The sequence below is a fragment of the Haliotis rubra genome, unplaced genomic scaffold (genome assembly GCF_003918875.1).
Source record: "Haliotis rubra isolate DU_JTF1 unplaced genomic scaffold, ASM391887v1 Scf1266, whole genome shotgun sequence".
NCBI classification, from domain to species: domain Eukaryota; kingdom Metazoa; phylum Mollusca; class Gastropoda; order Lepetellida; family Haliotidae; genus Haliotis; species Haliotis rubra.
The window spans coordinates 85,423-229,601 of record NW_025765188.1 but is presented as its reverse complement, the minus strand read 5'-3'; the positions used below and the strand labels follow the sequence as shown (position 1 = coordinate 229,601).

Below are 144,179 nucleotides of genomic sequence, written 5' to 3'. Positions count from 1 at the left end.
TATTCATCTTCGACCAGTTGTCAGTGACCACTGGTTACTACGCAAAAACATCTTTACCACGGCGAACACATTCCACAACCCCTCAGCAGATTCCAACGTTCATATAATTGGCTTCCTCAGCCAGCTCGGCTCGAGAATTGCGCCGGTCAGCTAATAAAGAGTATTACGCATTCACCAGTGTTCGCAAACTGTTCTCAAATGAATAAAATTAATCTGAAAGTAAATATTAAAGCCGTTTGAAACAGACATACAATGGCCGGAATAAGCCGAAAGCGTTAGACGAGCATCTAATTCCCCGGTTCAATCTCTGGTTCCGGCACATGGGGACTCGGTGGCCGACCATTTTGCAGTCAGCCTAAGGTTTATTTTCGACCAGTTAACCACGAGCACATGCCATTACGAGAATAGATTCGACACCAGCAGATTCCGGCGGCACCACTGCGCTTTCCGGTGACTTTGATTCCGTTTCGCCCGATATCGAGCTGGTCGCCAATAAAGAGTATTATCTGGTTTCAATGAAACGATACCATCTGAAAGCAATAATGCTATATAAGCCTTCGTTGGAAATTACGTCAAAACGGCCGGAATAGCTCGCCAGAGCGTTAGCCTCGGCTCAACCGCCCGCTAATATGCAGATTCCGCGGCCGACCATTACTATGTCAGCTTCCAAGGGTTTATTCATCGATCGCGATTCACCGGTTACCACGCAAAAATATCTGGCTTATATCATAGTTGACAAATTCTTTTCAGTTAAGATTCGTAAACGTTACGGCATTCACAGCTTCGTGACTTTGATTACCTCGATGAATAAAGATGCATCGCCTGCAACCACAACGAAAACACAGTTCATCTGAAAAGTGTTCAGTTTTTCCGCGCTATAGCGTTAAAGTTGCTTTCCAGCCCATTACATTGCCTGCCGGAATTGGGGAGAAGGTTAAAGATCGAAGATCTGTGCGCCCCGGTTCCCGCACAGACCGGCGGCCGAATCAATATTCGCAAGTCAGCGCCTATGGTTTATTCATCTTCGAAGCCGTCGTGCGATCCACTCGGTATAATACGCAAAATATTTGCCATTTATATCATATTCGATAACCTCTTTCAGCAGTATTCCGTAAACGTTCATTGGGCATTCGTCTCGTGACTTTCGACGATGAACGGTCAGCCACGAAGTATATAAAGACATTCAAACAAAACCGGGTTCTCAAATTCATTCGGAAAAGTGTTAATAATAAAATAAAGCTCGTTTGAAATGACAGATACGGTCGTCGGACAGTTGGTAGAGTTGACCGGTTATCTGTTCAACTTCGCCCCGGCAGAGCACTCGGCGGCCGACCATTTCAAAGTCGGGTTTATTCATCTTCGACCAGTTGTCAAACCACTGCATTACGCAAAAACATTTACGAGAATATATCGATTAACCTTCAAACGCCGATGGCACCACTAAACGACTGCCGTATCAGCACAAAGAAGATTCAGCGAAGTTCGCAATGAAAACACAAAGTTCATCTCGAAAGTGCAATTACCGGGCGCTGGTATACAAGCCTGCTTGAAAATGATACAGCCAAAACGGCCGGAATTGTTGCAGAAAGCGTTAACCGAAGATTCAGCGTTCTCGACGTCACTTGCGGGTTATTCATCTCGACCGCCGTCGTGCATCCATTACGCAAAATATACATGAATAAGTGATCAATCCCTTCGCATCACCATGGCACTGAAATAATTTCGCGACTCTTGACTTCAGTTCTCGCCTCGACGCATTGCCGGTCGCCAGTTAGAGCATTGACGCATCTGTTCGTGGTTCGGCAAACTGCTCAAATGAACATTGCGCGTTAATTAGCCGCGTTGTTCAAGTTTGAAATGACAGACATGCAGCTGCCGAATAAAGCCAGTTGGGAGTTGACCGAAGATAAAATTCGGTTCGTCTCCGGCATGGCGGCCGATCATTGTTTTTCGCAAGTCACTATTCATCTCGACCGTGCCGTCGTGCGCATCCACCTCGTAGAGCAATACGCAAAATATTTTACATGGCACATTGGCCCCTTTCTCAGCAGACTTCGGGAACGCCATGGCACTGACAGCCTTCGCATTCTGATTCGCTCAGCCGTCAGCCACGCAGCATACATTTAGCCCAAAAATTAGTATCGCAAAATCACCAAATGAAAACACTGTCATCTGAAAGTGCTGCTCAGCTCGGCGCGATACAGCCAGTTCGTTTCGAACGATACGTCGGTCGAATGTCAGTCAGAGATCAGTGTCGGTTCAATCCGGGTTCCGCCAGCGCAGATCAAGGTCGACCACTTTCGCGAACAGCCTACGTTTATTCATCTTCGACCAGCCGTCAAAGCGAACCATCCTGACACGCAAAACACTTTACGATGAGAATAGAATTATTTTCAGCAGATCACCGATGGCATTGTTTCCTCTGCGGACTTCTGATTCACGCCCGAGACCGAGCTGGTCGTGTCATCAAGAGAAGATGAGCCCATTCAGTAGTTCGCAAACAATTCAAATGAACACGTTTTCATCCGAAAGTGTTCATCGCGCCATAATAGTTCGTTTGAAACGACAGACATTGTCACCAGTTGGGGAAGAGCCAGATTCAGCACCGGCAGGTTCCGGCGACAGAAAGCGCATCCCGGCGGTCATAAGTATCGTTTGTGGTTTGATCATCTCGACCAGCCGTCGCGATCCACCGCAGAGCGTGCGATTTCGTTGATGAGCATCAGATTCATTAACCTCAGCAGATCGCCCGGCACTGTTGTTTTCGCGACTTCAGTTTCAGTTCGATGACCGTCGGTCACAATATGATTTATCTGTCTTCGCAGTTCGGCAAACCAATTCTCAAATGAAACGAGAACAGCTCATCTCGAAAGCGTTAATTACCGCGTCATATTAAAGTTCGTTGAAATGAGTCGAGATGGCCAACGAAGTCAGAAGAAGCGTTGACCGAAGATTGAAATCGGTTAACTTCCGGGTTCCGGCACAGAGCGGTGACCCGGCGGTCAATATTTTCGCAGTCATATGTTTGTTCATTTCGACCAGCCGTCGTGCGATCCAATTCGTAATACGCAAAATATTTATTACGAGAATAGCATTAACCCTTTCGTTAAAGGTTCCAAATTACGGCATTTCGTGACTCTTGATCTGCCTCGCCCGATGAACTGCCGAGAACAGTTGATGCGATCTGTTCAGTGGTTCGGTAAAACTGCCTCAAATGAAATTATCCAGTGTTAATGTCGCGTTATATGTTCGTTTGAAACGACATTAATGGCCGGAATAGTCAGTTGGGGAAGAAAGCGCCAGACCGAAGATTCAGCGTCTCGGTTCATCCCGGCAGGACTCGGCGGCCGACCAATATTTCGTCAGTTTGCTGTCTTCGACCAGCCGTCGTTCACCGTAGAAGTTAATACGCAAAACATCTACATGAAAGAACAGTTGATTATTAACCCTTTCAGCAGATTCCAACACCATGGCACTACTATTTCGTGACTTGATAATTTAATTGTTGTCAGCACAAGCAGTATAATACGCATCTGTACCAGTGTAATGCAACCAATTTCGTAAATGAACACAGTTTTCATTGAAAGTAGCAATATCGCGCTATATAGCGAAGCCTCGTTGAAATTATAGACAGCTGTCGCGGTTGGAATACCTTCAGCAGAGCGTTAGACCGAAGATATCTAAAGGCCCCCGTTCAATCCTCGGTTCCGGCACGAGCGCAGACCGGCGGTCGACCGACTTTTTGCAAAACGCCTAAGGGTTTCATTCATTCGACCAGTCGTCGCGACTAATCGCATTAATACGCAAAACATGAGAATATATTCATTAACCCCTTTTCAGCAGATTCAACGTTCATGGCACCATTAGCCTTCCGTGACTTCTTGACTTCGTACTTTGCCCGACGAATTGTCGCTGACGCATCTGAAACAGTGATTCAAAACGTACCAACGAAAACATTGAAAGCAGCAATTAGTTCGCGCTATAGCGTTCGTCGAAATGACAGCCGAATAATGAAATAAAGAGCGTTAATCGAAGATGCCCCGGTTCAAGAATAAGCGGACTCCGGCGGCCGACCGATTTTTCGCAAAGTCATTTATTCATTCTCGACCAGTCATCGTGCGATTCACCGTAGATTACGCAAAACATTTTCGCTACACCATTAACCCATTCACCATGCATAATATTATTTCGTGACTTTGACTTCACTCGCTCCTCGTTTGTGGTCGCCACGAAGAGTATACATGCATTCGTTCAGCGGTTCGCAAAATCAATTTCAAATGAAAATGTTTCATTCTGAAAGTGTTAATAGTCAAGTGCCATAGCACATTCGCCAAGCCTGAAATGACAGACGGCCAAAATAATTAAAGTTGGGGAAAGAAGAGCGTTAGACCGAAGATACCCCCGGTTCGTCTCAAGTTCCAGCACAAGAGCGCAGTACTGGCCGACCGGTTATTCTTTCGCTAAGTCAGTTTAAGCGGTTCAGTTCATCTTCGACCAGTTGTCGTGCGATCCAATTCGCAGAGCACAATACGCAAAGGTTTACATGAGAATATAGTTCATTGCCCCAGATTCGTACCATGGCACTGGTTACTTCGTGACTTTTGATCTCGTTTCACCGATGAATTGCTGGTCGCCATCAAATAGTATATTACGCATTCAAACCAGCGGTTCGCAAAATCACTGGGGTCGAACACAAAGCTCATCTGAAAGTAAATAATACCGCGTTACAATAAAGTTCGCTTCCGAATGACAGACACGGTTGAATAAATAGTTAAAGTTAGCGTTAGAGCAGCAGTCCCGGCTCAGAAGCGCAGATTCGCGTTAATCATCATTTCGCAAAGTCAGTTTGCCACCATTCGATCGCCGTCGCGATCCACTGCAGATACTACGCAAAACAGCCTATTATTTATTACCCAAACGTTCATGGCATTACCTTCGGTGATTGACTGTTCGCCTGAATTGCCGGTCGCTACCGGGGTATATGTTATGCATTCAAATTATGGTTGCAAACCACAAATGAACACAGCTCAATTCGAAAGTACTACCGCGCTATAGCTAGCCTGCCTGAAATGGCCAGTTGTATAGCGTTAGACCGAAGACGAAGCGCCCCCCGGAACCGGTTCCGAGCGCAAGCGATCATTTTGCAGTCAGTCTAAGGGTTTACCTTCGACCAGTTGTCAGTGATCCACCGTAGAGTTAATACAACATTTACATTACAGATTCAACGTTCATAATTGTTGAGGCCTTCCGCATTTTGACTTCGCCCGCCCAATTGTTGGTCAGCCAAGAGTATGCATTCGTTCATTGCAAACAATTTCAAATGAAAAACAGCCAAAGCCTTCATCTGGAAAGTACCATCGCCCGTTTGAAATGAGCTGAGAGATGTAGCCGTCGCCAGTTATCGTTGAAAGAGCGTTAGACCGAAGACGGCAGTCTCCGGCGGAGCGTACGACCGCCATTTTGGCAGTCGCTCTGTTTGTTCACATCAAAGCCGTTCACCTCGTATTAATACGCAAAATATTTCACATTATAACAGATATCATCTCTTTTCAGCAGACTCAACCGTTACGGCCACTTCTCGTGACTTTGGTCAGCACAAATATATGATGAAATCAGTGGTCGCAAACCACCAAATGAAATAATTACCGTTGGTGTTGAAACAGACATGCCGTCGGTCAGCTCGGTTAGCAGCGTTAGACCGAATTAGGTTCCACAGAAAGCGCAGGCCGACCACCTTGCAGTCAAAGTTTCGTTTATTCATCTCGACCAAAGAAGTCGTGCGACTCGTAGAGTTGGCCGCAAAATAGCTTCATTACGAAAGAATGCGAATTGTCAACCCTTTTCAGCAGATTTACCTGGCGCCTTCGTCACCGTCAAAGCACAAAGAGAAGATGAACTAAATTGCGGAACAGTAAAATAATTTCAAATGAAACGTTTCATCTGGAAAGTGCAACAATGCGTTATATACAGTTCGCTAACATGTTGCTGCTCGGTTGGGAAGAGCCAGATCAAAGATCTGTACCCTGTTCAATCCCGGTTCCGGCACAGCGGACTCGGCTTAATCATTTTGGCAGTCAGCTCAAGGGTTCATCTTCGATCAGCCGTCGCGACCATCCGCACAATACGCAAAATATTTTACATGAGCAATGACACAACCTTTCAGCAGACTTCAAATCACCATGGCACTTCGGTGACTTTGACCATTCGGCTCGATCAGAGCTGGTCGCCACGTTGTATAGCGATGCATTCGTACCAGGCAAAATCACTGGGGTCGAAACACAGCCTTCATCTGAAAGCAAGTTAATAATGCGCCATAGCTACAGTTCGTTTCCGGAATGAGCCAGATAACGGTGCCGAATAAAAGTTAGACGAATTAAAGGCCCGGTTCATCCCGTTCCACAGAGCGGACCCGGCGGCTTAATCATTTTGCAGTCAGTCATGGTTTGATTCGTTCAACAGTTACCGCGACCACCGAAGCACATGCAAAAATAGCTTTACGCAACAGATTCATTAAATTTTCAGCAGATCAACGCCATTACTTTCCGTGACTTCTTGACTCAGCCCGCTCCTCTATACTAGTCAGCTGTCAGCACAGTATATACGATGCATCTGTTCAGCACTGCAAAACCGTTTCAATGTAAACAGGCCGGTTACTCCTCCTGAGCTCGAGGTGCGCAGCGACATTTTCTCGATATCGTCGTCAGCTGCGTTCGAGCTCACCCGGCAGCGAGGTGAAGAACACCGGCGCGAAATTCGCCGTAGCAGTTGTTTCGCGCAAAGTTCATTCTCAAAATTTTCCAGCCGATATCTGTCGAATGGTGCCAGTGCACGTAGTTATCGCACACCGAGTTCATGCTGGAGACAATAAAAGTTGCGGGTGTACTACGTTAAAACTGGTCGCACAGGAAGTCACGATGTGCTGAAAGGCACCGACAGCTGGCGATAACAGAAACCTGAGTTGCCGAGGATTTCTTAGAAATCGATGACTTGTCATAGGAATATCATTATCTTTCATTATTAGATAGTAGTGGTGGTGTTTATTTTACATCCTCCCGCATGCAAAACGACACCACCACGCTGTCACTGTGAAGAAGTCTAAATGAGATGTGTTGATCTCCCATGACCAAGTCATCGGTTTCTGCAAGAATCCTTTGCTTCAGTAGTATCTGGGACTGTTACGTCATAGCAATCGGTGCCTTTCAAAACACATGCCCACACATCAGATACATATTTTTGAAATTGGTTTGCAGACCACTGAACAGATGCATGTATACTCTTGTGCTGACCAGCAATTCGTCAGGCAGGGCAAGTCAAAAGTCACAGGGAAGTAGTAGTGCCATGAACGTTTGGAATCTGCTGAAAAGGGGTTAATGAATATATTCTCATGTAAAATATTTTGCATGTGCTCTACGAGGTGGATCACTTTTGACAACTGGTCAGAGATGAATAAACCCTTAAACTGACTGCAAAAAAATGTGGTCAGCCGCCAGAGTCCTGCACTCTGTGCCGGAACCCGGGATTGAACCGGGGGCCTTTAGATCTTCAGTCTAACGCTCTCCCAACTGAGCTATTCCGGCCGACGAGCATGTCTGTCATTTCAAACGAACTGTATATAGCGCGAGCTAATTGCTTACTTTCCAGATGAAGGCTGTGTTTTCATTTGAAATTGGTTTGCAGACCACTGAACAGATGCATGTATACTCTTGTGCTGACCAGCAATTCGTCAGGCAGGGCAAGTCAAAAGTCACAGGGAAGTAGTAGTGCCATGAACGTTTGGAATCTGCTGAAAAGGGGTTAATGAATATATTCTCATGTAAAATATTTTGCATGTATTTCTACGAGGTGGATCACTTTTGACAACTGGTCAGAGATGAATAAACCCTTAAACTGACTGCAAAAAATGTGGTCAGCCGCCAGAGTCCTGCACTCTGTGCCGGAACCCGGATTGAACCGGGGCCTTTAGATCTTCAGTCTAACGCTCTCCCAACTGAGCTATTCCGGCCGACGAGCATGTCTGTCATTTCAAACGAACTGTATATAGCGCGAGCTAATTGCTTACTTTCCAGATGAAGGCTGTGTTTTCATTTGAAATTGGTTTGCAGACCACTGAACAGATGCATGTATACTCTTGTGCTGACCAGCAATTCGTCAGGCAGGGCAAGTCAAAAGTCACAGGGAAGTAGTAGTGCCATGAACGTTTGGAATCTGCTGAAAAGGGGTTAATGAATATATTCTCATGTAAAATATTTTGCATGTATTCTACGAGGTGGATCACTTTTGACAACTGGTCAGAGATGAATAAACCCTTAAACTGACTGCAAAAAATGTGGTCAGCCGCCAGAGTCCTGCACTCTGTGCCGGAACCCGGGATTGAACCGGGGGCCTTTAGATCTTCAGTCTAACGCTCTCCCAACTGAGCTATTCCGGCCGACGAGCATGTCTGTCATTTCAAACGAACTGTATATAGCGCGAGCTAATTGCTTACTTTCCAGATGAAGGCTGTGTTTTCATTTGAAATTGGTTTGCAGACCACTGAACAGATGCATGTATACTCTTGTGCTGACCAGCAATTCGTCAGGCAGGGCAAGTCAAAAGTCACAGGGAAGTAGTAGTGCCATGAACGTTTGGAATCTGCTGAAAAGGGGTTAATGAATATATTCTCATGTAAAATATTTTGCATGTGCTCTACGAGGTGGATCACTTTTGACAACTGGTCAGAGATGAATAAACCCTTAAACTGACTGCAAAAAAATGTGGTCAGCCGCCAGAGTCCTGCACTCTGTGCCGGAACCCGGGATTGAACCGGGGGCCTTTAGATCTTCAGTCTAACGCTCTCCCAACTGAGCTATTCCGGCCGACGAGCATGTCTGTCATTTCAAACGAACTGTATATAGCGCGAGCTAATTGCTTACTTTCCAGATGAAGGCTGTGTTTTCATTTGAAATTGGTTTGCAGACCACTGAACAGATGCATGTATACTCTTGTGCTGACCAGCAATTCGTCAGGCAGGGCAAGTCAAAAGTCACAGGGAAGTAGTAGTGCCATGAACGTTTGGAATCTGCTGAAAAGGGGTTAATGAATATATTCTCATGTAAAATATTTTGCATGTGCTCTACGAGGTGGATCACTTTTGACAACTGGTCAGAGATGAATAAACCCTTAAACTGACTGCAAAAAAATGTGGTCAGCCGCCAGAGTCCTGCACTCTGTGCCGGAACCCGGGATTGAACCGGGGGCCTTTAGATCTTCAGTCTAACGCTCTCCCAACTGAGCTATTCCGGCCGACGAGCATGTCTGTCATTTCAAACGAACTGTATATAGCGCGAGCTAATTGCTTACTTTCCAGATGAAGGCTGTGTTTTCATTTGAAATTGGTTTGCAGACCACTGAACAGATGCATGTATACTCTTGTGCTGACCAGCAATTCGTCAGGCAGGGCAAGTCAAAAGTCACAGGGAAGTAGTAGTGCCATGAACGTTTGGAATCTGCTGAAAAGGGGTTAATGAATATATTCTCATGTAAAATATTTTGCATGTGCTCTACGAGGTGGATCACTTTTGACAACTGGTCAGAGATGAATAAACCCTTAAACTGACTGCAAAAAATGTGGTCAGCCGCCAGAGTCCTGCACTCTGTGCCGGAACCCGGATTGAACCGGGGCCTTTAGATCTTCAGTCTAACGCTCTCCCAACTGAGCTATTCCGGCCGACGAGCATGTCTGTCATTTCAAACGAACTGTATATAGCGCGAGCTAATTGCTTACTTTCCAGATGAAGGCTGTGTTTTCATTTGAAATTGGTTTGCAGACCACTGAACAGATGCATGTATACTCTTGTGCTGACCAGCAATTCGTCAGGCAGGGCAAGTCAAAAGTCACAGGGAAGTAGTAGTGCCATGAACGTTTGGAATCTGCTGAAAAGGGGTTAATGAATATATTCTCATGTAAAATATTTTGCATGTGCTCTACGAGGTGGATCACTTTTGACAACTGGTCAGAGATGAATAAACCCTTAAACTGACTGCAAAAAAATGTGGTCAGCCGCCAGAGTCCTGCACTCTGTGCCGGAACCCGGGATTGAACCGGGGGCCTTTAGATCTTCAGTCTAACGCTCTCCCAACTGAGCTATTCCGGCCGACGAGCATGTCTGTCATTTCAAACGAACTGTATATAGCGCGAGCTAATTGCTTACTTTCCAGATGAAGGCTGTGTTTTCATTTGAAATTGGTTTGCAGACCACTGAACAGATGCATGTATACTCTTGTGCTGACCAGCAATTCGTCAGGCAGGGCAAGTCAAAAGTCACAGGGAAGTAGTAGTGCCATGAACGTTTGGAATCTGCTGAAAAGGGGTTAATGAATATATTCTCATGTAAAATATTTTGCATGTGCTCTACGAGGTGGATCACTTTTGACAACTGGTCAGAGATGAATAAACCCTTAAACTGACTGCAAAAAATGTGGTCAGCCGCCAGAGTCCTGCACTCTGTGCCGGAACCAGGATTGAACCGGGGGCCTTTAGATCTTCAGTCTAACGCTCTCCCAACTGAGCTATTCCGGCCGACGAGCATGTCTGTCATTTCAAACGAACTGTATATAGCGCGAGCTAATTGCTTACTTTCCAGATGAAGGCTGTGTTTTCATTTGAAATTGGTTTGCAGACCACTGAACAGATGCATGTATACTCTTGTGCTGACCAGCAATTCGTCAGGCAGGGCAAGTCAAAAGTCACAGGGAAGTAGTAGTGCCATGAACGTTTGGAATCTGCTGAAAAGGGGTTAATGAATATATTCTCATGTAAAATATTTTGCATGTGCTCTACGAGGTGGATCACTTTTGACAACTGGTCAGAGATGAATAAACCCTTAAACTGACTGCAAAAAAATGTGGTCAGCCGCCAGAGTCCTGCACTCTGTGCCGGAACCCGGGATTGAACCGGGGGCCTTTAGATCTTCAGTCTAACGCTCTCCCAACTGAGCTATTCCGGCCGACGAGCATGTCTGTCATTTCAAACGAACTGTATATAGCGCGAGCTAATTGCTTACTTTCCAGATGAAGGCTGTGTTTTCATTTGAAATTGGTTTGCAGACCACTGAACAGATGCATGTATACTCTTGTGCTGACCAGCAATTCGTCAGGCAGGGCAAGTCAAAAGTCACAGGGAAGTAGTAGTGCCATGAACGTTTGGAATCTGCTGAAAAGGGGTTAATGAATATATTCTCATGTAAAATATTTTGCATGTGCTCTACGAGGTGGATCACTTTTGACAACTGGTCAGAGATGAATAAACCCTTAAACTGACTGCAAAAATGTGGTCAGCCGCCAGAGTCCTGCACTCTGTGCCGGAACCCGGATTGAACCGGGGGCCTTTAGATCTTCAGTCTAACGCTCTCCCAACTGAGCTATTCCGGCCGACGAGCATGTCTGTCATTTCAAACGAACTGTATATAGCGCGAGCTAATTGCTTACTTTCCAGATGAAGGCTGTGTTTTCATTTGAAATTGGTTTGCAGACCACTGAACAGATGCATGTATACTCTTGTGCTGACCAGCAATTCGTCAGGCAGGGCAAGTCAAAAGTCACAGGGAAGTAGTAGTGCCATGAACGTTTGGAATCTGCTGAAAAGGGTTAATGAATATATTCTCATGTAAAATATTTTGCATGTGCTCTACGAGGTGGATCACTTTTGACAACTGGTCAGAGATGAATAAACCCTTAAACTGACTGCAAAAAATGTGGTCAGCCGCCAGAGTCCTGCACTCTGTGCCGGAACCCGGATTGAACCGGGGCCTTTAGATCTTCAGTCTAACGCTCTCCCAACTGAGCTATTCCGGCCGACGAGCATGTCTGTCATTTCAAACGAACTGTATATAGCGCGAGCTAATTGCTTACTTTCCAGATGAAGGCTGTGTTTTCATTTGAAATTGGTTTGCAGACCACTGAACAGATGCATGTATACTCTTGTGCTGACCAGCAATTCGTCAGGCAGGGCAAGTCAAAAGTCACAGGGAAGTAGTAGTGCCATGAACGTTTGGAATCTGCTGAAAAGGGGTTAATGAATATATTCTCATGTAAAATATTTTGCATGTGCTCTACGAGGTGGATCACTTTTGACAACTGGTCAGAGATGAATAAACCCTTAAACTGACTGCAAAAAAATGTGGTCAGCCGCCAGAGTCCTGCACTCTGTGCCGGAACCCGGGATTGAACCGGGGGCCTTTAGATCTTCAGTCTAACGCTCTCCCAACTGAGCTATTCCGGCCGACGAGCATGTCTGTCATTTCAAACGAACTGTATATAGCGCGAGCTAATTGCTTACTTTCCAGATGAAGGCTGTGTTTTCATTTGAAATTGGTTTGCAGACCACTGAACAGATGCATGTATACTCTTGTGCTGACCAGCAATTCGTCAGGCAGGGCAAGTCAAAAGTCACAGGGAAGTAGTAGTGCCATGAACGTTTGGAATCTGCTGAAAAGGGGTTAATGAATATATTCTCATGTAAAATATTTTGCATGTGCTCTACGAGGTGGATCACTTTTGACAACTGGTCAGAGATGAATAAACCCTTAAACTGACTGCAAAAAAATGTGGTCAGCCGCCAGAGTCCTGCACTCTGTGCCGGAACCCGGGATTGAACCGGGGGCCTTTAGATCTTCAGTCTAACGCTCTCCCAACTGAGCTATTCCGGCCGACGAGCATGTCTGTCATTTCAAACGAACTGTATATAGCGCGAGCTAATTGCTTACTTTCCAGATGAAGGCTGTGTTTTCATTTGAAATTGGTTTGCAGACCACTGAACAGATGCATGTATACTCTTGTGCTGACCAGCAATTCGTCAGGCAGGGCAAGTCAAAAGTCACAGGGAAGTAGTAGTGCCATGAACGTTTGGAATCTGCTGAAAAGGGGTTAATGAATATATTCTCATGTAAAATATTTTGCATGTGCTCTACGAGGTGGATCACTTTTGACAACTGGTCAGAGATGAATAAACCCTTAAACTGACTGCAAAAAAATGTGGTCAGCCGCCAGAGTCCTGCACTCTGTGCCGGAACCCGGGATTGAACCGGGGGCCTTTAGATCTTCAGTCTAACGCTCTCCCAACTGAGCTATTCCGGCCGACGAGCATGTCTGTCATTTCAAACGAACTGTATATAGCGCGAGCTAATTGCTTACTTTCCAGATGAAGGCTGTGTTTTCATTTGAAATTGGTTTGCAGACCACTGAACAGATGCATGTATACTCTTGTGCTGACCAGCAATTCGTCAGGCAGGGCAAGTCAAAAGTCACAGGGAAGTAGTAGTGCCATGAACGTTTGGAATCTGCTGAAAAGGGGTTAATGAATATATTCTCATGTAAAATATTTTGCATGTGCTCTACGACGAGGTGGATCACTTTTGACAACTGGTCAGAGATGAATAAACCCTTAAACTGACTGCAAAAAATGTGGTCAGCCGCCAGAGTCCTGCACTCTGTGCCGGAACCAGGATTGAACCGGGGCCTTTTAGATCTTCAGTCTAACGCTCTCCCAACTGAGCTATTCCGGCCGACGAGCATGTCTGTCATTTCAAACGAACTGTATATAGCGCGAGCTAATTGCTTACTTTCCAGATGAAGGCTGTGTTTTCATTTGAAATTGGTTTGCAGACCACTGAACAGATGCATGTATACTCTTGTGCTGACCAGCAATTCGTCAGGCAGGGCAAGTCAAAAGTCACAGGGAAGTAGTAGTGCCATGAACGTTTGGAATCTGCTGAAAAGGGGTTAATGAATATATTCTCATGTAAAATATTTTGCATGTGCTCTACGAGGTGGATCACTTTTGACAACTGGTCAGAGATGAATAAACCCTTAAACTGACTGCAAAAAAATGTGGTCAGCCGCCAGAGTCCTGCACTCTGTGCCGGAACCCGGGATTGAACCGGGGGCCTTTAGATCTTCAGTCTAACGCTCTCCCAACTGAGCTATTCCGGCCGACGAGCATGTCTGTCATTTCAAACGAACTGTATATAGCGCGAGCTAATTGCTTACTTTCCAGATGAAGGCTGTGTTTTCATTTGAAATTGGTTTGCAGACCACTGAACAGATGCATGTATACTCTTGTGCTGACCAGCAATTCGTCAGGCAGGGCAAGTCAAAAGTCACAGGGAAGTAGTAGTGCCATGAACGTTTGGAATCTGCTGAAAAGGGGTTAATGAATATATTCTCATGTAAAATATTTTGCATGTGCTCTACGAGGTGGATCACTTTTGACAACTGGTCAGAGATGAATAAACCCTTAAACTGACTGCAAAAAAATGTGGTCAGCCGCCAGAGTCCTGCACTCTGTGCCGGAACCCGGGATTGAACCGGGGGCCTTTAGATCTTCAGTCTAACGCTCTCCCAACTGAGCTATTCCGGCCGACGAGCATGTCTGTCATTTCAAACGAACTGTATATAGCGCGAGCTAATTGCTTACTTTCCAGATGAAGGCTGTGTTTTCATTTGAAATTGGTTTGCAGACCACTGAACAGATGCATGTATACTCTTGTGCTGACCAGCAATTCGTCAGGCAGGGCAAGTCAAAAGTCACAGGGAAGTAGTAGTGCCATGAACGTTTGGAATCTGCTGAAAAGGGGTTAATGAATATATTCTCATGTAAAATATTTTGCATGTATTTCTACGAGGTGGATCACTTTTGACAACTGGTCAGAGATGAATAAACCCTTAAACTGACTGCAAAAATGTGGTCAGCCGCCAGAGTCCTGCACTCTGTGCCGGAACCCGGGATTGAACCGGGGGCCTTTAGATCTTCAGTCTAACGCTCTCCCAACTGAGCTATTCCGGCCGACGAGCATGTCTGTCATTTCAAACGAACTGTATATAGCGCGAGCTAATTGCTTACTTTCCAGATGAAGGCTGTGTTTTCATTTGAAATTGGTTTGCAGACCACTGAACAGATGCATGTATACTCTTGTGCTGACCAGCAATTCGTCAGGCAGGGCAAGTCAAAAGTCACAGGGAAGTAGTAGTGCCATGAACGTTTGGAATCTGCTGAAAAGGGGTTAATGAATATATTCTCATGTAAAATATTTTGCATGTGCTCTACGAGGTGGATCACTTTTGACAACTGGTCAGAGATGAATAAACCCTTAAACTGACTGCAAAAATGTGGTCAGCCGCCAGAGTCCTGCACTCTGTGCCGGAACCCGGATTGAACCGGGGCCTTTAGATCTTCAGTCTAACGCTCTCCCAACTGAGCTATTCCGGCCGACGAGCATGTCTGTCATTTCAAACGAACTGTATATAGCGCGAGCTAATTGCTTACTTTCCAGATGAAGGCTGTGTTTTCATTTGAAATTGGTTTGCAGACCACTGAACAGATGCATGTATACTCTTGTGCTGACCAGCAATTCGTCAGGCAGGGCAAGTCAAAAGTCACAGGGAAGTAGTAGTGCCATGAACGTTTGGAATCTGCTGAAAAGGGGTTAATGAATATATTCTCATGTAAAATATTTTGCATGTGCTCTACGAGGTGGATCACTTTTGACAACTGGTCAGAGATGAATAAACCCTTAAACTGACTGCAAAAAAAATGTGGTCAGCCGCCAGAGTCCTGCACTCTGTGCCGGAACCCGGGATTGAACCGGGGGCCTTTAGATCTTCAGTCTAACGCTCTCCCAACTGAGCTATTCCGGCCGACGAGCATGTCTGTCATTTCAAACGAACTGTATATAGCGCGAGCTAATTGCTTACTTTCCAGATGAAGGCTGTGTTTTCATTTGAAATTGGTTTGCAGACCACTGAACAGATGCATGTATACTCTTGTGCTGACCAGCAATTCGTCAGGCAGGGCAAGTCAAAAGTCACAGGGAAGTAGTAGTGCCATGAACGTTTGGAATCTGCTGAAAAGGGGTTAATGAATATATTCTCATGTAAAATATTTTGCATGTGCTCTACGAGGTGGATCACTTTTGACAACTGGTCAGAGATGAATAAACCCTTAAACTGACTGCAAAAATGTGGTCAGCCGCCAGAGTCCTGCACTCTGTGCCGGAACCCGGGATTGAACCGGGGGCCTTTAGATCTTCAGTCTAACGCTCTCCCAACTGAGCTATTCCGGCCGACGAGCATGTCTGTCATTTCAAACGAACTGTATATAGCGCGAGCTAATTGCTTACTTTCCAGATGAAGGCTGTGTTTTCATTTGAAAAATTGGTTTGCAGACCACTGAACAGATGCATGTATACTCTTGTGCTGACCAGCAATTCGTCAGGCAGGGCAAGTCAAAAGTCACAGGGAAGTAGTAGTGCCATGAACGTTTGGAATCTGCTGAAAAGGGGTTAATGAATATATTCTCATGTAAAATATTTTGCATGTGCTCTACGAGGTGGATCACTTTTGACAACTGGTCAGAGATGAATAAACCCTTAAACTGACTGCAAAAATGTGGTCAGCCGCCAGAGTCCTGCACTCTGTGCCGGAACCCGGGATTGAACCGGGGGCCTTTAGATCTTCAGTCTAACGCTCTCCCAACTGAGCTATTCCGGCCGACGAGCATGTCTGTCATTTCAAACGAACTGTATATAGCGCGAGCTAATTGCTTACTTTCCAGATGAAGGCTGTGTTTTCATTTGAAATTGGTTTGCAGACCACTGAACAGATGCATGTATACTCTTGTGCTGACCAGCAATTCGTCAGGCAGGGCAAGTCAAAAGTCACAGGGAAGTAGTAGTGCCATGAACGTTTGGAATCTGCTGAAAAGGGGTTAATGAATATATTCTCATGTAAAATATTTTGCATGTGCTCTACGAGGTGGATCACTTTTGACAACTGGTCAGAGATGAATAAACCCTTAAACTGACTGCAAAAAATGTGGTCAGCCGCCAGAGTCCTGCACTCTGTGCCGGAACCCGGGATTGAACCGGGGGCCTTTAGATCTTCAGTCTAACGCTCTCCCAACTGAGCTATTCCGGCCGACGAGCATGTCTGTCATTTCAAACGAACTGTATATAGCGCGAGCTAATTGCTTACTTTCCAGATGAAGGCTGTGTTTTCATTTGAAATTGGTTTGCAGACCACTGAACAGATGCATGTATACTCTTGTGCTGACCAGCAATTCGTCAGGCAGGGCAAGTCAAAAGTCACAGGGAAGTAGTAGTGCCATGAACGTTTGGAATCTGCTGAAAAGGGGTTAATGAATATATTCTCATGTAAAATATTTTGCATGTGCTCTACGAGGTGGATCACTTTTGACAACTGGTCAGAGATGAATAAACCCTTAAACTGACTGCAAAAAATGTGGTCAGCCGCCAGAGTCCTGCACTCTGTGCCGGAACCCGGATTGAACCGGGGCCTTTAGATCTTCAGTCTAACGCTCTCCCAACTGAGCTATTCCGGCCGACGAGCATGTCTGTCATTTCAAACGAACTGTATATAGCGCGAGCTAATTGCTTACTTTCCAGATGAAGGCTGTGTTTTCATTTGAAATTGGTTTGCAGACCACTGAACAGATGCATGTATACTCTTGTGCTGACCAGCAATTCGTCAGGCAGGGCAAGTCAAAAGTCACAGGGAAGTAGTAGTGCCATGAACGTTTGGAATCTGCTGAAAAGGGGTTAATGAATATATTCTCATGTAAAATATTTTGCATGTGCTCTACGAGGTGGATCACTTTTGACAACTGGTCAGAGATGAATAAACCCTTAAACTGACTGCAAAAAATGTGGTCAGCCGCCAGAGTCCTGCACTCTGTGCCGGAACCAGGATTGAACCGGGGGCCTTTAGATCTTCAGTCTAACGCTCTCCCAACTGAGCTATTCCGGCCGACGAGCATGTCTGTCATTTCAAACGAACTGTATATAGCGCGAGCTAATTGCTTACTTTCCAGATGAAGGCTGTGTTTTCATTTGAAATTGGTTTGCAGACCACTGAACAGATGCATGTATACTCTTGTGCTGACCAGCAATTCGTCAGGCAGGGCAAGTCAAAAAATATTTATTTCATTATATACTCATGCCAATAATGGTTGTCACCCCTTCAATTTTTTTATTGGAGGGCGTGTGGGGTGGGTGTTGGGTTGGGGTGGGGAGGGTGACAACCATTATTGGCATGAGTATATATACATGTATACTTGTGTTTACTACGAATTCGTCGTGATATATGACGTCTGTGTGAATCGAATGATTACACATTAATTTCGACATTGAATGAGATTGTGTTTTTACAAACTAACAGTAAATCTATACTTTCGTGATTTCTCATTTTCCCGTGTATCTCTTTGAATGATATTTTGGGGCAAGCTAATTACGTCATTGTGTGATCGGTTACGTATATAACTGGACTATTGCTGAGTTCGGCGGTAAACAACAGTATCAACAAAATAGCAACAACAATACAAACAAAATATGATCTGTAATCTGATGAAAGAGCCCGATTGTGTTATAAGTTTGAAAACACATGGAAATGATTTGGCAATGTATGCATGTATATTTGCAAACATGCATATTTCTTTTACTTGCCGCTGGAAACATAACGAAAACCCGTAATGGTGTTCTATACAATATATAGACATAGGTGATATCACCAGGTCGATATCGATCGTTATTCCCAACTGGTTTATGCTGTATTGACATGTGTTTGTCGAAGTAAGAGAGTTTGGATTTAGGGACCGTTCATAATTTATGGCTAGGGGTGGGAGGGGTGTGTGTGGTGTGTGTGTGTGTGTGTGTGTGTGTGTGTGTGTGTGTGTGTGTGTGTGTGTGTGAGAGATATGATGATTTTCATGGAAAGGCATGAACAATGTGAATGACCCCCCCTAAAATTTATATTCAAAATATGTGACCACCCCCCTTGCATGTCATGTACAAATCAATGACCCCCCCTTCCAGTAATTTATCTTTTTTTTTTTGTTATTTTTGTGTACAAATTTGGTGACCCCCCTACCTCTCCAGAACAAAATGGGTGATACACAAACACACACACACACACACACACAAACACACACACACCCAAAAAAATCATTATCACTCCTCCTAGCCATAAATTATGAACGGTCCCTTACACAGGCCGTAGACCACACAGATCTAGAGTCTGTCGTTCCTCCTAATCTGGATGCGGTTAAAAACAATTTAGCACTTCGTGTGTCGGAATTCGATGTAATGTACGGGACACAGCGCCAAGATTGCTTTGTTCAATGGTGCCTTGGCTTGTTACCTGCGTGTATATATGAGCTGAAAAGTAACTTGTCGCCATAACAATGGCAGAATCAATGTAGGAAAATAAGGACGTTTGTGGATAGTGGCGGTGCTGTACTGTACTGTACACACATCGGCGAGGAAGAGATCCACAGCAGTGTGGGCGTGTTCGTGGTCTTTTTGTTATTATTTTGATTTGATTTTAAAGAGATATGATACCATAGGTTGTTAGCTTTGTTCCTGATACTGGCTTCCTATCATTTACCCGGAGAAATGGGGAGTGGTTACTATTTCGCTTGAGGATTTGTCCATTTTCCTTCCAACGTTTATCTTCTACAATCTGCTGTTGAATTTACAGAAGTCTGAAAGGCTGGCTAAACACTATGGAACATTTGCCTTGTGCAAGTGTTTTTGTTTAAATATGCTGCAGCAAATCACCAGCGGTGAATGGGTGTGGAAATGCGCTGTCAGCGAGATATCCAGCATGGAGAAAAACGACATTGAAATGGAATGTTTATTGTTATTATTATTATTATTGATAATGTGAATTGTAAATGTAAGTGGCCGTTAATAAGTTCAGTTTTGCTAGCATGTATGGATATTTTTGTTGTTGTCTCAAAACAATACATATATAATCTGAGCCGAAGAAAAGGCCAAGCGATACCAAATGATCGTTTCGTAAAACCAGAGAGAATAAAAGACGTAGATTATCCCTGGTAAATACTGCATGAGTATTATCAGGGAGACTATGTAACGGGCAGTGCATGTCACTCCTCGAAAAGCCCCTTAGCGTATGCCTCGGCTCGTCACGTGACCAGTGATTGAGCCCGGTTTATTTTCAACAGCTGATTACATTCGCTGAGTGTTGTGAGTCGTGTCAACTGAAAACCTACATGCAGAAGATAAGTTACCTATTCTGTCACTTCATTTTAAGTCAAATAATTGTTATAAGTGTCAGTATTAGTACAGTAGATTTGTAGTAAAGTTTCAAGTCGGCATGTTGTAGCTCACTGGCTTCAATTCTCAGTACACAGCGAAGAAAGACTAAATTCTATCGCTAAAAACTTCTTTCACATATTCGTTTAATTTTTAGAAAGGAAATATACCTTTAGTTGAAAGGTGTTTGCAAGTAATAGTGATAGTTTTATAACTAAAAACAATTGTTAGGGTGTATTTGAGGTGTGTGAAAAATATGACATATCGCCGATCTGCCATTGAAATACTACAGGGCGTTGTTTGAGTGTTTCTAGTTATTGTTCTAAAACATCTTTCACATACACCTTTAATTTTTATGAGGGGAATATACCATCAGGTTAAAGGCTGCTGGCTGAGTATGGTTTTACGCCGTTTTTAGCAATATTCCAGCAATATCACGGCGGAGGACACCAGAAATGGGCCAGGTGAAAGGTGTTTGCAGGTAATAGTGATAGTTTTATAATATTAAACAAATTGTTAGGGTGTATTTGAGGTGTGTGAAAAATATGACATATCGCCGATCTGTTCTGATCCGCCATTGATGCTTGTAATGCTTGAGTGTTATAGTTCTAAAACTTCTTTCTTTCTTGTTTTAATATGTTAGTATTTGAAGGTGTTTACAACGCTTTGTGATAGTTCTAAACTTTCCGTTTTTGAGGGGTGTGTGACAGTGTCAGTTAACATTCTGTCAATGTCCATGCCATTCCACACATGCAATAAGATATCCGAATGAATTACTAATGTAAAAATGTCTCAAAGTAGATTTTTAAAAAAAAGGACAGCTGATGTTAACACGTGTGTTCCAGCCATAAGTTTGTGTTCTTTAACATGTTTGGGGAGGGATGGCCGTGGTGTATCATTTATTCTTTCATTCATTCACAAATGCCGTGGTGTATCATTTATTCTTTCATTCATTCACAAATGTATTTCTTTCTTTTGTTCTTTATTTCTTTCATTCTTTCACATACAATTCATTCATCCATTGATTGATTGATTGATTCATTGTAAAATTCCGTCTGATACAATAAACTGGCTGAAGTACTGTTAAACGCAGGCGAAGTTGCACTGCGGAACCAACCAATCCGCTGTGTGCGTTGGAGCATGACGACGCACACGCTTATTAGTACAAATGGTAAAGAAAGCAAGCGAGTGACCTATCCCTGTTGTAGATTATCCCTGGTATTATACGTTTATATACTAGTGAAAGAACCTCTTTATAACCCGGTCGGTAACTCATACGCCTTTTTAGTTATAAAACTCATACGCCAGAACATTTCAGATAATGCCAAGTTCTCACGTTCACAATAAATTATCTAGCTCCACATCATCATGTCCATCTGCATATTAATTGTCGGAAAGTAATTTAATGGCTTCGGTGAGCCAAAATCGGATTACACAAGATCTGTCCATGCGAGTTATCACCACCCATTCACGACGACTATTGTTCGCGCCTGCGCAGTGATGTTCATGCCGCGTCATTTCCTTTACGGAAGAGAGGAAGCAAGCGTGGTGGAGATGTTGACTATTGCCGGCTCCGCGATTCAAAGACTAGATCAGTTTTTACACAAACAGCATGTGCTATTTAGTGCAATCTGTGTCCTGTCACTTGTCGGACAGTGCATGGGCATTGGAGAAGTTATTTGGGCCGTCAACTGCGGCGGTAGCAGCCACACTGACGTCCAAGGCATTCGTTACCAGGCAGATCCACTGAAAATCGGCCAGGCTTCTGATTATGGCAAAAGTCTTCTGATCCAACGAGTGGTACCACAGGACCAAATATTGTATCAGACTGAACGCTATCACATGTCCACGTTTGGCTACGATGTTCCACTTTCAAAAGACGGAGACTATAGTATTGTTTTGAAGTTTTCCGAAGTGTGGTTTACGGCGCCCAACAGGAAGGTAATTCACAGACAGGCACCCCCATTGTACTTTGCAATACTTTTGTATGATGTGACTATTTATCAGTTAATACCAAAAAATAATAACAGTAAAAATGATAATGCCTCTAAAAGTGTCAGGAAGGTGATGGGCGTGGTGAAAACCGACAGTGTCTGAATATATAATATAATGTACCAAAGCCTTGATATTGATGCATGTTTACAATAAACATGATAATGGCAATAATAATAATGACAGTCATCATCCTACCGACATCAAGTCCATACATTTCTTGAATAACAAGCAATTATTTTGTAATAATTTTATGTTTTGAAGATGATCCCTTTTCAACGAATTTGTTTGTTGTTTAATACCTAACTCAGCAATATCGCAGCTATATGGCAGCGGTCTGTAAATAACTGAGCCTGGACCAGACAATCCAGTGATCAACAGCATGAGCATCAATGTACAAAATTTTGACATGTGTCAGTGAGCCTGACACCAACATGATATAGCTTCAATATTGCTGAGTGCTGCTTTAAACAACATTCAAACAAAACAGCATACAAAACAGTGAGTCTGACCACCCAGTCTTGTTAATCGCCTCTTACGACAAGAATAAGTTACTGAAGTTATGACCCTTGTATTCACGGGTGTTCAACCCTTTTAATGAACATGCATATTAAATAATAATAGTGATCATGATATTTCAACAAGGTATTTTTTATTTGCAAGTTGATGGATACTTCTCATCCTTGAAATGTTTGTTCAGTAAGCTGCAGAGTTAAGCATCAGAATCATGAATCAGCTGTGAATAGGACATGGTAGACAGCCATAAGCATACTGTAACTGATTTTTGCAAACTCGTAAAATAAACATGATGAAAGTCTTTAAATACCGAGAAGGTGAGCAATAACAGTTCATAAAATTCAAACAAGTGCAAATATCACCAGTGATTAGTGGTGGTCCGATTAATTGAAATAATCGAAGATTTGTAGTGACTAAATGACCAAGCAAGCAATCATTTCCGATGATTGATCGGTTGTAATGAACCGATCATCAATTATGAGATTTTAACCAATTCCCAACACTACCAGTGATGTTCACGTCATCTGGATGCCACTGTCGGCATCATTTGAATGTTATTGCAGTGAAAGGTCAAAATGACATTACACTAGAAACAATGTCATTGTTGATGATATTTGACAGTTGTCATCCAATATGGTGTTTGTGATCAGTGCATTTGTCTGAAGGGAAGCATGGAAGGATTAAGAAATAATGGATAATATAGAAATTATAACAGGTGTTTCAGACTGATTTAACAAACATTTATTTAGAGAATTCATGCATTACCCTTGCATGGGAATGACAAGAATTCTGACCACACGTTTTGTCTACCCAGCAGCAACTGGGTGAAGAGAGTGATAGCGAGAGTGAATCGGATTGTGAAAGTAACTGACGTCTGTACGTTGTAAAGTTAGTAAACCAAACTAGATAGCATATGACTATATAAAATATTCAATTAAAACATGAAATGATTGTTTTTCAGAAGTGTTGTTTTCCGGGACAAGTTCTGTAACGAATCCATGTATGCATTCTTCGCACGAACACAACATTAATAACATTCTCTGCTCCCCTATTTAATGAAATTAACTCGACCTGTTGTTTGTGCTATTTAACCTCCTGGGTCATGCATATGTAGAGTAGCTCAGGTCAAGCTGAACACACTGTACCTGGGATACATACCTGGAATACATACCTGTGGTACAAGTGCTGACAACCATCCCTTTCAGCTTCAGTAAGTTTCCATGACATGTTGATGTCAACAGCTTTGTATCAGTTTTGAGCGAAATTTATTTGCAACTAAGATAACAATTTGCCTTGCTTATTCTAGCCTGAATGTACTGGCTGAATGACCATTACTCGTGTATATTTTCAGGAACGATACACTAGTCCATTGTAAGATTTCCTGCAGAGATATGATGCGTTTTCGTATGATATGTGTTTTTTGTATTGATACGAGATGATAAGCCTGCTCGTTTACTTATTTAATACTGATTTAATGACACACCCATCCCCAGCATATTGTCAGTTGGTTATTGTAAAATGAATTTGAACTAGCGTTTCAAGTTTACTAAAAATAATTGAGATGTGAACATCAATCACAGCAAGCTTTTTCTTTGGAACCTGCTCTGAAATATTTATAGTCTAGAAATTTCAATGCAATTTGTCATGTATATGCGCATTGCCATGCATAGAGTGTGATGACTTATGTATCGTGCCTCTTATTGTATTGTGACCTTGCTGTATTGTTTTACACCAAGCTACAATGATATACCATATTTTCCCTATTAAATGCTGGGGCTCCAGTTGACACTGTGTCATATTTTCTGTTCAAAAGACCTGTGAAGGTCCAGGTTAGAATGAACCTTTCAGTAACCCATGCTTGTCGTAAGAGGCGACTAACAGGATCGGGTGGTCAGGCTCGCTGGCTTGGTTGTCATCGGTTCCCAATTGTGCAGATCGATGCTCATGCTGTTGATCACTGGATTGTCTGATCCAGACTCGATTATTTACAGACCGCTGCCATATAGCTGGAATATTGCCGAGTGCGGCGTAAAACTAAACTCATTCATTCTATTCAAAAGAAAGGAAAGGGCCTCTTATGTTCTGGGTCCTTCATTTAATGAAATTAATGATCCCTACCACATTAACTTATGGCATGTAATGATTACTCCCTTCATGTAATGACCATTACTTGCAAATATAGTCTTTGTGTGAGTAGAATTTCGGAGATTCAGGAAGTTAGAGAGGTGTCATTGAGCTAAAATTAAGCATAGATGACAAGCCTCAAATAGATGGATTGACAACAGCATGTCCAATAAGGGAAATGTGGTATCTGGAATACAGTTTATTGCAGTGTAAGGCACCACACTTAAGTATTTTGTGCATACCACTTCGGTTGGAGAGAGTAGGTGAGTATGGTTTTACACCGTTTTTAGCAATATTCCAGCAATATCACAGCGGGGGACACAGAAATGGGTTTCACACATTGGTCCATGTGTGGAATGGAACCCGGGTCTTCAGCATGACGAGCGAATTCTTTGACCACTAGGCTACCGCACCACCCTATTTGGTTGGATGTTTTAGAGGGAAAAAAAGTATTCTAATACAGGGATTTATTTCGCTACAGGCTGCCATAGTGCAGGTAACTTTCATGTCAGGTTACACCTAGGGCAGGTAACATTTTCCATCACAGGTGCATGGCAGCAGTTTTAATAGCACACATTCCAGCGTAAATATGTCTCCTATTATGTGTATCAGGTGAATCAATTTGCATACCCAAAAATGTTTGTTTTCGTGCACATAAACAAGTTCCGTAGACCACACCCTGTACAGAGTCTTGTGACATTTCATGTAAGGCCAGATGTCACTGTGTAATACATCATTTAGAATTTAGAATGGTGGACAAGTAAATTTTGCCAGGCAGAAAAGAAATTAATTTCTGAAAGAAAATTTTAGTTAAAGCAACAACCTATCAAAACATTTCAGACTGGATAGTGGGGTAGCCCAGTGGTTAAAGCGTTTGCACATCACACCGATTACCCCGAGTTCGATTTTCCCACATGGGTACATGTGAAGCCCATTTCTGGTGTCCCCCACTGTGATATTGCTGGAATATTGCTGAAAGCAGCGTAAAACCATACTCACTCACTCACTCACTCATTGTGTTATACATGATTTGTAATGGCAGACAAGAAAATTTTGCCAGGTGGATAAGAAGTGAAATTCACGAATGAAAATGTTAAAGAGCAACAAACCATCAAACCATCCTTTCAGACATTGAGGAGTGTGAGCGTTTCTAGGACAATGAAGTTAGTTTGAATATCCATAGCATTCTGCTGATGCTCATCTTTTTGTCAATGACGGCAATAGGGTTGTTTATAAAATGGTACAGGCAATATTTGATGGTGCAACCAGAATAATTGACTTGGTTGCACCAGAGGGAGGTGGAGAAAAGAAATGAAGTCAGACCCTGCATTTCTGTTTTTAGTGAGACTCCTGCAACAATTATTTGTTGTCACTTTAAACAAAAAAGTAAATCAAATAAAGTGAAATTATGATTGCGAATCCTCATAATTTGGCCTTACCAATTGAACATTTATATCTCAGAATTTTATTCAACTTAGGATAAAAGTTGTTTAACAAACGATCATAGTTTCAAATCGCTCTTATTAGTTTATATTACAAGGGGGTATGCACATTAAAGGAAATCCCGAGAACATGTAGGGTTGGTCTAAGTTAACGCTTATCAAGTACTGCACATGCATTTGTTTCACTGTTCCAACTACGGCGCTTACCCCTTGTAATACAAACCAATAATAGCGATTTGAAACTATGATTGTTTGTTAAACAACTTGTATCCTAAGTTGAATAAAATTCTGAGATTTACAAGTTCAGTCGGCAAGGTCAAATTATGAGGATTCGCAATCTTAATTTCACTTTATTTGATTTACTTATTTGTTTAAAGTGACATTCATCGGTACGTTTTCACTGCAAACAGACTATAGAAAGGGTTTTGAGGTTTGTGTCAGTGAATCTGTACAAAGAAAAAATGACAACAGTTGTCTCAAAGATGTCAAAAGTATCATGATACTAATAATAATTTAATATTAATTTGTCAAAATAACTTGTATCCCCCTGAAATGTAGAAGTAATGTCTAGCTCATCAGACACTGTTAGTAATAATATTTGTATTTTAACTAATATTTACTGAAGTAAGATACTTGACGCCCGTTCGGTAGCACCGTACCTGTGGTCGTGGGTTTCACGATAATTGTAAGCTTTCCTTCCTCATTCAGTCAACGTACTGTGATACATGCAGAGTGAAGTACTCTTAAATGCTGCATTAATCCAAATTCACCCTCTTTCTCAATAATTTGTTAAACCATTGTAATTTAATGTAGATTTTTCTCAGCTGGTATGCTGTGATACAATCAGAATACTGTTAAAAAGTTGCATTGAACCTAATTCACTTGATTATAAACAATTCTTTGGCCTTTGTTAATTTATATCGATATTTTCAGCTGATATGCTGTGATACAAGCGAAATACTGTTAAAAGCTTCATTAAACCAAATTCATTCACTTGCAAACAATGTTTTGGACCTTTGTAAATTAATGTTGCTTTGATGGCATCCCATTTCATTATTGACAGACATGATTTTCTAATGATTTTCAAAGGAACATGGAATAGGATTCATTCAGTTTATTACATAAACTTGGTAAACATGCTAAATGTGATTGCTTTTGTAGGCAAATGCCCAAGTCATTTTGGACATAATTATGGTTTTATGTTTACCTTGCCTACAGTGTTTACGTGCTGAAATGTTGCGTCTCGGGATCTGACTGTGTAAATATAGATGTTGAGCTTTTGAGCTTAGTCTGTTCAGCAGCTAGAAAATGTACGTGTTTGAATTTGAAGATAGCTGAAAAATAGTGTGTAATATGATTCATGGTTTTGGTTTGACCTTCAAAACTAAAGGTCTAGAGGACTGTAGTGAAAATATGAGGTCCTGTCTAGTAATGAAATAGTGTTGTGTACACTACTTGTACTGGGCTGATTCACCTTGGCCCACTAAGGACCCCACCAGAGGACCCCAAATAAGTAACATCAAGGGTCCTTACAGGACGTTTGAGGGTCAGGAAAAGTCATGAAATAATATGGTGTACTATTTTCCTGTAATATTTACAGTAGTGGTGTTCCGATGATCGAAAAAAACACATCGAACATTGATCGAGAGAAGGATTAAAAATGATTATCGATTGTAAAAAAGTGTTTTTGATTAATCGAAATTTTGTTGTAGAACACTCTTGAATTAAGTATACTAACCATTTAATTTGACGAATATTCACGAACAAACATGTGGTCATCAGCGTAAACCTATGTGCATTGTAAAATTTTAAGCACTTTTATTGTTTTATTACAATTCCAGTGTCTTTCTTGCATGCGTGCATTTTATTGCATGACTGTATTAGTAATAAAAAACATTAATTAGAAAACCCTGGGGAAAAACCCTTAAAATTGGTGGTTACATTAAAAATGTAATATATTTCGATTATAATCGATAATCGTTCACCACAAGTCCTCAGATAATCGATAGTGGATTTGGTTTCCGATTCCCAACTTTAATTTTCAGGAACTTAGGATTAAACTTGGTTCGATGAATGTAATATATAATTTTGTTGTGTCCATTCTGTACATCTCAGGCATACAGGACACACATTTATGAGTCATGTAAGATTTCTGTAAGATTTTATAAATTATTTTGATTAGGACTTTTCAATTTTTGTCAAAAAAATGGTGTAATTAATATCGGTATATATATTTTTTTTCTGTGCAAATCCAATACATTTATGTGTATTGGTCATACCTATCTCGCATGTATCGACAGGACTGACTGACTGACTGAGTTTGGTTTTGCGCCGCTTTTAGCAATATTCCAGCAATATCACGGCGGGGGACACCAGAAATGGGCTTCACTCATTGTACCCATGTGGGGTATCGACAGGAAGTACACTTGACTGTCTGTAGTGTGGTATTTAATCAGTGCCTGTTTCGTTTGTACAGTCATAACCATTATTGCACACATGAGTTCAGTGGAAGGTATGTTTATGATTACAATCAATTATTAATTAATTGCTGAGCTCAAATTATCGATCTGGATATTGTGAACTATAACCAACCCTAGTTCCGACCACCCCCATGGTATAGTGGATAGAGCATGTAGCTTGAAAGCTGGTCGTTTGGGTGGCCTAGTGGTTAAAGCTTTCTCTCATCACGCTAAAGATCCAGGTTCAATGGGTACAATGTGTGAAGCCCATTTCGTGTGTCCCGCAGTGATATCGCTGGAATATTGCTAAAAGAGGCATAAAACCAAACTCACTAACTCTGCTCTGAAAGCCCTGTATCAGTGGTTCCAGCCTTAGGACCAGGGTTCGACACTCATGCTTGTCCGCTTGCCCGTGGCAAGTACTAATTAATCAGGGCAAGTAAAATTGCCAAAAGGCTTGCCCGAGTGGCAAGTACATATTTTTTCAACTTCTAACCTCAATTCATTCATTAAAACTCTTCACTTGCTGTGTTTTGTTTGTCTAGTTCTTTCTATACCATAAGAAACATGGGGTAAGTAGTATCTGTGATGGGCAAGTAGTTTAACTTTTCTACTTGGCCTCTTGGCAAGTGGGAGAAATCAGTGAGTGTCAAACCCTGAGGACGTGTCCTACCTAAAGATGTTTAGAGATGGAACTTCCTTTTATCATGCCAAGGGCTTGGCATTAGGATGATTTCATGCAAGTCTGTTTTCATATATTGTTTTTACAATGTTTTTGGTTCAAAATTGAAAGAGTTTAAGGGTTCACTTAAGGTTTTGTCCACATTTTTGTTTGTTTATATGTTGCCAAAAAGTCTTTGATACATTTACGGAGAAGATGCAGTATGTGAAGGAGAATGGAAGTCAATTTAAGATTCTATTTTCTAATGCTAAATAACATTATATAAACATGATAAATGTCAGTTGATCTTGTACAAGTGATATTGTATTTCACACAAACTTTACAGTTTTCAGCATGTAGTGTCTTATCCTTCCCTTCTTTTTTAATGGCAGAATAACCGCCATATAGCTGGAATACTGCTGAGTGTGGGGTCAAACAAAATAACCGCCATATAGCTGGAATACTGCTGAGTGTGGGGTCAAACAAAATAACCGCCATATAGCTGGAATACTGCTGAGTGTGGGGTCAAACAAAATAACCGCCATATAGCTGGAATACTGCTGAGTGGGGGTCAAACAAAATAACCGCCATATCGCTGGAATACTGCTGAGTGGGGGGTCAAACAAGAACCCACAACCAATGGCGGAATGTATTACATCAGAAGTGTGAAGTTGTTATACCGGTATATCAGATGTTGTATCAAGATAAACACCAGTTGACTGCAAGGTGTATCGTCAACATGCTTCCAACCCTAACTGTTTAACACAATCTTTTGTATCTTCTTATAAAACAAGCTCAACCTTGAGGAAGTACACCGGATACAGCTGTCAGTATGCCTTGAGCTCAGTTGATAAACGTCAGTCATCGGTTGATTGGATTGTGTTCCCATTGCATGCTCCAGTTGGCCTATAGTTGGGGATCCTGGGTTGGAATGTGTTCTCAGTAACCTTTGCTGGGTGTGAAAGGTAACTTGCTGAGTCAAGTGGTTTGACAGATAACTTGGTTGCAGCGTTAAGTAATATTTACCCATTTTTTGTTTGGATTGTGTGTGTTTACAGGTTCACAGAAACCTTTGTCGGTTGGTACAGGTGACTTATTGGATTGTGAGTGAGAACAGGATGTCATCTTTCTTTGTTGGTTGGTACAGGTGACAAGTTGATTGTGAGTGAGAACAGGTTGTCATCTATCTTTGTTGGTTGGTACAGGTGACAAGTTGATTGTGAGTGTGGACAGGTTGTCATCTATCTTTGTTGGTTGGTACAGGTGACAATTGGATTGTGAGTGAGAACAAGTTGTCATCTATCTTTGTTGGTTGGTACAGGTGACAAGTTGATTGCGAGTGAGAACAGGTTGTCATCAATCTTTGTTTGTTGGTACAGGTGACAATTTGATTGTGAGTGAGAACAAGTTGTCATCAATCTTCGTTGGTTGGTACAGGTGACAATTTGATTGTAAGTGAGAACAAGTTGTCATCAATCTTCGTTGGTTGGTACAGGTGACAATTTGATTGTGATTGAGAACAGGTTGTCATCTATCTTTGTTGGTTGGTACAGGTGACAATTTGATTGTGAGTGAGAACAGGTTGTCATCAATCTTTGTTTGTTTGTGCAGGTGGCAATTGGATTGTGTGTGGCAACAGGTTGTCATCTATCTTTGTTGGTTGGTACAGGTTGGCAATTGGATTGTGAGTGAGAACAGGTTGTCATCTATCTTTGTTGGTTGGTACAGGTGGCAATTGGATTGTGAGTGAGAACAGGTTGTCATCTATCTTTGTTGGTTGGTACAGGATTGTGGAGTGAGAACAGGTTGTCATCTATCTTTGCAATCTTTGTTGGGTACAGGTGACAATTGGATTGTGAGTGAGAACAGGTTGTCATCTATCTTTGTTGGTTGGTACAGGTGACAATTGGATTGTGAGTGAGAACAGGTTGTCATCTATCTTTGTTGGTTGGTACAGGTGACAATTGGATTGTGAGTGAGAACAGGTTGTCATCTATCTTTGTTGGTTGGTACAGGTGACAATTGGATTGTGAGTGAGAACAGGTTGTCATCTATCTTTGTTGGTTGGTACAGGTGGCAATTGGATTGTGTGTGGCAACAGGTTGTCATCTATCTTTGTTGGTTGGTACAGGTTGGCAATTGGATTGTGAGTGAGAACAGGTTGTCATCTATCTTTGTTGGTTGGTACAGGTGGCAATTTGATTGTGAGTGAGAACAAGTTGTCATCTGTGTTCAATTGGATTGTGAGTGAGAACAAGTTGTCATCTGTGTTTGTAGGTTGGATTTGAGCAATTGGATTGAGCACTCAGACTTGGTAAATGTGTGTCAGTGTAGTGATTCTCAGTGTTAACAGATTCATGGAAACCTTTGTGGACAAACAGTAATGAAAATAATTTCTAATCTTGATGGTAGGAATTGATTGTCATAATGTGTTTGTTTGGCCCCGACTTGAATATTTGACAGGTTTAGAGGATATCTAGTAGGGCTGTTACATTTCACTCACGTATTCAGTGGGGCTGTAACGATTCAGTTCGATTCATCAAAATCGAATGTGACACCTTCAGTTTGATTTTCGATTACTATTATCACTTATTTGATTCAGTATTTGAATACCTATTTAAATTATTTCCACACAACCAGAACGTAATTTTGACTCCAACTCGACCAGTTTCGAGCGCTGAAATAAGGTGAAATGTGATTGGTTGATGCAATGCTAATTATCCAATGAGAACTGTTGTTAGTAGACATCACCAAGTTGACGATGGATTGCACGCTAATAAAGCTGATCTGAGAGTTAAATGAAATCTGATGTTTTTACTTGTATGAAGAATTGAAAATGATCGGAATCGTGGGTCTAATATTGAAAATCGATTCGAGGTCTGGGTGAATCGTTGCAGTCCAAATACTCAGTGAATCAAACCATATCCATTCATGAATGCAATTTAACCGTCACGATCACCAGAATCGAATATTCATGAATTTTGTTAAAGCTGTGGGTTTTTTTTTAAATTTGAGTGTTATTTATGAAATAAAAACATGCAAAATGGACTTTATCCATGCCAGTCAGAATAATAATATATATTTAAATTAACAGTGTTGTGGTCACTGGTCACTGTCACGATAAATTAAGATTGGCAACATGGTCACACAATGTCAAATAATGACTTTGTTATTCTTTCACTGAATTTATTGCATAGCACATCAACTAAAAGTTGGTTTTGTATTCGTTACCCAATATTCATATTTGTTACCCAGTATTCATGAGATGTATCATATTCACGTCCTGGTGGATTGTTGCAGCCCAAGTATCTAGGTATTGTTTGGTATGTGGCTCATTGGAATTTAAGATAACTGGCCAGTGTGTTTTCATTTTCTGATAGGCTACTACATAGCTTGAATATTTCTGAGTTCTGAGGTAAACACCAAAGAAACAAACATTTTCTGATAGTGAATTGTTGTACTTCAATACACTCATTAAAACTTCCAGCTTAACAAACTGAAACTGTTTTTGTTCCTGTCCTGACCACAGGCACTCGTGTCTTTGCAAGGATTAAAGATTTTTAAAATATATATAAATATATATGCCTATCGAGCACCACTCATGACACCTACCAATTCTTTATTGTTATTTCTGCAAGTCGACTGAAACCCGATTTTGACTCTGAACTAAATGATCTTGACACAAATGGATGACAATATATCCACACAAAATTGGGGTGGGGTCAAAGCAAGCCCTGTGGTTGGTGGATGTTTGTTAAGGAGACATTTACAAGTGATGCATTCTTTTGAGAAGCCATTGCTGCAAAATCTTACATTTCCTCCCAGTCAAGCAGTCGAACAAAGTAAAAATTACCGCAAATTTATAAAGAATGTGCAGATTTGCAAGCGTTGACCAATCAGAGGACTTGTTTTGACCTGTGATGTCAGAAATGTGTGGATGAAGTATTTATGCATTTATTGAGTTTCAGTTCCAAATTATGAAGCCCATTTTGGTCCAAAACACACACACACACACACACACACACACACACACACACACACACACACACACACATTTACAATCATGTTCCTCTTTCCTCCACCCCACTCCCAAACTCACTGTCATATTACTTGACTGTTTCTGAAATCCCAAATCCCTCTTGCGATTGTTTGAAAGGGCATGATTCTCGAGCTATCATGTACAAGGTCGTATAAACCTGCAGGTGTTTCTTGGTAGACAGCAGTGGTGTGTAGACCCAGTTCCCAGGACAGGACTTGGGTTAAGAGAATGAAAGCAATTTGCACTCGTTACAACCTCAGGTGATACAATTGTTGCACCAGACAAAAACAGGTTGCACCTTGAGCTCAACATAAAATAAATTTTAATGTTTGACTTTTGGTTTTGATGATACAAAATTATAACAAGATTATTTTAGGTCTGATGAGATAATTTTATCTTACTTCATGACAGTCACACAAACAGTAAAACGGTGAGTCATTCACTGTCTGGTGTCCTTGTAGTCATCAGAGTAAGGGCGGTGGGTACCCTCATGGTTAAAGCGTCCGCTCGTCACGCTGAAGACATAGATTTGATTCCCCACATGGGTACAATGTGAGAAGCCCATTTCTGGTGTCTCCCGCCATGATAGTGCTGGGATATTGCTAAAAGCAGCATAAAACCTCACTCACTCACTCACTCACTCACTCACTCACTCACTCACTCACTCACTCACTCACTCACTCACTCACTCACTCACTCACTCACTCACTCACTCACTCACTCACTCACTCACTCACTCACTCACTCACTCACCCACCCAAGCCAGTTTCTCATCTGTGTTTCAGCAGTCTTTGAACAGGAAATATTAGCATACACTGTTTGCAAGTTCGTATGAATAGGAGATTGCAGTTTACAGTTTCAGGTTGCACAAGTGTATGTTCTAAATGCTTAAATATAGACCAGCAGGATGAACATATTTGGCTTCTTCCAATTTCCTCATTTTGTGCAATGGCAAATACACTCATCAATCTAGATGGTTGTCAGGTCAGTTGGTTGTGTTTAGAAAGTAGAAAGGGACTTTTTTGTTTGAAAGGGAATGGGTTATGTGTATGGAGGCCTCATGTCCTGACACGCTACACCATTGGCAGATGATAATCTTTCATGTTTCACACAAGGAAGTGTTTCTGTACTGAGTCACACTGTGTTATATGTTGAGAGTCTAATACGTGTACGAGGCACACACTCTCTAGTTAACAGTTGACATGCTAGGTGTTTGGACGACTGGTATATTGTTCGTTTGTCTTGGCATAAAAATGACAACAAAAAAACACTCTAAAGTTTTGTCTTCTTGTTAACGTCCCCAAAGGAATTCTGAGACAGGATAAGTACTAGACAAAGTTACGATCAGATGGGTCTTAGACGTGACTTATATTAATGCCGTCACTTTCTAGAGTTAAGGGTGGTGGGATAGTCTAATGTTTAAAGTTTCCACTGTACAATGTGTGAAGCCCATTTCTGGTGTCTCCTGCTGTGAGATTGCTGGAATATTGCTGAAAGTAAAAGCGGTGTAAAAGCAAACTCATCATCATCTTCATCATCATCTTCATCTTCATCATCATCTTCAGAGTTACATCTGTCAATATATCAGTTTTCATCTTGAGACCTCAATAAAAAGGCCTTGTTTATGGCAAACAATTTTCACATTTATCAAATAATTACTTATATCTTCAATTGTTTTGAACTTATATGTATTTTATTTAAAGATATCTATAAAGTTTTAATGATATCTGTAAATAATTAAAGATATCTCTTAATCATTGTCGTTATTGAAGTAAAATTACTAAGGTCTTAAAATGTTGCAGAGATATGAAGAATATCTTCTAAGAGAGATATAGTTTTATTTACATTCAGGACATCTTCAGTTTGGGCTATACTGATATCAAAAATCAAATTACAGATGTGAAGTTATGTTTATGTATCAGTTGTTGATATCTGTAACCGGAAAGAAAGTATGGCAAACAAAATGTTCCAGTCCAAAACAGAGCAGGAAATGATTTGCAGAAATATGTACCTTCAAATACTTCCGGCTACATTTGAACCTGTGGACGGTCTGGGTTTGAAAATTGATCTTCAGTAACCCATGCTTGTCCTAGGAGGCGAATAACGGGATCGGGTGGTCAGGCTCGTTGACTTGGTCGACACATGTCATCGGTTCCCAATTGTGCAGATCGATGCTTATGCTGTTGATCACTGGATTGTCTGGTCCAGACTTGATTATTTACAGACCGCCGCCATAGAGCTGGAATATAGCTGAGTGTGGCGTAAAACTAAACTCACTCACTCACTCACTCATAATTCATTTCGAGATAGATGTCTATAGTTACACAGCTGCAGATATCTAAGAATATAGCTATTCAGGATATCTTTAATTCATTTCGAGATAGATATCTATAGTTACACAGCTGCAGATATCTAAGAATATAGCTATTCAGGATATCTTTAATTCATTTCGAGATAGATGTCTATAGTTACACAGCTGCAGATATCTAAGAATATAGCTATTCAGGATATCTTTAATTCATTTCGAGATAGATGTCTATAGTTACACAGCTGCAGATATCTAAGAATATAACTATTCAGGATATCTTTAATTCATTTCGAGATAGATTTCTATAGTTACACAGCTGCAGATATCTAAGAATATAGCTATTCAGGATATCTTTAATTCATTTCGAGATAGATGTCTATAGTTACACAGCTGCAGATATCTAAGAATATAACTATTCAGGATATCTTTAATTCATTTCGAGATAGATGTCTATAGTTACACAGCTGCAGATATCTAAGAATATAGCTTTTCAGGATATCTTTAATTCATTTCGAGATAGATATCTGTAGTTACACAGCTGCAGATATCTAAGAATATAGCTATTCAGGATATCTTTAATTCATTTCGAGATAGATGTCTATAGTTACACAGCTGCAGATATCTAAGAATATAGCTATTCAGGATATCTTTAATTCATTTCGAGATAGATGTCTATAGTTACACAGCTGCAGATATCTAAGAATATAGCTATTCAGGATATCTTTAATTCATTTCGAGATAGATGTCTATAGTTACACAGCTGCAGATATCTAAGAATATAGCTATTCAGGATATCTTTAATTCATTTCAAGATATCTCTATTATTTAATTCAAGATATTTTCATAGCAATTGAAGATATCAGTTTTTTCGAAATACTTGTGTAGAAGGCTTGTCTGACTTGCTACCAGTGAGTAAGTGAGTATGGTTACAGCGGGGGACACCAGAAATGGGCTTCACACATTGTACCCATGTGAGGAATCGAACCCGTGTCTTTGGCATAAGGAGTGAACTCTTTTACCCCAATCTACCCAACCACCCCAACTTGCTACCAAAACAGATGGGGATTTGACAGATACACTGAAGAAATGTGGGTATAAGTAACTCTTATAATATTGCTAAAAGCAACATAACACAGAAACCACGCACTAGAACAGTTATTAAGTTATTGAGAATTATTAAATTATTAAATTATTAAATTTAAATTGAATGTGTTCTGCAGCTGAATGTGTTATAGTCATTAGTGCAACACATAATCTGGGATGGGTTGATGTAAAACATTCATGACCATGATAATTATTTATGAAATGAATACTTGTACTGAATAAATGAATTTGAAATTGAGAAGTCTTCATTATCAGTTATTCAGCTGTGAAGTTTGATATCCTGATGGAATAGCTGCTGGGTAGCAATTACCTGTGATAGGATATTGTCAAATGAATAAGCCTATTGCTGGTTGTGTCTGACTGTCAGTATGGCTTACCTTCGCCACTGCATGTGTTGTAAAGACAATAAGTGCAGTACGTTACAATAAATGACATTTTTTTCCACAGTTTTATGACTGCCTCCGTGGTGTTGTGGTTAGAGCGTCTGCCTGGTGAGCGGAAGGTCGCGGGTTCGATCCCCGACCGCGTCATACCAAAAGACGTTAAAATATGGTACTTGTTGGTCCCTGCCTGGCGCTCGGCATTAATGGGTACAACAAGGACTGGTCGGCTCGGAGTCAGTATAATGTGTCTGAGTGGGGTATTCATGCTTCACTGTGGCATGGTATCTCAGTGGGCTAGTACTATTAAACCAGCTTAAGTCTGGGCTAGTACAAGCAGCCGCACATACACACACACACACACACACACACACACACGCATGCACATCGTCATATGAGCGAAATATTCTCAAGCACGATGTTAAACCCAATTTCACCTCACCTCACCTCACCTCACCTCACCTCACCTCACCTCACCCTCCACAGTTTTATAACTCTTATATGGGCGGTGGGGTAGCCTAGTGGTGGAAGCATTCGCTCGTCGAGCCGAAGACCTGTGTTCGATTCCCCACATAGGTACAATGTGTGAAGCCCATTTCTGGTGTCCCCAGCCGTGATATTGCTGGAATATTGCTAAAAAGAGTGTAAAACTAAACTCACTCACTGATTCTATCACTGTAACTAGTTGTCTTCTTATAACAGCTAAAAAAAGCAAGTTTTTTTATTTTGTACAATATTTTATTGAAACAATGTTCAGCAGCAGAAAATGCTTTATGTACCTGAAGGAAGACCTTCTGAAAAACATTAGCAAAGAGTTAGCTTATTAAAGACTATTTTAGATGTGTTTAATCTGTTCAATCTGCTCCAACATCTACTCTCTGTAATGAACATTGTACACGGAAATAAATGCTTAATAAATTATAATAAGATATAATGAAAGAGAGCCTTGTACTTTCTTCATTTTCTGCAAGTGTGGTAAGCATGACTCGCCACATATTCTAGATTTGAATAGACTTTCTTGGATATGTTTGTTTATAGGTCTGTATCACAAACAGAATGATAAAAACAGAGGTACAGATAAGCTGTGTACCTGCGTAAATTACACAAATATTTTTTGAAAACTCAATTCCTATTAGGTCTATTGCGTACAGTCTTTCTTATCGTTTCTGATATTACAGATCAAATATAAATAAAAAACATGTAAACCAACATTTAAACTTTATTATATTTTTACAATTAAGGGAAAATGATTAATGACCCAATTGAGTTTGAGTGAGGTGGGTACAATTTATTTGGTTACTCAAAGGAAAATTAGCTTACCCATTTGAGATGAACACAAGCGAGTACATAACTCAATGACCCAAAAACTTATCTGCAGCTCTGTAAAAAACAAGAAATATTTTGAAATTATTACAAACAAGCAACATTCTGAAAGTATGTGATGTAGTTGAAATTTGATCTTTTGTATTTTGGGTATTGTGTTATTGCATCTGTATATCAGTACCCAAGTATTTAAAATAATGAAGGTGGTAATCACCTAAGAACTGCATAACATTTATCGCACATCAAGCAGACGTTGAATATATATATAATGACTAATATGTAATAATATGTTGAAATAATGAAAACGTACAGGTTAATATGTATTTTATTCATCATTCATTTATTCATCCTGGCAGATGTACCCGTAACCTGTAACATCATCCTGGTAGGGCAAATGCGAGCTAAAAAATATTTCCGTGAAATTGTATCTCATAGATAAGACTACCCCCTTCTACAGACATATTTTTTTGGTCCTAAAAATTCGGCTTATAGAGGGTAATATACAGTAATTGGAATGCTCATCAAATAGACATCAACCTACAGAAGTACAGATAAGCTGTGTATCTGCATAAATTACTCAAATATTTATGTGAAATCTCAATTCCTATTGAGTCTATTGCGTACAAGTATGCTTGAATTTTTGTAAATACTCAATAAGTTTTATCTTACATGCATACACACAAAAATGTCAAATCTTAGCTTGCGTACCAGTGGACAGATAAAATAACTGAGTTATATTGAGAGGTTCTATTTCAACACATGAACTTGGCAACTTGCAGTTTTTCTTATCATTTCTCACATTGCATATCAATTATTAATAAGAAACACGTAAACCAAGATTTAAACTTTATTATATTTTTATGAGTAATGGGAAATGGCAAAATATGCAATTGAGTTTGAGTGAGGTGGGTACAATTTATTTGGTTACTCAAAGGAAAATAAGGATCCCCAATTGAGATGAACACAAGCGCCTACATAACTCATGACCAAAAATGTTATCTGTAGCTACCAAACTCATGAAGTCACTTGCTCAACAGGGATCCAAATATAAAGTAGTTGCAAGTAGCTGCAAAATTGCTGATGTGCCAATACTCACTCATTCACCAAATATAGAGAAAATTGTCATTGTGTATACTCACAAGTTATCATTCGCTTGGGTATTGATATGTCTTTTGAGGGTATTTCTTTTTTCTCCTTTCTCCAAATTTAGTTGGAGACCGCCTCCGTGGTGTAGTGGTTAGAGCGTCGGCCCGGAGTGCGGAAGGTCGTGGGTTCGATCCCCGATCGCGTCATACCAAAAGACGTTAAAATATGGTACTTGTTGGTCCCTGCCTGGCGCTCGGCATTAGTGGGTACAACAAGGACTGGTCGGCTCGGAGTCAGTATAATGTGTCTGAGTGGGGTATTCATGCTTCACTGCGGCATGGTATCTCAGTGGGCTAGCACTATAAAACCAGTTTAAGTCTAGGCTAGTACAAGCAGCCGCACATACACATACACACGCATGCACTTCGTCATATGAGCGAAATATTCTCAAGCACGACGTTAAACCCAATTCCACCACCACCACCACCAAATTTAGTTGGTATTTTACACGATACTTTTATTATTCTGTCTGAAATGCTGTCTCATGGAGGCGGGAAAGTTTGTGATAACTGTATCGACCATGACTACCCTATGTTACCACTGCAGCTGTCTCCCTCGCAGTGTGCAACATCATAACATGTAACGTGTTCAAAATAACTGTAATAAGTTAATTTCATTAAAATATCCCAGATGTGTAAGCTGCTGTTACACGATTTTCGTTTCCTCTCAAGGAATGATGAAAAGTTGCTTTGATTTTTGTTCGGAAGTTTGTAGTTCCCTGATGTAGTGATGCATTCCAGATTCTTACCTTGAGATACGATACACCCTGCCCCTAGCCATGTATCACTTCCTGTTTTAACATGGGGTGCTTGGATAGGTTTGTGGTTAAAAGTTAGGTCGCCAAAGACCTGGGTTCGATTCCCCACATGGGTACAATGTGCGAAGCCCATATCTGGTGTCTCCTGCCGTGATATTTCTGGAATATTGCTAAGAGCGGTATAAAATTAATATCTCGCTCTCACTCACTCACTCACTCACTCACTCACTCACTCACTCACTCACTCACTCACTCACTCACTCACTCACTCACTCACTCACTCACTCACTCACTCACTCACTCACTCACTCACTCACTCACTCACTCACTCACTCACTCACTCACTCACTCACTCACTCACTCTCATATACTAAATATTTAAGTTTTGATTATTATCCTGCCTGGCTTGAATGTATTCCACTTTGCATGTCTCACTTTCATAAATAGCACCAACTTCAAGTAAAAACTTTCCTTTTTAAGAAATTCATAAATATCCAATTACAGTGATCACAAAACAATGAACTGAACTCCTGGAAGTTTTTGATTTGATTCACCTGTTCATGCCAGTGAATCGTGACAATCCTATTGTAATTTCGCTGAATTGTATGGGGAGCCTTTATCATGATTCAATGCCATATTACCACATTGTTGCAGCATTACTGATAATACCAAAACCTACAGAATACTAACCAAATATGGGCTTGTTGCCTCAAAACAATGGTAAAGTACAGCTTGAGATAAGTCGACTCCTTTGCTTTTTGTGGTTCTCAAAATTTGGCTTATCTGCGAGCATAAATGGTATATGGGTCCAGGACAAAACTGAACAGTCTTCATGGTGTTATGAAATCCAGCTTTCATGTTTACGTTATGTTTACTGATGTATTGAACAATGAATTAAAATGACATAATAGTTGTGATTTTTAAAAGTTAATTGGATCTTGAATAGGTATGTGCACACTTATTTTACAAAGGTACGCCTAAATTATTTGTCTTGTGTCCTTTGGCACCCTTTAAAAGGATTCCATTTCTATTCCTGATTTACGGTATGGCTTGTGAATTTAATTGATTGATACAAGCCAGATTTAATGACTGAGAGATTGGCATGGCCATTGTTGAAGAGCAGTAAGGGATGATGTATGACCTGGCTCGACAGGAGACCAGGTGAGCGATGAACGGTGAACGATCAGATGTGGATCACATTGCTGCATCGTTGATACACGATTCTTTGTCTCTGTTGGTGTTGTCGCTGTTGGCGTTATGACTGTTGGCAGTAATTAGTCTCTGGGGTTTCCAGTCATGTGAAGTACTCATGGTACGTCTGTGTAGATGCTGAGGTTGAATGTTAGACTGTTGTATTGGTATTGTGTGGTTGGTGGAATAGTTCGAAGTGTTTTACAGAAATCAATGTACAGGAATATTAACCTGAGGTTGCGAGGCTGTCACTGGATTAGAGCCAGAGAAAATACAGTTATATCTGGTCTTTGTTTAATCAGTTATAGTGTTCACATGTGTTATTGCTTATTGGAAGCTTAATGCCTCCCAAGGGATGGCTGCACCTGAACAGTTCAGCTGTTGCCTTCATGTCGATTTATTGAAATTCAGTCCTGACTACTATGTGTGAATGTCACGAGTAAAACAACAGTCTATGTCAGGTGTAAACCTGGATATTGTAGATACAGAGACATGGGGGTAGTAGTGGGCAATATGGGGGGATTAGGGTGTTGGTTGTGGGTGGGGAGAGGGATTAGGGTGTTGGTTGTGGGTGGGGTGAGGGATTAGGGTGTTGGTTGTGGGTGGGGTGAGGGATTAGGGTGTTGGTTGTGGGTGGGGAGAGGGATTAGGGTGTTGGTTGTGGGTGGGGAGAGGGATTAGGGTGTTGGTTGTGGGTGGGGTGAGGAACTAGGGTGTGTGGTTGTGGGTGGGAGGGAGGAGGGATTGTGGGTGGTGGGGATTAGGTGTTGGTTGTGGGTGGGGAGAGGATTAGGGTGTTGGTTGTGGGTGGGGCAGTGAGGAATTAGGGTGTTGGTTGTGGGTGGGGTGAGGGATTAGGGTGTTGGTTGTGGGTGGGGAGAGGGATTAGGGTGTTGGTTGTGGGTGGGGTGAGGGATTAGGGTGTTGGTTGTGGGAAAGTGGGGAGAGGGATTAGGGGGTGTTGGTTGTGGGTGGGGAGAGGATTAGGGTGTTGGTTGTGTGGTGGGAGTGAGGATTAGGGTGTTGGTTGTGGGTGGGGTGAGATTAGGGTGTTGGTTGTGTGGTGGGGAGAGGATTAAGTGTTGGTTGTGGGTGGGAGAGGAGAGGGTGTTAGTTGTGGGTGGGAGTGAGGATTAGGGTGTTGGTTGTGGGTGGGAGAGGGATTTGGGTGTTGGTTGTGGGTGGGGGAGAGGGATTAGGGTGTTGGTTGTGGGTGGGGAGAGGGATTTGGGTGTTGGTTGTGGGTGGGGTGAGGGATTAGGGTGTTGGTTGTGGGTGGGGGGTGAGGGAGGGGTGTTGGTTGTGGGTGGGGGAGAGGGATTAGGGTGTTTGGTTGTGGGTGGGGGAGAGGATTTGGGGTGTTGGTTTGTGGGTGGGAGGAGAGGATTAGGTGTTGGTTGTGGGTGGGGAGAGGGATTAGGGTGTTGGTTGTGGGTGGGGTGAGGGATTAGGGTGTTGGTTGTGTGCAGGGAGAGGAATTAAGGTGGTGGTGGGTGGAGCAGAGCATGAGGATCCGGGTGGTTGTGTGCAGGGAGAGGAACTAAGGTGGTGGTGGGTGGAATGGGAAAGGAGGGGGAGAGGATGAGGGTGGTGGTTGTGTGCAGGGAGAGGAATTAAGGTTTTGGTGGGTGGAATGGGAAAGGATGGGGAGAGGATGAGGGTGGTGGTTGTTGGCAGTGTTAGGGATTAGGCTGGTAGTGGGCAGTAAACCTTGATGATGCCGATATGGAGACAAGGGGGTGGGCAGTATGGGGAGATTAGGGTGGTGGGCTGTAAACCTGTATGATGTCGATATGGAGACAAGGGTGTGGGCAGTATGGGGAGATTAGGGTGGTGGGCTGTAAACCTGTATGATGTCGATATGGAGACAAGGGGGTGGGGTGGGCAGTATGGGAGATTAGGGTGGTGGGCTGTAAACCTGGATGATGTCGATATGGAGACAAGGGGTGGGCAGTATGGGGGAGATTAGGATGGTGGGCTGTAAACCTGGATGATGTCGATATGGAGACAAGGGGTGGGGGTAGGGCAGTATGGGGAGATTAGGGTGGTGGGCTGTAAACCTGGATGATGTCGATATGGAGACAAGGGGTGGGCAGTATGGGGAGATTAGGGTGGTGGGCTGTAAACCTGGATGATGTCGATATGGAGACAAGGGGTGGGCAGTATGGGGAGATTAGGGTGGTGGGCTGTAAGCCTGTATGATGTCGAATATGGAGACAAGGGGTGGAGCAGTATGGGGGAGATTAGGGTGGTGGGCTGTAAACCTGTATGATGTCGATATGGGAGACAAGGGGTGGGCAGTATGCAGGGGATTGGGGTGGTGGGCTGTAAACCTGTATGATGTGTCGATATGGAGACAAGGGGTTGGGCAGTATGGGGAGATTAGGGTGGTGGGCAGTAAACCTGTATGATGTCGATATGGAGACAAGGGGTGGGCAGTATGGGAGATTAGGGTGGTGGGCTGTAAACCTGTATGATGTCGATATGGAGACAAGGGGTTGGGCAGTATGGGGAGATTAGGGTGGTGGGCTGTAAACCTGGATGATGTCGATATGGAGACAAGGGGTGGGGGTGGGCAGTATGGGGAGATTAGGGTGGTGGGCTGTAAACCTGGATGATGTCGATATGGAGACAAGGGGGTGGGGGTGGGCAGTATGGGGAGATTAGGCTGGTGGCAATGTTTCAGGATTATGGCCTTTAATACGTTTGTGATAACATTTCCACTGTTGTCATGTTGAATCTTGAAATAACTTAAGGGATGTGAACACAGTAAAGGGGACATGACCTTGTTAATCTGTCACGCTGTACCTGGACCACATCATTTTACATTCTGTGCAGCTATTTCTGCTATGGGAAAACCACATATGTCCAGATTTCCACAAGTTCAGGTTATAATCACCCCGCAGACTTGGGCTCCTTTTCAGTTTACATGGAATTGTTTGTTCTGTCAGAATTATATATTTTCAGACAGTAAGCGTTAGTCTGGGTTATTTGTACTGAAGGGATAGCATGGTGGTCCTATTCTGGTATTGTTTCTTGGGGCAAGTTTCTTTCAGGGTAGAATTTTGTCAGTGAAAAGATTCAGATATCGAGAAATTTGTTTATGCAGACGTAATTGATAAAACTCAAGTGTCTGCACAAACAAGGTTCGACTGTATTGAATATATATTTTGTCCTAACATGTCAAGCCTATTGGATATTTTGCAGCAATGAGTAGATGGTTATTAAAAATACTTCTGATTAAGATGCAGTTTCAGGTGACTTGTACAGGGATGGCAATTTTTTGCTGATCTGCAGATTTCCACTGATTTTTTTTCAAATTGGTCATTCCATTTGAACCCCCATTCGATGACACAATATTAAGTTTTCAGCTGAAACTAGATTTTCCTGTTGCCTTCCCTACTTGTAATTCTGTTCATTTTATGCAGAAATGTGTGGCATGTTTTTTAAACTGACATCTACATAACAAAAAGTGACGAGTAGCACGCCTTTCATGCATTATTCATTGTGATAAAGTTCATGTATTAATGATGCCTGCATTTTATTTGTAATGAAACACAGGAGAAACAAGTTGAAAAGGACATGTTGGATAATTGCCCAGTGTGGTTGTGATGTATTTGTGAAAAAGAGAAAAAATTGTGGATTGTTTAGGGACAGTGCAAAAAAGAAGGGTGACACATCGTCACCTTGTCATACTCCAGTATTACTATGGAAACATCTGTCGCATCACCCTTACGTTAAACAAGATTTAATCTTAGGATTTAGGTTATATGTCCAACAGATTTAATCTATTTGCAATGGTATTTGGGGGCGGTTGGGTAGCATAGTGGTTACAGCGTTTGCTCGTGACACCGAAGACCCGGGTTCAATTCCCCACATGGGTGCAATGTGTAAAGCTGGAATATTGCTAAAAGCGGCGTTAAACCAAAGTCACTCACTCACTCATTATCAAATTTATCTATTTGGGTCTTCATCAACATCAACAAGCACGCAGTAAATTTCTTTTCGATTTCTTGCAAATATCTGTCAGCATTATATATTTAACATATTGTTGAATAAGATAATGGGATTAAGATTCATGGTTGTGCCCAGCATACACCACCTGTGGCCGTATGCATATGTCGGGCATAAATTCTAGTCCTGGTGTAAGTAAAATGTGCGCCTGGACGTAACATTAAACTGGTATGCATATCTTAGACAAAGCTAAAGTTATGCCAGGCGCCACCTACCCAGCAGCTCGTATTCATACGCCACCTACCCAGCAGGCGTAGCCCTGTAATGGCAGAAGTCGTATACCGATATGGCAGACGATAGTTCTACAGAAACCATATATTACGAAGAGGGTCAACCCCTTTAGAAATATATGTAGACCTTGATCTGTACAGAAGATTTAGATTCAGGAGAATTGAAATTTTCAAGAAAGTGGATACCATCAGAGGTGATATTGATTATAGCTCCTTCCTCAATTCCACCTTTACTCCGGAAATGCAGGTACTTCTAACCTTACGGTTTTGTGCTACAGGATCATTTCAAAATGTAGTTGGGAAATTCTGTCAATGTTCACCAATCTACAGTTAGTCGAACAATTCGCATAGTTTCATTGTCTCTTCAGCGGCGAATGAATCAGTGGATCTACTCTCCAGACCAATATGAACTCGTAGCACTGAAAGCCCAACATGGCCGGGTTTCCAGGTGTAGTAAGATGTTACGCGAAGTTGTTTCGCGCCTTTTCCCCGTGGTTTAAAAGCTTTCGAAAATGTAAAAGTAGCACACTGCGCCTGGACGTAAATCCGTTAAGTCGGGGCGTAGTAAAGCCTTGGCTTAACAACGTTGTACATGACGTGTAAGAGCATGTTAGCTACACCCGGCATGTGCATACCGCCACTGGTGTAGACTAACATGTACACTCTATGATGAACATAAAATTGATAGTGTACTCCGGTACAGTGGCACATGTATAGTCACTTGCCCTGATAATGTTTCCACTATACCGACCGTTTTCTTGCTGATTTTCTAAATAAACAACATAATTAACGTTGGAAAGTCAACTGGACACCGGTACAGTGTGATATACAAATTTGACTTGCCACACTTTCTATACTTAACCATGTTAACTTCTTGAGAGGCATTTAGAACAAGCAGTAAGGAAGGAAACAACATATGGAGGAATGTCTTCTTTATTAGAGTGAGAGCAACACTTGGTTGTAGGTTCTAACAACGTCATCAAGCAAGTGATATTGTAACCCTTCCTTATTGTAGACTTGGATGGGCTTTCTTTGACATATTTGTTTCAGGTTCTGTATGACAGACTACACCTGCTGCTATAAATTCTGAATTTAGTCAAATATTTATATCTCTAGTTTCGACTTTTAATGATGAAATAACCATATTAGCATAACAAGGTGGTAGTTTTAGTGTTAAGAAATGTAGTGTATTACCATCAACATAGACCCGTGAAGATCCGGGGTAGAATAGGTCTTCAGCAACCCATGCTTGCCACAAAATTGTCTGGATTGTCTGGTCCAGACTCGATTAATTACATACCGCCGCCATATGGCTGGAATATTGCTGAGTGTGGCGTAAAACTAAGCTCACTCACTCACCATCAACATACTCTGTGAACATCAGGATTAGAACTGGTCTTCAGCAGCCAATCTTGTAATAAGAGGAACTGACAGGATAGAGTAATCAGGCTTGCTGCCTGGATTGATGTTTTTCATCATTTAATAGTTTGATGCTCATGATGTCAACCTCTGGTTTGTCTGGGATGCTCATGATATCAACCTCTGGTTTGTCTGACATGCTCATGATGTCACACTGGTTTGTCTGGCATGCTCATGATGTCAACCACTGGTTTGTCTGACATGCTGGCATGCTCATGATGTCAACCGCTGGTTGGTCTGGCATGCTCATGAGGTCAACCACTGGTTTGTCAGGCATGCTCATGATGTCAACCTCTGGTTTGTCTGGCTTCATTATTTACAGACTCTTATACAGGGAATAATGATGGGTACAACATTAAATAATGAACAAGCACACAAGACTCTTGGTATCAATGACATAATAACTAATAATTCTCGATTTCTTTCCAGGTTTTTGATGTTGTTTTAAATGGCGAGCACACCATCGTGAGCGAGCTGGACATATACAGTCGAGTGGGCCGAGGCGTTGCACATGATGAGATCGTTCCATTCTCTGTCAAAGGGGGCAAACTACGTGTTAACGGGGAGACGTCGCAGATTGATGGAAAGTTAACAGTTGAGTTTATCAAGGTGAGTTATCACACTGAAGTCTCTTTGAGAAAGGTATCCCAGTTAAAGGATGAATGCTATGTGTTTGAGGTTGTCTGATTGACTATATTTTTCTGTTTGGATAAGGGGCCAGTAGCTTAGCCTAGTGGTTAAAACATCTGCTCGTCACGCCAAAGATTTGGGTTGAATTTCCCACATGGATGCAATGTATGAACTTCTATTGAGCCCATTTCTGGTGTTTCCCAAAGTGATATTGCTGGAATAACAGAGATGCCAACCACTCTGATTCTGGCAGAGTAACTCTGATTTTCAAATTCAAAATCTCCAATTTGTCTTTAAAAAACCCTGATTTTTTTATGGCATACAATTTCATAAGTCACCAATGATTTATTTGAGTCAACACTGGTAAAAGCATTCAGAAGCTTAGCGTGTGATGTTTTGGATCTTGATTGTGCATAATGCGTGTTATTGACGGCGAAGTTTCACCAAGTTTTTCCGAATGCATGTCATAGCCTGTATGTAAGTGAAACAACCACGTGCTCACCCCTAACTCATAGAATTGGTGCTCGGGCCTTTCTCCAGCCAGTCATGACTCGCTTTCATTAGATTCAAGGTTGGCGTCTCTGGAATAATACTAATAGTGGCATTAGGCCTTACAAACTTGCTCACTCACTTTTTTTGTAACTGGTGACCAAATTTCTTTCTCGTTTGTATATAATAATCTTTTGTCTATTCAGGCCTGTTTTGGTCATCTTGTATGTTGAAGGAGGAACTAGCTCACAATGGAGTCAAATCATGTTTATTGTTATAAAATAAATGAATACAATTACAATCAGAAATAAATCCAGTTGCAATTCCAACTCTGCTACGATAAGTGAAGTCCATCAACCAGGTATCCTACTCGTAGCTGTAAAGCCGTGAAGCCGTAATATCTAAATGACGGTAGAGATGTAAACATACATACATGTATTGGGATATACAACCATGGACAGGTATCGGTACAATGACCTGTACACAACTCGATAATCCTCGATAATCTCCAAGGTATACATTCCGATAAATCTCCACTATACCCTGGATGCATCTACGGCTCGGCCTGATAATTTTATTACCTTCCTTGGCTAGCTTTTTTCCAATCAGGTGTCTACGCTGGGAAGCTGAGCGTACCAATCACAAGACTTCACTTCCGCTTTTTTATCTAACCGATTAAACTTGACAACACAGTTGTTGCAGAGGTACTCTGAAAGAGGTAGAAGGAGTTCTTGCATATATTTTTTGAAGGTTTCAGACCTATTAGTTTGTGTTAATAATTTTCCCCATCTTCCGAGTCGCACAGTGAGAAAACCTTTTCGGCTGCAGCTGCGGCCACTATCTTTTTTGCAAACAGGCAAGCTTGGTTGTAACTGTTTATCTGACTGTCTACTGTGAGAATGCAAAGCCAGCAAAGTGAGGTAATAAAATTATCAGGCCGAGCTGGAGATGCATCCAGGTACTAGTGGAGATTTATCGGAACGTATACCCTGGAGATTATCGAAGATGAACTTGACATGGAACACCTAGAGGTGATGACAGACAAGTTAAGGCTAAATACGTCATAGTATGAATTGTTGGGGCACAATTGATTGCTTGTGCTCATGGATTGCAGCATGTGTAATAATGGTAGTCTAGATTTCCTGAATGATGTGTAACTTAACACTAAAAACTAAAAAGCTGTGATTCATAAAATATAATATTGTCAAAACAACACTATTAGGTCACTCATTGACATTACTGAAGGAGCTTGTTTCTCTATCCAGTCATGTGTGCTCTGAAGCCGAGAAGTCAAAGGCTAAAGATTATGTATATGTCAGGGTAGAGACTGCGATCTGGTAGAATCGGAGATTCTACCAGTAGAGATTGCGATCGGAGTCTCTACCAGTAGAGACTGCGATCGAGTCTCTACTGGTAGAATCTCCGATCCTACTAGTAGAGATTGCGATCGTAGTCTTTACTGGTTGAATCGGAGATTCTACCAGTACATTTTCCAATTCAACTGGTAGAAACTCCAATCCTACTAGTAGAGGCTGCAATCGTCTTCAACTGGTAGAAACTCCGCGTGATCTGTGGGTAAACAACAAAGACACTTTTTCTGAACAGTACTATGCATTTTATTCAGATATAACACTAGAAAAACCAAAAACAAAATACCTTACTCCAAAACAGACTTAACAAATAAAGTTAACAAGATATTATAACAATAAATAAGTTCAATTATAACTGGCAAATAATAGGAAAACATTATCCCCACTTATTATACTTGCTTGCATAAGCTTGCACTTGCTTGCACAGGTTATTCCATATAATCGTAGTCTCTACCAGTAGAGACTACGATTGCAATCTCTACTAGTAGGATCGGAGATTCTACCAGTAGAGACTCGACGCATAGGTTATTCCATATAATAAGTTCTACTTCAGGAGACTAGAGTCTCTACCAGTAGAGACTCGATCGCAATCTCTACTGGTAGAATCTCCGATTCTACCAGATCGCAGTCTCTACCCTGACATATATATATTTATTTGAATGTATTTGTTTTTCCACGGTTTGCATCCATTATAGGGGTGGTGGGGTAGCCTTGTGGTTAAAGCTTCCGCTCATCATGCCAAAGACCTGGGTTCGATTCCCCTCATGGGTTCAAAGTGCGAAACCCATTTCTGATGTCCCCCGCCATAATATTGCTGGAATATTGCTAAAAGTGTTGTAAAACTAAACTCATTCACTCACTCACTCATCCATTATATATTACCTCAGTGATAATTTAATCAGAAAAAGCTAAGTTTTCATGTTTTCCTTCAGGGAGATTATGACAACCCCAAAGTGAATGCTATCTATGTGATGAAAGGAACTTTAGATGGTAAGTGTAGTTTTTGTAATGTTCTTTTGTATTTGCACATTCAAGGAGAATACACATTTAAGTCACTGATATTTACAGTGCAAGACGTTTTGGTGTAGATTGTTATCCCGAAGAATCTGCATATTGCTTCAATAAACAAGAAGGTAATAGTTTGATCACAGTGTAAGAATCTACTCCGAAACATCACTCTATGCAATAAACTGATCACAGTGTAAGAATCTACACCGACACATCACTGTATGCAATAAACTGATCACAGTGTAAGAATCTACACCGACACATCACTGTATGCAATAAACTGATCACAGTGTAAGAATCTACACCGACACATCACTGTATGCAATAAACTGATCACAGTGTAAGAATCTACACCGACACATCACTGTATGCAATAAACTGATCACAGTGTAAGAATCTACACCGACACATCACTGTATGCAATAAACTGATCACAGTGTAAGAATCTACACCGACACATCACTCTATGCAATAAACTGATCACAGTGTAAGAATCTACACCGACACATCACTCTATGCAATAAACTGATCACAGTGTAAGAATCTACACCGACACATCACTGTATGCAATAAACTGATCACAGTGTAAGAATCTACACCGACACATCACTGTATGCAATAAACTGATCACAGTGTAAGAATCTACACCGACACATCACTCTATGCAATAAACTGATCACAGTGTAAGAATCTACACCGACACATCACTCTATGCAATAAACTGATCACAGTGTAAGAATCTACACCGACACATCACTGTATGCAATAAACTGATCACAGTGTAAGAATCTACACCGACACATCACTGTATGCAATAAACTGATCACAGTGTAAGAATCTACACCGAAACATCACTCTATGCAATAAACTGATCACAGTGTAAGAATCTACACCGACACATCACTGTATGCAATAAACTGATCACAGTGTAAGAATCTACACCGACACATCACTGTATGCAATAAACTGATCACAGTGTAAGAATCTACACCGACACATCACTGTATGCAATAAACTGATCACAGTGTAAGAATCTACACCGACACATCACTGTATGCAATAAACTGATCACAGTGTAAGAATCTACACCGACACATCACTGTATGCAATAAACTGATCACAGTGTAAGAATCTACACCGACACATCACTGTATGCAATAAACTGATCACAGTGTAAGAATCTACACCGACACATCACTGTATGCAATAAACTGATCACAGTGTAAGAATCTACACCGACACATCACTGTATGCAATAAACTGATCACAGTGTAAGAATCTACACCGACACATCACTGTATGCAATAAACTGATCACAGTGTAAGAATCTACACCGAAACATCACTCTATGCAATAAACTGATCACAGTGTAAGAATCTACACCGACACATCACTGTATGCAATAAACTGATCACAGTGTAAGAATCTACACCGACACATCACTGTATGCAATAAACTGATCACAGTGTAAGAATCTACACCGACACATCACTGTATGCAATAAACTGATCACAGTGTAAGAATCTACACCGAAACATCACTGTATGCAATAAACTGATCACAGTGTAAGAATCTACACCGACACATCACTCTATGCAATAAACTGATCACAGTGTAAGAATCTACACGACACATCACTGTATGCAATAAACTGATCACAGTGTAAGAATCTACACCGACACATCACTGTATGCAATAAACTGATCACAGTGTAAGAATCTACACCGACACATCACTGTATGCAATAAACTGATCACAGTGTAAGAATCTACACCGACACATCACTGTATGCAATAAACTGATCACAGTGTAAGAATCTACACCGACACATCACTGTATGCAATAAACTGATCACAGTGTAAGAATCTACACCGACACATCACTCTATGCAATAAACTGATCACAGTGTAAGAATCTACACCGAAACATCACTGTATGCAATAAACTGATCACAGTGTAAGAATCTACACCGACACATCACTGTATGCAATAAACTGATCACAGTGTAAGAATCTACACCGACACATCACTGTATGCAATAAACTGATCACAGTGTAAGAATCTACAATCGACACATCACTGTATGCAATAAACTGATCACAGTGTAAGAATCTACACCGACACATCACTGTATGCAATAAACTGATCACAGTGTAAGAATCTACACCGACACATCACTGTATGCAATAAACTGATCACAGTGTAAGAATCTACACCGACACATCACTCTATGCAATAAACTGATCACAGTGTAAGAATCTACACCCGACACATCACTGTATGCAATAAACTGATCACAGTGTAAGAATCTACACCGACACATCACTGTATGCAATAAACTGATCACAGTGTAAGAATCTACACCGAAACATCACTGTATGCAATAAACTGATCACAGTGTAAGAATCTACACCGACACATCACTGTATGCAATAAACTGATCACAGTGTAAGAATCTACACCGAAACATCACTGTATGCAATAAACTGATCACAGTGTAAGAATCTCACACCGACAAACATCACTGTATGCAATAAACTGATCACAGTGTAAGAATCTACACCGACACATCACTGTATGCAATAAACTGATCACAGTGTAAGAATCTACACCGACATCACTGTATGCAATAAACTGATCACAGTGTAAGAATCTACACCGAAACATCACTGTATGCAATAAACTGATCACAGTGTAAGAATCTACACCGACACATCACTCTATGCAATAAACTGATCACAGTGTAAGAATCTACACCGACACATCACTGTATGCAATAAACTGATCACAGTGTAAGAATCTACACCGACACATCACTGTATGCAATAAACTGATCACAGTGTAAGAATCTACACCGACACATCACTCTATGCAATAAACTGATCACAGTGTAAGAATCTACACCGACACATCACTGTATGCAATAAACTGATCACAGTGTAAGAATCTACACCGAAACATCACTGTATGCAATAAACTGATCACAGTGTAAGAATCTACACCGACACATCACTGTATGCAATAAACTGATCACAGTGTAAGAATCTACACCGACACATCACTGTATGCAATAAACTGATCACAGTGTAAGAATCTACACCGACACATCACTGTATGCAATAAACTGATCACAGTGTAAGAATCTACACCTAACACATCACTCTATGCAATAAACTGATCACAGTGTAAGAATCTACACCGACACATCACTGTATGCAATAAACTGATCACAGTGTAAGAATCTACACCGACACATCACTCTATGCAATAAACTGATCACAGTGTAAGAATCTACACCGAAACATCACTGTATGCAATAAACTGATCACAGTGTAAGAATCTACACCACATGTACATCACTGATATGCAATAAACTGATCACAGTGTAAGAATCTACACCGAAACATCACTGTATGCAATAAACTGATCACAGTGTAAGAATCTACACCGACACATCACTCTATGCAATAAACTGATCACAGTGTAAGAATCTACACCGACACATCACTGTATGCAATAAACTGATCACAGTGTAAGAATCTACACCGACACATCACTGTATGCAATAAACTGATCACAGTGTAAGAATCTACACCGACACATCACTGTATGCAATAAACTGATCACAGTGTAAGAATCTACACCGACACATCACTGTATGCAATAAACTGATCACAGTGTAAGAATCTACACCGACACATCACTCTATGCAATAAACTGATCACAGTGTAAGAATCTACACCGACACATCACTGTATGCAATAAACTGATCACAGTGTAAGAATCTACACCGACACATCACTGTATGCAATAAACTGATCACAGTGTAAGAATCTACACCGACACATCACTGTATGCAATAAACTGATCACAGTGTAAGAATCTACACCGACACATCACTGTATGCAATAAACTGATCACAGTGTAAGAATCTACACCGACACATCACTGTATGCAATAAACTGATCACAGTGTAAGAATCTACACGAAACATCACTGTATGCAATAAACTGATCACAGTGTAAGAATCTACACCGACACATCACTCTATGCAATAAACTGATCACAGTGTAAGAATCTACACCGACACATCACTGTATGCAATAAACTGATCACAGTGTAAGAATCTACACCGACACATCACTGTATGCAATAAACTGATCACAGTGTAAGAATCTACACCGACACATCACTGTATGCAATAAACTGATCACAGTGTAAGAATCTACAATCAAACATCACTGTATGCAATAAACTGATCACAGTGTAAGAATCTACACCGACACATCACTCTATGCAATAAACTGATCACAGTGTAAGAATCTACACCGACACATCACTCTATGCAATAAACTGATCACAGTGTAAGAATCTACACCGACACATCACTGTATGCAGTAAACAAGAAATTGTTATCCATAAAGTTGTACATTTCATTATTGACTGCCAAATGCCAATCAAACAATTATGTCCAGGTAGTCTTTAAATTAGGGACCCGTGAAGATAGAGTAGGTCTTCAGCAACCCATGCTTGCTACAAAAGACGACTATGCTTGTCGTAAGAGGCGACTAACGGGATCGGGTGGTCAGGCTTGCTGACTTGGTTGACACATGTCATTGGTTCCCAATTACGCAGATCAATGCTCATGCTGTTGATCACTGGATTGTCTGGTCCAGACTCGATTATTTACAGACCACCGCCATATAGCTGGAATATTGCTGTGTGTGGCGTAAAATTAAACTCACTCACTTTAAGTAAGGGGGTGGTGGGATAGCCTAGTGGTAAAAGTGTTTGCTGATCACGCCAAAGACCTGGGTCGGATTCCCCACATTGGTACAATGTTTGAAGCATATATTGCTGTGATATTGCTGGAATATTGCTAAAAGCGGTGTTAAACCACTTTTAATAAGAATACATACATATTAACTGAGTCACTACATGGCGGAAACATAACTGATGTGACACTAAATTTAACCTCACATAGTAACTCTGCTGTGCACTCTTCAGATGTACCAAAGTTACCTGCCCTTCCTGGTGACTCTTCAAGGGAAGAGGTGGAGGAGGAAGAAGAGGAGGAAGTGGTGCCAGGAAAAACCCCAAAGTCTCGTCGCCCTTCAGGACCAAAAGTCAAAGACCCGTATGCAGCAGACGACACTAGTACCATGTTATTACCTGTCTTTGTCGCGATAGGAGCCTTCATTCCACTGCTATTTTGTTTATGTAAATTGTAGAAATAAATGTTGATTTATTTTGGAGATCAAGCCAAGACTAAGTTGTGCATACTGCCAGAAAAAAAAGCCCAGTCCCTGGCCAAATCTGCAACAGGAGAAACCTCTGTGAGTCTGTATGTCCAAATTCAGTTTTACGTAAAACGATTCTTGAGCTAATGTTAATATCTTACACTTACTTCCATATTTAGTTTCATTATGAAACAGCCCCTGGAGTACTTAAGAAAATGGGTAAAACATATTGTCAAAATCTAATACATCTAAGGAAAAAATGAGTGAAAAATATTGTAAAAACATTAATACACCGAAGAAAAAGGGTGAAAAATAATGCCAAAATGTTAATACACCGTTACCATGGTTACAAGAGATTTCCAGATCTGACCAGGGACTGGGTATAAGTGTGTCCACCAGTGCATATATATGTCATCAGGGATTATGTTATTGTCAGTGGATTTATTTATGGTTCATCTTGTTTGAGGTATTTGTGAAAGAACATGTTGCTCAGTGCTTCTGGTACTGACTTGGAATCCATTCAGTGGAATAAATGGTGCAGTTCAGACATAGTCAGTCAACAGGATATCATTATTTCAGTGATTCCATCCAGGAATAGACGTAGAAATAGTTCTTTACCTGTGAGTAATATGGCATAGATTAGGTGTCAGAAGATATCCTGTATCTTGTACTTGTGCTAGAAGATTAGTGTTAAGTTATTTGAAGGTTAGTAGACTAGAGTGAAGGTAATTGAAGGCTAGTAGACTAGTGTGAAGGTATATGAAGGCTAGTAGACTAGAGTGAAGGTATATGAAGGCTAGTAGACTAGTGTGAAGGTATATGAAGGCTAGTAGACTAGTGTGAAGGTGTCTGAAGGCGAGAAGACCAGTGTGAAAGTATATGAAGGCTAGTAGACTATAGTCCGTTTGGCTCAAAAGCGAACCGATGAATTGCAATCTAACTCGAAAACTAATAAACAGAAAATACTCCATGAAACACTGATCATAATCAAAACGTCAGACCAACTCTTTGAGTTTTTTTGCAGAATTTATGTCCTAAAAATAATGAAGTTGTTTAACAAATCTATCATTAAAATATTGACACAATTCACTATTTGTTACGAGGGAGGAGTGCAGAGAAAGGGACAGCCAGGTGTTCGAGAAAGGATGGAGACAGCACAGCACAGGTTAATGAATCAATAACTTTGTCGGTACTTGTGCACGTGCTACTCTAACACCTGGCTGTCCCTTTCTCTGCACTCCTCCCTCGTAACAAATAGTGAACTGTCAATATTTTAATGATAGTTTGTTAAACAACTTTTGTAATTTTAGGACATAAATTCTGAAAACAAATCAGAGAGTTGGTCTGATGTTTTGATTATGATCAGCGTTTCATTGAGTATCATATGTTTATTAGTTTTCGAGTTAGATTGCAATTCATCGGTCCGCTTTTGAGCCAAATGCACTATAGTGTGAAGGTATATGAAGGTTAGAAGAGTAGAGTGAATGTGTCTGAAGGCTAGTAGACTTAGTGTGAAGTTGTATGAAGGCTAGTAGACCAATGTGAAGGTATCTGAGGGCTAGTAGACTAGTGTGAAGGTGTATGAAGGCTAGTAGACTAGTGCAGAGGCATGTTGATGGCTAGTATTGTAGTTTCAAACTGACTTAGTAGACTTGCGTGAAAGATACCTGAAGACCGACTAGAGCACCTGTATTAAGGTATCCTGCATCAAGGCTATCCTGAAGGTGTGTAGACAAGTTCTGAGGCTAGTTTCATGCTGACCCTGTAGACGTGGCTGAAGATATCCTGATATGAATCCACTTGGTGTAAAGATATCCAGAAAGCTTGTAGACGTGTGTGTGAAGGTGCTCAGAGGCCTAATATCTTCATCATGGTATCCTGTGGTTAAACTGGCATATCACTGGAAACATGCCTTGTTTTCCAGCCTCGATATGGCTGAAATATTGCCGATGTGATGATAAATTTTAACACACTCCCTCCAGCCTCGGATTTCGAGCCCACATAATAAAGCCCTATTGCACCTAACCCCTTCTCACCACCCCTCCCCCATTATGCACTTGGAATATTGCTAAAAGAAATCTGAAAGCTAACTCATTCACGTTACAGACTGCATTCAGGGATTATGGAGAAATAAGGGTTAAACTATACACAGAAACTCAGACAAAGCATGATACATGGCCCTCATAGCATACATCCTATCTATGTACCTGTATCGCAATTTATAATCACAATATACACATGTTCCATTGTGCTATGTTGACCGAACCGCTGCTGGGTCGCAGGTATATATGGTCCTAGAGCTGCCTTTACCACACCTGGGGAGGTGGGGTAACCTTGTGGTTAAAGTATTTGCTTGTCATGCCGAAGACCCAGGTTCGATTCCCCACATGGGTACAATGTGTGAAGCCTATATCTGGTGTACCCTGCCGTGATATTGCTGGAATATTGCTAAAAGGTGCATAAAACCATACTCACATGTCTAGAAGATAATGGTGGAGGTTTACTTTGAAAGTTAGGAACATGTCAGTATTGTTTGTGTTGGAGATCAGAAACCAGATATGCTGGAATGCATTGTTTGAAACCATGACCATTTTGGTAAATTAGAAAGATTACCTGACTCCGACCAACACTCAGAAAGGATCAAATTATGAGCCTAAGATGTGATTTTACTGAGATTGTGTAATAATATTGAATTGTTTTAAAGAATTCCACATTTTTCAATAAATCTAGTTAATTTATTTTGACTAACTACAGTCACATGAAAATGAAAAGTTAATCTTTACGTTCGTTGGAGTAGTTTTATTTACTTCATAACTGTGCACGTCTGAGTAGCAAGGATGGCAACTGTATCCTATATGAAATCTGTCATACGTTTCATTCCATCGATATGCAAGCTGTGAATGTTTGACTCATTGATTAAAACTGCAGTAATTTGAGACAGCTGTATGACATAGGACAAAACTCAATATGATTTGAACGTTGGTTTTTTGCCAACTTGTACTTATGTGCATCTAGGAAGAGAACTGCTCAGAAGAATTTACGGAGAATGCAATTCTTTCATATTACTGTAGCAAGTCTGTCATGGCCTAGGGGTGGTGGGTAGCCTGGTGGTTAAAGTGTTTGCTTATCACACCAAAGACCTGGGTTCGATTGCATTCAGGGATTATGGAGAAATAAGGGTTAAACTATACACAGAAACTCAGACGAAGCATGATACATGGCACCCAGAGGATACATCCTATCTATGTACCTGTATTGCAATATATGCACCTGTATCGCAATTTATATCACAATATACACATGTTCCATTGTGCTATGTTGACCGAACCGCTGCTTTGTCGCAGGTATATATGGTCCTACAGCTGCCTTTACCACACCTGGGGAGGTGGGGTAGCCTTGTGGTTAAAGTGTTTGCTTGTCACGCCGAAGACCCAGGTTCGATTCCCCACATGGGTACAATGTGTGAAGCCTATTTCTGGTGTCCCCAGCTGTGATATTGCTGGAATATTGCTATATTGAGTGGTATAGAGTGAGGATTGGTTGGACGTAATGTGTCATTGCAGACTGTGTCCTCATTCCTCTGATTAGGTTTCGGTGAAGGTAACTTTTGGTTCCAGTGTTAAAACAATCCAGCAGTGGTGGTCCAAATTGCATCAGGTCCAAGCTGAGGATAGGTAGCATTTGGATCCATGTTGAAATCATCCACCACAGTTTCACAGGGCTCCAGATAAGGGCCGTATCAGCGTATGTACGGATACGAATTATGCAAGATATGGAAGGAAATATTTAGGAAACGTAGCAGATACGCACCACAGCAATGTTGTATGGTCTTAGAATCATTTACAGACATATTTATCTGAAAAAGTTCTGTTTTACGGTTTATTGACCTGTTTACACAAGAGTAGCAATGTTGTGGTGCATATATGAAACGAAACACAAGACTACTGATACGCCATTAAATTCCATTCAGTACTGTAAGTTTACTCTTAAGTGTTTCCAGTACTCCTATATAAAAAAAATAAAGAGTATGTACTCCTGATGTTGACAGATTATCTGGTGCCCTGGTTTCAGGCTGCAGATTGGTAGCTACATGATAGGTTTTGAATGTTTCTCGTATAACTGCAATGATTCTGGTTACAGCACTTAATGTACTGACAGTGGAAGAGTTGCAGTTCACTCAAGTTGTCTCCCTTTGCCCTGCAATGATTCGCACTCTCGATTCAGAATTTTGATTCTGCCACACAAGTACCATTCTCTTCCCACAGAGGATACTAGTCTTCCGACGAACCTCTGTTCTAATACGGCCCTTTCATGGTGCGAGTGTTCAGGATTGGTGATTGGTTGCAATCAGATTTAGCTGTACAATCAGCGACGTTGTTTCAAAAGTGATCATTCGCAAGGCCTCGGTAATTTCCGTATGATTCGAGAAAACTAAACCTCTTCCCCTGCGCGATGCTCAAACGTTTCTTCTAGACAGAACTCAGTCATGTTATGGCGGATCAGTGGCGTCTCCATCGCCCTCGTTGACAACGGACAAGCTAGCAATTAAACATCTTGTGTGTAACATCAACACAAGTCCCCGGCAGATGGGGGATATTTGTGGCCCCACATTTGCTTGTGTTAGTCAAGTTGAATCTAAGTCGATGTAACACGTGTTCTGATTGGATAGAAAGAAGGGAGATAATTCGTGTTGCGATCTTTTGCCGATAGGGGATTTTACGAGAACCGGGAAATATGGCCGTATTAGAACAGAGGTTCGTAGGAAGATATGACAAGTAACCTCTGTGGGAAGAGAATGCACAAGTACATGTTTCATAAATGTCACTGAGAATGTCAAATTCTATGTGTAGATCGTTTGACAGCTTCAATTGCTGTGGAAGGAAGCAAGGTGATGAAACAGCTTTTTAGGCAAAGGGGATAATGTTTGTCAAAACCAAAACTTGTCTTTCCTGATATTTGTCTCTCCAAAGATATCACCAAGCCTTGAGGCAGTTCAATCATCGGTCTCCACAATGGCCACATCAGACCTACTGAAGGAACAGTTGCTAGTATGTACCAAAGATACTGCTCAGTGCCTGATGTTTTGAACTTTTTATATATTGTATGTTATGTATGACATCATCAGCTATTTATAGTTACCCCATATCAATAGTTTCCCCTCTTATATGACCTGTGGAAGAATTACAACCATCGATCAACCATTTTGATCTTTTTTTAAAAATGATTTAACCGACATAATTATGATTTGAAAATGGTCTGCATTGAAGAAATATTATTGATATGCTTTTGATGATTCGTTATGTGTTGACGTGAGTAGCTACAAGGGCAGTGGGGTAGGCGCTTGCTTGTCACGCCGAAGACTTGGGTTTGATTCCTCATATGGGTACAATGTGTGAAGCCCATTTCTGGTAGCCCCGCCATAATATTGCTGGAATATTGCTAAAAGCGGCATAAAACCATACTCACTACCACTTACTCTTCAGTAGCTAAATTGTCACAAACCAACATATTAGCTTTTTTGATGTTCCTGCTTTAAATATTGGTGATAAACAGTGACAGAGTGACCGATTATTAATGCTGTACACTGGATGATTAATGTAAGGTGCCTAGAAAGTTGTATGAGACAGAGTAAAATGGATTCTGCGGTCTGATTTATAAAAAAACATCAGGGAAATTATGCTTACTGAGATGAAGATATGTTTTGTTAGCTATGCTATACTTATATGTCAACTTTCTGTGTTGTTGGACAGTGGTGAAACGTCCATTGTAAGGCCTACGTGTAATCGAACGCACTAGAATTTACTGTGAAGAGTTATCTCCCTTAGTTGCACCAGGATCCACTGAGCAACATTTACACAAAACATCAGCACTACAGCTACATCAGCTCAATCACCTTGTTGATTGCATAGGGCCGCTAACTGTCCTACCTGGTTATAATGCCACCCTGGATATAGTGCCATATTTTCTCTTGGACAAACGGTGGCATTATAACCAGGGTATACTGTATTACTGTATATGCTAAAGCATGGGATTTGTACTTACCATCAAACTGATCCTCAGACTTCAGTACCCCAGAAACTCAACTTCACATAGTCTATAAAATAGAAAGTGAAGAATAAACATCCTTACATCAGACATTAGGGATGCCACGATACATTGATGCATAGATACATTTTCTAAGACAATACAATTATCGATACATTCAAAACTGTGTCGATATTTAGTTTTGAAAGTATTGCTTTAAATATGTTTATGTACCATTTACGTTTTGCAATTATATCATGTTTTTATCATGGAAACCTTTTAATCTCTGAGAATAAAATATGTTGATATTTTCATGGACAATTTTAAAATATGAAATAGTAATGTTCAATATGTAATTAAATTTACTCCATAATGCCGCGAAAATAGGTTTTGTGATATGTATCGAATCGTGACATGGGAATCGTGATACGTATAGATTCATGACACTTATGTATCGTGACATTCCTATGACATACATGCCATTGATATGTAACCCGGGTGATTGTGTAAGTCCTTTATCTCACTGATGCTAGTCGTACATGTGGAAGCTGTTGACTATGTTAGAACCACCCTTTCAGCATGTGTGTGTTGTACAGGAGATAATGAAAACTTGAGTAGTAACCTTTAGAATTGGCTTAGATCAATCGTCAGCATTGTCCCAATAACAAATATACATTGCATTGTCGTGATACTTCCTACTGTGTCTTATCTAGCTTAGTCATAAAACTATCAACATGAGACTTGCTTGATCAATAAATAATGCATTCAATTCTGAAATGAGAATGATTGAAATACCATATTTCCTCTATTAGGGGCCATTCTAATAATTACTTGTATGTCATTGAAACAGCCTTTCTAATTATGGCTTAGTGGTGACTTATCACATTAACAAATCCCAAATTCTATAGTCAGTCAAATTATACATATCGAGATACTGGAACTGAAAGGTATAATCATTGCATGTTGCAAGTCATGTTGGGGTGGTGGGGTAGCCTAGTGGTTAAAATGTTTGGTAGTCATGCCGAATACTTGGGTTCGATTCCCCACATGGGTACAATGTGTGAAGCGCATTTCTGGTGTCCCCCCCACTGTGATATTGCTGGAATATTGCTAAAAGCTGAGTAAAACTCACTCACTCTCTGTAAGTTATTGAAAGGGACCATTTGTTTCATCAACTGGTGGAGGGACGACAAATAATACTTTTGACAGACTCTGAGACTCTGGACCAACCAAGCATAGGCTGGCATGTATTGAAGTCTTCGCATCCAACAGAGGAAATATGGTTAACTGTTCATCTGCTGTCAGGCTGTACTGTTTAATCTTTTGTTCCCTGAATGTCTTTGATTTGCAAACATGGTTATAAGTCAAATATTAGTTCTGTGATCTACTATGCTTGAAGTCCATTTAATGGCATAATACATGAGAACATCTTACTTCATAATCCAAGTTGGAAATAGACTGGTACCAGCCATAACATGGCTTCACACAATCATACAATACCCTCTGAACTTTGTTGTTGAAGGTGAGCCACAGTGCATTGCATTATCATGCAAACTAGACATAACCATAACTGATGGCATTGAACTAATTGATCCGTTAAATGTACAGAATAGAACATTTCGGAATTATAAATATTTTAGGGATATTGTTTATGAAACTGTTTCAGTTACCACTAATCAAAACTATCCCTATGAATATTTATGATCCCTTACTTATTTTGTTCAGAATATTATAATGATATCATTAACGTTTATAATGGGTGGCTGATTTAAAAGTAGTTTTAGATGTATGTTGGGTCGTGTTATGTCAACAGATGATGGTATTTTATTGCAGAAATTCATTAAATGTGTTTATTTTATTTGTTCATGATAGATATTCTTAACACGTTTGTATTGTACATGTAGAAATCTTTTATGCATTCCTGTTTTGTTTTCATTGTTTTCATGCTGCACTTGTGGACATTGTTTAGGGTTTACTTCACAGCATGTCATTAGTCTGTACAGTCGAAGTGTAAAAGTTGTATATGTGAAGTTTAGGTGGTGCCACACTGTTTTGATTTTAGGGTTTACAGATTTCTGCTTCCACATGACTTAAAATGAATAGGGGCTGTGCGGTAGCCTAGTGGTTAAACTCGTCATGACCCGGGTTCGGTTCCCCACATGGGTGCAGTGTTTTAAGCCTATTTCTGGTATCCCCCTCCTTGATATTGTTGGAATATTGCTAAAAGTGGCTTAAAACCAACCTCAATCACTCACTTAAAATGAATAAGAATATTTTCGTGTTTGTGAGTAGTCTTGATTCCGTTTTCAGAATATTTGTTTTACAGAACCATACAGTGCAGAACATAGACTACTTTCTCCATAATCTAGACTCTGTGAATTGAAAGAATGAATGTCTCAAATATTTCATGTTGCTTTTAAAAGCTTTATATGTATATTATTCATCCACAATAGGGAACTGGTTCCAAATCTCAAAGGTTGAACGGGTGGCCTGACCAGCATTTGACTATGCAGAGTTGTTTCCCTTACATGTACCAGGAACCTATGATCTTGTGTTTGTATCCCAGCTACCCTGATTTGGTTTCTAGGTTTGGCTACCGGATAACCTTGCTCATGTGTAAGACAAAGTATTAATGGATACCAACTTCGTCTTCTTTAGTTGACATCCATAATATTTAGTCTTATACTTGAATACCAACTTCTATATGCCTCTTAAGAACCAGGAGTGGTGGGGTAGCCAAGTTGTTAAAGCGTTCGCTCGTCACGCCGAAGACCCGGGTTCGATTCCCCACATGGGTATGCTTATACTTGAATACCAATTTCTATATGCCTCTTAAGAACCAGGAGTGGTGGGGTAGCCAAGTTGTTAAAGTGTTCGCTCGTCACGCCGAAGACCCGGGTTCGATTCCCCACATGGGTACAATGTGTGAAGCCCATTTCTGGTGTCCCCCGCTGTGATATTGCTGGAATATTGCTAAAAGCGGCGTAAAACCATACTCACTCACTCACTCTTAAAAACCACATGCACATGCGTTTCAACTAAGGCCAAAAAAAAAGGTCCCTTTTCGCTAACGCGACCGACCCTATCGTCTTTCCTCCTTTCCACTGGAGTGCATGTCAACTCATCATTTTCATCCAAACCAAGTATGATATTTTTATGTTCTTCAGTGTACGTAGGGCTAAAATGCATTGCATTGAATTGGTATAATGGGTCATCACTGACCAAATCTGCAAATAAATAAGATAAATAATGATTTGACATAGAAATATTTCAATGTTTCATCATAAGGCATTGTCACTACATGATGTGGTACTATTGAAGACTTCAGGTGCCCACCTGGTGCCACTAAGAAATAAAAAAAAAGTAAAAGCCGTCCAACCTACCCTTTTTATAAAAGGCATGTAATAGGAAACGGACATATTTTTTTTTTTGGGCCTAAGTGGTAAACATCAAATACAGCTTCACTTTGAGCTGTCCTCTCTCACCAATCTGTCATCCCTGATATAACTGAAATACTTTCTTAACTGGCATCAAACCCAACTCACTCACTCACCTGTTGAAGTCTGAAGTCTGTAACGCTCAAAATGAAACAGTATGGCCTTCAATTTACCATAGTATCAAATACAAATGCACCGTTACTAACAGTAACCCCCAATGCTGTAGTCCGTTTGATTTCATTTGAGACCGATGAATTGCTCAATAACACAAAATCTAATAATTGCAACAAAAGCAAATTTTGCACAGTCACATGAAATCGACAGACCAATGCTGATAATTTGTCTCATAATAGAACAGAACAGCCAGGTAATCAACAAGCATGTGCAGTGAAATTTCAATTTCACACGTGCACCTCGCACACCAGGCTGCTCTACCAGCAAGTGGTCCCCCCTCGTAAGAAATAGCGAAAAGTGACAACAAAATAATGAGCGTTTGTTTAACAACTTTTTTTATTCGGGTGTCCAAAATTATGAGACAAATCATCAGAGTTGGTCTGACGATTTCATGTGACTGTGCAAAATTTGCTTTTGTTGCAATTATTAGATTTTGTTTTAGTGAGCAATTCATAGGTCTAAAATGAAGTCAAACGGACTATAGTGGGAAATAAAACAGTATATGGTTACACTGCAAGTGTACATATTGGCAGAGTAGTTATATGGATGGTATACATTCAGTATTTATGTGTAGAGATAATGAATGTGTGATAACATGCAAAAATATGCTAGCCATGATTCTGCTTACATAGTGGAGGCACTGCAGACAACTTTTTCTTTCATTGTTGGAAATGTGAGTATAAATGTTCCAATGTTTGTAATTCATGTAGACAAGGATACCCATTGGGAGAGTGGCCATTCTGTAGCTCATACTTCATTTTAGACCATGGATGATTTGGAACGTTGTTGAATGTGTCTTTGGAAAATCTGCTTAGCATAGCTTCTTTTCCTGGTGCCGTCTTAAATTTTCTTTCTATGAGGACAATTATATTTTCTTTGGCATCTGCTTTTGAGTTCAGTTCATGATACACAGACTGTTCATAGGATGCACTGGTCCAAGCATCAATGGTTCCACAAGGTGCATCACCAAGGTGTTCTAGAAGCCTACGACCATTGCTTCAAATGATGGTTCCACCATGTTATGTTTCATGGCTTGTCAGGGCTGTGGTATTACCAAAGTAAATTGTCACGTTTTGTCAGTAAAACATCATCTCAAGCAAAATATTCTTTTTGGCAGAGACACTTCTGGCCCATCTTGTAAGGAGTTAGATAGAATTCTTCTTTAGCAACTGGTGCATCTAACAGGGTCCAGTGGTCTTGCTAAGATCATTGATTGGTCCTTCCCCATCCAAGGAATCCCTCTCCACGTGTATGCCCTTTAACAGTACCTTAAAGAACCAAGTGCTCGCCCTAGGTGGTAAAGGTAAGGTAGCCTGGTTCAGCAGTGGTCAGTTCCCCACATGAGTGCAATGTTTGAAGCCCATTTCTGGTGTCCCCTGCCGAGATTTTCCTAGAATGTTGCTAAAGACAACGTAAAACCATACTCACTCACTCCTCTTAGCTGCAAATTTCCACAGCGTAGTTTTTGTTGTTTTTCTCACCCTTTTTACTGACACCATGAAACATAACCTCTGGTAGAAGCTGTATTCAAACTGATGTCAAAATACATGGTTTTGTTTGTCTGTGGATTATTTAATAATCAGTTATGGTTAACGTTTCCTGTGTATGAGTTTAGAGTCTTGTAGTCTTCCTTAGACCCTTGTCTGCCATTCCAGTTCTTGGTAGATGAACTTTTAAATTTCATGTCAGCTCAGTGAATGTTCTTTGAATGATGTATTTTATGATGTGGGAGTTTTATCATTGTTGAAGTTAATAAAGTCTCCATTTCATATGAAAGAAATATATTGTGTTCCTTTGACATTCAGGAGGCTGCCTGTTTGTGAGTGTGATGTAACATCTGGATTTCAGGTTTAGTTACGTCTGGATTGACCCATGAAGGTCCGGGTTAGAATGTACCTTCAGTAACCCATGCTTGTTGTACAAGGCGACTAACGGGATCGGGTGGTCAGGCTCGCTGGCTTGGTTGACACGTGTCATCGGTTCCCAATTGCACAGATCCATGCTCATGCCATTGATCTGGTCCAGATTCGATTCTTTACAGACTGCAGCCATATAGCTGGAATATTGCTGGGTGCGGCGTTCAACTAAACTCAATCAATCAATATGTCTGCAATGAATCATAGACTACCTGCAGTATGATGATGTTCATCACACTTCCAACAGTGGGATTTCATGTACTGTACAACAGGTTGCCGGAAGTCTGAAACCGAATACATTGGTTGAAACTTTGGTTGGCTGGTGTTTAACGCCACACTCAGCAATATTCCAGCTCTATGGCGGACCGTCTGTAAATCATCATGTCTGGACCAGACAATCCAGTGACAATCAACATCATGAGCATCGAGCTACGCAATTAATAATAATAACACCCGATAATAACACCCGATCCCGTTAGTTGCCTCTTACAACAAGCATGGGTTGCTGAAGATCAATTCTAACCCGGATCTTCAGGGGTCGTATATGGTAAACAGACGGCCTAAAGTGTGAAACTGTGTATGGTACAACACGCTGACTGGTGTGATTCTCTATACTGTAGAAGACAGACAACTGGAGATGTGATTCTGTATGAAGTCAAGCAACAATACATGGTGTCTGAAGTGATATTCTGTATACAATACAATCTGTCGAAGTGTAATTCTGTAAACAGTACAACAGCAGGTTCACAAAAATACATGCTGTCTGAAGTGATATTCTGTATACAACAATACAATCTGTCGAGGTGTAATTCTGTAAACAGTACAACAGCAGGTTCACAAAAATACATGGTGTCTGAAGTGATATTCTGTATACAACAATACAATCTGTCGAGGTGTAATTCTGTAAACAGTACAACAGCAGGTTCACAAAAATACATGCTGTCTGAAGTGATATTCTGTATACAACAATACAATCTTCACGAAGGTGTGAATTCTGTAAGTGTAATCCCAGTACAACAGCAGGTTCACAAAAATACATGCTGTCTGAAGTGATATTCTGTGCATAGCGGCAATACAATCTATCGAGGTGTGATTCTGTAAGTGAGCTAAAGTAGCTACCCCAGGTCTGTGACATTCTGTATACAATAATAAATCTGTCGAGGTGTAATTCTGTAAACCCCAGGTGTAATTCTGTAAGTAGCTAAAGTAGCTACCCCAGGTGTGATTCTGTAAGTAGCTAAAGTAGCTACCCCAGGTGTGATTCTGTAAGTAGCTAAAGTAGCTAAATTCTGTAAGCAGCTAAAGTAGCACCCCAGGTGTGATTCTATGGGCTACCCCCAGGTGTGATTCTGTAAGTAGCTAAAGTAGCTACCCCAGGTGTGATTCTGTAAGTAGCTAAAGTAGCTACCCCAGGTGTGATTCTGTAAGTAGCTAAAGTAGCTACCCCAGGTGTGATTCTGTAAGTAGCTAAAGTAGCTACCCCAGGTGTGATTCTGTAAAAGTAGCTACCCCAGGTAGCTAAAGTAGCTACCCCAGGTGTGATTCTGTAAGTAGCTAAAGTAGCTACCCCAGGTGTGATTCTGTAAGTAGCTAGGTGTAATTCTGTAGCTAAAGTAGCTACCCCAGGTGTGATTCTGTAAGTAGCTAAAGTAGCTACCCCAGGTGTGATTCTGTAAGTAGCTAAAGTAGCTACCCCAGGTGTGATTCTGTAAGTAGCTAAAGTAGCTACCCCAGGTGTGATTCTGTAAGTAGCTAAAGTAGCTACCCCAGGTGTGATTCTGTAAGTAGCTAAAGTAGCTACCCCAGGTGTGATTCTGTAAGTAGCTAAAGTAGCTACCCCAGGTGTGATTCTGTAAGTAGCTAAAGTAGCTACCCCAGGTGTGATTCTGTAAGTAGCTAAAGTAGCTACCCCAGGTGTGATTCTGTAAGTAGCTAAAGTAAGCTACCCCAGGTGTGATTCTGTAAGTAGCTAAAGTAGCTACCCCAGGTGTGATTCTGTAAGTAGCCCCAGGTGTGATTCTGTAAGTAGCTAAAGTAGCTACCCCAGGTGTGATTCTGTAAGTAGCTAAAGTAGCTACCCCAGGTGTGATTCTGTAAGTAGCTAAAGTAGCTACCCCAGGTGTGATTCTGTAAGTAGTAAAGTAGCTACCCCAGGTGTGATTCTGTAAGTAGCTAAAGTAGCTACCCCAGGTGTGATTCTGTAAGTAGCTAAAGTAGCTACCCCAGGTGTGATTCTGTAAGTAACTAAAGTAGCTACCCCAGGTGTGATTCTGTAAGTGTGCTAAAGTAGCTACCCCAGGTGTGATTCTGTAAGTAGCTAGTGAAGTAGCTACCCCAGGTGTGATTCTGTAAGTAGCTAAAGTAGCTACCCCAGGTGTGATTCTGTAAGTAGCTAAAGTAGCTACCCCAGGTGTGATTCTGTAAGTAGCTAAAGTAGCTACCCCAGGTGTGATTCTGTAAGTAGCTAAAGTAGCTACCCCAGGTGTGATTCTGTAAGTAGCTAAAGTAGCTACCCCAGGTGTGATTCTGTAGCTAAAAGAGCTACCCCAGGTTCTGTAAGTAGCTAAAGTAGCTACCCCAGGTGTGATTCTGTAAGTAGCTAAAGTAGCTACCCCAGGTGTGATTCTGTAAAGTAGCTAGTAGCTAAAGTAGCTACCCCAGGTGTGATTCTGTAAGTAGCTAAAGTAGCTACCCCAGGTGTGATTCTGTAAGTAGCTAAAGCTACCCCAGCTGATTCCAGGTGTGCTATTCTGTAAGTAGCTAAAAAGTAGCTACCCCAGGTGTGATTCTGTAAGTAGCTAAAGTAGCTACCCCAGGTGTGATTCTGTAAGTAGCTAAAGTAGCTACCCCAGGTGTGATTCTGTAAGTAGCTAAAGTAGCTACCCCAGGTGTGATTCTGTAAGTAGCTAAAGTAGCTACCCCAGGTGTGATTCTGTAAGTAGCTAAAGTAGCTACCCCAGGTGTGATTCTGTAAGTAGCTAAAGTAGCTACCCCAGGTGTGATTCTGTAAGTAGCTAAAGTAGCTACCCCAGGTGTGATTCTGTAAAGTAGCTACCCCAGGTGTGATTCTGTAAGTAGCTAAAGTAGCTACCCCAGGTGTGATTCTATAAGTAGCTAAAGTAGCTACCCCAGGTGTGATTCTGTAGGTAGCTGAAGTCTACCCCAGTAAGCAGCTAGCTAAAGTAGCTACCCCAGGTGTGATTCTATAAGTAGCTAAAGTAGCTACCCCAGGTGTGATTCTGTAAGTAGCTAAAGTAGCTACCCCACACAACACTTTACTGTACAACACTACTGTACAACACTACTGTACAACACTACACAACACTATACTGTACAACACTACAACACTCTGTACTATACTGTACAACACTATTCTGTACAACACTATACTGGACAACACTATACTGTACAACACTACTGTACAACACTATACTGTACAACACTACTGTACAACATTGTCTTTGCATAATCGAGCATCAAATGGAAGACTATTGATCAGTGCAGTGATAACAGTGTGCGAAATAGTTTCCAAATTTTGTTAAGTTTAATAAGTCTGAGGAGAATACCAACACTTGATTTGATATGCCCATGTGGGGATTCGAACCTGGTCTTGAATTTAACCATAGAAAATGTAAGCAAAAGATTACACAAGGGTAAGCTGCTAATGTGATGAACATTTGTATCAGGCCATGATCTTGCATGATTTAAAAGGGTATTATAACTTACCAAGTCGGTGAGAGTGATATATATTTACAAAATGACCCGATGAAAATTCTACAGCCAGTCGGGCCAGTGACTGTGGAGACTTACTGGCCCGACTGGATTTTACCAGCCACGGGTTGCGGGCTAGTGGCTATTTCGCACATTGAGGGACAAACTAAATCTCCCATTTTGACCACCTGATCCACAATTCCGTCAGTCATTCCGACAAGCACCGGTGTTCGGAACTGGTCCCCAGTCAGGGTTATAGTTCCTATATTGGAGATTCCCAAGCATATGGACCAGGGTGCCTTGTACAAAGCGATCTTAGTGCTAAGTTAATCTTAATTCCCCTACCTTAACATAGACGTAAGGTAGTCTTAGCGTTCAGGTCGTTTTGTACAACGCCACCCAGGTCATATTGCCCGGTGATAGAGGGTCAGCAAGATAAACAAATCAGTTCAATAAGCGCCACCTGGAGTAAGAGAAACTGATAAACAGAGGGGAGGTTGAGACGAAGTCCAAAGATTGTGTCAGTCAATCCATATCGACCGAAGCAGATTGTACTGGCCACTCGGACATCGGGCAAAGATCCCGCCAGTGTAATGCTTCTGAAAACATAGTAAGTATAATCATTATAATCTATTTACATTCCCTTGGTAACTGAAAGAGTTTCCAACTTTTCATATTCATGTATTAAAGTGAGAGTGAGTTTAGTTTTACGCCGCACTCAGCAATATCCCAGCTATATGGCGGCGGTCTGTAAATAATCAAGTCTGGACCAGGCAATCCAGTGATCAACAGCATGAACATCGATATACGCAATTGGGAACCGATGACATATGTCAACCAAGCCAGCGAGCCTAACCACCCGATCCCGTTTCATGTATTAAACTTTTTTTCATTAAAACTGCATAAAATACAACACGACACACGTAATATACACTTATACAGTTGCAGTATTTATAGACCACATATAGCTGCACATAATGTATTTTCATGATAAGTATATTGTTTCAACAACTAGAAAGTATTAAAAGTAGCGTATGCCATTTGGCTTTGCGAAATGGATACCATGTTCATGAAATATGAGGACAGCATCTTTTTCACATTCTTCTAACTATGGGAGCTTGGTCGTCATGGACACCAGTGACGTAAACAAAACTATGACGACGCCATCACATTGGGGTATCAGAAAATAACAGATAACGGTTATTTTAATTTTTCAACGTTCATAAACGTGTGTTTCCAATTCAGAGAGAATTATTTGGCATTCCATCGTCGTGTTTCAAATAATAATCTCATTTCTTTTTAAAATTACAAATTTATTGAAGAGATTACGTATGAAGAAGACAGTTGTTCAGCTAAGCTGTAACGGCATATTAATTAAAGTATGAAACTAAAAGATACAAAAGTCTTGCTACACCATATATCTGTGACGGGCGATTTCTGTCTTTTAACAGCCAAAGCTCAATAATGTTTTTCTATAATTTTCTGTGAAAATTTGGTTTTTCGATTAAATTGCTCCTCTTCCATCCCCCTTCCCCCTCCATAATACGAAATCGTGAACCATATTTTAAAAATAAATTACCTCATTTTTTATATTTCACGATAACGATGCCAAATATCAACAGCCTACCGAAACCAAATGACATGTATTTTGTTATAAATATTGTAAATGACAGATACAAACAGGTTTTATTCTCAACTGTGCTCTCTTCCTAATATTATAATTTTCAGGTAAATAAACTCAATTAACTTGAATCTGTATAAATAAACTGAATCTATTTCCGCTCCAACTCAGAATGCATGTATGTATATAACCTGTAATATAATCTCGGTCCACGTATGAGACTAATTACAACATCTGTACTTTGGCTAGACGATACAGATAAACGGCTAGATACTACATCACTGCAAACTTTCCACCCACATGAAGATAACACGAAATAATAGAACTTTATTTTGCTCAAAGCGACTTAAGTATTCACTCACCTCTGCGATAGATATATGTATACGCATAAAAATAACCCATTGGACTCTGTGTTAGAAAAAAAATACTCCTATTGTCGCTTTTAACGCAATAACATCTCAATTACAAACTACAGCTACTTTGTTTTCAATTACTCCGGCTCAGTAGTGTGAGTCACGTAGGTAGGTAGGTAGATAAGGTTTTAGGGCGACCTTGTGCCTTAAAAGGCCTATATGCGCCCAACAAACTGTTATATTTATGTTCAGTTAAATTACGCCGTACTTCCCCGTTTTAACGAGGAAGTCTAAGACAGCTCTTTGTATGTAACCATACATTAAATTATCTAAGGCACGTCAATTCGATGCAGAGTTAAGTCCCTTTGGCACGCCAGAATTCGCATCGCAGTTGCCTCAATTATGGTTTTAACCTAACCGTTTTGGTTTTACAAAAGTGGTAAATGTATCCCTTTCCTCTCACATTAAGCTCATACGACGTGATATAACTTGTGAATGAGTGAATGAGTATGGTTTTACGCCGCTCTTAGCAATATTCCAGAAATATCACAGCAAGGGGCATCAGAAATGGGCTTCACACATTTTACACATGTGAGTCTTCAGCGCGTTGAGCGGACGCTTTAACCATTAGGCAACCCCACCCCGTGAAGTCCGGGTTAGAATTGATCTTCAGTAACCCACGCTTGTCGTAAGAGGCGACTAACGGGATCGGGTGGTCAGGCTCGCTGACTGGGTTGACACATGTCATCGCATCCCAATTGCGTAGATCGATGTTCATGCTGTTGATCACTGGATTGTCTGGTCCAGACTCGATTATTAACAGATCGCCGCCATATAGCTGGAATATTGCTGTGTGCGGCGTAAAAATAAACTCACTCACTTACTAGCCCTCCCCCCACCCACCCCGATATAACTTCAATACTGATGAAAGCAATAAGAGTTCAACTCACGTACTCACTAACTGTCATTGAAGTAACATCCATTCTTATTCAGAACTTCTCCAAGAGCCAATGTGAAAATTCAAGATGGATGCCAGGCCACCCGACCTACACGACGCGTGTCGAGATGGGAACGAGGCTGAGGTACAAAGTATCCTGTCACGTGACTCAGTAGGCATCGACAGAAGAGGCCCGAATGCCAAGACACCGGTTCTTATAGCAGCAGAACGGGGCGTCAAACCGATATATGATCTGCTGATAAACCGTGGATGTGATATTTCTAAAACCGATGACAACAACAACAACATCCTCCACGCTGCGTGTAAAGGGGGCAACGTGGACATCGTTGAAGATGTCATTTCCCGAGACGCTGCACTGCTGAACAGAGGAGGACATCACCGAAAAACGCCGGTTATGCTCGCAGTCGAGCATTGCCATGAAGTCGTTTTTCATCTGTTGTTAGATAACGGTTGTGACCCGAAAACAGCGGACGCTCTTGGTTACACAGTACTTCACTGGGCCTGTCTTGGTGGAAGTCCTAGCATCGTTAAACACCTTCTGTCTCAAGGAAACATTGACATCAACGTCAAAGGCACCGATGGCGTCACGCCCGTGATGGCCGCTGGAAGAAATGGACATGAACAGGTTTTCGACATGCTTGTCGAACAAGGGTGCGATTTGTCCATCGTGGATGGTCATTCTAATACCGTCCTTCATCACGCAAGTCGCGGTGGGTGTTTAGCCATTGTGGAATTCATTCTAACACAGGATGTTGTTGCTATCAACAAGAGAGGAAAGAACGGATTATCACCTGTGATGATTGCTGCAGAGAAGGGACACAAGGATATTTTCTACCTTCTTATCAATAAAGAGTGTGATCTGAAGGGAGTCAGCAAGCTTGGCAACAATATCCTGCACTGTGCTGCTTGTGGGGGATGTGTGGAAGTTGTGGAGTATCTTCTGTCGCGGAGAACCGTGGACATCAACAGCAAGGGCTGTGGAGGTATCACACCTGTGCTGATGGCTGCTTTGATGAATCAGCACGAGGTGTTCCTACTGCTGGTGAACACGGGGTGTGATCTGACCGTTACGGACGCCAACAACGACAACGTGCTTCACCAAGCGTGTCGAGGAGGAGCCACAAGCATCATCGAGTACGTCCTGTCACAAGACATCGCGGATATAAATGGGAAGGGAAGAAACCGTTTGACTCCTGTCATGATTGCCGCTGAGAAGGCCCACAAAGACATATTCTATCTCCTTCTTAGTAAAGGAAGCGACCTCTCTGGGAAGAGTGTATACGGGGACTATATACTTCACTGTGCCTCCATTGGAGGCAATGTTGAGATCATTGAGTACCTTCTGTCCCAGGGAGTCGATGACATCAATAGTAAAGGACAGCTTGGAGCGACGCCTGTCATGATGGCAGCTCAGAAGGTGCGGAGAGAAGCGTTTGGGCTGCTTGTGAGCAGAGGAAGTGATCCGGCTGTTGTGGATGAGAACAATGACAGTCTTCTTCACCATGCGTGTTCAGGAGGCTGTGTAGATATAGTGGAGTATGTCATGTCTGTGAGCAGAATCGACATCAACCGACGAGGACAACATGGACTGACGCCAATCATGATGGCTGCATACAAAGGCAACTCGTTGGCCTTTCATGCACTTGCTGAAGTTCAGTGCGATATGTCCCTGAAGTCTGACAGCAATTTAAACATATTTCATATAGCCTGTATTTCAGGCAATGTTGAAATTGTGGAATATCTTATGTCAAATGGTGCCGATATGCATTTAGAGGGTGGAGAACATGACAGAACGCCCATTTCTATGGCTGCAATGAGAGGCCATCGGGTGGTTTTCGATTTACTTGTCAAGGAAGGTTGTTGCATTACAGATGTGGATGCAGACAGCAATAATATTCTCCATCACGCAGTCATCGGTGGAAACAAGGAGATTGTTGAGTATCTTCTTGCAAATGAAATATTTGACATTAACTCTCCAGGGCAGTTTTTGAGAACTCCTGTAATGATGGCAGCCGAAAATGGCAGAAAACCTGTGTTTGAGCTGCTTGTTAAAAAGGGGTGTGATCTGACCCTCGTGGACGAGAGTGGGAACAATATCCTCCATGCAGCATGTTGCGGTGGGAATCTAGACATTGTGGAATATGTGCTTTCGAGGGATCTTCTGGACATCAACGCTCGGGGAGCGGGTGGAAACCCGATTGAAGTAGCCGAGACAAACGGATATAAGGATGTCGTAGATTTATTGAAGCGGAAAGGAGGCAAGGCACACCGTTGTGTTATATCTTAGGGACATGAACACAGCGGGGCAAAACGTTTGAATCTGGGCTGGAGATTGGCCCTTTGCTTCCAGAGACTCTGATCTTGAAGTTAGAATGGAACATGGGCTGGAGCGAGGCTGGAACTGGGATTGAAAATGGGATTGGAACTGGTGATGGAACTGGGATTGAAATTAGGGGTTGGAGCTAGGGTTGGACCCGAGGTGGTACTAAAATTGGAAACGAGATGTGCGTTTCGTTTGGAGTTCATTATTACAATGGAATTGGAGTTGCACTGAAGCGGTTAGTTGGTTGGTTGGTTGGTTGTTGTTGTTGTTTAACGCCGCACTCGACAATATTCCAGCAATATGGAGGGGGTAAATAATCAAGTCCGGACCAGACAATACAGTGATCAACAGCAAGATCATCGATCTACGCAATTGGGATACGATGATATGTATTTCTATTGTTGTATTGACTTAAACTGGTCATGGGGTGTTACAGTCTTAGGTTGTGTGGGGAATAGAAGCTGAAAATGGATATTTGTCTTTAGGTTTAGGGTAGAAATGGGGTTGGACCGAGGAACCACGGTTTAATCGTTAACATGGGGTTGGGATCGGAAGGGGCTGGTTGAGGTGAGAGCTTGAGCTGGGACAGGTTACGATGGGGTTTAAAGGGGGGAAGGTGGTGACGATGGGGTTTTAATGGGGGTTGGTGCAGCTGGATCTGGAACTTGTGTTTAGAATGGGGTTGGATTCAAGTTGGAGCCGGAACTGGGATTTGAGTGAGTGAGTTTGGTTTTACGCCGCTTTTAGCAATAGTCCAGCAATGTCACGACTCGGACACCAGAAATGGGGTTCACACGTTGTACCCAGCTGGGGAATCGATCCTGGGTCTTTGGCGTGATGAGCCAACGCTTTAACCACAAGGCTACCGCCCCGCTCTCGAGCAAGGAATGTACACCTGTTTGAGGTTTTCTTAGAACAAGCTGATTGAGAAATTGTGATAGTGATGTATTCGAAATGTGTATAATGGTTGTGTTTCGGACCTCATGTCTTTCGTGTTTCAGTGGCTGTTACTAACGTACGTCTTGATAACTTTTGTAAGTTTGGAGTGAAATCCAGGTTTCAAGTCTTTCCTTTCATCTGCAAGGCGGTTCGGTGATTAAAGATACACAGGACATTATGGAAACTTTCAAATTTAAGCTTGCTTCTAATCACGTATCTATCTTTAATAAATCACATTTAAACTCGAGAATGTTTTAATTCTCGGGGAGGCGGGAGATTATTTTTTTACTAAAAAAGCTATTTATTCTCAAACTGGTCTTGATTTTACAGAAAATCAAATAAGCAAATACTGACTGACTTTTCATGTTATGTGTTTATATTAAAGTTGTGTGAAGATCACTATTACACAAACGTGTTGTTTTGTAAATTTTGAAGGGGCAATAATCGTGTCCTTCATAAATCTATTTCTATCAACAAACACTGTATTTTCGTTAGGGACCATCCCTTAGCTTTCTGTAAGGTGGTCTGTACATATCGAGTTTGGACCAGACAATCCTGTGATCAATAGCATGGGCATCGTTCTACACAATTGTCAACGATGACATGCGTCAACCAAGTCAGCAAGCCTGACCACCCGATCCCGCTAGTTGCCTCAGCATGGGTTACTGGAGACCAATAATTCTAACCCGGATCTTCACGGGTTTAGAAAGCGTGCGTGCGTGTATAAGCAATAAATATATAAAATATGAATCCAGATATTTCTTCTTGCCAAATCTCCTTTATATCTGCACAAGACCTTTCGCCGTTCAACGGGTCTTCAGGTGTACAATGAAAGCTTTCATTACACGGAGAGTTATATTTCCATAACATATTATCACACCCACATACGCTTTCTTCTCAATTTACACACTGTTTATTTTGCAGTTAGACCAGAGACAATATATTATTTGGTCTCTGACTGACTGACTGAGTGAGTTTGGTTTTACGCCGCTTTTAGCAATATTCCAGCAACATCACGGTGGGTGACACCAGAAATGGGCTTCTCATATTGTACCCATGTGGGGATTCGAACCCGGGTTTTCGGCGTGACGAGCTAACGCTTTAACCACTAGGCTACCCCACGACCCTATATGGTCTCTGGTTAAACTGACTTATTTATACTCCAACAACATCAATCACGTAACAGAGGGTGGAATATAATTATGCAAAATCGATATTCCAGAAACCATGTAAGAAATTATTATATGGTCTCTTTGATATATCTAACTAAATTTACAAAAGTGTTACCGGATATAAAATATTGTGGTAAGTATGTGTTGACAAGACCGTTGACCATGCACGTCCACAACACGAGCCAAGTCTAGATTTCCAGTTTCTGAAAATAAAGAAACTATCTGGGCCTCTTTTTATTACTTATGTATACAATTTAGAAACCGATTGTTCTGTAGAATGTGTTCATTTCAGAGACAAGGTACTCTCCGCAGTCAAGGGTGGGTAACTCTGGTAATAAGTCAACTATGCCAAGCTGGGCCCCGTCTCTCATATTGGAGTATAACTTTGGTGAGAGTTGACCTGCGCAAAGGGAGGCGGGGACCAGCTTAAGCGCTAAGATCGAGTCGCGTGCTAACACTGGAACCAGTGTAGTAGACTGGTTCCCGAAACGTTGTATGTGCGTTAGCTGGGCTCCGTCTAGCATATCGTAATATGCGGAAAGGGAGCCAGGAACAAGTTTAGTTGAAGCTGGAACCAGTTTAGGTATTTATTGTTTAGAGCTCTGAGCACGCACCGTCGCTGTGGAGAGGTTGATCCATCCAAAACGCTCTGAATCATTTCAAAAGCAACAATGCCACGAATGAAAGTGACCGGACGTAAGAAACGCATTATCCCTGCTAAGAAAACGACCTCAGAAAGCGAAGCTCAAAGCGGACCTTCAAGAAAAAAAGCACAAGGACGGCGACAGTCGACGCTTCCACTGGGCAGCAGTCGCCGAACTCCAAAGAAAGCTTTTGGCGAGATGACAGCCACTAGCACGGATACAAATGAAAGAGGTTTGAAAAATAATATTGCATATTTACAGTCTCAAATGGTCAATTGGTAAGAGTTCCGCCCGTAACCCCCGCTTGAAATGTATTCTATTTATTAGGAGTATTTCGAGGGGTTAGGTTTAGGCTTTTTATAAAAAAATATTTTTGACAATTTTCACTGAAAATTAATAACAGAGATATTCAGTTTTAGTTTTCAAATAGAAAATCTATGCAAAATTGTGTTCTTAAAGGTCACATGCAACCAAAAAATCAAACATAATTAAAACACAATTATCACTTCTTCATGACATATAATATGCATTGCTGATTATGAAAAACAAATAAGTTCACCCCAGGCAATTTTAATATCGATGAAAGGGACTATCAACTGATGTAACACCACCCAAAATCGTCGCCGGGAAAATTATAAAGTCATCACAGATCAGGCAGTTGTTGACAGGATAGCCGAGCACAAGAAACAGCATATAATCATCGTTGTCCACATCGTCCCTGTTGTCTAAAGGGAATTCTGGCCAGAATAAGTCAAAAAGGAAAGGACCATGCGCCAAGAAAGCGCGCTCCGCCCCCATCAACAACCTTCTCAGACAGGTTTTTCCGATCAAAAGTGCAATATTTTGTACTTGGGTTTACCTCCCATGGATATTCTCGAAAAACGAAGCAGCCAAATATAGAGGTTATACCGAGCCCAGAGAATCATCATCTTGGCTAGCATTACTTTGTCTTGGGTGGGTGGTGCACTCAAGTCGTAACGGCTGGTTCATTAGCAGATGCTGCCTTCGACGGCTCATTGTGTGTGTATATATATTAGAGATGTTGGGTTTTGTAAATACATGCTCATTTTTAGTATATAACATATAACATTTTGCAATCAACAGACATCATAACATGTCATGTGTTCAAGTATCACACCTGCCTGTCTGTGTAATTACATAATGTGACAGAGACCGAACTCGGGCCATAAATCAATGCGTTTTGTTTATGGTGTATAGCCTGATTGGTGTTAAGTTCAAATTGCATGTGGTCAGTGATCGCAGTTGTGTATTGAATATTGTCATTAGCAGACAGGCAGGCAGACACACAGGTGTCAATAAAACAAGACATTGAGTTTTGTCTGTGACAGTGACATATCTATATCACAGTTAGAAATTGTGTCAACGCTAAATAATGACATTGCTTTTAAGTATCGAACTGAGAAAGTGACTCGGTAAGAAGAACGTGTGGTGAAATAGACAAATGAAATTATATAAACAGTTTATTTACTGTCATAACATATAAAAAGCTCGGCCTGTGAGATATCAACAAAACATTATGAAAATAGCTCACACCAAAGCCTTCACCGAGTATTCACCAGACAGCCCGCTTCCAAGTTGCGCGAACCTATTTCACTGCGCACGTGCTATGAGCGCAGCCCAGCTGTTGAAACCCGTATTCCCCAGAAAAGTCTGGGGAAAATTAGTGAAACGTTTGAACTCCGATTTCGCGCGTTTTTTTTCATCGCGTTATTTTTCAACTTTATAAGTTGATTTTGCATTTTTGACGCTTTGTTTCGGTAAGTCCATACCGAAAGGTATCAGAATCTGCAAAGTTGTGTTTTACGTTGCATGTGACCTTTAATGAAACATCATTTCCTGAACATGATATAAATTTCCATTTTGTCCAAAAACTTATTTTTTTCAAGCTCAGGATCGAGGTCCATTAACTATTCATCTCTATTCGATCATGTAAAACCTATTCGTGCGGAAATTGAAAGTTTGCGAAATAATTAGAAAAATGTTCAAATATAGCCCGATTGGCCTATAACAAAATAGGCAGAACGGCCTATAATATCAGGTTTGGCCTAATATAGGCCAATTGGTAGGTTTCCCCAATCTGTCTGAATATCTGTAATTTTGATAGTAACAAATAAACCCTATTTAATTTGAAAAAGAGCCCCTGGGAAATACAGAACCTGAGGAAGTCTAGACTTGATTCATTTAAATGGCGGTAGCATTGTAGTGGAGGGATAGGCAGTAGGAAAAATAATGTGGTTCAGGGACTGTGAGACAGAATATTAACTGATGCAAACATGTTTCGTCTCTCACCAGATGAACAGATAAGACATCCGCCCGTATCCCCCCCAAATTTTAACGATGAGGAAAAACTTCATTGAGTGGCATTTTTAGAACTTGGATTTGTCTTTCTGTATGTTCCGATACGATTAAAGAAACATGTTAAAACTCATCCTTATCAGATGAGGAATATATATTCAGGTGATATAATTTGACTTGAATGAAATTTAAGGGGGGATTCAGGCGGAAGTCTTTCCGATAAACAGTGAGTTTAGTTTTACGCCCACTCAGCAATATTCCAGCTATATGGCGGCGGTCTGTAAATAATCGAGTCTTGACCAGACAATCCAGTGATCAACAGCATAAGCATCGATCTGTGCAATTGGGAACCGATGACATATGTCAACCAAGCCAGCGAGCGAGCCTGACCACCCGATCCGTTAGTCGCCTCATACAACAAGCATGGGTTACTGAAGGTTCATTCTAACCTGGACCTTCACGGGTCTCCGATAAACAGATTGATTAGTGGTGGAAACGTTCTTTATACGAACGTATGTTGGGAAGTCGCTTGCCACTCTTTTATTAGTTGCAAAGGTGTTGACACGGTGTCTGCATCTTTCAAAATGGGTGGGAGGGTAGGCATCCTCAATAATCTCCAGGGTATACGTTCCAATAATAAATCTCCACTATTCCCTGGATGCATCTACGGCTCGAGTAGATGATTTTATTACCTCCCTTTGCTGGCTCCGAATTCTCACAGTAGCCAATAAGATAAGCCGCCGTTACAACCGAGCTTGCCAGTGTCAAAGATGGCGGTCGCAGCCGTGAAAGTTTGTTAGCAGTGCAACTCAGATTTGGGGAAAACATACAGACAAATTGACAGGTCTGAAATCTTAAAAAATATATGCAAGAACTCCTTCTACCTCTTTCAATATTTTAACAATATATTTTTGTGTTGCCAAGTTTAATTGGTTAGATAATTTAAAAAGCGAAAGTGAGTTTTGATTGGTACGCTCATCTTCCCAGCGTAGACACCTGATTGGATAAAAAGCCAACCAAGGGAGGTAATAAAATCACCGGCTCGAGACGTAGATGCATCCAGGGTATAGTGGAGATTTATTGGAATGTATACGGATGGAGGGTAGGGTGCAAGAAACTTTTAATGCACTAATTTACTGAAAATATGACCCTCCTCTAATCATTCTGCACTTGTCCTATCTTTGTTAGATCCTCTCAATGTCATTGTGTAGTATTTTCATCGCAGTTCCTGAAAATGAAAATGCAAAATTAACTAACTACAAGTATTGATCACTGGATTGCTGGTCCAGCCATATATATGCAGGCATCATATACTATAGCAAAGGTGTTGCAAAGTGCTGTTTGACACCACTAGCGAACAACAATGCAGTTTGCTTATGTTCTTACTGCCGCTATTACAGACGAATCTGTTTTGAAATTAAAACCATTTGCCCAAAGGTTACTGAGCAAATTGATTTACTTTTCAGAGAACCGATCAGCGCGCCAGTGAGACTGAGGGTGGCACCAAAATCGCTTAAAACCTGGAAGCCCCTAAGGACTTCTACGAAGAAATATGCCCTGCAACTCTACGACACTGCTGTTGAGTAAGTGGTGTCTACGTTGTATAAGAACATGCATATGTTGTTGTTGAAACATGACAACAAGGCTTTTGGCTTAAAATGCAAAACCTTCGTCTTTTCCTTTCATTGAAGTTATACATTTTCGACTCAAGCTGGGGAGTATTAACTTATGAACTGTCTAACTATAAGAAATAACGGAAAGAATAGGTAAATATTGGGTTTCCTGTGGGTGAAAGACATAATGTACAGTCAGGGGGGATCTGAGCACAGATTTACTCTATGCCCCAGAGGTACCGAATTGACTCAGAAAATAAACATGTTGTATACTGAGGGATGTACAAAATATTTATTGTACTAAATTCTTGACAGTAAATATGTGGTCCCTGTAATCAAAATACCAAACTAGATCCTGGTAATGCCCTGTCACTACCTTTGACATAACACTCACTAAGAATTAATTATGGTACACCCAGTAAGCGCAATAAGCACCCGTTCTGGAAGTTTGTTGAAAAAATAAGCTCTTGGGTGCTTAGTAGAGGAAATACTGTAGTTACTAAATCTTGTACCACGCCTGAGTGTCGGTTCCTTTGATCTTACCCGTGGTGTATGTGCTGGAAGACAACAGTTTTGTCTTGAAGGCAGATTTCGTCTGCCATTGGCTCCTAAAAGCCACGCCCCACGGCAAGAGGACTGAACTCAACATTGTTCAACATTGTACCTGAAAGTCCCCAACCATTAGAGTGTCTACATCGTACTCATTCACTGTTTGTGAAAGAGTGAGCTGGGAAAGTCCCTCAAATGCATGAAATTCATTTTCCATGACTGATGCGATCTGTGACTGTGTGAAGTCGTCTATGTCCTCGTCCCACACTACATGTGCACTCATTTTGGCAACTAGACTGAGAATGAAACGGTCGTTAAACTTTAAAATTCCGCTTCCCATACATAATAGGCGTGGTACAAGTCAGTTAGCTCATCAAATCCTCGATTTGTGCTCGTATACAACACAGTTTTGCCGGAGTTGATTGACAGGTGTTGAGGAAGCTCGAGCAAAGCTCTCGCGTCTCCCACCTGTCCATCAACTCCGGCAAAACTGTGGTGTATACGAGCACAGATCTCGGTTTGAAATGATCTAACTAATAATTATATTTCAGTACGCATCACAATTTCATTACTTTACAGGACTCTCATATTTCAAACCCCTTGAAATTAGTAAACAGGGTCTTCTGGGTTCCTGGGTTTGTAGATATAGGTCAAGGTAAACCCTGTGAGATTGAATCCCCTTTCATCAGCTACCGAGGTTTGATTCATGTCATGGAATTATCATGTAAAGTACTTGTGACATGTCACCAGTTAACATTAAAAATACTACTTGATTCTGTCTAACATTTGTTTGATCACTCGATCGATCTTTTGTCGGACGAAATATTGAACATCATCCTACAATGTGAGCTAGATCTGTACGCCTGAACGGGAGATGCATGTCTCAGCTACCCAGACTGTAGTGTCTTGACTTCGGCATTACATATACGAAATCTTACCTGTTCACCTCACAAATTTTCACGTACTTGGACTCATAATGTTTATCAACATTTTGAAGAAACTCTCACCATGATCTATAGCAAAGTTACTCCACTAAATTTTTATTCATAAATATCCAACTTCACAACTTGCAGAATACAAGGTTCATCACAGAGCAAACAATGAAAGTGTGCAATCCGAGATTGAGAAACCTGTTTATTCACGCTTTTGGGATTTTATGGGACGCTTTAATCACCCCTCCTCGTGTTTACACCTGGTCGGGTTGGTTCCGCGGTGATTGAAATAATTTGGTTTAACCGCTTCTTGGTGGCATAGTACCACAAAGAACAATCGTATTGCAAACAAGAATAGGCTGTCTCTCGTACACATTACGTCTGATGGTTAGAGGCAGAGAAGATCTGGGAAATCATGACATTCCCCCAGAATCCCATTGGGAAGCTGACAACTCTTTGGATGTGATATGTGTGTCTGAATGCTGCAGATTGTCTGTAATTTAGTGTAAATATGTTTATCAATGTTGTTTTTCAGAATGTTGCTGTCAAGAACCAGTGACAATGTTTTGGCAGATGTCCAAAAGCATCTGTCTCAGGGCCGACGAAAGTAAGACTCAGTAGCCAAACTAAATACACTGGCTTCTTCTTTTACTCTTCATTTGGTCACCAATCAGCAGGTGGAAATTATTAGTGAGACAGTTAGAACATATTAAAGATATGCCATATTCCTTTCACCAAGTGAATACTCATTGAAACAGAGGCATAGATGGCCCAGTTGTCTAAGGTACCGCAGTTTGAGGTACAGAGTTGTGTCCCTTGGTGAAGCCAGGAACAAGTGAGTGTGGGTTGAATAATGGGATTCGTCAACATTTGTCACCACTGCTGATGGTCTTCCCACATAAAGGTGACATGCCTTATATACTTTTCACAGCTGAGTGATACAATAGGTCTGAGGGGTATTTGTTTCATGATAAAATATAGTCTGAGATAAGGACCTACTTAAAGGCACATTGTCACACATTTTCGACAGTATTATCGCCTATATTATATATATTGGGGCATTAGCTTCCTATTGATGCACTAAAAGATTTATTAACCCTTATGACTTGCCTGAAATCGATAATTGAAACTTCGAGGTGAACAGTTTCCAAACAGTTCACACTTACCATACATGGAATGTAACCAATTGAACCGTACATCGAAAACTGTCGCACGCGGTGTTGTCGGTGTTTGCCGAACTGGTTTCAATCACAAGTTGTGTGCGTAGGATATTTGTAGAGATTGCTCCATGGGACGAAACTCTATGGGGTTCGCTTGACATAATGTTCGGCCGGTAGTCGATTTAATGCAACGTTGCATTAATTCATTTGAACTTTTTAATTCAATAGTGTAATCTAAATACGTAATTTTTGTTGTTGAATAAATTATATGGTAGCTTCCCTGAGGGCTGATAGTAGTATTGAGAGAAATGCATTATTTATTTTTAGAGAAGTTTGGTGTGACGTAGTGCCTTTAATACTTTCAGTTATATAGGGTTTGACACATACGCAGTATAATTAGGGGTGGGTAATGCAGGGAATTTTCATATTGCGATATATTGCGATGCATGTATTGCAATATATTGCAATGGTTTTTTTTAACAAAAATCTACTTATTATCGAGGTAATGCTTGATTTATAAAGCAAACACTCAACAAAATCACCATGCTTGATTAGACTTTAATAAAAATCTTTAATCATGACAAAAAATGTAAATAATGTTTGGCACAAATGAAACAAGGAAAGGAACAATATTAAAAAACGGAAATATCCGAAGATTTCCGAGATTTCCGAAGTTTTCCGAATGCATGTCAATATACCGGTTTTCGATCAGTGTATCGCAATACGTATCGTTTTCATTTCTGAACCGGTAAATACCAGTAAACCGCTTATATTGCGCAGCCCTAAGTATAGTCACTTAATAATAAATAATCAGGGGCCAAGTTTTCCTTTGAAGCAACTGTAAGCTCAACACAATGATGTATGACAGTAATATCACTACACTGTGCAATGAAACTGTAATCCTTTATGAAACAAGTAAATTTGAGGTAAAATTTACACAATAAAGGCATTTTTAATGCTAATTTCAGTTATGATGTCAAGTGTTTGCAATAATTATACAAATATGAGGATAACACCATATCTGGGCAGTGTTTGACTTCCATCATGTCTATAAGCTTGTTGCGGAATCTGGGGAGAAATCTAAAGTAATTGTTTATCTTTCATCAGGATGGTAGGGGTAGCCTAGTAACTAAAGTGTTTACTCGTCACGCCGAATGCCCGGGTTCAATTACCCGCTTGGGCACAATGTATGAAGCCTATTTCTGGTGTCCCCTGCAATGATATTGTAAAGTAAAACCATATTCACATCCAATCTGTTGGTCCCTCTCAATGAACGCTTTGATGAAGTTGCTGAATTTACAGTTATGATAAATGTGTTCAGCACATCAAAATTAAACAAAAGTGGCGTAAAACCATAATCACTCACTATCTTTTATCAGCTGATGGTAATATTATGGTTTCTATGTGTTTGACAGGTTTGCGGACAAGCTGGAGAAGTCGACCGGTCCAGTAAACAACTTCACAAACTACAATAATCTTCATAAAATCCTTGTAAGTAAATCAGACCAAGGACAGCTGTGATGCCCAGGGCCTAGATTTTCAAAGCTCTCTTAACGCTAAGATAGTCGTAAGTTCCATACATTAACTTACGACTGTCTTAGCGCTAAGAGAGCTTCGAAAATATAGGCCCTAAAGTGAGGTTTTATGCCACACTCAGCAATATTCCAGCTATATGGCGGTGGTCTGTAAATAATGGAGTCTGCACAATTGGGATACAATGACATGGGTTAAAGAATTCAGCGAGCCTGACCACCCGATCCCGTTAGTTGCTTCTTAAACCAGCATGGGTCACTGAAGACCAATTCTAACCCAGATCTATGCAGGTCTGTACTCTGGACCACCGAACAGCTTAAAACCTCATTACGAGTATTCCTTACCCTGGTAGTTTGAATACTTGCTGTTGTATTTTCTGTCTTTTAAATTTAACTTTTGCATTGTCTAAGAAGATAGTGCTCTGCTTCCATCATTCATTAAATATGGAAGTTTGGTTAAGTTTTTATTTGATGAGAATGGTACTAACCTAACTGGTTTTCATGGATTTTCATCATGCATGGTGGGATTGTAACAATCACACAAATAGATTGTAACGGATGCTATTAATTATTCATGAACACATGCCATGGCAATCTATGGAAAAATCTGTTTGTAACCTTTATCCGGTTAATATGGTTTGATATGTAATCAAATTTTGCTCCATGTGTCGTTATTGATGGGACTGAATCCTCATGTACCTTTTTCTTAATTCAAGTTTTGCAATTCTCCTAGATTCTTACCCGTGAAGGTCTGGGTTAGAATGAAGCTTTAGTAACCCATGCTTGTCGTAAGAGGCGACTAACAGGATCGGGTGGTCAGGCTCGCTGGCTTGGTTGACACATGTCATTGGTTTCCAGTTGCGCAGGTCGATGCTCATGCTGTTGATCACTGGATTGTCTGGTCCAGACTCTATTATTAACAGACATTGTGAGCTAGTTCCCCTTCAACATACAAGATGACCAAAACAGGCCTGAATAGACAAAAGATTATTATGTACAAGCGAGAGAAGACATTTGGTCACCAGTTACAAAAAGTGAGTGAGTTTATGCGGATTAATGCTGCTTTCAACAATATTGCTGCAATATCACTTTGCGGAACACTAAAAGCACTTCACACATTCCTATCCATGTCTCTTAGATGCATTATTGTAAACCCTATGTTTTATCCACTAGGCTACCCTACTGCCCTGGCCCAAAAGCGTAGTCAATCACACAACCTCAAACACTGCACTCATCCTGTGACTACCCATGAAGGTCCAGTAACCCATGCTGACTCTAAGGTGGTTTGGAATCCTGATGGGACTCAACCCAACAAAAGTACTAGAAACTGTACTTTACTAAGAAAGTGTAATCCCAAATATAACATATGTAATAATATGAACAACACGTTAGTCATACACTGTGACTTGTATCTTGAACAGAAACAATAATGAGCGCTAATCATTGTAAAATCCTGAGGTATCTATTGTCAAATAAAAACATTCCGATTGCTTCTTGGAATTCATGGCCATGATCACTTGAATGCCTTTCCTGGGTGTACTCAAAAATGTAATAAACCTGTTGAAAAACAAGAAAACATGTTGATAGGTCCTGGCCGACGTTCTGAAATCTGTGGGCCAATTGGTTTTGTGAAAAGCCGGATGCATCCCTGCATTACCTCAGATCGGTCAAAGTGTGAACATAGGCCTGACCTGGACACCTGGGCCTCGATTTTCGAAGCCCTCTTAGTGCTAAGATAGTTGTAAGGTTATGTTAATGTATGGCACTTACAACTATCACAGTGCTAACAGAGCCTCGAAAATCTATACCCTGGACTCTGGAGAATTTTGAAACTTTGACTCTGTTTATGTAAGCTATTAGACTGGCCATGTGTTTTCAGCATCTGTTGTACATTTCAGAACTCCCAGGAAGATGCTGATGAGAAGATGGAGGAGATGCTGCAGAAGCAGCTGGATAAGGAGGAGAGGTAACAAATCCAGACTTGCTCTTCTCATTATTCTGTACCACCTAAGGATTCTCATTCTCAAAAAGTCTTTTGAAAGAACATATCAAACACCCTTTGTATACATGAAGCTTGTCGACCTAATGGATGACAACTTTTGTTTGTTGCATAGAGCGACGTTTCGGTGAAGACTCTTACACCGTTGTCAAGCTGACATTATTGACTCACCAACTTCTAGAATGCTGATCAAACAATCCCCTTTTGCTGGAATCCATTATTTATAGATAACAGCAGGAATGTTGCTGGGTGTGGCTATAAACAGCAAATAGCAACACCACCAAATACAATGTGTTTATATTGGCCAGAGATTATATAACTTGTTTGAGTGGCATTCTAGATGTTGGTGGTATAGGGATGACAAGACTTGACTTTATGGATGATCAGCTTCTTCATTATGACAATGGCGACGTTTCGGTATAGATCTCATACAGATTGTATACTACTCAAAAGAAATTAAAGAACAACCAAATGTGTTTTTTAACTATAGTCAGTCAGTCATGGATGGAGATAACACAACCTTCCAACTGTCAGTATTCTTAATTAGTTTTGAGTAGTATTTTTCAGGAACTGAACATGTATTTAGTCTGTGGTCAGTCATGTCTGTAAAGCAAACTTTAGAAACATGTGATTTCAGTATTGTTTATGTGGGTCTCATCATCTCCCCTTGATTTTTGTGAACCTTTACTCAACCAATCAAACATTGAGATACGGTTAATGAAATCAGAGCTCCAGATAAGATTTAGCTCATGTGGGTACTGTACCCACTGTATTTTTTGGAGTGGGTATTATGAATGTTGAGTGGGTATTTCATTTTCCGTTACCCACTGCTTTCAAACATGTGTGTATTTCAGTCATTTTACTCACCTAAGTATTATGTGACTGAGTAAGTTTACTAAGCAGGTATGTTCTGCCTTATGACTATGTCATACCTAATCAAAACCAACTTAAATATAATGGAAATGTTCATTAAAAATCCCTCATCCTAAATGGACTGTACAGCACTTGTCCTATACTAATAGTACAACTTGATAGCAATCGATGTCTTTTTCATTACATAAAGCGATTTTTAAAAATATTCCGTCGCATTTGTTTTAAACGTTTTGCGTATCTAACATTTTAAATGCGCTATTGGTACGCAACAATTATTTTTCAATGCGTAATTGGAAATTTAAATGCGTATTTTACCCGGATACGCAGCTTATCTGGGCCTCTGGAAATGTGTCAGGGAGACGTGCCACTGCCAATTGTAATAGACATGAAGACATCCTTTCTGTTAAAGAGATGGCTGTCTTTTCCATTTCAGTCAGTTTTCATTATTGAATTCCTTGCAAACTTTGTCATAATCAATTAGACTTGCCTCCATGGTGTTCATACTGTCAACCCAACATTGATATTGGTTTGTAACATGCATTCTGATTGGTCCATTACTATGGGTAGCTCACAAATTAATTTGTCTTGTGATAACTCAAGGCAGGTAATTTGAGATCCAGAGATCAATGGGAGACGATCCAGTAGTTTGTGTAGGTTAACCTACAGGCGACTAACGGGATCAGGTGGTCAGGCTTGCTGATTGGTTGACACATGTCATCATATCCCAATTACGTAGATTGATGCTCATGATGTTGATCACAGGCCTGGCTGGTCCAGACCCGATATATAATACAGACCGCCGCTGTGTAGCTGGAATATTGCTGAGTGTGGCATTCTATCAACCAACCAACCAACACCCTGGAAATATATGGGATGTACTGTATTTGGAACTGTTGACAGGGAGTGCAAGGACATTGAGGAGGAGATGGAAACATGCAAGCTTTACGCTGATGGAGCATCACAGGTGAGATTTCAACATTATCATTATACAAACCGAAAACATACGTGAAGATCCGGGCTAGAATTGGTCTTCAGCAACCCATGCTTGTCGTAAGAGGTGACTAACGGGATCAGGTGGTCAGGCTTGCAGACTTGGTTGACACATGTCATCGTATCCCAGTTGCGCAGATGGATGCTCAAGCTGCTGATCACTGGATTGTTTGGTCCAGACTTGATTTAGTTACAAACTGTTGCCATATAGCTGGAATATTGTTGAATGTGGCGTTAAACAACAAACCAACCAACCATGTCCAAAAAGGCCTACCTATTTCAGAAGTTATTTGTCTGGGGTTCAGTTTGATCCAATCCAGATTCATCCTACTTGCGATAATTGGTTTGTCACCCTGACACTGGCTTTCACCAAAATGGTGAAACTAACTACTAAATACTTCATCATAGAGATTTTTATATCATACATCTTCTGGTGTATTCAGGTACACCTGGAAGCGGAAGGTCGTCTGGCCCCATCATCATCAGGCGTTTTACCTGATGATGGGGCCAGAACAAGCCCTTCTGAAACGTCAGTATAATTTGTCGAATAAAAAGAAGATGCAAACCCAGAAAAAAAATCTCTATGTTCATCAAATATCATCTTCTAAAATGCCAGTCAAGCATCTACTAAATACTTCATATCAGTCACAATATTGGGTTTATATCATGAAACAGATGAGAGTGCATAAATTCATTCATAAATATGAGTGGTCTTTGTTTGCAATGTATGTCTGAAAAATGACTGTTGCCAACACAGACTCACTTTGAATAGCAGAAATAACATTAAAAATAACGTTATTGAAGAGCAGTTTTGTTTGAGTGACATTCTAGAAGTTGGTGGTATAGGGATGACAAGACTTTATGGATGATCAAATTCTTTATTTTGACAATGGCGATGTTTCGGTACGGATTCTTATACCGTTTTCAAGGATATGGGGGAATAACATCCGTACCACTCAACATACGCATACTACACTCAGCGGAAATTGGCCGAGACATTACAAATACGCCGTTTTAACCCCTCTATTAACAGGGATCGGAGCTATTACATCCCCTCAGCTTACTGTTATGACCACCTAATCCACAAATAATTATCCACTCAACCCACCCTGGCTTCTCATCACCCCCCTAACTCACATTCCTCACACTGGCTTCCCACTAATTAATCCCCCACCACCTTGGCTTCTGCCTAATTAACTTACAGTCACTAATTGTCTTGGTAATCCCACTCATCTCATTTATGTTATCTTAGCTCATCATCATGCTATTGTAGCTCGTCATGTAACTTTCTTTGATGCTCTGTTTCCCACCCTTGTTATTGTTATCTCTTTATCTTATCTTGTATATAGACTGGTGTACCCCTTCATTCCCCCATATACTTGAAAACATTATATGAATCTATACCAAAACGTCGCTATTGTTAAAATAAAGAAGTTGATCATCCATAAAATCTTGTGATCCCTATAGAAGAGCAGTTGTAACAAGTTTACGCTTGTAACAATCTGCCATTTACACTAGAAATTGTATAACAGACACCCAGTGAGTCATCATTGCTGTTGTTAAAAGTTCTTGTCACTGGCGTCAAACTAGGGAGCCCAGACACACTAAACCCATACAATACAATGTCTTTGTTATTGGCAACTGAGGGGATTAGGGCAGCCCAGTGGTCAAATCGTTCACTTGTCATGCCTAAGACCGGGTTCGATTCCCCACTTAAAGTGGCTTAAAACCCAACTCACTCACCCTTGGTAACTGTGTCAAAGGCCAAGATGACCCAGTGTGCATTGATAAGCTTTTCCGTGCTTATCTTCCTAACTACAGTCTCCGTCTTGCCCTGACCCCTGAAGGTACGAGTTAGAATGAATCTTCAGTAACCAATACTTGTCGTAAGAGGCGATTAACGGGGTCGGGTGGTCAGATTCAATGGCTTGGTTGACACATGTCATCGGTTCCCAATTGTGCAGATGGATGCTCAAGCTGCTGATCACTGGATTGTTTGGTCCAGACTGGATTATTTACAGACTGTGGCCATATAGCTGGAATATTGCTGAGTGCGGCGTAAAACTAAACTCACTCACCCATTCACCTCATTGCATATTGTACAGCCCTGACATATCGTGACAAATATCTACAACTGTTATTTGCTGAAATACTGTTGAAATCGACTACCTGAATCCCTCACTCTTTCTCATTGATCAAGCTATCCCTCACAGCACTGCTTCCAATACTTGATGGGTTACAGCCTAGGACACGTTCAAAATTTCTGTCTTCACATTGATTTGAGACGTTCACACAAGTGGCACTAGTCCTGCAGCCATAGTCCTTGCGTCATAAGAAGGACTGGAAACTTGCCACTTTTATAGGTTTTGCTGTATGTGTTCCTTATGAAAGCTAGCGGACTAAAAATATATATGTCTTTGATTTACTTGCTCTGACATGCAACAAATCTTACATGTGAACTTTTTGTTTCAGCTCCACCCTCTCTTGCAGAGCAGAAATAAGGACTGACAAAAGATTTCATCATCTGTGACAGTCAGGATTTGAACTCAATTGCGAGTCTTCTCTTTCAAAGCGGGATTTAGGACTGTTGGAAGATGACAAGATCTGTGTCAGTGACAACCAGGATTTGATCTCAATCGCTAGTCTTCTCTTTCAAAGCAGAATTTAGGACTGTTGGAAGATGACAAGACTGTGTCAGTGACTGACAGGATTTGAACTCAAACGCTAGTCTTCTCTTTCAAAGCGTAACTGGGACTGTTGGAAGGTTTGAACTCAATCGCTATTCCTCTCTTTCAAAGCGGAATTTAGGGCTGTTGGAAGACAACAAGACTGTGTCAGTGACAGACAGGATTTGAACATTAGTCTGGCTACTTCTGTATAAAAGTGAACTTGGCTGGAGCAGCTTCTACTTATATAAGCTTTGGTCAGATGACCAATATACACTTGCAGATGTACATACAGACACAATCACCCAAGGGGTAATGGGGTCAGGTAATACTTGTTTAAACATGTTTTTATTGTTTGATTGTTGAGAACATCCAGCTTGTCCAACAAAGCATAGGTTGGTTTTTGTGTAAATCTTTTGAAGGATTGTTGTTGTTGTTGTTGTCCAGCTAAGTGGTTAAAGCAATCACTGTCACGGGGAAGACATCGTTTTTATTCACAAGGAAACACAGATGTAGACCCAGGACATTGGAAAAAGATTGGTGATTGGGGGTGGTGGAGGCAGATGCATAGCTACCATTACAAAAAACCCTAGCTTACACATGATTTATGCACACAAAAAAATCCCAACATTGTCCTTCTAGTTCTTGCCACAAATACCAACAAACGTGTTATTAGAACAATCTATTAAATGGTAATCCCACCATGAATCATATTGACTACAGTATTCTTTGATAGCAAAGCATTACCAATACAGTCACCATGTACAGTAAACATGTTATTCTTCATAATATTAGTTTGAAAGGTGTCTTTCTTTCAGTGATGGGGGCAGTGGGGTAGCCTAGTGGTTAAAGCGTTAGCTTCGTCACGCCGAAGACCCGGGTTCGAATCCCCACATGGGTACAATATGTGAAGCCCATTTCTGGTGTCCCCTGCCGTGATGTTGCTGGAATATTGCTAAAAGCGGCGTAAAACTAAACTCACTCACTCACTCTTTCAGTGATGATTATTTTTCCATCGACATGTATGTGAATGTTTTGTTACAAAACTGAATGCAGATATTTACAATCACCCTTTAACGAAAATGTATGCGTTACTCCATTCTGCAGGCTTTTAAAGGTTGCAACCAATCGGGCTTACATGAACAAATTGGTTTGCTTTCTGGTGCCCCGTCGAGGAATATTGTGCCCACTTGGCCAATTTTTTGTTTGTTTGTTGTTCAAATCTGCACTCAGCAGTGTTCAAACTAAATCATAAATGGTGACAGTCCGTATATAATCAAGTCTGGACCAGACACAGCCTGACCACCTGATCCCATTAGTAACCTCTTACAACAAGCATGGGTTGCTGAAGATAAAGTCTGCAATTTCATGGGTATGCTACTTTAGTGCATGCATCAATGGATCGTGGGGAAGTCCAAAAACTGTGTGTGAGTGTGCACAGAAGACCATGAAGCTTACCAATAAAATGTAAAAATCTTTTGTTTACACTTGAATTACTAATCAACTGAAGTCCAAAACAGAAATGCGAAAATGTATGTAAATGAAAAGCAGTTGGGGCCTTTATTAAAGTACATAGGGGTCGGTGGGGTAGCCTAATGGTTAAAACCAAACTCAGTCAGTTAGTATATAGTACATAGATATGTATAATAATAATCAAGTAAATTACTGATGTTGGCAATGAAAGGAATTATTTAAAATGATAATATGTAACTTATCCTGCTCCATATCCTGCACTTATTACTCAGGACTCAAATGTTTCTGCATGGGTGGTGGGATAGCCTAGTGATTAAAGCTTTGAGTGAGTGAATTCAGTTTTACGCCACACTCTGCAAGATTCAAGCTATGAATGAGCATCGATCTACGCAGTTGAGATATGATGACATGTGTCAACCAAGTAAGTGAGCTTGACCACCCGATTCAGCATGGGTTGCTGAAGATCAATTCTAACCCGGATCTTCACCGGTTAAAGCGTTAGGTCAAGACGCAGGTTCAGTTCCCCATGTGAGTACAATGTGTGAAGAATATTTTTGTGTGCCTGCGTGGTATTGATGGAAGATTGTTGAAAGCGACTTAAAACTAAACACACTCGAAAAACGTGGCTGCATGACGATGTATCCATCTCGCATGAGTATCCATCTTGCAGAGCAAGTCTCGGGCCACTTACTGGAGTTGATGCCTCACTGAATGGATGGGGTTGCCCACTCACAGTATAGGACAACCTCAGAGCTTTGGACAAAAGATCAAGAAACATGCCCTTCAAACAGTTTGATCCTTGTGATTTGTCACGCCTTCAGGGAACCAGTCTTCTGGTGGCCACAGACAACACGATTGTAGCTTCATTCATCAGGAACTGGGATTCGACAGTTTGCAGTTCTTCCTCGACCAGATATTTCGTCTGTATTAAATAACAGACCATCTTCACATCCATCTAAAAGCTCCTCACATTCCGAGGTGATCGAACATCTTAGCATATTCTCTGTCGAGTCGCCTCAGCCAAATGGATGATTTACAAAGAAGCCTCAAAACTTCTGAGTCACGAGCTTGAATCGCCAAACAGATTTGTTAGAGTCAAAGTAATCACTTCTGGTTTATGTGTCTCCAGTTTCAGATCCAGCTGCTTGGACAGTGAATGCCTTGGGCCTCTCGTATGAAAACCTAAATGCGTGCACCAATTTTACAACACAAGGTCCTTAGCAAGATCAAGACGAGATTTTGATTTTGGTGGCCAGACAGAAGCTTCTACTGCCGGCCTAAGAAAACATCCTGGTTTATCCTCACAGCCATCAAACTCATCCCACGTGACATTCATTCTGCACATGGACCATCTGCAGTTGGCGTTGTGTCAAGTTGTTCTCGACCAGAGCTCCATTGCACAAAGCAATCTTAGTGCTAAGACTGTCTTAGGTCTATGTTAGAGTGTGGGAGTTAGGATCATCGTGGAGCTTAGATCGCTTTGTGCAGGAGAGTCCAGGGCAGTTAAGACCATAGATCGACCCGTGAAGATCCGGGATAGAATAGGTCTTCAGCAACCCATGTGCTTGCCATAAAGGCGACTATGCTTGTCGTGAGGGGCGACTAACGGGATCGGGTGGTCAGTTTCGCTCACTTGGTTGACACATGTCATCGGTTCCCAATTGCGCAGATCGATGCTCATGCTGTTGATCTCTGGATTGTCTGGTCCAGACTCGATTATTTACAGACCGCCGCCATATAGCTGGGATATTGCGGAGTGCGGCGTAACACTAAACTCACTCACTCACTAAGACCATAGATCTGGCACATGGGACTTCCACCAGGCACCTGCCCGACGACAGCTTGAAGGGGTTCGAGATGTTTTCTGCAGCCAAGAAACAAGATCGGATGCGGTCGTCTCCTATGTTCTTAACAAACAGCCTGCTCTATCTACAGACCAGGAAGTAGGACTTCAACGGGCCAATTTGCTTGGACTCGAGTACTCGAGGGGTCAGACTCGACTCGAAATTCATACCTTTCAAGCAAACAATAGCGTAAACTGGCACGACATTACACAATCGATGATTGTTTGATTAACATTGAAGTTGGTAACTTAGTAATACACATATTAAGGTTCCGATCATACACGTTAACACTTACTTCATTCCGACTTTAAATCGTCATGTGACGCACACTTCCTATTGGTATTCGGCTGTTTACATGACAAATTTTTTTTTTATTGTATACTGGTTGTACTCCTTGCATAACGCAGTAATATACCTCACAGACGGCATTTGTTTGTGTTTCTTTTCACTTTCCAGATCAAAATATTCCAATACATTGATTTGATACATGTACCCGTGAAGGTCCGGGTTAGAATTGATCTTCAGTTACCCATGCTTGTCGTAAGAGGCGACTAACGGGATCGGGTGGTCAGGCTCGCTGACTTGGTTGACACATGTCATCGGTTCTAAATTACGCAGATCGATGCTCATGTTGTTGATCACTGGCTTGTCCGGACTGGATTATTTACAAACTGTGGCCATATAGCTGGAATATTGCTGAGTGCGGCGTAAAACTAAACTCACTCACTCAGTTATATTACATATATGTGTGTAACCAGCATTGTCTTGTGTATGTAATTATTGTGTATAGTTTTGTGAATTGTGTATATAGTCATTTTGAGACCGTTTAGATGCATAAGAATTTCCTCCGGGATAATAACGCTATGTCTTATCTTAATATCAGGCGTTACCGGCCGCTCATGCTTAGCACAATCATGGCAGACAGACAGTCTGTCAACGTAACCCAATAATTAGAGTTATCTCCCCTTATCGAGTCTTCGAGTCCTAGAAAATGGCCTAGAGTCCAGCCAAACCCGACTCGTGCTCGAATACTCGAGTGCCCGTGGAAGCCCTACCAGGAAGACAGCTTTCCTTTTATCTCCAACGACAACATCGTCAGTTAGTGAAGCGCAGGTGTTAGATGTTACCAAGCCCATGTGTTAGAGTAATGTTTGAACAGCCCAGACAACATTCTATACATCTGAGTCTGTGCTGGAACTTCATCTCCACAAACCAGTAGTCAGAGTAACCCGACAGAACGTTCTCTATTCCTCCTTTGTCTTCTATTATCGTCGTAGAAGACGGTACGGAGCTCCTCTTATGTCCGGTTCGTGCGCTCAGAGAGTACATTAGCGAACCAAGGGTTTCACTATTACTGCAAATAGGTTATGTCTTCCTGTTGATGTCAGCAAGAACACCACTGCATTATGGTTAAGGACAACCAATCTCGTTGCGCTCCACGTAACTGAACAGTGTCGCCCATAATGCAGGGGTTATGAAAGCAACAAGTACTTCATGTCGGACACGACATATCAACAATATTCGTCAACTACACGACATGGCGGTCAAGGACGTCGTGTGGGGGGACAATATTCGTCAACTCCGGCTAATTGGCATATGGTTGCGCAACTCTGCCAGTAAGGAAGATACCTCCAGTGCTTTCTCCCCGTGGAGCACCAAAAACGTCGTGTGGGGAGATTGTTGTTACCAACGCGGCGAGTAACATGTGTAGTAGTCCATTACTGGTTCTCCTAAAGCTCATTACGCTTTAAAATCGTGTGGCAATTACGTCTTTGTATCATATGGTCGCATTGCCACGTCAAATCGTAAGGCTCTGTTCCAGTTACAATGACGGCCTTTTGACAGCCGGACGTAGGATGGAATGGGCAGAGAGCTGCCTTTGATTTCTTAGCGAGACTAAATTTAGTAAAATATTGCCCGCTTTCTCTTCATCTGAGGGATTTGGGGCAATAATCAGAGGTGGCAAACAACACCTTCCTATAGTCCGCGCGCAGACGGTTATTTATGCAAGATCTGACGTGCTCATCAACATTGGCGGAATCAAGGAGGGGGTTCGAACTCCCCCCTTTTGCAAATGACTAAAGGCCATATTGAAGTTAATGTAATGCGCAGTGGAATTATGACTGCGAATCGAATCGTCATAATTTTACCTTGCCAAATGAACACTTAATATCTCAGAATTGTAATCAACTTAGGATAAAAGTTGTTTAACAAACGATCATAGTTTCAAATCGCTATTATTGGTTTGTATTACAAGGGGGTATGCACATTAAATGAAACACCGATCTGAACAAGTAGAGTTGGTCTAAGTTAACGCTCATCACGAAGTTTGTTTCACTGTTCCAACTACTGCTCTTACCCCTTTGTAATACAGACCAATGATAGCGAGTTCAATGTATGATCGTTTGTTAAACAACTTTTATTCTAAGATGAATAAAATTCTGAGATTTAAATGTTCAATTGGCAAGGTAAAATTATGACGATTCGTAATATTAATTTCACTTTTTTGTATTTAATTTTTTGTTTAAAGTGAAATTCATCGGAACGTTTTCACTGCAAACAGACTATAAGTACAACTTCAACCCAAGACAGAGCAGGCTCGTATCCCACGGGGATCTTAGTAAAGTGAATTGTCTTCCGAAATGTTGGGCTGGCTAGTACTCTCCGCACTCTGAGCTCTTAGCGCCCAAACATGTCTTTTTAAATGAGCCGAACATGACCTTATCTTGATCACATATTTCAACATATTGTTTTGATTCGTTAATAACTGTATCTGTCTTTTTACTCATGTGTATTTTAATTAAAGGGGTCTCGGACAGCACCGTTCAGTGACTCCCCTTTTCAATGATATGTTAATTCCGTCTCCGCCCTTTAACTCGTATATATCTCGACCTTGTGTCCTTGCCTCGCGAAAGTTTTAGCCAAGTTCACATCTCAATATTTGTCTTTCTCTTATTCCCGACTTTCTGTCTCCACTATGTGTTTAACTGTTCTGAGTCATGAGCCAAAGGTTATCAGTTCTGAGTCATATTGGTAATCGATATACGGAATCTGCTGTAATTCTCATACTGCTTTAGGTATGCATTTTCACCTTATAACAGTATGCAGGGGCGGTGGGGTAGCCTAGTGGTTAAAGCGTTGGCTCGTCACGCCGAAGACCCGGGTTCGAATCCCCACATGGGTACAATGTGTGAAGCCCATTTCTGGTGTCCCCTGCCGTGATGTTGCTGGAATATTGCTAAAAGCGGCGTAAAACCAAACTCAGTCAGTCAGTCAGTATAACGGTATGCTCTAATGCTAGTTTGCTCGATTGTCCACATATAAACGCGACTATCAAAATACAGATTTATTGCCCAGCTTGTATATGATTAAGTCAAGTCAGCGACTGGTATATATTGTTTGCAAGGAACATCCCATGAGGGACGATGGTATATAGTTACTTCGCTCGTCACGCCAAAGACACTTATTGAATTCCTCACATGGGTACAATCTGTAAAGCTAGTTTCTGGTGTTTTTAGACGACCATTTGATATTCTTGGGTTTATTTTAGGCAAAAGTAATTTGATCGAAAAAATGTTGAAAAGTATTATCTAAAGTACTGCGCCCCGTGTTTTGGTTATTACTCTGTATCCCAAAAATTTGCAAATAGCATATGTCTAAATAACCCACATCGTCCTAACTGGGCGTTAGGTGGGATGCGTAATAGGATATCCAGAAAAGCTTGTTTACTCGTAAAATAGGGCTGCTGAAAATAACAGACCCTCCAGATGGCAATCCGTCGATTCACCTGGCATGAAATGCGTGGGCATGTTCTCATTTCGCCTACATCCCAGTTTGCCTACAGTCTTAAAACAACATTTCATGGTGTGTTGACTGTTGATTACGCAATGGTAAACTAGTGACACCCCTATGATCTAAAGGTGGACTCTGCTAGCTGAAGTAGTTGAGGGACAAAACGAATTTATTTCTGTTATTTGTCTGTTATTTATTTATTCTGTTATTTGTCATTTTCCGATCACATCGGGGTTATCTCAAAGATATTTTATGCTTTTTCCTGTGTGTTGAATATGTCTCATCTACTGATCGACATCTTACGTGTCTCTCTTTCATGAAGTTATGTTGTGATAATTAAGAGAGTATGATAATCAAAGAAAAAGCTTAAATCAGCCATCGTATTAAATGTCTCAAAATATATAGGTGGCATGACCACTCAAAGATCGACAGGACTGGATATTATGATATCACTGATATCACTATCCCCCAGCCCGAACCCAACCACTGTCTGCGACACCCGTCACAGGTTTTGCTTTTGAGACGACCCCTCCTACTTGTTTCTTTTTACAGTGATAGTGAGACTCCATGGTAGCAAGCTACACCCTTAATAGTTTCAGTAATAAAGTTATTATTTTTTACGTCAGCTATCGTTTACAGTGAAGCTAAGTCTAATGTCAAAATAGGCATATAAAAAGTGTCCTTTACAATACAATATCATCGCACACTAATTAGCATAAAGCCATGGTCTGTTCCCAATAAGCCGCTTTTGGACCTTGAAAAGTCCCTTTTCTACCTTTCCTATCTCCCTACCACTGAGACTGTAGTTAGACCGAATTTAGTTCAACATTTATCATCCAAAACTGTGTTCCACAGGAGATATCGCTTGTGTGAGATCAAACGATATCTCCTAGGAGATATCGTTTTGACAGTAGATTTTGTACAATGCCCTGACAATGCTATGACGTCATGTACTTGATGACGTCACAATGCTATGACATCGCTGCACTGCAAATCTAATGGCAGTACCATGTTCAGAGATGTACATTTTTCATTGAAAATTAATGAAGAGTGATTTTGGATGATAAATAGAATGTCACCCTCGTGTCTACTGATATCATATATATCAACACTCGTTGATAAAAGTAAAAATATCCTCGGCAAGCCTCGGATATTTGTAACTTTATCAACTCGTGTTGATATAATTGATATCAATAGACACTTGGGTGAGATTCTCTATATATTTCACACTGTCACGTATTATCAACATATAGTGTAGATATACATGTGGAAAAACCTTTTTTTCTATTTCCGAGAGTACTTTACTAGGTTAATCTGACTATTCCTCGCCATTTAAAAAAAAAAAAAGTCAGAAATAGTGCGAATAAAATAATTAACGAAGATAGCAACGTGTGTTAATATTTGTAGAATTAAAACAGTACATTCTGTCCAGAAAATAATTGAAATTGCTCCACAAGATATTTTTTTGTCTTGCGAAAAACATCATTGTTGAGTTTTGATCCCATGACTGTTAAATTGGCAACATCTGCCGTGTATAATGCGTTTTTGATCACGATAGTCCTAATTTTGTCTTTTCGTTTTATCGGACTCCCAGTTCTAAGCACACCTGCATATTTCTTCACCGATTAATCATCGCAATATTTGGTGATTCTAATTCAAGGGTCGAGAACCATACTACCGATAGATATAGTGGATATGGTCTAAAAATATAATAGAATATGAATATTATCCGCAATTCTTGCCTACCATAGTCCCCTCTTAGTTATGTCCGACCCGTGAAGATCCGGGTAAGAATTGGTCTTCCCATGCGTGTCGTAACGGGACCGGGTGGTCAGGCTCGCTGACTCGGTTGACACATTCATCGTGTCCCAATTGCGTAGATCGATGTTCATGATGTTGATCACTGGAGTGTCTTGTTTACAGTCAGCCGCCATGTACGTAGCTGGAATAGTGTTGAGTGCGGTGTTAAACAACAACCAAACAAACGAAATTGTCGGACAGCACACGTAAAATCTCCCCACAAAGTCAACAAGATTGTCAAAGAAAACACTCAATTGGAGTGAGTGAGTTTAGTTTTACGCCGCACTCAGCAATATCCCAGTTATATGGTGGCGGTCTGTAAATAATCGAGTTTGGACCAGACAATCCAGTGGTCAACAGCATGAGCATCAATCTACGCAATTCGATACGATGACATGTGTCAACCAAGTCAGCGAGCCTGACCACCCGATCCTGTTAGTCGCCTCTTACGACAAGCATGGGTTAGTGAAGACCAATTCTAACCCGGATCTTCACGGGTTTACACTCAACTGGAAACATTAAACCTCTGAAACGCCATACTATAAACATCCCCAGTGAAGTCAAATGTCCGTTGGAATCCCCGACCGCGTCATACCAAAAGACGTTAAAATATGGTACTTGTTGGTCCCCGCCTGGCGCTCGGCATTAATGGGTACAACAAGGACTGGTCGGCTCGGAGTCAGTATAATGTGTCTGAGTGGGGTATTCATGCTTCACTGCGGCATGGTATCTCAGTGGGCTAGCACTATAAAACCAGCTTAAGTCTGGGCTAGTACAGGCAGCCACACATACACACGCATGCACGTCGTCATATGAGCGAAATATTCTCAAGCACGACGTTAAACCCAATTTCACCTCACCTCACCTCAAATGTAAGCACTATGTTTAAGATCGAAGTACTCCTATATTTCTTTATTTTATTTTCATTCACAGTGCAGTACAAGGCATGTGAAGAAACCAACCCTGAAAAGAACATGAGTCCACCTATACTTTCCCTTATTCGTTTTCATCGGTATACAAAAAATGTATTTCGTATCACATCCGGGTCAGGAGTAATACATGCCGGTTCATTCGTCACCACTCGCCCTTTTCCGTAACCTCCAAGAAGAGCGTTATTCGGTTTGTCACGGAATAACACGAGTTGGTCACAAACGATGCCGGTTGTATAAGGTTAGTAATTGACGGACAGAATCGATGACTTTGTCATAATAACACGTTTCAAACTGACACACGTCGTGATGAATAAGTGTTACAAACACAGTTGTTATGCCAATCATCTCCATGGCAACAAGCTCGCTGATTCTCAAATATAATTTTAGCGGTTTTGTCACATTTATGTTGCTAGGCATGACGAACGTCATATATGCACATTTAAACAACAAAGATTGGGAAAATCAGTTTCAGATGCTGAAGCGATTGCTTGGACTTGTACACGGCATCTGTAACATCCTTTATCGTGTACAAGCGACGTCCTCGTTCTAGTCGACGTTATCTACGTAATGGAATTAACTTTCACCATTGCACATGGCTAATGTAACAGCACCAGATGAAACGATGTCGGGATGTGTCTTAGAAACCCCAGTGAAGGGTGTTTTGTTCGTCGTGGATGTAGTCGCGGTCTTTATGAACGTCGTCCACATGATAGCAGTGAAGCCTCCAAAAAAAGCCGCCAATGCGTCTGACGTGTTGCAGTGGGCGAAAACGACGGTGGCGATGTTGGCGTTGCTGGTTGTGGTGCCGTTACAGGTCACGGCGTTCTCTGAGGATGAAAATTGGCCTGCATCAGGAACAGTTGCAGCAGGTAGAAAATTTGATTATTTTGTTGCAGGCTTTCGATGTTCCATAAAAGCTATGGGGGAATTGTTGGATTTTACTACGCTTTTATTACGCCGCATTTATTCCAGCAATATCAGGGCGGGGGACACCAGAAATGGGCTTCACACACTGAACCCATGTGGGGAATCGAACCAGGGTCTTCGGCGTGACGAGCGAACGCTTTAACCACTAGGCTACCCAAAGAAGAATGAATGAAGAATATAAGTACATTTACTTCGGACACTTACAAGGTCTCCAATCTGAAGTTAAAATGGGGGATACATGGCGGTGACCAAGTCACGTTCAGCCAACGTGATCGGCCGACTGTTACGTGGACATGCACGTACCCCTATCATGTTCTAGACGTGCTTAAATGAGGACGGTTCCAGACTCTTTGTCGGGCACAGCATTCTGAGGATGCTGTGCCGCTGAGGAAAAGATTGACGTGCATGTTGAGCACGGGCGTTGTCGTTCTAAAAGACAAGATGTCGACCCAAACGCCTTGAAACAGGATAAATATGATGGCAAGACCTACTTTCCCATGATGTTGTTGGGGTAGCCTAGTGGTTAAAGCGTTCGCTTGTTACGCCGATGACCCGGGTTCTGTTTCGTACAATGTGTGAAGCACATTTCTGGTCTTCCCCGCTGTGATATTGCTAAAAACGCTATATACGAATTGGTGTCGATTAGAGACCCAGTATTTAATAGGGTACAATGTGTGCAGCACATTTCTGGTGCCAGTCGCCGTGATATTGGTGAAATAGTGCTAGAAGCGGTGTAAAACCAAACTCACTCACTAACTCACTCTCATGGCATGACATTGCATAAAGTAACAGCCTTTGAGTAGTACAGAAAGAAGATTAGGTTGACATACGAGGGGCGTTCAACAGTAATCAGCCTAACTACATTCTCGATGTCCAATGTTTGAAAAGCATCCATTTTATTTTGAAGGAATCATTAGCAAAGCCATATCCAAAATTTCACATATGTGGATAATGTGGTTAAAGAGATATTCGTCATCACAACACACTGGGATAAAATATTTCTTTTAAAATTGCAGAAAATGAAAAACGATCTGTCATTTGGTACCTCTTGGATAATGGTATGCCCTCAGATACTATCTTTTAACACATGTCCAGTATAGTATTGGATGACTTCCCGTCATAGTCAACATTCAAAGATTTGGACTGCTTGACTTATATTTAGACGGGGGCTGTTTTTAAGGACACGCCCATTATAATCTTTCAAAAACATTGGGTCCAGATATTCAAACAGGTACTGCGTACAATATATTGAGAGCTGACACTGGTGTGACCATTCAGTATTTAGCTTGAACCCTTGACATAATGTATGAATAAGTGGAAACATTGGAATAAGTTATCTCCTTATGACTTCGTCAACTGAAAGTAGTTCCAAACAAGAGTCTCCCAAACAAGCTCTCTCAGTAAACACGAAAGTGGGGAGGGGGTGTACCTTAAATATTTTAACAAGCGATTGTAGTTTCAAATCGCTTTATTATGTACTTTAATTTCAAAGCCCGGTAAAGGTTTACTGTTCGTTCCAATGTTTAAACAATCCACCACTAGTGGTTCAAATTGCATCAGGTCCAAGCTGAGATGGGTGGCGTTTGGTTCCATGTTGAAATCATCCACCGCTTGTGGTCGAAACTGCATCAGGATCAGGCTGTAGATGGGTAGCTACATGATTGGTTTTGAGGTTTTCTTGTATAAACAAACTCACTCACTCTTGTCCAGTGACCATTCCTTTGGTATATTTGGTCCACCAACCTCTTGGCCGTGGGTTGCGCCCCTTGTGTCGGTGGAGGACGGGAATCTGGTGGTTGAGGGCACTGGGTCCAGGAACAGTGTTCCTTTGCCCAACACACCACTTCGCCCCTTACTTCACCTAAACGGGTGGTTGAATGGGCCAGGTTCGCTCTGTCATGGCGATACCATCCGTAGAGTAACCGATCTGCCGCCAGGTTCATTTCGCATAGGGGCAGTGGAGTAGCCTTGTGGTTAAAACCCGTGAAGGTCCGGGTTAGAATATTGATCTTCAGTAACCCACGCTTATCGTAAGAGTCGACGAACGGGATCGGGTGGCCAGGCTCGCTGACTTGATTGACACATGTCATCGTATCCCAATTGCATAGATCGATGCTCATGTTGTTGATGACTGGATTGTCTGGTCCAGACTCGATTATTTACAGACCGCCAAATTGGTGGAATACTGCTGAGTGCGACGTAAAACTAAACTCACTCACTCACTCATTCGCCGTGCGTATACGTTTGCGGGGAACCTTGTTTCGGGTCAAACGATGCTGTTCTGATTGTTTACCCGAGACGCCCTGAATGGTGTTGTTCGCCAATATTTTTGGTTCCATCATCTTTTAATCTAAACATTAAAATTATTGGTGACTAAATACACAATGCCATTGCGAAAGTGGTCCAACAATACATGTTTGATTTGGAATTTCTCAATAAAGTACAGATTCTAGTACTTTTGAGGGGAAGTTGAGTCCCATCTGGGATTCGATTCCACACTCTTAGTGTGAGGCACCTAATCGCAACGATCTAGCCCACTCAGCCACCACTTAGTCTAGATAACGTATTCTTTGCGCCCCGCTGAGTGTAATTTGGCACTATTCCCACGGCCGAATGCTGCAAAATGCTATTTAGAAAGTGGTCAAATGTAGCATATTTTATCTGAGGGTTACAGATTCCCAGATTCTAGTACTTTTGGGAGGATGAGTCCCATCCGTGAATAGGTGGCGTCAATGACCACATGAATATAATCAATATTCCTACCACATGGTTTGGGTGGTGGTGGAGTAGCCAAGCGGTTAAAGCGTTCGCTCGTTACGTCAAGACACAGGTTCGATTCCCAGCATGGGTACAATATGTGTGAAGCCCATTTCTGTTGTCCGCCTCCGTATTATTGCTGGAATAGTGAGTGAGTTTAGTTTTACGCCGCACTCAGCAATATTTCAGCTATATGTTGGCGGTCTGTAAATAATCGAGTCTGGTCTAGACAATCCAGTGATCAACAGCATGGACATAGATCTAGGCATTTGGGAACCGACGACATGTGTCAACCAAGCCAGCGAGCCTGACCACCCGATCCTGTTAGTCGCCTCTTATGATAAGCGTGGGTTACTGAATGTCAATTCTAACCTTGATCTTCATTGGTGTTTTTGGATATGGATAATGATAATGTTGAAGTCTCACCTGTGATGCTCCCTCAGCATAAAGCTTGCATGTCTCCATCTCCTCCTCAATGTCCCTGCATTCCCTGTCAACAGTTCTACATACAGTACATCCCATATATTTCCATGGCGTTGGACCACCCGCTCCTGTTAGTCGCCTCTTGCGACAAGCATGAGTTACTGAAGAGCAATTCTAATCAGGATCTTCACGGGCCTGGAATATGCTAAACGCGGCATAAAACCATACTCACTCGCTCACTCCCACATGATGTAACTGATATGCTGTTAGAATATGCTCACTCACTCACTCTTTTTAATTCCAGTTCTTCTTCAACAGTTCCTTGTCGACTTCTACCCCATGGGCCTTGTGGCTCTGGCAGTGACTCGTCTCAGGGTATGCTTATGTAAAGGAAATGCTGACGTGCTCATAACAAAGATGTCTGCTTTGCTTACCTTGGGACTGTGTTTGCTACCGTTAAGCATCAGCGTCATCCTCAACGCCTTCATCTCCTTGTCCAATATCGCCGACTCTGTCAGCTCCTGCTTCGCCCACTACTCCAGCAACATGACAAGAACTCCTGGACAGAACCTCCAATCCTGGTTCAATCTCTTCATCATAATAGCGTTCGACATCCTTCCAATTGTCTTGACGTTTTTGCTGTACGGCGTTATTCAGAAGACCTACCGAGAATCTCAGAACAACCTACAACGACGGCGGACACTTTGCAGTGTCCAGCAAAGACGCATGACCATCGTGCACCACGGTCGCAAAGGTGGCCGATCCATAACTTGGACGCTGTGCCTCTCGGCCCTCCCGATCTTGGTTGCCTGGACACCTTACGTAGCTTTACGACTGACGTCATGGTTGGAATCTCGCTTGAACCCAGGCATTCATCATGCAATGACCCTTTTCTGTATCGTGTTCCTGTACTTGCTGTCTCCTGTTGGCGAAGGGTTGTTTCTCAGTCAGAAACGAGAGAACGTGTCGGAAATCTTCAAGTTGGCCTATGCTGCAATACAGGCGAGATTTAGGGTAGAACCTTTACTCAGGTCTGGTACTGGTAATGAATTCATCGCTGAACAAATTGTGATTAAATCCGGACAACCATCACACGCAGACGAAGCACAAACTCCAATTTTCTTCCTAGAGAACGACAGAGAGCTCATCCAGACGGTAGAATCCCCACTCAACCCAACATGTTCCAGAGAATGGATATCTCAGCAGCAACAACATGCCGACCTTTGTACTGACGGCCAAACTGTTATCTGCGGTTCTAAGAATACTACACCCGTTTCAAACGCAGCAGGGAAGAGGAGAAAGGTTTGCTTCTCCACTGACTTGGACGAAGAGGACAGTCATTTGATCATCGATGAAGACCAAGGACAAAGAAGAAAGGTATCAACAAGGACGCTGTCAGCCTCACGCGGGATATCAACTGAACGCCCAATAAACGCACCACCCTTCTCACCTTGTACCCTTTCCATTCCAACTGATCATTGTGATGACATTGTACCAAACTGCTGTTGTCAGGAGAGTCACATTTCACGTTTGAACAGTCATATTTATCAAAGGAGAAAAGTACATTTGACACGGCTGCGTATATGTGAATCTGAGAACAATTTGCAATGTTACTTCAGTGACGGCGAATGTAAGAGACCCAGTCCCCAATATTTGTGTTACCCTCACTTGAGTTCCTGCAGGATGACCAGATCACCATTATGTCATCATAACATGTCTGTTTGTAATGAAACCAGTCCGACTTTATCCTGTGCGGGGAAAGGTAGAACCGCGCACTTGGGTTGGGCTGTCAGCCGCCAAGGCACTTCTCCAGAATCTTCAGCGAATCAAAGATATTCCTCACCTGATACAGTTTTTGGCGACACCTCTCCAATGCCACGCGCAGAGTTGCGTATCGATGAAGGATCTCAAGGTGAAACTCACGACAAACAGTCCGTCCCAGAGACTATTCCAGGAACGTATTCGGAGCAGTTGCCTGCTTCAGAAATCCGTCCTCAAGGAAAGATTAAGCGCCAGATTCCTGACAAGATGCGAAGATCAGCGTCGCTCAGCACTCCAATGCAAGATCGCAGCTGGCGTCGTGAAACACTACAGCTGGGGTCCCACAGGCAGCCTGTCCTGTCAACTCCGACCGACAGTTTTAAGAAACTGTGAATCAGCAAGCTGCTGAATCAGAGTTTCCGACTACTTTTGAAGGATGAAATAAGCATAATTTGACGGTTTCAACCACAAAAAGTTGTGTATATTTCCATTGATGTACAAACACGAGCGATCCTAAATTAAATTTTGCCGTTGAGTCCAAATTTACAGAACATTTGCACATATGAGTTTGACACTGGCCCCAATCGCATTGAGATAATTGCAATAGTGTAAGACATCGCCTGTTGCACACTTTACTGTGGAAGCCAATAAAACAATATTTGGATAAAGAGTGTTTGTGAAAAGAGAATATTCTGATGCTTTTGGCAAGCTAAGATGATGTCGAGAAGGTAGCGTGAAAGGGTTGTACGTGTTGCGCCAACAGCCCTGTAGAAGGATTGTAAATTTAACAGGGTTATAGCCAGGTATAGTGCTGCCTAGAGGACTGTAGAAGGGTTGTACATTTGATAACAGGGTTATAGCCAGGTATACTGCTGCCTACAGCACTATAGAAGGGTTGTACATTTGATAATAGGGTTATAGCCTGGTATACTGCTGCCTACAGCACTATAGAAGGGTTGTACATTTGATAACAGGGTTATAGCCTGGTATACTGCTGCCTACAGCACTATAGAAGGGTTGTACATTTGATAACAGGGTTATAGCCTGGTATACTGCTGCACCGAGAAGGTTGTACATTTGATAACAGGGTTATAGCCTACTGCTGCCTAGCACTTTAGGGGTTGTACATTTGATAACAGGGTTATAGCCTGATATACTGCTGCCTACAGCACTGTAGAAGGGTTGTACATTTGATAACAGGGTTATAGCCAGGTATACTGCTGCATTCAGCACAGTAGAAGGATTGTACATTTGATAACAGGGTTATAGCCAGATATACTGGTGCCTAGAGGACTGTAGAAGGGTTGTACATTTGATAACAGGGTTATAGCCAGATATACTGCTGCCTACAGCACTGTAGAAGGGTTGTACATTTGATAACAGGGTTATAGCCAGGTATAGTGCTGTCACGGCACTGTAGAAGGGTTGTACATTTGATAACAGGGTTATAGCCAGGTATACTGCTGCCTAGTGGACTGTAGAAGGGTTGTACATTTGATAACAGGGTTATAGCCTGGTATACTGCTGCCTACAGCACTGTAGAGGGGTTGTACATTTGATAACAGGGTTATAGCCAGGTATACTGCTGCCTACAGCACTGTAGAAGGGTTGTTCATTTGATAACAGGATTATAACCAGGTATACTGCCGCCTACAGCACTGTAGAGGGGTTGTACATGTGATAACAGGGTTATAACCTGGTATACTGCTGCCTACAGCACTGTAGAGGGTAGGGGGTTGTACATTGCCTGATAACAGGATACCAGGGTTATAGCCAGGTATACTTCTGCCTACAGCACTGTAGAAGGGTTGTACATTTGATAACAGGGTTATAGCCAGGTATACTGCTGCCTACAGCACTGTAGAAGGGTTGTACATTTGATAACAGGGTTATAACCAGATATACTTCTGCCTACAGCACTGTAGAGGGGTTGTACATTTGATAACAGGGTTATAGCCAGGTATAGCCAGCACTGTATACATTTGCCAGGGTTATAGCCAGGTATACTGCTGCCTACAGCACTGTAGAGGGGTTGTACATTTGATAACAGGGTTATAGCCAGGTATAGTGCTGCCTACAGCACTGTAGAAGGGTTGTACATTTGATAACAGGGTTATAGCCAGGTATACTGCTGCCTAGAGGACTGTAGAAGGGTTGTACATTTGATAACAGGGTTATAGCCAGGTATACTTCTGCATACAGCACTGTAGAAGGGTTGTACATTTGATAACAGGGTTATAGCCAGGTATAGTGCTGCCTACAGCACTGTAGAAGGGTTGTACATTTGATAACAGGGTTATAGCCATGTATACTTCTGCATACAGCACTGTAGAGGGGTTGTACATTTGATAACAGGGTTATAGCCAGGTATACTGCTGCATACAGCACTGTAGGGGGTTGTACATTTGATAACAGGGTTATAGCCAGGTATACTGCTGCCTAGAGGACTGTAGAAGGGTTGTACATTTGATAACAGGGTTATAGCCAGGTATAGTGCTGCCTACAGCACTGTAGAAGGGTTGTACATTTGATAACAGGGTTATAGCCAGGTATACTTCTGCCTACAGCACTGTAGAAGGGTTGTACATTTGATAACAGGGTTATAGCCAGGTATACTGCTGCCTACAGCACTGTAGAAGGGTTGTACATTTGATAACAGGGTTATAACCAGATATACTTCTGCCTACAGCACTGTAGAAGGGTTGTACATTTGATAACAGGGTTATAGCCAGGTACACTGCTGCCCAGAGGACTGTAGAAGGGTTGTACATTTGATAACAGGGTTATAGCCAGGTACACTGCTGCCTACAGCGCTGTAGAAGCGTTGTACATTTGATAACAGGGTTATAGCCAGGTATAGTAATGCCCAGAGGACTGTAGAGGGGTCCACATGCGGATAGTGGGAGGATAGTAAATGACATGGAAGAGACATCCATAGAGGCATGGACTCCGTCCGTATCGTCCTTGACCGCGTCTTTGTTGAAGTTATGTCGTGCAATAAAAATAAGAAACTGTATCTTTGTTTTCTATTCGTGATGAATGGGGTTCTGTTGCCTCTGTGTCTGGAATACAGTTCTATATTTGGTTGTAAACTTTGAAAATGCATGTTCATTTTGTTTTTAATATACTACTCAAACTTTGCTAAGGATCACAAAAATTGACAACTTTACTTAAACGTAGATTCAAAATTTGAAATTGTAGCCATTTAAAACTGGATAAATAATAATATGGTAACCCCTCTTTAGGCAAACAGTCACTTTAGTCTAACCGTAAGCTCTTGATACATGAGTAACCATAAAAATGGTTTTCATGGCACCAATCAACCATTTTGCAAATCATGGAACGAGTCATTGACAAGTACACAACACCTGTCAGTATAGCAGGTATGGGTTCCACAAGATGAAAAGACATACTGAAACCTTGGGTCCATGCTTACAATAAGCTTAGATATTTAAACTTGATCCCACATCATAGTTTTCTGTTGAATCCATGTTTTGATCCTTAGCAAAGTGTGAATAGTATGCCTTGCTAAATTGGCTTAATCAAATTAAGTTCTTCTGTTGATTTGGGAATGTGATAATCAAGCACAGAAGTATCGTCGTTCGGGTTCGACGCTTCTTGGATGTTTTTTAAGATGGACCCAAGCACACAAATTCATCTTGTCAGTTTACGTTTTTATTTTGTGTCAGTTTTCAACATTCAGAATGCAACGTTTCAAGTGCGTAGGTAGTGTACTGATTGGGAAGGGGGTCAGATTCGCGATCAACATTATTGCACTCATATAAAGACGGGCATGCAATCGTGCGAATATGTGTGTGTGCGTGCGTGCGTACGTGCGCGCGAGTATGTGTGTGTGCTGCGAACGTGTGCTAATATGTGTGCGCGAGAGTGTGTGTACGCGCGAGTATGTGTATGTGCTATAGTCTGTTGGCAGTGAAAACGTACAGATGAATTTCACTAAATGTGACTCAAATAAAGTGAAATTAAGATTGCGAACCATCATACCTTTACCGTGCCAATTGAACATTTAAATCTCAGAATTGTATTCAACTTGGGATAAAAGTTCTTCAACAAACGATCATAGATTCAAATCGCTATTATTGGTTTGTATTACAAGGAGATAAGCGCAGTTGTTGGAACAATGAAACATATGCACGTGCGGTACGTGATGAGCGTTAACTTAGACCAACTCAACTTGCTCTCGGTGTTTCATTTAATGTGCATACACCCTTGTGATATAAACTAAAAATAGCGATTTGAAACTGGTTCTCTTGCAAACTGGCATGCAAATGTGTGTGTGTGTGTGCTGGTATGTGTGTGTACGAGTATGTGTTTGTGCTAGTATGTGTGTTCGCGCGGGTATGCGAGAGAGAGAGAGTGTGTGTGTGAGTGAGTGAGAGATGAGGTGAGGTGAAATTGGGTTTAACATCGTACTTGAGAATATTTCGCTCATATGACGACGTGCATGCGTGTGTATGTGTGGCTGCCTGTACTAGCCCAGACTTAAGCTGGTTTTATAGTGCCAGCTCACTGAGATACTATGCCGCAGTTAAGCATGAATACCCCACTCAGACACATTATACTGACTCCGAGCCGCCCTGTCCTTGTTGTACCTATTAATGCCGAGCGCCAGGCAGGGACCAACAAGTGCCATTTTTTAACGTCTTTTGGTATGACGCGGTCGGGGATGAGACCCGCGACCTTCCGCTCTCCGAGCGGACGCTCTAACTTCATGTCCGCCCAGCTGTGAATGGGTACCTCGTAAGGATGAGAAAGCCGAAATAACTCGGTACGCCTAGTGGCTGCAAGGGTTGTATGATCCCCGGGGAGTTGAGACTGATAATACGATGTGCCGTTGAGATTGACATCCAGTGTTCAAGGGGAAAAATATCAGCGCCTTGAGCATGTACTAGTTGCGTGGATATGTGCGCTATATAAATATCCTATAATAATAAAAATGTCGGGCTATAGCCAGACAGTAGAATATCTGCCATATAACCATTAGCAGAATGGTTGCGAAAAATGGTGCCGATGGAGACGTGAAAGACAGGGCAAGGTCAGGGCGACAGAGGAAAACAGATGCCCAGGTCAGACAATGTCAAGGTAAATAATCCACTATAGACACGTTGCTTATGATTATATTTTTCATAGTAAGCAGTATGTAACGCAACTTTATATACAGTGGGCGGTCCATACTGTTTGCTCCAGGGCAATGCTCTGTAAGTAAATCTAGATGCTCCCTTCAACAATTGTCTAAATATCGCCATGGCAATGCTTTGTAAGTCAGTCTTCATGCTCCCTTTAGCGACAGTACACTCAGCATTTGAATTGTCTGTGAACCATTTCACCTCTGTGCAGATAACATTGGCGTTAAGATCTGCAAAACAAGATTTACAGCTTACAATTCTCTCCATGTCGAACTCCTCTGTCTCAACCACTGCCCATTCTGCTGTCCATACTGCACACAATGATACGCCGCCATATAACAGGAATATGGCTGAGTGCGGCATAAAACTCAACTCACTCACTCACTCACTGCACACAATAACCACCATAACCATGGATACTAGCATCACTATAGACAATCTTGGTCACAACAGAAGCACCGGACAAATAACAATTCTGGTGCTTATCAATATCCCTCAACCAAAACTTTGTAAGAGTTCCTCCCGTTCCCTCATCCCAAATAATATTTATAAATTATTATATACTAAAATTATTAACAAAACCTAACAACAATTAGATCTACTAGAGAAGTCACAAAAAATAACTAAAAGCCCCAAAATTAATCACAATATATACGGCCGAACCACGTTGCGTTACCTCTGTTAGTCTGCGGAAGAAAGAAGTGGGCAATCATATGGGTTAACGGAGGGAACTCTTTCCCAAAACTGCAACTTCTCCATGCCATCATTGGACAATGTACAGTCTGATTCCAGGAGTCAATATTCACAGTTTGTTTAGACATGGCTCTCGTCATCAACCGACAAACAGACCAGTCACCATCTTCATCGATTATAATCTGCCCAATCACAGACGCTAACGCTCTCGCGGGAACTGACCTTTCATTCAAAAGGTTAATAATACACTTATTGCCTTTATCAGTTCTCCTATCGCGCATATATTACTTCATAACAGTAGTGCCAATGATAATGCCGAGCCATTCCAAGACTTGTACAGCTTCCCATAAACTCTTTTCTACCTTAGGTACAATACCTGAACGAATCAAATCGTTCTTCAGCGATTGACCTGATTCAAAAGCCAGCTGCTTACTCATACCGGATATGATGCCGTCGTCTGAAAACTCTGTGTCCTTCAAAACGCCAATATTTAACCAACCGTCTGGTAACCTTGGTGAATACACACGGAGCAGTAGAAAGGCCAAATGCCAACACCAGACATTTGTAATACACTTTGTTCACGCCTTCGCCCCTGGCAAAACCAAGAAATTCTGTATGTTTAAAAAAATGCCAATGTGGTGGTAGGCAAAGTGAAACTTTTAAAGCCAATCGTGCTTATGTAGCGGCAAAAAATTTCAGAGTCCCGTGCTGGATTCGAACCACGTACCGTCTGATCCGACGCCTTGTCCACATGACCAGAGGTTAACCCCGTCAGCATGACGACAAGGTAAGGATTTCATCTATGGGATGACACTTATCTATAAACAGCGGTTCTTCAGGCTTCGTATTTCAGAGATTCCTTCCATAAATAATAATTTATAAAAATATAAATCTAAAATCTAACGCCGTTTACCGGAAGACTGTGTTGAAACGCCTAGAAAGGATTAACCACTCTTGGTTTGCAACAGCAAACTGTCACTAGGCCTTTCCGAACCAAATCTTGAATTGCTTCACCAACAAACAGACGATTGTTTATGGCAGATCTGTTATTCCGTATTTCCACAGTATCTGGGAGTGAGTAAAATGGAATTTTGTTACCATTTTCTATTACAAATTCAATGGCTTCAATATCTTTCCATAATGAAACATTGGCTTTAAGTCTACCTTTCACAAAGATTTCTGCCTGACCATTTTCATATTCATAAAAGTCAGATGTTAATGTACGAACATCATTCTTACAGTTATGTACATAATGAATATACGTCACTTCAGGCTTTGACGGTGATCTAGATGACGTTTGTTCCGGAACTTGCATTAAAAGACGGCTTGTCAGAGCAGCCGGGGACAATGGCGTCTCGAGTGGTTGAAAGTCCCCAGTGACAACAGGCGCCAGTCCTTTGACCCCTGCCTCGAAAAATAACTAACTGCTAGTAGAAGCATAAGTTCAGCACGGACATCCTCCCCTTGACTCGCTTGAGTGACCGAGGCTGAAGGTCGCGTGCCAAACGACTTGTAGGTTGTCAATCAATCCTTATTGACTCCCAAACCACGTACGGTGGTACAAGAGCAAAACACAAAACATATATGGTACACATAATACATGCGTCTTAGTAACTATTTCTTATTTCTTTGTAAAATATTTATGAATCTAGACAGGCATTTCAGTTGTTTTGTGCATTTAGGTGTCAAAATTTTACAAAAGTTGTATACATTTGGGTATTGATCATATAGTTTGGGAATATACAAGAATCTGGTAGGGAGAAGAGCTTCACATCTAAAGATGTAATGAAACTCATCTCGGATGCTTTTCTCTGACACTTATCAATGTTTTCTCTCCACTTTTGGTAGAACTGGTCTGACAGAATTTGTCCCGCTCTAGAGACTAGCCAGGGAGTTGAATTCAATTTTCAATTCATTTTATTCTCAAAAAGGACCACCCACGGTGGTACAGGATAAAAGTTTTCCAAAAATAACAATAATTTGTACTTTACATGATGGCGGTTATGTTGTACAGATAATTGGCGACATTAACATATTGTCACTGGAATAAATTATGAATGTATAAATCTAGACAGATAAATATAAAATCCGCATCAGAAATTCTGTACTCATACATGTACAATTACACTCGAAGGCACTTATCTATTCTACAGATGAATTGTGCAAGGTTCTTGATTTCTTTTACATTTCTACTTCTCAACAATATTTTGTACTTTATTATATTAGGGAACTGTATGTATTTATTTGGGATAAAATTGAATCTGCAATCATAAACAGCTCCACATTTAAACAGGTAGTGGAATTCATCAGCTATAGCTGGCGACATACACACAGTTTACATGTCCTAAATTCTCCCTCTATGCCAAGCCGGCCTGACCTCATATCGCCTACACCTCATTTCGCCTACACCCTTATCTAAACAAAGTTAGGGTTGACTGCACTTCACGTTTCTACTGAATATAACACCTAAGTATGTGTAATTATCTACGATCCCAATTTCGGTATTTTCCAAATAAAAAGATAACCTACATGTTTTGGACGGCCGGCTTCCAAAGATAAGAACTTTAGTTTTTCTCAGGTTAACATCCAATTTCCAGATATTGCAATAGTCTTTAAAGGAATCTAATGTTTTCAGGAGTTCAGTTGCAGAATCAGCAAGTAGGACCGTGTCGTCCGCGTAGAGAAGGATTAAGAAACAGATACATAATTGCACATATAAATTGTTCGAATCGCCAATTCTAACAGCCGTGCATCCGTCTTTCAGTAGGAATGTTTCATGATCATTGATGAAGAGACAAAATAACAGAGGTGATAATTTTTCTCCTTGCCGCACGCCTGAATAACATGGAAAATACTGTGATACGGCGCCATTCATAGACACACATGACCTTATATTTGCATACATATTTTGGACTAACTGGAAGAATTTACCCTTAACACAACATTTTAGTACTTTATGCCATAAGCCGACTCTCCACACATTGTCGAAGGCTTTTGAGAAATCAATAAAAGCGCAATATAATTTTCTCTTACTTTGTTTAAGAATCTGAATAAGCATATCTAAGACAAAGATGTTATCAGTTGTAGAGTAATTCTTTCTAAATCCGGCTTGCGCTGAATTCAAAATATTATTTATCTCCAGGAAATCATTTAACCTTTTATTGAGAACAGTGGTGAAAAGTTTTCCAAAGCAGCCAAGTATTGTGATGGGTCTGTAAGCGTTAGGATCGGATCTGGTACCTTTGCCTTTGTAGATGGGGCGTACAGAACCAAAGAGCCATGCATCAGGTAATATTCCTGAGGATAATATTAAACTGAAATAATCGACAAATAGATTTCCAGAGACATCAACGAATCAATAAGATAGTCGTTCTCAATTCTGTCAGACCCTGAAGCTTTGTTACGTTTAAGACTCTTAATGGACTGTGCTATTTCATCCAAGGTTATTTCTCTGTTCAACACATTGTCATCATAATTAATCAGTTTCTTCGTCAGTTTCTTCGTTTACTTTCAGATCATCCACATGGTGTTGACCGTTTATATTCTTAAAATGTTCAAAGAAATCAGCGATATTGGGTGTTTCCGAATTTTGGTTTACATTACTTTTATTGAGAATCTTCCAGAATTCCTTAGGTGAATGTTTAGCTTTTTCTCTTATCATTGTGCTAAATTCAGTTTTGAACTTACTAATATGTTTATTGAGACACCTCTTATATTCCTTTGAACTTTGTTGATAATTACGTTTGTTGATTGTTGATTTATGTTTAAAGTATCGGCGTTTTGATTTGTAGAATTGTTTACGTTTATTTCTACACTCTGTCCCAAACCAGGTTTTACTATTTGGACTGTTTGTCGGGCCGCGAGGGATCGACAAATATTTCACTTAGGGATGAACACGTGCAACGCGGGAACTTCTGGCTCTGATCTTCTCGACCCCTTTGTTTTCCGCCCGAGTGACCCGCTTGTCATCTTCCGAGTCTGTGGCCAAATCACGGGAAACACATTGTCTCACAGTTTTCCCACCCTCCTTCCGAGGAATCTGCAATCTTTGATCAGCTTATTACGTTTCTCCAAACGCTTGATTTTATTTGCAAAAAATCTCATCTGAAAATCTCATCCCGTGTTATATGCCGACCTGAATCTGATTTACTTCAAGAGTTTCTTCATTAAATTTAAACTGAATCTTATACCATCTCTGTTCAAAGAATAATCTTTTTCTGCTTTCAACCTCTGCAATTCTTATAAAGGTTGCTCAAATTCGAGTCGAAAACCTTGCAAACGTTCATCAAACACAACTTTAGACTCGTCCAATCTTTCCAAAATCACATCTAACTTTTCGGATATGGTTCTCTCATCCATGCTGTGTGTACCGTAACCGAGACTGGTACATTCGCACTTCTACACCCCTTATATATGCCCCCTTTAAACGCCCCCTCCATACATTATCTCCCTTTGTTGTATCTTCCTACGTCAGGAGAAAGAAATTTCATTCTAATTCGCGCCTCAAACGAAATTATATACTCCTCACAAAAAGTTAAGCAACACAAATTTTGAGTCTCATCACATTTTCATTAACTGAAATTGCAAATCATGGAATGATGCAATAGAAAGGTGAAACATATGTACACACGATTAACAAAATGAAATGGTATTGATCAATAATAGACTTACAAATCATCAAAGCCGTGAAACAGTCGTGCAAAATGTGCTGTATTGATGGAGCAAAATGTTAACATTAAGGTTCAAGTCAGTTTTGGACAGTGAAGCAGTGTTCAGAAACGCGAATGACCACAGTGAGCACAAATGCATGCTTCTACACGTCTTTGCTTTGACCAAATGAGCCTTTAAAGTTGCTGTTGTGGAAGAACTGCCCTGGCAATGGAGAATATGAGGACATTGCGTGGAGTTCATTTGTCTCACGAAAGTCGCTATCTTGTACACGTTACGAACGGACGTTGATCTCGACTACCGGGGCCGTGAAGATGCGGGTTCAGTAACCCATGCTTGTCGTAAGAGGCGACTAACGGGATCGGGTTGTCAGGCTCGCTGACTTGGTTGGCATATGCCATTGTATCCCAATTGTGTAGGTCGATGTTCATGCTGTTGATCACTGGATTGTCTGGTCTGGACTCCATTATCTACAGACAGCCGCTATATAGCTGGAACATTGTTGAGTGCGGTGTTGAACAACAAACCAACAACTAAACTACCGGTCAAAAGAATGTTATCACTTTTTACGTAATTGTATAAGAAAACAGTACAGGTTTGAACTCAAACAGAAAACATTCGCCAAAACGCAGCATAGTCCCGATAACAACACAGTTGTCCGACAACCTAGTACGAAAACGCAGACTGACGACGTCAAAAAGGAGCCGTGTGCAGGGGCGGATACAGCTTTTGAGAAAAAAAAGGGTGTCACACTATTGAGAAAAGGAGGTGTGCACACTTAATTTTTACCCGAGTGTCAATTGTCATTTAACAAACTTTCAGCACAAAAGGGGTGCGCACCCTGTCCTGTGTCCGTATGCGTGTGTTTGTGTTTGAAGGTTACCCAGGGTGGTGTGATGACGAGTCTCGCACATTATGCATTTTATGAACTGATTTGTCAATTGTCTTTAACAAACTCTCAAGTCGGTAATAACTTTGGGTACTTTAGCTGAACGCAATGATGGTTGTATTTGACTGCAAGTTGTATTCGTTACAGTATCTGGGACAGCCTTCTCAGCTGGAGTGAGTTTAGTTTTACGCCGCACTCAGCAATATTCCAGCTATATGGTGCCGATCTGTAAACAATCGAATCTAGACCAGAGAATCCAGTAATCAACATCGATCTACGCAATCCTCAACTGGAAGTCCATGTAATCGAAAGCTCTCTGGTGCCTCTTGTGCCAACAGTCCCTTCAATAACCGTCCGTTATTAGTGAATGACAATGTTAGTTCTCCGAGTTCTCTGGCCAACATCTCTAATTTCAGAGGTGAGGTGAGGTCAAATTTGTTTTAACGTCGTGCTTGAGACTATTTCGCTCATATGACGACGTGCATGCGTGTATGTGTATGTGCGTCTGCTTGTACTAGCCCAGACTTAAGCTGGTTTTATAGTGCTAGCCCACTGAGATACCATACCGCAGTGAAGCATGAATACCCCACTCAGACACATTATACGGACTCTTTTGGTATGACGCGGTCGGGGATCGAACCCGCGACCTTCCGCTCTCCGGGCGGATGCTCTAACCACTACACCACGGAGGCGGTGCTATTTTGCAGACCCCTACTGAAATATTACTATGATTCGCAAGCAGCTTCCATATCTAACCCATCGGACATTTCTGGAACTGTCTTGAACACGAAGTTCCAGCTGGTGATCCCTCTGTTCAAAATCTGCAGAAATAGACGCAGGCAGAGGACTGGGATGCTGGAAAATTGGAGGCTTGATTTACAATATAAAGAGTGGCAGGTGTTATTCGGGGGCGGGTTGGTTCTTTGTTCTGCTACTGATGTGGTCGCCACAATCTATTTCACATTTGTGGTAAGATTGGTTGCAGCATTGTGAATATTCACTGTTTTGTATAATACTCTGTGTGCAAGTAAATCATTACTAAGTTTCTGTTTGTTGTTGCTTTAATCACAGCAAAATATGTTGATTATCAATTTAACAAGTGGAATTTGGTTTTCAAAACATACACGTTGTTTTGTACTTATGCTGTTGCTGCTTGATTAACAGAAATGTGTATACTTGCTGAAACTCTGACGTTTGTCAAAATCAAGATTGCGCCACAGTTTTAATCTGCGAATCAAACCAACGATCAGCTGATCTTGAAACAACTCATATATAACAAGTGTTTGCCACTGATATGGCAATGTCCCCTGCCGCTAAAGAATGGAATATCTATATTTACTACTTATTTTTGGGTCACATACAAGATGCCTGAAATGACTGGTGACTGCATAATCACCCAATGTAGGCTGTCAACATACTTGAAAACAAATTTCAAGACATTGGGTACAACATTTCATGAGATATCGCGTTAACAAGAATCGGGACGTACGGACGGACACCGCTGAATACATAGTCCCCGTTCCGGTGGGTATGCACATATGCCCACTGACACCTATGTCCCTCGAGTACCACACACAGAACAAACACATTACTATAGTTTTTACTGTACAAATTTAATGACATTACATGTTACAACAAAGTCAATGGACAATGAAATGTTTTTCATGATCAAGCAAGACAAATAAACTGTCAAGAGTAAAAGGATGGATGATGAACACTTAAAATGAGATGATGGCTAAAATGCTCTTCTGTGAAGATGGCTGTTCTAGCCTGCAAATGAGTAAACTGTTCTAGTATGGCTTGGGTCGTCGGTCACCCCTGTCTCCTCTGTCCATTCTGAAAATGAAACGGAATTACTTAAACTGTTTGGTTGCATGAGTACGGGCAAATTGAATAGATTATAAATCATAAACAAACATATTGTGCTTTAGATATTGTAATCTGAGACATTCCTTGACAATAAAATGTCACTGGTATCTATTACTGGAAAAAGCCTATGTCCATAAGCAGCCAGCCCCCTACTGGCAAGCTCTTAGTGGAAGGCAATAAGAATTATCTTCCACAAAAGATCTGAGACTCACTGTAGCACAGCTAAAAGAAAGAAAGATCTCCAATTTTAAGATGCCAAGGCAAACCATACTCAAGAGTGGTTATAAGTCATGGGTCACCCCATCAGTATTTCAGGGACATTTACCAATCCGGCTCGGTAATAAACTATTTCGTGGCTTTCAGTGCTTGTTTTGGGTGTACCAAACTAAAGTATTGACATGCTTCAGCAGGAAAACTGCTGACTGCAGCTTTAAACAATATTCACTCAACTGTTCCTTTGTTTTGACCAGACATGCAGTATGTAAACAATTTCCATCAATCATTCGTATGTAACATGTTCTATTTGGGATTACATCTGGCATTTGAACCCACACTCAAAATCAGGCTTGCAGTTTGGTGTCAGACTCTAGCGTTTGGGTTCGAATCATGGATGGGATTCAATTCTAATAAATTCACTAAAATTTCTATTTTACTGAGAAAGTATAATCCCAAATATAACATGTTATCTTTGACAACTTTCTAAATGGCAATGCACTCATGGTCATCCTTACCTTCCGTCCCGACCTCCTCGGCCCCTGTCAGGTCCACCACGCATTCCACCTCGGAATCCACCTCGTCCCCGGTCAGGTCCTCCTCCTCGGCCACCTCCAAATCCACCACCTCTTGGGCCTCCCCGGGGACCACCTCGTCCACCTGGACCGCCACGGCCAAAACCACCGCGACCACGTCCACGACCTGGAAAGTTATCAAGGAAATACTTAACACAGTTCCACATCCCTTTGGTTGATCTTTTTAGTAAATTCTCAAATAGACCTTACAAAAATAGATCAAATAGAAAATAGATTGTATGGTCAGGATATTTTACAAAGCAAAAGGTAATGTTAATTTGTTTTAACAAATTAAAAATGAAGGTGAGGTGAAATTGGGTTTTACGTCGTGCTTGAGAATATTTCGCTCATATGACGACGTGTCAAAATGAAACTAGTCAGGGATAAAACAATCAAGTTTCATTCACCTCATGGTTTTTTCCATAAATGACAAGTGGGGTGAAGTAAATGGGGTTTAACACTGTGCAAGCAATAGTTTTAACATGTATAAGATGAGACTCGGCAAACTGACATCAGCACATCGGTCCTTACTTTATCCCCAAAATGACGAGTGCTATACAGGAAACAAGTACCAGCTTTTGGTAAGATTTGGATGGGGATCAAACCCCATAACTAAAGCTCCCTGTGCAGGGGTCATGTCCACTAGACCATGTAATCTACTGCACAAGCTACACTACAGTTCCCACCTCTATCATCATCGTCGTCTCCACCCATGCCTTCAGGTTTGGGAGTGTTACACAAGTTGCAGTTGTGTCTCCAGCCAAAGTTGTTGTTGCCACAGTCACTGAAACAGACAGGATGACAAATTGTCAAGTCACATCGGAAAGGATATGTATTATAAAACAATCGCAACAGTTAAAACCGACCTTTTGTGTTGAAACAAGTGGCCTTGTACACCACTGACATAAGCAGATCATAATTATAATTTTAAAGCATGTCAGTAGCATTACCATTGTCCAGGCTAGCTATTCTAAAAACGTTCGTAGCCCTACGAACTTCGTAAGCCCATTCTTAACACATTGGCTACGATCAAAGTTAATTCTTAGGGGTACGAACGTTTTGAGAATAAGGGCCCTGGATCTTTAAAATTTTGACTGCTCAAAGAAGGATTTTCAGAATTCTCTGGCTGAACCCAAAACAAATACCTGTTGGGGCAGTCCCAGTCACCCTGTCGGCCGCCACCACCGCCTCCTCCTCCCATGCCACCACCTGAAACAATAAATACCATGTTAACTAAATTCAACAAATACACACTATTTCAGTGTCCATTCAAGCTGACGAAGAGTCCTTCAGTGGTAAAAGTGAGAGCCCCATACTACTTGGTGATTCTTACATTGCTCACATGTGTGCACAAAGCATCTTTAAGGATGTCCATGTAATAAGGTATATTGAGGTACATTTTTATCAGAAACTGAAGCATTGTATTTGGAGAATCAGTTTTGCCTTCTAATTACACGTGGTCAATAAAGTCAGCCAATTACTTCCTGAAAGTGTAAGTAGATCTACTTTGCATTGACAGTTACTTGTCAAACTGCTACACACTGCTTTGGATATGTCTAGAATTCCACACTGAACTTTCTGAAATGATCAGTAACAGTCCCTTACCTCGGGGTCCTCCACGGCCACCTCCACCACGACCACCACCACCACCGCCGCCGCCACCTGCAAACACATTGGCAAAATGGTAAACTTGGTGAAGTCAAAGAATATTTTGATAACGCTTACAATATACATCTACTAAAAGATACCGGGCTGAAATTTATTTTTTGTGTAACAATCAGAAATACCCCGGCGTTTTGATGGTTCCCTCGAAGTAGCACCCTTGGGCGGATATAACAGTTTAACGTCTTACTTAAGAATATTTCGCTCATATGACGATGTGCATGTGTGTCTGCCACAGTTAAGCATGAATACCCGTCACAGACACATTATACTGATTGTCGAGCCTACCAGCCTTTTATTAACCCATTAATGACGAGCAGGCAGGGAACAACAAGTACCATATTTTAATGTCTTTTGGTATGACATGGCCGGGGACCGAACCCACGACCTTCTGCTCTCAGGGCGGACGCTCTGACCATGGAGGCAGTGCATATGACAGTGATCGATGCTGTAAGTGCTGTCATGGTATGACAATGACGATACAATCAGCCCAGCTAGCAAATGACCACAAGATCACTTTGGTCACTTGTGACCATCTTATCTGAAATCCGGAGTTTCATTGATATAAAATTAGAAATGTATTTTTAAGTGTAATTGGGACACTTCATGCTATCAGACACACTAGTGACTCAAATCTAATTTACAATGGTACAGGGCATACAAATAAAGATGTAATACCTCGTCCTCCACGACCAAAGTTTCCAACTGGTCTCTGGGCTAACTCAACACTGATGGTCTTCCCGTTGAAATCTTTCTCTGAAATAGTATTGCAGAAACTTTAGTATTACTCATAGTATACACTAAAACACGTGTAGTGTGTCGACTTCAACTCAAAGTCAGAAGGGGTGTTTTTCATTTCTGAACACTGACTAAGTTCCGTCCTAAGATATTGAATTTGACGATAAATACCCTGAAAAATATATTTTGATTTTTGTGGCTACAAAAATAATCAAATATACAAATACAAATTTAAGTTCTGATCGCATAGAAAATCAATAACAGCTCCATATACAGCTACAACATGTTTCATAGTTCATCAGAATCTCGGAGAAAGGGTTTGAGAATGTATTATACTAGCTAGTAACATCTTGTCCACACAGCTGCATAATGGATTCTGTTGCTGGGAAACTTGTGGTTCATTGCAAGGGCGACTTACTCTTAACACCTGATTCAGGTTCACATGAAAAGGACCTATTCTGGCTCAAGAGCTGTATTAGAGCTGTAACAACATGGTGGTGTCACAATATGCATCTTGATATCCTAATACAGTAGCCTTATTTCAGAAGTTGAGAACAGTAAATGAAACCCTTATGTTTTGAAACTGCAGGACCCAAAGGGCATATAAAAGGCAGACACACAGGATAGATGAAATTTATGGTATTTAAGCCAAGCAGTAAATATTATAGTATCTGCAGAAGCTGTTTGCTGAATAGTTCCCATCATTATTAATGTGTTTTTACACAAGTATAACTTGTAATGTATCATGGCACTAGTATCATGACACTATCTACTGCCATGCTGTTACAGCTCTAGGTAGTATGATAGGCAGTGCTGTGCAGAGCTCCAGATAAGATTTAGCTCATGTGGGGGCTGTTACCACTGTATTTTTTTGGAGTGGGTATTATGAATGTTGAGTGGGTGTTTCATTTTCCGTTACCCACTACTTTCAAATATGTGCTTATTTCAGTCATTTTACTCACCTAAGTATATGCCATTGAGTAAGTTTACTAAGCAGGTATGTTCTGCCTTATGTCATACCTAATCAAAACAAACTTAAATATAATGGAAATGATTTCATAAAAAATAACTCATCCTATACTGACAGTACAACACTTGTCCTATACTAACAGTACAACTTGATAGCAATCGATGTCTTTTTTCATTACGCATTTGTTTCAAACTTTCTGCGTATCTAACATTTTAAATGCGTAATTGGTACGCAACAATTATTTTTCAATGCGTAATTCTATGCGTATTTTACCTGGATATGCAGCTTATATGGGCCTCTGCTGTGATTGTTCAATACTTACTGTCAAACCAGTCAATGGCTGCCTTTGCTGTAGAAGGATCGTCAAATGTTACAGTGGCCTCTCCTTTCGGTTTGCCAGACACTTTATCTTTGTAGATCCATACTTTAGGCTTTCCTGTTCTCTTGTCAGTCTGTAGAGAACAATTAGCATTCAATAACTCAGGTTGTCTCTTGAGATAGATGCTGAAAATTGGGTAAACCTGATAATGGTGTACGTTCATGCATTGTAAATCTTGTTTGCCAAGGATTTGGGTGGGATCTCAACCCAAAGAGGATTACCTCTTTAAACAGATTTGTTTTTCAGAAGTAATAAGCTTGAAGATGTTCATTATCAACTTGGTGCATACCTTGATTACACCAATGCTGCCGAAGTGTTGAACCAAGGCTTCCTCGACCACATCTTCTCCCATGCCAGACACGAAGATTGTATCGTGTTGTGTCTCCATCTCACGGTCTGAAGGAAAACAACATATTTCAACAAAATTCACACAGAATGACATGGTAATGTGCAATAAGACCGTTGACTCAAAAGCTGTCAACGAAAAATACCTGAAGAGTAGTTTGATTGCAACAGTTACAGCTTGCTTGTCTACTTTCTACCCTGAATTATACATCTTCACTTAATACTACCAAAGTACAAATCTGGCCTGCTACTGTAACCCCACTTAGATTTCCCCTATCCAGCAAGGTATATGTTTGATGACCACTACTTGTATTATCTTTACACTAGAATATCAGAGAAAGAAACAAGTTCCATCTTTCAACATGGCATGGGTTGCTGAAGACAAATTATCAGGGCTGGAAATAACTTTAAAATTGCTAGTGTACTCCGGTACAGTGGCACATGTAAAATCACTTGCCCTGATAATTTTTCCACTATACTGGCCGTTTTCTTGTTGATTTTTTAAATAAACAACATAATTAACATTGGAATATCAACTGGACACCGGTACAGTGTGATATACAAATTTGCTTGCCCGACAGAAAAAACACTAGACTCGGGCGTCGGGCAATGGGTTATTTCCACCCCTGATTATAACCCAGATTTTCATAGGTAGAATGTACTGTTGGAATTGTTTAGAATCTCACAAATGATGATTGGTTCATTACAACTAATCAATCATTGAAAATAATTGGTTAGCATCATTTATCAAATTCTCCTGGTTATGTTTGTTAATCCACAAAAAATATAGAATAAACGTGTAGTTCTTTCAGGTATTTTGCAAACTGCACAAAATGCATTTACAAATTTCACATCTTCAAGGATGACTAGTATGCTAGAAACAAATTTCCTGGAGTCTTTGATAACTTCAATCATGACAAGGAATGAGCTAGTAGTGCTTGTGAAATGTCAGACAAAACCAACCTCGTAAAAAATCTTGTTAATGCAAACCAGTGTTCTGAAAATTGTTTGAGTTTGATTGAGAAAACATGGTCGATTGCTTGGTCATTTAGTCCAAACTTTGATTATTTCAATCATTCGGACCACCACGAGTAGAATGATGTCACTATAGGTTTATAGTCTGCCAAATTCTGAATGCTCACCAGATCCATATCTGCCACCACCACCGCCGCCGCCTCCACCTGCAGAGAAACAGAAGAAACATGGATGAGGACTCTGATGAAAACAGTACATTGCATCAACTAACATAACCAGATACACAAGCACAGTGAAAATAATGGTAACCCCTCTGGATGCAATATCCACCATATCTAAACCTCATTGTTCAACCACACATTTCTAAACATCACACATGTAGCTTTCCTTTCAGCTACTGTAACCATGGCAACCCAATACCCACAATCCCTTCAACTTCCCATGTTTACCTCTAGTTAAGGTCACACCCTTTTTCATAAAGAAACACTCAACTAGGCCAGCATATACAAGCTGATTCTAGCTGGGACATACTATTCTGCCCACACGAATGTTACACCGACCACAGAAACGTGGTACAAGCAGAGGCAAATACAAGGCAATGCACAATGTAGGGAAAGAACAGCAAAAAAAGGATGAAACTTATTAACCAGGTCCCCGTTCCAGAAAGCGTTCCTTAGCTATGTTTGTCACAAGTTACAGTATGATTGTCTTGGTGAAAAGAACGCTTTGAGGAGCGGGTCCCCGAACTGGAATGCTGGACTTCCTTGAGATGCCTTTGTTGTTAACCTGCATGTCCACTATAGTTTGCACCACACAGCAAGGTGAACATGTGAATCTTGCGACATCAGTAAACTACCTTGCTTTGTTTTGTCTCAGGTGTTCAGGTATTAATGTACTGACTCTTGCTTGGCAATTACTGTCACACAAGTTGTAGAACACAATTTGTTTCGTAAAACAAGACCACATTGGACATGACAAAACATTTGTTGCCGATGAACACATTCAGTTCAGCATCTATAGAGCTTCACCGGTGGGCCTATTATTTTCAGCTCTTTACCAGTTTACTTCAGCAGTTTGCTGTTCCAACCAATTGAAATAGGATGCACATTTTACATCGACCTCTTCAGTGTCAAGACCCACTTCATTCTTGTTTAAGCACACTCACACACTGCTGATCTCAAACCTCTCATAGGTCAAACATTGCATATTCAACAATTTTAGCATTTCTTTGTCATAAGCTGTCTGTCTAACCACAGAGGATACACATATCCTTGTATCCAACCATTAGAGTACAAATACAGCAACTGTACACATCATTACTATCTTCAGCAGGACTGGCTGTTTGAGACAATGAAAGTGGCATGTCTTTACAACACTTAGTTGTTTACCCTCATGCCTTGGTTCTAACTATGTGGTCACTCACAGAAACTTTTTTCCTACATTCTGTTCAAACATAAAAGATGTGGACACCAGGAATAAAACCTAAGGACTTAAAACACTATTGACAATCATGTTTTGATTAGACCCTGGTTATATACACCAATTTGAATGGAGTTGAACATTTATATCATTCTTGTTTCTAATCATTTCTTGTGTCCTCATTCTCATAGCTGTCTTGGAAAGAAGGCCCACAAATCAAGCAGCACACAGAAGATTTATCCAACGTTCACGTGTCAAGTTTGGAAGGATGCCTTGGATGAATGCACATGTTCCTGGTTGTACAATCTGGTGATTACATATGCACGCTATGAGAATGGTAGTCATGTGTCCGATATTCAAATCTGCAACAACAGTCTTCTTCCAAAATGTTACATCACAAAAAAAACAGTTTGTCCTGCAGCCAAACAAATCTGAATCACTACTTGGTGCCTTCTTTGCATCAGCATCTGATGCTCCTGGTCTGCTCCGACACTTCCTGCAACTGCTTCTCCTCAAATGATCTGGACCCTTGGTTCCTCCACAAATACCTTCTGTATTTTGAGGTAACATTCAGAATATGTTTCCTCTTTGTTAGAATGGTTTAACACAAGAGCATAGCAGTATACACTCTTTGATAACTCAGAATAAACAAAACAAGAAACACAAAAACATACAACAGGCAAGGTGGTTGAGTGTAACGCAAGGTGTCTCTTCCCACTACAGATTACTAGACAATAGAAAGTTGTGTGCCCAAAGCTGAGACAGCCCGGTCCTGGACTTACCACTACTATAACCACCTTTGTTGAACCCTCCTCGACTGCCGCCGCTGTGAACATTCATAGGTCAGACATTGTTAGACGGCACCTTCGGCAGCGTATCGATGCAGCATCGACAGTTATCAACCATCAAAGTAGGGTATAACCTTCAGATTTTTCTTAAGCATTTTTGTAACACCCAGTGGACAATTGCCACAAATACCACTGCTCTAAAGCAGTTTGTAGTTTTTTTAAGTGTTGTTTTAACCCCCTACCTAGCTGTGGCTCTGATATGTCACTGTACAAAAACCCACACACAATTGTGGATCAACATGGAAACCTTTTTTTAAAATTGAACATTGTTTGAACCAGTTCACGCCTAATTCGTTTTAACTGCTGGTACACACCAAGAACCTGTCTCCACGGAGACCACAATTAGATGGAAATAGTTAACTACGAGACCTCAGAAGGCTTATAAAGTTCTGTGCTCACCATGACATTACAAGATTAACTATAGGTCTTAACTATAAGATGAATGTACTTGGACATTTAACAGTTTACAAGTAGGAATTTCTCCCCAAATCTCCATTCTACGTGAATGTGATCTGGTGATGATATCTCATGTGCAGATGGACCAGCACTGGGTCATACAGGGTCTGCATGGATTATCAATCAACCATCAGTACAAACCAGCAATCCAGTTTTTAAAGCCATTGAGTATTTACTCAGATGCTATCATTCACACTGGGTATTAAAAGCTTTCCTATACTCAATAGTTGATAACAACTGTTTTTTTGTAAACTGATAAAATTTGTATGATTTTACAATAAGCAAGCTGTTGTACATCGGTGCATTATTCCTTGCATTAGGGCTCATGAATATATGGTGTACATCCAGTCAAAACAAACTCTGTAAAGATGTGCACATATACTAAACATGCTACACTGGGCAATTATGTGCTGTATTAAAGCATTTGGTTGTCCAGTATCCTAGAACTAATTCGGGTTTTGGTGATTTACCTAGAGTATTTTAAGCAGATATGAAACTGATCTCCGATGTTAACTCCTATCCAGCCACTCATGGAGCTGGGAATACACAGCCCCACCACATCGCACTAGTTGAGCTTTACACAAAACAGCAATCAACTAGATTTTTTCAGTAAACTTGACAGATGCCTCTAAATGGACCAGGCAAACCAGTGACCGACTTATTCAAGGTCTCAGATTGATTGGTTATGATAGGCAGTAAACAAAGTAATAGAGAGTGAATATGGTTTTATGGCTCTCTTGGCAACATTCCATCAATACCCATGTAGAGAATCAAACCTAGGTTTTTGTCGTAACCACTAAGTTACCAATCTGCCCGCCCCCTAAAGTCATTGAGCAAGGTAAGATGATACTGCACAGGACCTAATCCTATCAGCATTTATTACAACGTACAAACTGTCGAAAGCACACTATATCTAAACCAGTTGAATGTTCTTTTGATATTTTGTGGATGGAGCTTTCAAACAGTTTACAGATGGCTACTTTGGGCATTATCACAGAAGCAAGTCTTACATTTTGCAGACTGAGCTCAACTTGTTTCAAAATATCAACATGAAAGACTTCATCTTCCACATTCTAACACTCACATTTTTCTTGAAAAGATGATCAAGATGATATAGAAAGAAATCCTTTGTCGTATCAAACTTGAATAAATCAGGAGGCAAGGGAAATAACTCATAGTACCATGGACATTTGGAAGTTGACAGTTATTTCCAGGGGCACTTTTGCTCAACATTACCTTGGTTTAAGCGAAGAGTTTGTGAAGTATTTGCAAGAAAAGCAAAAGAACATGACACAAACATGTTCCATTCATGATCGATCAATATGTGAAAGATATTGTTTCATCCAAAATACTCAGCAAAGATGGGTTACAGCAACTACTGGGTTTTCACACTTATGTAGGAAATATTCAAGTCATATCAAGGGCAAGAAGAACAAGGTTGGGGGAGTTGCCTCAAGAACAATTCCATCGGCTACTTCAAAACTCACACCTTAAACTCTTTGCATTAATGTATAGACCACCATATAGATATACTTCTAATACACAATATCTAGGTGATCTCTAGAACCATCAAACACAACCTGTACAAGACAATCAGAGCCACAGTTACCAGAGTTTTAGGTTTATTTTTTGTTTGCATATTCAACCCTTCGAACTTTTAAAGATAACTCACTGGACAGGTGAAGTTTTATAGTTTGTTAGTTTTAGGTTTATTGTTTGTTTTTACACCAATTTCCCATTGGAAAATTGTTTCATAAAACCTTTTTCACATTCTTTCTTCAAAATACCTGTTTTCACATGGATCAACATTTTCATAAATTATGATTAGTATTTATAAGTAAAAAAATCACATTTAGAAGCATTTGATTGACAAGCATAAAAAAATATTCTATGGACCATTTGAAAACCAATCTAATCTACCTCAGGGATAATCACTTGCAATTGCTCAAAGCAATTCATCCCACATTAGGTGACAATCCTTTCGGATAATATTACCATGAAGTAGTAGTACCATTAATAATTCAGGATATCAAAAAATGGCTACAAGTGTTTACTTTGTTTGGTCCAACTGTTCACCATACACCTGTTGACTGAAGACCAATGAACCAATTCACACAAACAATGCACTCCATTCAATTCCAACCATTTGTTTGTTGCTTAATATCACACTCAGCAATGTTCAAGCTATATGATGGTGGTCTGTAAATTATCAAAACCTGGCCGAGATAATCCAGTGTTTGACTTTATGAGCATCCATCTACCCAACTGGTATGAGTCGTCCATGCCCATGAACTTGACCATCTCATAGTCACCCAGATCTTCACTTTCAATTCCAGCAAAAGCACCTTTACTTAGAATTGAATATCTTTTGTTATGTAGACAGTAAAAATTCGTATTTATCTGGACAATAAAAATTTCAGTTCTTTATTCTCAGAAATGTTATCTTCTATTTATTTATACCCTTGGCATGAAACCGGTGCCAAACATTCCATACTCACAATTATTGAACTGTTTACTGAAACAATTCTCCATACTCTCCTGAACATTTGAGTTGTTTCTGTACATTTTTCTACTGTTCTCATCTTGCAGAAAACATTGGACGTTTTGTATACATGGCAAAAAATAGAGGCTGTACATACACATAAGTTAATACTCTAAACTAAACAGTTTTTATGTTGTTATTGTAGTCAACAGAGAACCAAGTCTAAATTGGACAAACCCAGTGATTGAAGTCATGAGCATCAATCAATACAAGTTGGGTATGAAATACATCAACCAAGCCAGCGAGTCTGACCACTTGATACCCCCTCAGGTGCTTCTGACCAATTCTAACCTGGCTCCTCACATGGGCCTTGTAGCTTGCGAAATACATTCTTTGGTCACACAGAATGAAGCACTTGAAATACTTAAGGTATTCAGTTAAGCAGGCCAAGCTCATAATTTTAGCCTTTGTCATGAATATTTTGTACAGGTTCAATTTATATTTTGGTTATTTACGTGCATTTTCAAAATCTGAAATATTCTTTTGCTTGAACACTCTGGCTAAACCTTTAGCAATTACATTAAGTTTTTTCCAGATCATATTTTTACACCGTTCTGTACATTCTTCTGCTAAAATGTTTGGTTTAATACTGAACATCTTTTCTTTGATTGGCAGATTGATGTGGAGCGAAATCGCAGAGGTTCTAGGTCATTACAAGACCTTTAGCACCTCTTTGAAACCTAGGCTCATGACATCCTCAAGACATGGATTAAACTCAGCCCTTGGCTTCTGTCATTCCCAGGAAGCATTCTACCCACCAGATTTTAAGCACTGTGACAACAGTGTCACTACTTATAGAACAGCTGCATAAATACAATAAACAAATTTTCAAAAAGCATGAGATGTCCCGACTAAAAAACAGTAAACGCTTGACACTGTCCTTGAACTGCTCAATAACCAAATTGAAACATCCATTCCCAAATTTGTCACAAGTTGAAATGGTTATTATGTTACCTAAGTTTATTTAATGTTCTTAAAACAATTATTTTTTATTACACCTTTGTGTTCATGAAACCAATACATTTCACAACCAGCCTCCTAATATAGCACACATGCATATTTTAACTGAACCAATATTTGTTCATGTTTAATTACCTAAATGTCTCCAGCTGCCATTTGACAGTGGAAGTCTTTGTTTTAGTTTAGTTTTGGTTTGTTTAATACCGTCTGTCCAGTGAGCACCATCAAAAGTACACCAGTAAATTATCACCAAATGATTCACACTTTGATGTTAACAATCCTGCTAGAAACATTAAGAGAAACACAGAATCAAATCATAACCATTGTAACATTCAAGTCATGCGTTTCATTGGATGATGTGAACCATTACTATTAAATACATGCCAACAAACCACTTTTCAAATGTTTTACTTTAACTTGTGTGTAGATAGGTAGTTAAATCTTGTTTTCTGCAGTTGCAGTTGCCCTTTACACTTCAAGAAATGGTATGCCATCTCCGTACAAACCACAAGGCAGCACCTCACAAACTGATGAGGAGAAAACAAGGACTTGCAGGACTGCTTAGATAATAATTACTCATTTTAACATAGGACATTAACCAATAGTCTCATTTACTCATGAACTAACAACCAACACTTAAATAATGACATAATGGTTCTTTCATGATTTACAAGTTTGGGTTGAAAATATTTCAGACATTTGGAATAGCAACGATTCAGTGTACGGAATATGAAACATTTTGAAACACTCCGCCATCTCTTTTTGGTTCTACTTTCTAATCATTCAACAGTAAAAAAATAATTAAAAAAATTCCAGATCAAGAAACAATTACCACTAGTTATGAAGTTCAAACCAAAATTCGTAAAAGATTAAGATAATTATTCTCCTTCTGTGTTGCACCCTGAAAGGTTAAGGCAATCCTGCAAATCCTATGAATCATACAATAAAAAGGACAAGTTTCTTACCCATAGCCTCCACCTCCTCGGCTACCACCATCTCTTCCTCCAGAACCTGAAGCATAAACACACAAGCATTATACAGCTGGCTGTTGTCGCCAAACAACCTACTGACAATGAGTTACTGTGGTATTATTCTGAGTTTGTGTTTCACTGATGGGTGGTGCCATTTTGGTTTGTCAAAAACTTGAAGTGAAGTGTGGGACATTTCATGTGCATGTTATAACCTACTGTCAGTCATATTTGGTGACATACATTTTCCTTAATGAAACAGATATGTTTCATACTTGTTCAACACTGTGGTACTCTGCAGAACAGTTCTTTAAAATTCCAGGTTAATTTCAGATGAGCTCATTTGTCATGTGCTGTAACAGTCAGCAAGCCTCAATTTGGAATCAAGACATTTAGTTACATTAAAAATGTTTATATAACTTAAAACTTGTCTTAGCAAGCAAGATAATATAAAACATATATGGATGACAACAATGAATATGAAGTTCAACAAATAACTAAGAAATTGTGGGTATGATCTCGATGGATCACAGCATGCAAAAAGCCAAAGATCTCCCTGTCCAGTTCATATATCCCACACACAGACTATCAAATACAGAACTGTCTTAACACCAAGCCAAATCAGCTGGGTAGATTAATCAAAGTTAAAATGGCAAAATGATGAGTATTGTAGAGGTAAATTAGTAATCACTGAACACCGGGCATGAAATGTCACCTTTTGATGAACACCTTTATATTAAACCTTTGGGACCAAAAAATGTTTACAAAAGCAAAAGACATTCATGTCATCTCCATGTTTGCTTTTCAAATGACCTTAAAGGTACAACAATCGGTTCAAAGTTACTCAAATGGTGATTGAGTAATCTGATTGACAAACATTCGTTTTTCTCTGACAGTCCTGTATTTGAACACTAGACACTACATTTACAGCAGTTATAGTCCCATGTAACCCCTCCCCTCCCAAAACTGACCTTCCCATCAACAAACAAGTCTACTACACCACTATTAAATTACCTTGGTAACCACCTCCCTCTCGGCCCCCTCTTCCGGATCCATAACCTCCTTGCTGCTGGTACCCAGACTCGTTGCCATAACCACCTCCAGGTTGGCCCCCGTAACCCCCGGACGACTGGCCCCCGTAACCCCCAGATTGCTGGCCCCCGTAACCCCCTGACGAAGGACCACCCCCCTAGCCCCCGGAAGACGGCTGACCTCCGTATCCCCCAGATGACTGGTCGCCGTATCCAGACTGGCTGCCATAGCCACCACCACCGCCACCACTGGATGACGACTGGCTTCCGTAGCCCCCTCCTGATGAGCCACCATATCCTCCAGATGGCTGCGTGCTATAGCTCTGCTGACCACTACTATAGCCACCACTGGACGGTTGGTAGCTTGATGAACCAGACTGACCACCCTGGCTATAACCTGAAATCACAACATTTGGTTATGCAACAAACAGCTTCCCACAGGAACTACTGAAACTTCTAAGAGTGCTTGTCATCAAGGTTAATAAAAAAAAATCAGGGCTTTTAGTTACATTTAGTATGGCAACATAAAACCCAGCATACTATACAGTGTTTTATCAGCCCTCAGACCTAAAAAGTAGTATGAACATCACACCAAACATTACCTGATTGCCAGGAACTGAAACTCCTGCATTATCAAGAATGTCATTTCCTACAAATCAGGATTTTAAGCTAATTTAAAGATGTTAGTAATAAGTTGACACTTACAATCAAGGCTTTTCTAGAAAAACACAGAATTGAAGAATTTCAAGTTTGCTATTTTATGTTGTTGTCAGCAACGCTTCATTAGTAAACAGAGTTGGGTCTAACAAACTATTTTTCATATGTGTACTGTACCATGCTGTCAGATGACAACATCCAATCAACCAAGTAGAAGCTATTACAGTGTCTCTTACAAGATCTGTGTCAACCATAGCATGGGAAGGCTCAACGAAGTCAGATGGGTTACACACCACTTTTGAACAATATTTTAGGAATTTCATACCTTGGCTCAATGTTGGAGGAATATGGAAGTAAAGCATGACTTAACACATTTAACACATTTGAAAAGTAGCCCTACCCGACTGTGAATACGATGATGGTGCCTGTGAAGTCTGCTGGCCGTACCCAGAGCTTTCAGTTGACTGACCATAGCTGCTCTGACTGTATTGACCATAACTTCCACTTGGACTTGTGGGTTGTGCTTAGAAAAACAATCATTAGTACATCGTTAACAGACCAAAAATATGCATACAAACATTTTCCGAAGATACTATTATTTTAAGGCAAACAAAACAACTGTGGATAAACTGATGCTGAACCAGAGTAATAAACTATTGAAAAGATTAAATTATATACTCGCACAAATGGCTTAAACTCATTTTTTAGTTTCAGAAAATGAAGAAAATGCAATTGTGGTTGAAAATCAAATTTGATGATGGTTCTAATGCAAAGTGTGCACTCTAGTTTTATGTGAATCATACTCTCATAACATTGAGGACAATTCAGAAAGTAATAAATTACACATTCACAGATGGCTTATTTATTTTATAACCAATGGCAACAACACCAAGTCCACCAAGTTCAGAGCACTAACACAAGACCTATCCTATCAGGACACAGAACTCTGTATGAGACATGTCCTAGGGCTGGCTAAAAAGATTGATAGTCAGAAATATTGTCGAACATTATCAAAGATTATTGATATGAAAATAGTGTGATCAATAATTTCTCATAGAAACTTTTGTGACAGAATAAAGTTTTAATTTACTCACAATTGAAAGATAGTTTTTTCAATCACAGACTGCTTCTAAATTTTGTTCAGGACCATGGCTCATTAGCAACCCATGCATATAAACATGTCACTGCTCACCAGTGGTGTGAAACATTCATTTCTTTCAGATTTTTTGGCTTTTAAGTTTAAAGTTACTTCTGATATTGATTGATTATTGATCGTTATTTAGTTATGATTATCAATCTGTATGATCTACATTAATAGCCAGACCTAAGAAGCCCTGATTTTAGTGAGCGAGTGAGTCCAGAAATGGGCTTCACACATGGGAATTTAACCCGGGTCATCAGTGTTCTATGCGAAAGCTTTAACCACTAGGTTACCAAACTGCCCTAATTGTTTTTGGATTTGTTTATGGAAACAAAAGCCAATTTTTTGTGGACAGTTAAATATTCACATCCCATGGAATTGCCTGCTATATATTTGTGATATACACATTGTTTTTAATGTCTGAGACTAAGTACCTGACTGCTGTCCATATGCAGCTTGTCCGTAACCGGCCTGTCCATATCCAGATTGTGTCTGTTGTCCATATCCGGTCTGGGGGGGTGGTGGTTTGTGCAGGGGCTGCCGATTGGGAGTAGGACTGATCGTACCCACTGTAACTCTGTTGGCCGTAGCTAGCCTGTAACAAAAGAAGATTGAGTTGAGATGAAATAGGGTTTAACGGTGCATGTAAGAAAATTTCGCTCATATGACAACGTGCATGCATGTGTATGTGTGGCTGCTTGTACTAGCCAAGACTTAAGCTGGTTTTATAGTGCTAGCCCACTGAGATACCATGCCGCAGTAAGCATGAATACCCCACTCGGACACATTATACTGATTCCGAGCCGACCAGTCCTTGCTGTACCCATCAATGCTGAGTGCCAGGTAGGGACCAACAAGTACCATATTTTAGTCTTTTTGTATGATGCGACCAGGGATCAAACCCGTGACCGTACGCTCTCCGGGCGGATGCTCTAACCACTACACCACTTAGGTTGTCAGATTGAGTTGAATGAAGACATAGCATGTAGTTTTGATTGTAACACAAAGCATTGGGATGTTTACAAGGTCAAATGAACTTTTGATGGAACATCCTGCCATATCCAGGAATGCGAATACTGTAAACGTACTTATTTTCGCGTGGTGCAATTTTCGTGGAATTGACAGTTTAGACTACATCGCTGGTCAATTATTCGCTCAATCAGTAATTGCCGGAACTGCCAGCTGTCTCTTTGACCGCCACTAATAGCAGTGAAAACAAACAGAGTGGCTTAACCTGTCAGGCGGCGTTTATTGCTTACTCACAGGAAATCCCTATCTGTGCGATATATGCTAGTACACAGTAATCCGTTTACTCACGGAAGAGATGAAAAACACATCAGTCTTATGTTCCGAATTCTGACGATCTGACGAATTAACTTCTACTGTATATGAAGCTCCTTGTGATTTCAAACAAGCCGGGTTGTTGTGAATGAGATGAGTGTTAAGTGACTATTCGCTTCATGATGTACTGGTAAATAAAATCTTAATGAATAAATAAAATACTGCTGTATTATTTCTTTCCGAGTCGTTTCATGGTATTCTGTTTTGTATCAAACCATCTGTCATGTGACCAATTTCCATGGCGGCCACAACACACATTGCTGTTTTCGCTAATTCAGCGATGGGATTTGGCTCATTATTTAATTATGTTTTGGGAAATCCATTACAGCGACAGTTAAGTATGATTCTTTATGCTACTATCAGTCGTCATTTTAAGATTCCCGTAGATTTCTGTCTTCAAACTTGATGTGTTATGGTAACAACTCAGGGGCGAGCGTGGCTAGACTGAATGAATGACAGGTTTATTCGCGGTGTATAAATTTTCGCGCTAAAATGTTTTGTGTGAAAAGCGCGAAAATAAAACCTGCTCGAAATATAATACGTTTACAGTAAGTCAGTTAAATTTTACGTCACAAGGGCAATATCTCAGGAATAACACAACAAGAAATAGAACATAAAGAATGGATATAGTATGAATAAGAGGCCTTGGACTGTACAGTATAATAACTAGAATATCACAGATGCAACTTAAAACTGAATGCAGTTAAAATAACATTATTAAAGAAATTGTCAATACAATTTTCAACCTAATGATTGTACTAGAGATGATACGATTCGCTCACATATTTGGTTAATATAACTATCCCTTCAAGAATTTAATTCATTATTTGACATCAGTAGAAAGTTTATGATTTTCAACAAGTGTTTTCACATTAATTTGGGTGCAATTTATCAAAGCGAGAATTTTACAGAAGAATACATCCAAGCAAGACGGGATGATAGTCAACACGCTTGTGTAAAATTGACAGAAATGCTACCACTGGTTACCGTCATGGTACTAACAGCAGTACACCGCACCATATAAAGTCTGTACCATTACTAAATTGAATGAAAACTTGGGCGCAATTTGAAATCATTAAAACCCTAAAAGGGGTTTGGAAAGTTAAATTATGATGCATTGACAACAGGTTTAATTCAATAACGTGGGCTTGATATATGATATACATGAAGCACTAACACATTGAAAAATGACCAAAAACTGTTCAACATTCATCCTGTCAAACAGATGGAAAACCATGATCACATTTGGAAGGGATCTAACATACCTGCTGTCCATATGCACTTGTTTCTGAAGAACTGCCATAGGCTGCATACCTAGAAAGTAGTAGATGAGTAAGCATGACAAGCCACCACATAACATTAACGAATAAGATGCCAACCTCCATTTGGTTGGCCATAAGTCTAATGCTACATTCAGCAATATTCCAGCGATATGGCGGTATTCTGTAAATAATCAAGCCTGGACCAGACAATCCAGTATGAGTACCAACCAAAGCACAAGTATTTAACTAGATGTGATCATAGAATGAAGCTTGGTTTGCAAAGTCAAATGTCAGTTTGGAATTAGATTTTCCCAATCTGTGCTGATATAAACAAAATCTTGTTTGTGGGACCCTTTACACAGGTAGAGCTTTTAATGCACATTTTTATGTTAGGGCACTTACAACCTTAAAATAGAATGTTAAAATGTATCTGAAATTTGAACACAACTAGTTTTGTCAGCCTGGAAGCCAAAGGCGTTTAGTTTGAAATCACACAAATCTATGATCATACATACTCTTCAGTCATATAACTGAATTAAGACATGTTCCGAGGATCATGATAATAATTATTAAAAATGTTTATTGTTTTCAGACAAACTGAAAAGCACCCTACCACATTGGCGAGAGTCTTCGGTTCTGTGATAAATAATTCTATCCCTTCAGAAAAATATGTGTTCTAAGTTTCTCCAGAAATTAAAAGCTGAGCATCTCACAAATAACTTACCCTGTCTGTGCTGCTGCCTGGGGCGGCGCGTAACTGTATGCTGTAACACAGAAACGTTTTTATAGTGAGCTGTTAAATAGAAGTGATTGCTGAAACAGTAAAGGGTTTCAACACAGCTAAAATGAACCAATCTAGGAATATGACTTAAATTTAGTCAGATCATTTGACAAGTAACTGAGGTCCCAAGAACAAAACAAAAAGCTATTGCACTATCCAATTAGCTGTGTAGAATAAAAAGCATGCACAGGGTTAGCAGTGAAATTTAATGTTTGTTCCACAATATAGTGTTCAGCTTATTTCTTTCGAGAATCTTGTGGTCACTGAAACAGTTACTGATCTTTTCACAAGACAAACTTGTGCTACTCTAATTGAGCAGCAACCTTGTTTTTTTTGGAAAGAGTTCCTTCCGTTCCCCCACTTCTTTCTTCCGCAAATAAAAGGTAACGCAACTTGTAATTATTTTTGAGGCTTGTAGTTATTTTTAGTTCTTAGTAATTTTTGTTAGGTTTTGTTAATAATTAAAGTATAGATTAATTTGGGAGTACTGCACTTTACCGGGTGCACTTTTTCAGATTAATTAGCGGTGCTGGATTTCCCTAACCCTAAGGATCGTAAAGGGTGCCTAACCCTAAGGATCGTAATGGGTGCCTAACCCTAAGGATAGTAAAGGGTGCCTAACCCTAAGGATAGTAAAGGGTGCATAACCCTAAACCCTAAGGATCGTAAAGAGTGCCATACCCTAACCCTAAGGATCGTAGAGGGAGCAGCGAGGGCTGTGCCCGGTAAAGTGCATTCTTGCCATTAATTTCAACATTATTTGGGATGGGGGAACTGAAGGACCACTTACCCACAAGTTTTCCTAATATACACACCACAGGCATTTAATTTGACAAATCCCTCTATGATTTCACAACTGTTGAACAAATGAAGAATTAAGTTGTTTCCAAAACAAACAAATTAAAAGACTGATACAATGTGGGGGAAATGTTAAGAAATTCCGTGTGCTAGAAGTAATATTGATGTGTATAGAATTTGCACGCAGGTACTCTCATGAAGTTATCCCATAATGTGTTAACTGATCGTTTTACATGCATAACAGTGCAAGAAACCAATATGTTCGAGAAAGCCAAAACGAAACTGGGCGATTATTTCTCGAAACGTCTGCAATTTGGTGATTTGTTCTTCGATATTAGCGAATACTTGTGTAGGTTATAGACTCCAGATCAGAGATTAGAACATGTTCTAAACATGACGGAGAAGCCATGGCAATTTGAATTCCTCTGATGATACTTTTTTCAGTATCCCTGCATTAGAGCCCAGCTAGAATGTTTCAATGCAAAGAATTTTGACTGAGGTCTTATATCGGATTAAATAGAGTGGTTGCATCTCATTTACTTGCTTACATAGACTGGCTTTTATATTTTGCTTTTGTTGTGCGAGACGGAAGCCATGTTGCCAATATGGCGACAGCATGGTTTGTTCAGAATAATGACGCACGCTCTGCTGTAGGAACACTCACACATTTTCCCGACCAGTTTTCGTTATTATCACACAGTGATAATACTTATTATGGACAAAATGCATAAAGAAATACTCACGTGCGTCTCCCATTGTTAGTTTCGTTTGTAATACTCAGCCACAAGTCTCATGTAAATGATAATGAGCGTGGCTGCAGAGCTGACCAAGGAAATGCTATTTCGTTAGTCACGTGACTCGACATATGACTCGGCTATTACCGACACAGATCGTACATTTCCGTACACAGATTTGACACCGCTTCGTTCATCGTCCAATAACATTATCCACCTGACCAAGGGGCAAGAACTAGCCCAGAAACGTTGTGTAAAATAAATCAAGAAGTTGTTATCCATAAGATTTGTCTTGTATTGTTCTAAATGAGTTTTACTTTATGCTCAACAAATAAACAGCATATCCGCTTTTAGTCTATTTGTGAAAGGGACTAGGCGCGAATGATTTAAACAATATGTATTATTTCTTGAAAGGAATAATACATGTATTTGTGAACAGGCAGAGAATGTTTTATATACCTTCTGCGACATTCCGTAAGAGGCGACTAACGGAATCGGGAGGTCAGGCTCGCTGACTTGGTTGACACATGTCATCGTATATACCAATTGCGTAGATCGAT

The 144,179-nt window shown here is 40.8% G+C and overlaps 4 protein-coding genes, 1 long non-coding RNA gene and 25 other non-coding genes across 32 annotated transcripts; 3 read left to right on the top strand and 27 right to left on the bottom strand.

Annotated features, from left to right (window-relative positions):
- Window positions 1–7,504: 7,504 nt before the first annotated feature.
- Trnaf-gaa lies at window positions 7,505–7,577 on the bottom strand. The gene has a single exon. It is a non-coding gene; the product is annotated as a tRNA-Phe (tRNA).
- Window positions 7,578–7,931: 354 nt separating this feature from the next.
- Window positions 7,932–8,002, bottom strand: Trnaf-gaa. Its single transcript has one exon. It is a non-coding gene; the product is annotated as a tRNA-Phe (tRNA).
- Window positions 8,003–8,355: 353 nt separating this feature from the next.
- Trnaf-gaa lies at window positions 8,356–8,428 on the bottom strand. The gene has a single exon. It is a non-coding gene; the product is annotated as a tRNA-Phe (tRNA).
- Window positions 8,429–8,782: 354 nt separating this feature from the next.
- Trnaf-gaa lies at window positions 8,783–8,855 on the bottom strand. Its single transcript has one exon. It is a non-coding gene; the product is annotated as a tRNA-Phe (tRNA).
- Window positions 8,856–9,209: 354 nt separating this feature from the next.
- Window positions 9,210–9,282, bottom strand: Trnaf-gaa. The gene has a single exon. It is a non-coding gene; the product is annotated as a tRNA-Phe (tRNA).
- A 353-nt stretch (window positions 9,283–9,635) lies between these two features.
- On the bottom strand, window positions 9,636–9,706 carry Trnaf-gaa. Its single transcript has one exon. It is a non-coding gene; the product is annotated as a tRNA-Phe (tRNA).
- A 354-nt stretch (window positions 9,707–10,060) lies between these two features.
- On the bottom strand, window positions 10,061–10,133 carry Trnaf-gaa. Its single transcript has one exon. It is a non-coding gene; the product is annotated as a tRNA-Phe (tRNA).
- A 353-nt stretch (window positions 10,134–10,486) lies between these two features.
- Trnaf-gaa lies at window positions 10,487–10,558 on the bottom strand. Its single transcript has one exon. It is a non-coding gene; the product is annotated as a tRNA-Phe (tRNA).
- A 354-nt stretch (window positions 10,559–10,912) lies between these two features.
- On the bottom strand, window positions 10,913–10,985 carry Trnaf-gaa. Its single transcript has one exon. It is a non-coding gene; the product is annotated as a tRNA-Phe (tRNA).
- A 352-nt stretch (window positions 10,986–11,337) lies between these two features.
- Window positions 11,338–11,409, bottom strand: Trnaf-gaa. Its single transcript has one exon. It is a non-coding gene; the product is annotated as a tRNA-Phe (tRNA).
- A 352-nt stretch (window positions 11,410–11,761) lies between these two features.
- On the bottom strand, window positions 11,762–11,832 carry Trnaf-gaa. Its single transcript has one exon. It is a non-coding gene; the product is annotated as a tRNA-Phe (tRNA).
- A 354-nt stretch (window positions 11,833–12,186) lies between these two features.
- Trnaf-gaa lies at window positions 12,187–12,259 on the bottom strand. Its single transcript has one exon. It is a non-coding gene; the product is annotated as a tRNA-Phe (tRNA).
- Window positions 12,260–12,613: 354 nt separating this feature from the next.
- On the bottom strand, window positions 12,614–12,686 carry Trnaf-gaa. The gene has a single exon. It is a non-coding gene; the product is annotated as a tRNA-Phe (tRNA).
- A 354-nt stretch (window positions 12,687–13,040) lies between these two features.
- On the bottom strand, window positions 13,041–13,113 carry Trnaf-gaa. The gene has a single exon. It is a non-coding gene; the product is annotated as a tRNA-Phe (tRNA).
- A 356-nt stretch (window positions 13,114–13,469) lies between these two features.
- Trnaf-gaa lies at window positions 13,470–13,541 on the bottom strand. Its single transcript has one exon. It is a non-coding gene; the product is annotated as a tRNA-Phe (tRNA).
- A 354-nt stretch (window positions 13,542–13,895) lies between these two features.
- Window positions 13,896–13,968, bottom strand: Trnaf-gaa. The gene has a single exon. It is a non-coding gene; the product is annotated as a tRNA-Phe (tRNA).
- A 354-nt stretch (window positions 13,969–14,322) lies between these two features.
- Window positions 14,323–14,395, bottom strand: Trnaf-gaa. Its single transcript has one exon. It is a non-coding gene; the product is annotated as a tRNA-Phe (tRNA).
- Window positions 14,396–14,748: 353 nt separating this feature from the next.
- On the bottom strand, window positions 14,749–14,821 carry Trnaf-gaa. Its single transcript has one exon. It is a non-coding gene; the product is annotated as a tRNA-Phe (tRNA).
- A 352-nt stretch (window positions 14,822–15,173) lies between these two features.
- On the bottom strand, window positions 15,174–15,244 carry Trnaf-gaa. The gene has a single exon. It is a non-coding gene; the product is annotated as a tRNA-Phe (tRNA).
- Window positions 15,245–15,599: 355 nt separating this feature from the next.
- Window positions 15,600–15,672, bottom strand: Trnaf-gaa. Its single transcript has one exon. It is a non-coding gene; the product is annotated as a tRNA-Phe (tRNA).
- A 352-nt stretch (window positions 15,673–16,024) lies between these two features.
- Window positions 16,025–16,097, bottom strand: Trnaf-gaa. Its single transcript has one exon. It is a non-coding gene; the product is annotated as a tRNA-Phe (tRNA).
- A 354-nt stretch (window positions 16,098–16,451) lies between these two features.
- Window positions 16,452–16,524, bottom strand: Trnaf-gaa. Its single transcript has one exon. It is a non-coding gene; the product is annotated as a tRNA-Phe (tRNA).
- Window positions 16,525–16,877: 353 nt separating this feature from the next.
- On the bottom strand, window positions 16,878–16,950 carry Trnaf-gaa. Its single transcript has one exon. It is a non-coding gene; the product is annotated as a tRNA-Phe (tRNA).
- A 353-nt stretch (window positions 16,951–17,303) lies between these two features.
- On the bottom strand, window positions 17,304–17,374 carry Trnaf-gaa. The gene has a single exon. It is a non-coding gene; the product is annotated as a tRNA-Phe (tRNA).
- A 353-nt stretch (window positions 17,375–17,727) lies between these two features.
- Window positions 17,728–17,799, bottom strand: Trnaf-gaa. Its single transcript has one exon. It is a non-coding gene; the product is annotated as a tRNA-Phe (tRNA).
- Window positions 17,800–21,627: 3,828 nt separating this feature from the next.
- LOC124266571 (malectin-B-like) lies at window positions 21,628–55,968 on the top strand. The gene is made up of 4 exons (XM_046701389.1): window positions 21,628–22,046; window positions 47,640–47,819; window positions 50,632–50,689; window positions 55,715–55,968. Exons 1-4 carry the CDS (start codon window positions 21,660–21,662, stop codon window positions 55,936–55,938), a joined length of 849 nt encoding a protein of 282 aa, XP_046557345.1. The 5' UTR covers window positions 21,628–21,659; the 3' UTR covers window positions 55,939–55,968.
- On the bottom strand, window positions 23,695–29,300 carry LOC124266572. The gene is made up of 3 exons (XR_006895799.1): window positions 29,018–29,300; window positions 23,754–23,758; window positions 23,695–23,705 (listed from the first exon to the last, which is right to left on the bottom strand). It is a non-coding gene; the product is annotated as an uncharacterized LOC124266572 (long non-coding RNA).
- Window positions 55,969–71,715: 15,747 nt separating the features above from the next.
- Window positions 71,716–77,058, top strand: LOC124266573 (serine/threonine-protein phosphatase 6 regulatory ankyrin repeat subunit A-like). The gene is made up of 2 exons (XM_046701391.1): window positions 71,716–71,819; window positions 74,177–77,058. The coding sequence occupies exon 2, from the start codon at window positions 74,209–74,211 to the stop codon at window positions 76,426–76,428; it is 2,220 nt and encodes a 739-aa protein (XP_046557347.1). The 5' UTR covers window positions 71,716–71,819; window positions 74,177–74,208; the 3' UTR covers window positions 76,429–77,058.
- Window positions 77,059–79,139: 2,081 nt separating this feature from the next.
- Window positions 79,140–94,274, top strand: LOC124266570. 2 transcript variants are annotated; one of them, XM_046701387.1, is made up of 7 exons: window positions 79,149–79,451; window positions 83,002–83,118; window positions 85,165–85,236; window positions 87,205–87,280; window positions 89,220–89,287; window positions 91,094–91,157; window positions 93,656–94,274. In XM_046701387.1, the coding sequence occupies exons 3-7, from the start codon at window positions 85,166–85,168 to the stop codon at window positions 93,689–93,691; spliced, it is 315 nt and encodes a 104-aa protein (XP_046557343.1). In that variant the 5' UTR covers window positions 79,149–79,451; window positions 83,002–83,118; window position 85,165; the 3' UTR covers window positions 93,692–94,274. The 2 variants fall into 2 exon arrangements, with proteins under 2 accessions (XP_046557344.1, XP_046557343.1); XM_046701388.1 differs by lacking the exon at window positions 91,094–91,157 and having other exon boundaries at window positions 79,140–79,451.
- Window positions 94,275–122,547: 28,273 nt separating this feature from the next.
- Window positions 122,548–143,752, bottom strand: LOC124266569 (RNA-binding protein FUS-like). Of its 2 annotated transcripts, XM_046701385.1 has the most exons (17): window positions 143,629–143,752; window positions 142,031–142,070; window positions 141,310–141,358; window positions 139,138–139,298; window positions 137,963–138,085; window positions 137,087–137,302; window positions 135,872–135,917; window positions 130,883–130,926; window positions 128,849–128,887; window positions 127,651–127,757; window positions 127,305–127,434; window positions 125,953–126,030; window positions 125,218–125,274; window positions 124,758–124,821; window positions 124,299–124,396; window positions 123,556–123,739; window positions 122,548–122,791 (listed from the first exon to the last, which is right to left on the bottom strand). In XM_046701385.1, the coding sequence occupies exons 3-17, from the start codon at window positions 141,354–141,356 to the stop codon at window positions 122,746–122,748; spliced, it is 1,440 nt and encodes a 479-aa protein (XP_046557341.1). In that variant the 5' UTR covers window positions 141,357–141,358; window positions 142,031–142,070; window positions 143,629–143,752; the 3' UTR covers window positions 122,548–122,745. The 2 variants fall into 2 exon arrangements, with proteins under 2 accessions (XP_046557341.1, XP_046557342.1); XM_046701386.1 differs by lacking the exon at window positions 130,883–130,926.
- Window positions 143,753–144,179: the final 427 nt, after the last annotated feature.

Excerpts from the sequence above, each read along its gene's own strand:
- LOC124266571 (XM_046701389.1), top strand. The coding sequence starts at position 21,660 with ATGTTGACTATTGCCGGCTCCGCGATTCAAAGACTAGATCAGTTTTTA. Across the intron at positions 22,047-47,639 it reads TTACGGCGCCCAACAGGAAG|GTTTTTGATGTTGTTTTAAA; the intron begins GTAATTCACAGA and ends ATTTCTTTCCAG. Across the intron at positions 47,820-50,631 it reads TAACAGTTGAGTTTATCAAG|GGAGATTATGACAACCCCAA; the intron begins GTGAGTTATCAC and ends GTTTTCCTTCAG.
- LOC124266573 (XM_046701391.1), top strand. The coding sequence starts at position 74,209 with ATGGATGCCAGGCCACCCGACCTACACGACGCGTGTCGAGATGGGAAC.
- LOC124266570 (XM_046701387.1), top strand. The coding sequence starts at position 85,166 with ATGTTGCTGTCAAGAACCAGTGACAATGTTTTGGCAGATGTCCAAAAG. Across the intron at positions 85,237-87,204 it reads CTGTCTCAGGGCCGACGAAA|GTTTGCGGACAAGCTGGAGA; the intron begins GTAAGACTCAGT and ends TGTGTTTGACAG. Across the intron at positions 91,158-93,655 it reads ACGCTGATGGAGCATCACAG|CTCCACCCTCTCTTGCAGAG; the intron begins GTGAGATTTCAA and ends TTTTTGTTTCAG.
- LOC124266569 (XM_046701385.1), bottom strand. The coding sequence starts at position 141,356 with ATGCAGCCTATGGCAGTTCTTCAGAAACAAGTGCATATGGACAGCAG. Across the intron at positions 137,303-137,962 it reads ATCATCGTATTCACAGTCGG|GTTATAGCCAGGGTGGTCAG; the intron begins GTAGGGCTACTT and ends TTGTGATTTCAG. Across the intron at positions 130,927-135,871 it reads CGAGGAGGTGGAGGCTATGG|CGGCGGCAGTCGAGGAGGGT; the intron begins GTAAGAAACTTG and ends GAATGTTCACAG.